The sequence below is a fragment of the Anolis sagrei genome, chromosome 1, assembly GCF_037176765.1.
Source record: "Anolis sagrei isolate rAnoSag1 chromosome 1, rAnoSag1.mat, whole genome shotgun sequence".
NCBI lineage: Eukaryota > Metazoa > Chordata > Lepidosauria > Squamata > Dactyloidae > Anolis > Anolis sagrei.
In genome coordinates this window covers 298,918,994-299,063,172 of record NC_090021.1, presented here as the reverse complement: position 1 = coordinate 299,063,172, position 144,179 = coordinate 298,918,994, and the positions used below count along the sequence as shown (strand labels likewise).

Below are 144,179 nucleotides of genomic sequence, written 5' to 3'. Positions count from 1 at the left end.
CACCTTCCCATCTGAGTCCAATGACTGTATTTCAATCCTATTCTGCTGTCAATAATGGACTAGATGGGAAAGAATAAATTGAAATTTACCCTGGTATCACGTCAGAGCTTAAAGAGTAGGCAAAAAGTATGCATCTCACCTGAAATCCAGTGGCAGCCTCCTGCAGAATCCCAGAGTCTTTCAAATGCACAGCCTGATAGGTTCTGTGTCTCAATAAATTTAATTCAAACTTAATCCACTTAATCCTGACAAGTCAGGGGTGTTCCTGGTCAGTTCAGAAGCGGATCAGGGAATAGAAATCCAGCATATGCTGGATGAGATTACATTCCCTTGAAATTTCAGATTTGCAGCTTTTGTATACATCTGAACTCATATTTGAACCTTGATGCCCAGATTTGGGCTGTGGCTACTTTCTACATATTACAGAAGACATCCTCCCAGAATCCCAGAATGGCTTTTGCCGCTCCAGACATACAGCGGTTATGATCTTCACTGCATGATAGCTTCAAGAAAAATGCAGGGAACATACATGGCATTCGGGGGGCCCTGGTGGTGCAGCAGATTAAATTGCTGAGCTGCTGAACTTGCTGACTGAAAGGTTGGTGGTTCAAATCCAGAGAGTGGGATGAGCTCCTGCTGTTAGCCACAGCTTCTGCCAACTTAGCAGTTCGAAAACATGCAAATGTGAGTAGATCAATAGGTACTGCTTCAGTGGGAAGGTAACAGTGCTCCATGTAGTCATGCTGGCCATATGACCTAGGAGGTGTCTGTGGACAACACTGGCTCTTTGGCTTAGAAATGGAGATGATCACCCCCCACCCCTGACTTAATGTCAAGGGGAAACCTTTACCTTTGTATACATGGCATTCATCAACCTTGCAAAGGCATTTTACACAGTGAATCACAATACTGTGAACCATCCTCCTAAAAATTAGATGCCTTGATAAGTTTGGGAACATCTTGTGGCTCATTTATGATGACATGATCTCTATGATGATATGATGGCAATAGTCTTGGACAGCAATGGCTCCCAAAGTGATCAATTTAAAATGGAATCAGGTGTCAAACAGGCATCTGTTATTGCCCCAACCTTATTATCTATCCTCATAGCTATGTTTCTGGACCTTGTTGACAGAAAGCTTCGCATCAGTATGGAAATGTCAGGACCTTGGGCTAGATGTGGATGATGGGGAGGAGGGTTTCCTCCCAGCAGCAGAATCTGAGCCCCAGGTGGATGAACATCCTTACACTGTAGAGTTTGCTATTGCCCTCTAAGAATGGAAACACCTGTGCCTGGGCAGGATGAGGCTCTTCAGGAGAAGGAGCAAGAGTTAACCCTCCCTGCCCGGCTTCAGCTATAACACTGTCTGCGAGTGCAGCATTTTGTCAAATGAAGCAGAGCGTGTATCGTAGGGATACCAACATGCTTGATTATAAACTTCTTTTTCTCCTAACTCTGTTATATGCCAGTGAAACATAGACCACCTATGCCACTCTCAACTTCACTAGATAGGCCACATTGTCCGAATGCCCAATCATCATCCCAAAGCAGTTAATTTACTCTCAGCTCAAGAATGGAAAATGGAATGTTAAAGGTTAGATTTAAGATTAGCTTAAATCTAACCTTTAAAACCCGCATAGACACTGAAAACTGGAAAGCCCAGGCCCTTAAGCACTCTAGCTGGAGATCAGTCATTACCTATGGTGCTGTGGATTTCAAAGAGGCACGAATGGAGGAGGATAGGGAGAAATGTGTCAAGAGGAAGGCATGTCAAGCCAATCCTTATTGGGACCTTGTTGGATATCCTCACTGTGAAAGAACATGTGGATCCAGAATAGGTCTCTACAGTCACTTATGGACCCACCGCCAAGACTCTACACTTTATACTCAGCCATGAATGATAGTCTATGGTTTGATGATGCACACTTCAGATATCAGATATAGTTATAGTAACAAATTCTTGGACTATGTGAGGCTGTTTTTGGAAATTTCAATGGCCATGTGAATCAGTTGAAGCAATTCCACTGGTTATTAGTTCATGACAAAATTCAAAATGCAGGTTTTGACCTTTAAAGCCCTAAAATACTGTATCTCCTATTATAAGTCAATGCAAGCTTTAAGATCTACATGGGATGGCTTTCTTTCAATCTTAATTTTTGTTAAGTAACAAAGTTACAGAAATGTAGTGAAAGTAACAAAGTTATAGAAATGTAGTGAAAACCTGGCAAGTGATATAAGAAGGGATGTGTGTGTTTAAGTGTGTGTGCTTGTGTTTTTAAAATTGTGATGGTAATAAATTAATTTAAAGGCTCTGTAACTTCCTATAATATTTTTTCTATCTTGCCATCTGAAAAAAGCAGGTGTGAATGTACTGTGCCCAGTTTTCTCCAGCTAGATCCCATCTTATCCACTATCATCTGTTCTCTACCACTTTTCTCCTGTTATTTCCTATCTAACACAATCTAAAATAAAATATATTATTTGTAATTTGAAAGAAAAATTAATAATAGCTGGGCCTGCAACCTTCTTAGTTAAATTGCAAACATGATCGAAGTTCTGGAATGGATTTTGCAAGCTTCATAAAAGATGCCTGTTTGCATTAGAATAATGTCAGGTGAACACTGGAGACACAGCCCGATCTTATCCACAATTCACATATATTTTACCCAGAAGTAATTATACCAAGAATAGATATTACTGCTTTACTCTCTGCCAGCCTATGGAGAAAAACCTTGTGCATACATACCTAGCAGCAGTTCTTCTCATAGCTTTTTAAAAGAAATCATCCACACTATAATTCATCCACACGACTGTGGAACGACCTGCCGGAAGAGATCCGACAGCTCATTTTGCTGCCGGATCTCTTCCGGCAGGTTGTTCCACAGTCATTTGGATGAATTATAGTGTGGATGAATTACATCTGAAAACCTATCTCTTCCGGCAGGCCTACCCAGTCAGTTTTAATCATGAATTTTAAACTCACGTCTTGTGTTTTAATCTTTGTTCTGTGTATTTTATTATGTATTGTGTAGAAATACATATGTGCAATTTACAGAATGTTTACAATGATTATGTATTTTAGCTATGTTGTAACCTGCCTTGAGCTATGAGCAGAGGCAGGTAAGAAATATAATAATCATAATAATCATGACAATTATAATAATAACAACTGATAGAAACATATTTGGAACAAATAAAAACTCACTGGTGATCTACTACATCTGTGACACACATACATTCAGACTGGAGCAAGACCAGACATGGACAAATTTCGGCCCCACAATTCCTAACAGCAGGTAGGATCGAACCTTAGATCAAACACTAACATTTAGGAAACATTTTATGAACACTTGCATGCAATAGCATCCTGTGGAAACTTACTGGCGGCGCACAGGGTGCAGACCCAAAATAAATAAGAACATCAGCCCTGGCCTTGTCTTACACAACTGCTGAATATGCCTGCCCTGTTTGGCACAAGTTTGGCACATAGCATTGAACGAAACATGCAGAATAATCACAGGATGTCTCAAAGCTACATCTGTTGATAAAATCTACAGACTAGCTGACATTGCCCCCCCCCCCCCGGTGCCCCAAATGTGTGACAGGAAGCTACTGCTAACCGTGAGATAAATAAGGTTGAACACTGTGAAAGCCACCCACTGCATAGCTATCAGCCTCCTCCCAGTAGGCTCAAATCAAGGAAAAGCTTCATGAGAACCACCACTCCTCTTAACGTTTCCCCCAGCAACAGAAAGAGTATCCCTCTGGGCAGCTAAATGAATTGGATGCCCCACCACCACCACCACGAGGGTCTGCCTCCAGGAGCAAACCAAGAATGGGCAACTTGGTGACCTAGTGAAGGAATGTATGATCAAATGGGCCACAAATATAGCTAAACCAAATTAAATTAAATGAATGGGAACAGATTGGGAACAAGAAAATAAAATACACTTATGCAACGGAGCTTAAGGAAAATTGGTATAAGATGTTTTACAGGTGGTACATGACTCCGCAGAAATTAGGAATGATGTATAAGAATGTCAATAATAGATACTGGAAATGTGAGACTCAAGTTGGGACATTCTACCATTTATGGTGGACCTGCCCTAAAGTAAGAAGCTTTTGGGAAATGATTCAAGAAGCAACTCAAAAAATAAAAAAAATAAATATTCGGATGAAGCCAGAATATTTCCTTTTAAGAATAACAGATCAAGATATCCTTTTTTCTTTTTTGACGACTGCAGCTAGAATAATGTGTGCTAGGAAATTGAAATCTACCAAATCGACAACAGAAGAAGAATGGTGAAATAAAGTATGGGGGATGAGAGACATGAACAAACTGATTTTTTAACTGCAAGAATCAACAAGAAGACCGAAGAGGAAAACAGACTGGAAATTGTTTGAAGAATACGTGAAGAAGAAATAAGACTGGTAATTAAATAGAATACTAGTAGAGAAAATGTTGGAGAACAAGAAACTTATAATAATACTTACTGAGTGGGAAGCCAAAGATATGAAGAAGATGTGACAAAAGACTTATATGAAGACGCGAAGAAGATTGGGAAGTCAAGTTTCCCCCTCCCCCTTTTTCCTTTTTTTCCTTTTTTTTCTTTCCCCCCTCTGTCCAAATATGTTGTTCCTTCCTGACTTCCTTCTAAACCCCACCCCCACTTATCTTACCCTACAACTTCCCCTCCCCCTTTTTATATTTAAACCTATACCATGAAAATTTTTATATATATATATTAGGGCTGGGCGGTTTCGTTTCGTTAATTCGTAATTTGTTAAAAATTCGTTATTTTTTATAACGAAGTGATAACGAACCATTCTGGAGCAACTTAAAAACAAAACGAATTTTTAAATTCGTTTCGTAATGGTTTTGGATTTGTTATGTATTCATTTCGTTATCGTTTTGAAGTCGTTTCGTTATTATTTCCGCATGTCTGGGGCAAGTTTTATAGTTGTTTTTTGTTTAATTAGTGAAAAAAAAATATAATATCACACCAACAGTCAACAACAGAGGGAGAGGGAAGCTTCAGAAGTTCCCCCTGTCCCATTTGGAGGTTTTTTAGCGTATTTCGTGGTCGCATCCGCCATTAACGAATCGATTCGTTATTGTTTCGAAATCAATTCGTTATTGTTTTGTAATTTTTTTAACATTTACGAAATTTCGTAAATATCGAACTTTTTAAAAGAAAAATTTCGGAATTCTTTTTAAAATCGAAACGCAAAACCCCCCAAAAAACGAATCAATTTTAGAAACAAAATTTTCCGTTGTTACCCAGGCCTTATATATATATCCACATAAAGAATGGTGGTCAACTTGGAAGTCCCTGAACAGACTTAGAAGTGGAGTGGGCAGATTAAAAGACAACCTGGCAAAATGGCACTACTTAAAAGAATCTTCCACCTTCTGTGACTGTGGAGTAGTCCCTGGTCAAAGTGGTCCCTGGTGAAAAAAAAACCCACTGAAGTCAAGGAAGAGGAAGCTAATTCAGTTGAGAAAGATGCAACTGGTCTTCACTTGGAGGGGAAGGGATGGTGCACTTTATCTTGGATCACAACCTCATTTCTGCCTCCATCACTACCACAAGCCTAAATCTGTTGCATCCTCTACCTTTGAATTTCCTTCCACTTCCTCTCTCCCTATAAGGAGGAGCTACAGCAGTCACAGCAGAGGGTGCAGATTTGTGTAAAGTTCTACATAGTTGTGTGTGTGTAGTAATTCAGGAATGTAGCCACATGCTCTGCTTCTTTCTCTTGCTGTGGTTCCTTATTCTTGATCAAAGCTTGGGATGTTACCACATGCAGCCCCCCTCCCTCCATTCCTAAACACTGCAAAAACATTAAGGAAACAAAGTACAACAAAGCCCATTGCATGATGCAGGGGGATTTCCCCCTTGCGTCTGTTAGTGAAGTGTTTTAAAAATGTGAAGAAAAGGGGAGGGGAAGAGATGGGCAGCAATCATCTTCTGAGCTCAGGTATAATTATGAAACAGGAAAAAAACCCAGTAAAAACAAACACGTGGGATGGAATCTGTCAGATTCCCCCACATTGAATTGATTTGGTGATGTGGGGGAATAGGTGTTCCCCAATAATCTCCCAAAATCCAGCTGCCTGATCCTTGCACATATATTTTTTTTAATTAAATGTATTCAGTAGAAATTGTTTGGTTAGTTGCATACTGCATGTCGCTTCTGGTGAGAAAGAATCAGCCATCCACAAAGACATTGCCCAAGGGACGTCCAGATGTGTTACAATCCTGCAGGGAGGCTTCTCTCATGTCCCCCACAGACCACAACGACAGACCGTTTACTACAATGCAGTCTGTGCCCCGTCACATGCACAATGGAGAACCTCCTCAAGCGACACCAGAGGCACTCCAAGTGGCCAGCTTCTGGTAAAAGGAAATGTAGTGTAATGCCAATTTTTAAACTTTGTTTGTGTTTTTAAATACATTACAACTGTACCCTCAATTTGCTTCTGACATGATAAATAAATAAAATAAATAAGTAGAAATAGTGCTACTTCAGAAGATAGCTATTTTGCTTTTGCTTGATTATAACCTTTTGAAATCATGCTTTTTTCTGCCTTTTATTTCCCCTTTTTTTTAAAAAAAAAATAGACTTAGCGGTCCATAAAAAAAACATTGAGAGGGAGAGCAGAAGAGCCCATGGGGAGAAATTGAGTCTGTCTTAACTCACTCAGGTGCTAAATCTGAAAACTGATAATTTCAGGAGAAAAGACGCCATGTGATTGGTAGGTAAACATAATAGTTTTCCCCTGACATTAAGTCCAGTCGTGTTCAACTCTGGGGGTCGAACACGAAGCATTGTCTGTAGACACCTCCAAGGTCATGTGGCTGGCATGACTGCATGGACCGCCGTTATTATGTGATTGGTACTAATAGACAACATGATTTGCTTTTTAATGCAATGGCACTAAATACCACAGTAATATGCCGCTTCCTCCCCACCTCATGGGATGAGGTCCATAAACAGGATAACCCTACTGGTAGAGACTGGCTTTTAACTCAATATTCTAACATCATGATATAGAAATAATAAATCTTCATTCATTCCTTTATCACAGTATTTAAAAAGTGAGTGCTGCCATTCTTTGAAATTGATAATATTTGTACCTCAATGATCATTTGTATGAAGGGCTTTTTTGTAATTTGAGAAAGCAGCTTAAAATGTGTAAATGAAATTACACACAAATGAGATCTAATGCTGTGCAAAGACTATATCTTCATAAGGAAGCATTGTCATAATAAAAATCATTCTCTTGATTGCAATTCCCTTGCTTCGCTGATAACAGCTTACATGCATGTTGTGATTAGTCACAAGGCGCAATAAACATAAGGAGCAAATATAATCTGATCATTTTTTTAAAATCCTATTAAAGTCAAATCAAGCCTAATTAGATAATCATAAGATAAGCAGCTTGGTATTGTTTGGGCTTGTTCTAAACATTTTTAAAAGGAGGAATTTGGCTAACGAAGTCCAACAGTTATGAATAATGTTGTCAGAAATATGTGAAATAAATATCTGTTTAATAAATGCCAAAATCCTCCATACCACTATATACAGTGATTTTTGAACATAAAAGCAAGGAATGACTGCATATTTTGACCTTATTTGCTGTCTCCACTGACTTTGGGTGGTATTTCATAATTCCCTATAGATCAGTTTATAAATGTTACATTTGCCATTCAACAGGAGTTGCTTTGAAGGTGGTAGGAAACAAGTGATCAAAAAAAGAGTGATTTCAATGCAGTGTGGGCAAGAGTCTAATATTTGATTTCTATCTTGGCATTCCAGAGTTTAATCATCAGTGTTTCCAATCAAAACAGTTCAACTGTTTCTGTTTAATTCTTTAATCCAACATTTTGGAAAGAGTTGTGTACTTTGAAAATAAGTATGTTCCATTATGGATCAAAGGTAAATGGACCTCTGATGCAACATTCTATCTAGAACAGATTTATTCCGTTCAGGAAATGTTCCCAAAAACAACATTGAAACTTTATTTCAGATCATTTATATCATGTCAAATGCATTGCATAAATAAACAAATATAAAACTGACAAAATAGAGGGAACACAAGCAGAGAAATAATTTTAGACCAAAAACGGGCAACAGTGATCTAGCTCTAAACAGTTCTTCTTCTGTACATGAGGCAGGGCATTGTGGGCAAGCATCCAGATGCGGAGTTGTTTGTTCTGCTCCACAGTTACATAAGGTGGAAGATTCTTCCAGTTAGTGCTATTTTGCCAGGTTGTCTTTTGATCCACTTTTGAGTCTGTTCAGAGACTTCCAAGTTGCCCGTTCTTGGTTTGCCCTGGAAGAAGACCCACGTGGGGGGGGGGGGGGCATCCATTTGGGATTGCCTGGTTAAGCTGCCCAGAGGGATACGCTTGCTGTTTCTGAGGAAACATTAAGAGGAGTGGTGGTTCTCATGCAACTTTTCCTTGATTTGAGCCTACTGGGAGGAGGCTGATAGCCAGGGAGTGGGTGGCTTTCACAGTATTCAACCTTATTTTTCTCACAGTTGGCCACAACTCCCCATCACACATGGGGGGGGAGGTGGCAATGCCAGCTAGCTTATAGAGTCTATCAACAGGTGTAGGTTTGAGACACCCTGTGATTATTCTTCATGTTTTGTTGAGTGCTATATTCACCTGCTTTGCACGGGCAGACTTGTGCCAGACAGGGCAGGCATACTCAGCAGTTGAGTAAGACAAAGGCTGGACTGGTGTTCTTATTAATTTTGGGTCTGCACCCTGTGCACTGTTGGTAAGTTTCCACATTATGTTATTGAGTGCAGTTACTTTGTGTTTGGTGTTCATACAGTGTTTCCTAAATGTTGGTGTTTTTATTTCGGATAACAGAATCGCTATCTGTTATTTCAGATAACAGAATTGCTAGCTTTACCATGGACATTGTCATGTCTGGTAAATAGTAACTTCACAGTATATTTATAGGTAACACAGTTAAAATATTAAGTGGGCTTTCATTGTCAACATGTAGCCTCAATCCTTCTTGTGGGAGCTTTCCCCTCACTGGCCCTTAAACCCAAACAGTTTCTAGCCCATCTCTCATTCTTCTCTCTCATGACAAGGAAAAAGAGAAACTGGGTTGGCATTACTCCTCCTCCTACTTGCAGCTGCATAATAAATCTGGCAGGCTTTAGATAACATTTCTTAGGCAATGACCCCTTATAGCCCCATAAGCCCTTGTTACTGCAAGCAAATGTCAGCATTTTCAAAACATGACAACACCTATCATCCAGGATCTATGCATAGATGTTATAAACAGGTATATAATTAAGTACACAGAGGGGAAAATGACATAAATACAAACATGATATGGCTCAAATAAACAAGCATGTCTCAGGCTCTTGCTATGTATTGTGATCATGGAAGATGTCACAGATTTATTATTATTATTATTATTATTATTATTATTATTATTATTATTTACAACATTTGTATCCCACCCTTCTGAACCCCAAGGAGGGCTTAGAGCATTCTCACACATCAGCAACAATTCACTGCCTTAAAAATAACATACTGTTGATGAATGTTTGCACAAAGAATTAAAAACATCTAAAACAATTGTATCAATTATTAAAATCACACGGTTGAATTTTTGTTGAAATGAATTTTCTGGTTAGTTGTAAATGTATATAATGCAGCTCAATGCAATGAAACTTGATCTGCATTATATGGTCAAAGAAAGGAGCCTAAGAGAGTGGTTCTTTTGTTTTCTGATGGTTCAGTATTCTCAAACTTTGTTTCATGTACAGAATTATTTCAAAATGTATAAAATTACGTTTGAGTTATGTACATAATGTGTGTTTTGTGTTTAGATTTAAGTTCCATCTCCAAAATATCTCATTATGTATAAATAAAGGTAAAGGTTTCCCCTGACATTAAGTCTAGTCGTGTCCGACTTGGGGGAGGGGTGATGCTCATCTCCATTTCTAAGTTGAAGGGCCGGTGTTGTCAGTAGACACCTCCAAGGTCATGTGGCCAGCATGACTGCATGGATCGCCATTACCTTCGCGCCAAGCCAGTACCTATTGATCTACTGACATGTGCATTATTAATGCTAGGTTGGCAGAAGCTAGGCCTATTTATTTATTTATTTATTTATTGTGTCAGGAGCAACCAGACATTTGTATTACATTTTTAACAAAACAAACAGACAGACAGACAAAACATAAAGTTTGCAAGCTTGGTAGTTGATTAAATGTCCTTTGACCAGTATCTGGCCACTTGGAGTGCCTCTGGGGTTGCTGCAAGGAGGTCCTCCAATGTGCATGTAGCAGGGCTCAGGTTGCATTGCAGCAGGTGGTTTGCTCTTCTCCACACTCGCATGTCGTGGATTCCACTTTGTAGCCCCATTTCTTAAGATTGGCTCTGCATCTCGTGGTGCCAGAGCGCAGTCTGTTCAGCGCCTTCCAAGTCGCCCAGTTTTCTGTGTGCCCAGGGGGGAGTCTCTCTTTTGGTATCAGCCATTGATTGAGGTTCTGGGTTTGAGCCTGCCACTTTTGGACTTGCTTGCTGGGGTTTTCCATCGAGTGTCTTTGTAGATCTTAGAAAGCTATTTCTTGATTTAAGTCGTTGACGTGCTGGCTGATACCCAAACAAGGGATGAGCTGGAGTTGTCACTGCCTTAGTCCTTTCACTATTGGCTGCTACTTCCTGGCGGATGGCAGGTGGTGCAATACCAGCTAGACAGTGTAGTTTCTCCAGTGGTGTAGGGCGCAGACACCCCGTGATAATGCGGCATGTCTCATTAAGAGCAACACCCACTGTTTTAGTGTGGTGAGATGTGTTCCACACTGGGCATGCATACTCAGCAGCAGAGTAGCATAGCGCAAGGGCAGATGTCTTCACTGTGTCTGGTTGTGATCCCCAGGTTGTGCCAGTCAGCTTTCGTATGATATTGCTTGATATTCAGGCAGTGCTTCTTATAGGTCAGAGCACGGTCCAGAGTGACTCTCAGGTATTTGGGTGCGCTGCAATGCTCCAGTGGGATTCCTTCCCAGGTAATCCTCAGAGCTCAGGATGCTTGTTTGTTCTTGAGGTGAAAAGCACATGTCTGTGTTTTAGATGGATTAGGGATCAGCTGGTTTTCCCTGTAATAGGCAGTAAGAGCACCTAGAGCTTCGGATAGCTTCTGTTCAACCATCTCAAAGCTCCCTGCTTGAGCAGTAATGGCACGATCATCAGCATAGATATTATGTTTATTATTATTATAATTATTATTATTAATGTGTGCAAATTCCAAAATCTGGAGAGAAAAAACCCTGAAATTCAAAACACTTCTAGCACCAGCATTTAAGATAAGAGAGACCCAACCTGTATCACATTTCTATTTATCTCTGTCTTTCTTGTATTTCTATGTGTTTTACTTGGACGGTATCATTCTTGGAGACCTGGTTTTTCAGACTAGTGTGTCCAACCATTTACTCTTTTTATTAGCTGTGTGCACACTAAACTTTCTCTTGTATTCTTTTCATGACTCAGATAGAGCTTCAGTGTGTACACATCTGCCTTGCTACAGATGTATTAGTTGGTTTGTTTCTCCACTTCACTTTCAAAACATTGCAGATTCATAACATGCACTCAGATACTATAAGGTGTTTTTTTTAATATTGCAAGGCCTTTCTTCTGAAGACTTTCTATGCATCCTTCCTACTGGATGCTTTTCTAAATCCTTTTAAGCAAACATTCCATTACTAGGGGAAACTGTCACACTGGTTACTCCTGTAATAACTGATGGAGTCCAGGAATCAGTCCAAACTTCTTTTCATGGTGTATCACTTAACCTGGAGTATTTGTCTTAATCAAATTGCAATAAACATAATCAATTTGCTGCTAACAAACTTCATTTTAAGAGCTGTCACAATTGTCAAGGGGCAGCAGACCTCCCACGGAGGCAACTTTCAAAGTTACCAAGGAAGCAGAAATAATAAATTTTAGCTTGAATGTGCCTGTGTAAGCATGAGCTGAGATCAGAGCATGCCAATAAGATTGCTACAGCTACAAGCTGGCAATCTGGTGTTTTGCTGCCTCTGTATGCTGCTCTTATACTAAAGACATCAAAGTATCATTATGCTGATGGACTAAGAAAATCCTTCCACACTAGCTAACCAGAAATATCAGAAACATGAACTGAAATGCGGTTTGCTGCAGAACAGAGCATTAGGAATTCTAAGCAGTGAAAAATGTTAGGTAAATGCTCTCATTTGCAAATGAGCAAAATCTTCTAGATCTGTGGTTTTCAAGTGGGGCTGGTTGATATGGAGTTTATAGTGTATTTATACCCCACCATTCAACCATAAGGATTCTCAATACTTTTGGCAGTTTCCTTGCCCTCAGGCTTATAATTGAAAGACATATCAGATAAGCAAAAAAGGTATGTAATGTTGGTGGACAGGAAAAGAGATTTAAAGATGGGTTTAAAGCCAACCTTAAAAACTATGGCATAGATGCCAAGAACTGGGAAGCCCTGGCACTTGAGCACTCTAACTGGAGTCAGCTGTGACCAGCAGTGCTTTAGAATTTGAAGAGGCACAAATGGAGAGCAAAAGAGAAAAACGGGCCAAGAGGAAGGCACGTCAAGCCAACTCTGACCGGGACCTCCTTCCACCTGGAATCCAATGTCCTCACTGAGGGAGAACATATGGATCAAGAATAGGGCGCCACAGCCACCTACGGACCCACCACCAAGACACTACACTTGGGGGACCATCATCCTCGAGCTACAAGGGATCCCCTAAGTCAGTAAAAATTGAAAGACATACCAGACAAACAAAAAAGGGTAACAACCATGCTAATGTACTTTGAATTCAGATAATAATAATAATAATAATAATAATAATAATAATACAACAACACCTTATGTGTATTTCGCCCTATCTCCCCGAGATGACTCAGAGTGGATTCCCGCATATATACAGACACAGGGAAACATTCAATGCCTTTAACCATACTGAAACACCAATACACAGACAAAGGCAAAGGCTTCTCCTTTCATCTCCAGCTCTGGGGGAGGTGATCATCTCAATTTCCAAGCCGAAGAAACTGCATTGTCCATAGACACCTCCTGGTCATGTAGCCTGCATGACTGCATGAGCGCCGTTTTACCTTCCCACCTAGGAGGTACCTATTGATCTACTCACATTTGCATGTTTTCGAACTGCTAGGTTGGCAGGAGCTCATCCCGACCCGCAGATTCAAACTGTCAACCTTCAGGTCAGCAAGCTTAGCAGCTAAATGGTTTAACCCATTGTGCCACAGTGGCCACAGCAGTATGCTAGGAGAAAGGAGGAGAGTCAGCACAGCCAAGAGGAACTAGGGCATTTTAAAAGCAATTCAAAAAATGGGACAGAAGAGAATTAATTGTGACTGTCCCTGCCAAACTGGGACAACTGGAGATTATGGACAGGTAGTCTGACTCATTATAAGGCAGCCTTTGTCTCTACTTGTATGTTTGCTATTTTCTGCTTCAAATGGCTGTTGGGTCAGCAAGAAATTCTTCTTCTTTGGCCTGATAAAATGCTTCAGCACACAATTTAAGACAACTGTGTTAGTCCCTTGAGGGCAGAAAATTAATCACTTTCCTTGCTTTTGCCTTCCAGTCTTTGGTCTCAGCTCTGCAAAATTAAAGAGTTTGCGATATGATTTGTGGGGCTTCCCAAGGTTTCAAATACTAATTCATTTCCCATTATAAAATATTTCCCGAAATATACATGTAGCAGAGTTCTGGTGTTTCAATTCACCTTGTTTTCATTTTGCTTTGTCAAAGACAAAGCTCAATAATTTTGAACAGCACATAAACACACATATATTTGCAAATACTATGAAAATAACAACATGATTAAGGGTGGGCGAATAGAGTACTAGGTTCTCTCCAATAATTTATTGTTCCAAGTATCAGCAGAGTTGCTATATATTTGTCCCAGAATTAGCCAATGCAAGCATTGTTCTTGGGCCAAAAACAGGTGAGTCAAATTTAAGGCTCAAATATATGCATGAAAATTACTGACCACCCGTATTTAACATTAAAAATAATCTCTATCTATCTATCTATCTATCTATCTATCTATCTATCTATACACACAATAAAAGTGAAAATGTGTGTATATGGCGTCACGCTATCCCTCTGTTCTGCCTTAGTTGGGCCACGCCTGGAATACTGTGTCCAATTCTGGGCACCACAACTGATGGGAGGTGTTGACAAGCTGGGATGTGTCCAGAGGAGGTCGACTAAAAAGATCAAGGATCTGGAGAACAAGCCCTATGAGGAGCAGCTTAAAGAGCTAGGCATGTTTTGCCTGCAGAAGAGATGGCTAAGAGGAGACATGATGGTCTTGTATAAATCTCTAAGAAGTAGTCATAGGGAGAAGAGAGCGGGCTTGTTTTCTGCTGCTCTGGAGACTAGGATGCGGAACAATGGCTTCAAACTATAGCAGGTATGGGCAAACTTTGGCCCTCCAAGTTTTTTGAACTCCAACTCCCACAATTCCTAACAGCCGATAGGCTGTTAGGAATTGTGGGAGTTGAAGTCCAAAACACCTGGTGGGCCAAAGTTTGCCCCTGCCTGAATTACAGGAAAGGAGATTCTACCTGAACATTACGAATAACTTCCTGACTGTAAGAGCTGTTCAGCAGTGGAACTCTCTGCCCCGGAGTGTGATGGAGGCTCCTTCTTTGGAGGCTTTAAAACAGAGGCTGGATGGCCATCTGTTGGGGGTGCTTTGAATGCAATTTTCCTGCTTCTTGGCAAGGAGTTGGATTGGAAAGCCCACGTGGTCTCTTCCAACTCTATGATTCGATGATTCTATGAAATATCTAGGCTACAGGAAGTAAATCATACCAAGTTCCTGATTCTTAGGTAAAAAAATAGTTTTTTTGGTATTACTTTCTAAAACATAACAAAAAGTACAACCATTGTTTTCCTAACAAGAATGCACAATGAAATATATGGTCCAAAGAAGAAGTGATGCATTTATATCTATATAAGATAATATTAAATGTCAGATTATAAATAAAGATACAACTAATAACGTACATTAGCAAAAGGAAGTTGGACTCCACAATTACTGGAAGAAAGCCACTGTTGATCTTATTATAACAGGATGGAGATACTGTTAGACTACATAAAATTTGCCTAAGATTGAAACCACAATGCATAAAATGAAGACAAAACAAGTCCACATTTTGAATACCACATCTGCAATGTTTCAGTGTGGTTAGTCTCTGCTTCTTAGAAGTACTTTCTTGCTTGGCTAAAGACATAGCAGCTCATAAAATATGGTTCTGCGTCTACAGAGAACACAAGCTGTTTAGAGAGCTTTGGCAGACGCAGACAAAATGAGTTGACCATCCCTTCTTCCAAATCTGAAACAGATGAAAGGGATAACAAGGGACAAAGCAGGCAGATAAACAAAAGAGTACAGCAAAAGATGGCTATAATTCCTTTTGAATTCCCTACACTGATTATGGAGATCAGATTGTAAATAAAGGCAAAATATTGTAACAACTGGGGGGGGATCACACTTGGTTGGGAGCTGTTTTAAGGCTAGTCTACACAAACTAAAAAAATCTTACATAGTTCATAGGGGTGCTGATCCTGACACATGATATCTGTGATTATTTATTTGCAATACATTTATTTGGGTTGCTGTGGGGTTTTTTTATCATGTTATTTTGTAATTGCTTATTTTATCTTGTTTACCTCTTGTATCTTACTTTGATGTAATTTTTGTTTCTTTGTATTATATTTTGCTATATTGTATTTTTGGGCTTGGCCTCATGTTCACTGCCCTGAGTCCCCTTTGGGAGATGGTGGCGAGGTATAAATAAAGATTATTATTATTATTATTATTTCTGAGTCATATGGCAATGTTCCTGAAGCATTCTCTCCTGATGTTTCACACACATCTATGGCAGGCAAAAAGTAAGAGGTCGAGAGATCTGTTGGAAACTAGGCAAGTGGGGTTTATATATTTGTGTAATGTCCAAGGTGGGAGAAAGAAATCTTATCTGATTGAAGCAGGTGTGAATATTGCAGGTGGCCACCTTGATTAGCATTTAATGGCCTTGCAGCTTCAATGTCTGGCTGTCTCCTGCTTGGGGGATCCTTTGTTGGAAGGTGTTTGCTGGCCCTGATTGTTTCATGTCTGGAATTCCCCAGTTTTCTGAGTGTTGTTATTTTTTTACTGTCTTGATTTTAGAGTTTTTTAAATACTGGTAGCCAGATTTTGTTCATTTTCATTTATTTGGGCTTTAAACCAGTTTTTTTTCATTGCCTTTTAGTCAGGTGTTTAAGCAGGTGGATATGTCTCCAGGTGGTATTGGATCACTGTTTTGGGGCGGGGGGAGTAGTGGAGGATCTGGTTCGTGCAAGTTGAGCATTCCCACCAGGAAGTGGGACTTTCCTAGGTTGAATTATATTTTTATACATTTTGAAAAAGATGATTTGTGTGCACACATATTGACATTAATGGACATCCACTTAACAGAATATACATTTATAATGATGATGTTTATTTATACTCTTACAAGAGGGATTCAAGGCAGCTTACAGTAAAACCAATGAAATACAATTTGAAACACAAAAATATACTAACATTTAAAAAGAATTAAATATTAGTGGTATTTAAAAATAAACAATTAAATCCTTAAAACTGATTAAAAACATATCCAGAGCTATTTATTCACATGCATGACAAAAAAAAAAAAACAAAAAAAAAAACCAGAGTGGCTATTTTCAGTTGAAAATAATGTAAAGGATTGAGATGCTTACTGCCCCCTAAAACTGAGGTGAGTTTGAAAGGGGAAATCTGTAGGCAGTTACGGTGCTCTTACTATGATGTTTGATGTGTTAATGGAGTCACTGCAGGGTCAGTGCAGACTGGAAAAATGCTATGCCAACTAGAATTATTTTCATCAAGATAAACAAGCCCTTAGCATGAGAGTCGCCAGCACAGAATGCAAATTTCATCATAACATATGCTAAAAGATACAGAACACTACTTTCTACCCACTTCTGCTTTCGCTCAACTTCTCAAGTCATTTCTCGAAACCAGTCCCATTTTCTGATGCAGAGCCCAGCTAGAAGCAAGCAGCTGGGAGGAACAAGTAGAGTAAAAAATTCAGTCCACTGTAGCTTCTGCTTATCTTCTCTGGAATATTCCCTGACCTACTCAGTAGAGATCCACTTCATCTTTGCCTCTAATATCCTTCTCTCCAGTGAGCAGTCAGGCTTTATTTCCTGGAGGATGGACTGGTTTGATCTTCTTTTGGTCCAAGGCAATCTCAGAATTTTCCTCCAGCACAATTCAGCAAACAATCAAGGGCTTATCCAGACAAAGGATGCCTCCAGGCAGGCCCGTAGCCAGGATTTCGATTCGGGGGGGGGGGGGGGGGGCTGAGTGAAAGAGGGTCTACCCTAGCAAACATTTTGTATCGTTACCCCAATACCCCCATGCATATGGGATATATTGGGTATGGTGATCAGATAATGATATGAATAAACATAACAGTTTAAATAATGCACCAGTAAGGCTTTTTCACGAACCACCATGAGAATTCGGGGGGGGGGGGGGGAGGGCTGAAGCTCCAGGCAATAAGCCATTCAAAGGGAACAAAGGCCAGGCTGGGTTGTTGTAGATTTTTTGGGCTGTATAGCCATGTTCTAGAAGCATTCTCTCCTGACGTTTCACCTGCATCTATGGCGGGCATCCTCAGAGGTTGTGAGGTCTGTTGGAAACTAGAAAAAATTGGATTCTATATCTGTAGAAAGTCCAGAGTGGAAGAAAGAACTCTTGTCTGTTGGAGCTAGGTGTGAATGTTTCAATTGGCCACCTTGATTAGCATTTGATGGCCTGACAGTTTTTAGGTGTGACTCGTTACTGCCTGGGAAATTCCTTTGTTGAGAGGTGATTAGGTGTTCCTGATTGTTTCTTGCCTCAAGTTCCCCTGTGTTTGAATGCTGTTTTACGGTTATAATTTTAGAGCTTTTCAATACTGGTAGCCAAATTTTGTTCATTTTCATGATTTCTTCCTTTCTGTTGCAATTGTCCACAGGGGCCAGATCTAAGCAGGGAAGCTGTTGACCTGGGCTCTTGTAGGTCTCGCATTCACAGGGTGACCATAAATCAAAGTCAAGTTGTCATCAAATAACAAGTCTAACATATAATTGTCTGAGGTTTAAGGACTGGCAAAATGTTTACCAACTTTCCTCATTATTTAGCAGGATTTGATGATGCACATTAGTACAGACAGCAGTTAGTGAAGTACTCATTGCTAGCCACTAAAAGGTAATTGATGTTGCTAATGACAACCATGCAACAGCCACACATCAATCAAAATACTTTTAAAAATAAAAAACCTCAAGAGCTGCAATTCCTATATACTTAGGTCCTTTTTCATGTGAAGATACACTCAAGGTTAATTTACTTCCCAATCAGTAGTTTTATTTAGAGCACTAGCTAAAAATAGATCCCTTGCAAAACCAGCTCTAGAGAAATAAATACACATTTAATTGCACTAATGGCACAATTACATGACGTATGCAATTACCCCATGACTACGCTTTCCTACTTTGTAGGAAAATTTTAATTACACAGCATGGTTGGTACTTTTACAGAACTATTCTCACAGCATCACATCCAGCTGGATTTGAACATTGCTATTATTCTACCACTGAGCAATCCAGGTCCATTGGTTTCAGTCCACCACATCATCAAATATGTGGGGGGTTTGATGGCATGTCAAACTAGAGGAGACACATATATGGCAAATATGGGTAGAGGAATAATAGGAAGAGGACTGCTTAATAATTGCTCTCCAATCCTTTATCACCTTAAAACCAGCCAATTCTGGTTGTTTTCTCAACTAGAAGTGTTGACAGAAACAGTATGGAAATGTCCTGACGTAAAGTACAAGCATGCCTGAATTAAGAAAACATCTGACAGTGAAGCTCCATTGATAAAAGCCTTTTAAACCTGACCATCCCCTCATTTTCTCCTCATCCTCTGTCTACACTTCTGTTTATTGTTTGCACTATTAGGAGCATGCTGAAGGTGGGCTGGGGAAACACAGGCTTTCTGTGTTGCACAGCAACAACATTTCTGCAAGTAAACAGTGAAATAAAGAACACTTGAGCTGGGACGAAATGGGATTTTGCTCCAAACAATCCTACTGTAGCCATGTGTGTCTGCCTAAAACAGGGAAGATAAACAGCTGCTCCCTCCAAAATCCTTTCCTGAGCATGCTTGAAAAGCAAAACCAACTCCCGTAGCAGATGATAGTTGGAATCAGGCACCCAAATGAGAATTACTTTAGAACAATGTATTGTCAAAGGTTTTCAGGGTCGGACTCACTGGGTTATTGTAGGTTTTCCGGGCTGTATGGCCATGGTCTAGAAGCATTCTCTCCTGATGTTTTGCCTGCATCTATGGCAGGCATTCTCAGAGGTTATGAGGTCTGCTGGAAACTAGGAAATTTGGGTTTATATATCTGTGGAAAGTCCTCACAATGCAGCACCATTCGCTTGACATTTATTGTCCAGCCTTCCTGGAACTCTGTTCCTCTGCTGTAGAATCAAAGTCCCTAGTAGGCTTGGGTCCAAATTGGTTTTAATGAAAATGATTTGCAGTTTTTGGTAGGCCATTTTATATAATATCCAAAAACAGATTGGGGAGGAGAGAGACAAAAAGCCAGGCAAAACGGATTGAGAGACCCAGATTGTATCAGTTCTGGAAAGGAAGGAATCAAGTCTGCAATATACCTAAGGCAGGGATCTAGCATCCTCCATTTCTTCTTGAAAAGTCTCCTCCAGGGCCCTGGGAACTCACTTTCCCAGCAGCACTTGCATAGAGTGGGCATTGAAAAGTTCCTCTCAGAACATGATGGGAGTTGAAGTTTCTCTTTCTGTGTTTCTCTGCCAATAAAAAGTCAAGTGGTGTCCATGCTCAAATTCAAGCTTTGATTGGCTGAGAATAGACACAACTGGTGACTACAATTCCCAGAACCCTCTCTTGCGGTATGTCTTATTTTTTAAATAAATGTTATGGTTAAAACTTAAAATAATTCTTAAAAATTAGTACTTAGTGAATTGCTTTGAAACTTGGCAAATCTGCAGCTGTAAATGGGGTCTAAAACTGATGTAGGTTTCGTGCAGATAGGCCTTAAAATGACTGAGGACTGAGCCTTTAAAGTTTCTCATTGTAGCCAATGGGTTGAATCTCTGACAAATGAAAACGGCATCACCCCTCCCCTTTTGAGTAACTTTCCAGGAAACAGAATGAGGAGCCAGCTGACAATTGACCTCAAAATGGCATGCCTTTTGGACGAATTGCACACATCTAGCCCCTAGGCCCATGATGGTGAACCTATGACAAGCGTGCCAGCACTGACACACATGGCTATTTTTGATGACATGCGGCCACATACAGAGAAGTACACCTTATAAGAGCCAATCTAATTCCATCCTTAAATTTGTAAAAGACTCTACAAATTTAACATCTGCATGTTTGAGCATTGTTCACTCCATAACTCAGCGTGGATTATACATTTTTCTCAAAGTGACACTCCACCCAAGTTATGCTCAGGTTTTTGGCAAATTTTGACACACCAGGCTCAAAAGGTTGCCCATCACTGCCCTTGGCTGATGAAACACTCTTCCTTCCAGCTTTTGTCCAGGGAGTTCATGACAAAAGTAATGGGCATTGGACAGGCATTGTGTCAGTGAGAAAGTTATAAATTCCCATGGATCTGGGGCTAATACAAGATGAATAAATACAAGAGGATGATGCATGTACCTCTGTTCTCATGATCTGCAGCCCATTAGATAGAAATTAGCAAATGGGGTTTCTGGATTCTGACTGGGTACCATCCCCACCAAAGCAGCAGATTGGTGCTATGGCAGCCTTCAAGTTCAGCACTTGGTCATATGAAGCACAGGGAAGAATAATGAAACACCTTGTACCATTGAACAACTCATTCATGCTAGATAATGCTCTGTATGATCTTTTCAGTATAGAATCTGCTCAGCTCTTCCTTGTTGCGTACTTGATTTGAATATTTTTTAAAGTCCTGTCATATTATTACAGTGGTTATCTCCGATCTTTGAGTGTATGCAGGGTTTCTTTTATTCATCTAGCTTTTGTTGGCAAACAAAGTAATGAATTCAATTGGGTGTGAACTGTGCAGTTACTCACAAAATCTTGTTCAATAAAATCCTGTCTTCCTTATTTTGTGTTATCTGAGTCAAAGTGTCATGTTTTTTGAGTAACAAACAATGCTGTGAAATAACGAGGTAGAATTGCATTAGGAGGTGTTAGCATGTTTATGTCACATACATACACAGAGTACTTTATATACCTTCCAGTCCTGGATTCCTTCGGTGACCAGCCCTATCAGTGCAAAAATAATGATGCAGAAAATGTGGGCAAAAACTTCTCAATATGTGGCAGGGAAAAAGCTGACAATTACAGTAGATCTTTTGTTCATAGATTCAGAAATATTACTTGCTAGCAGGAATATATTCATAGATGCAATCACCAGTAATTAATTTTATCACCTATTTTCTCCCTTAGCAATCTGATCTCAGATACATCTAATTTCTATGACAAGCTTTTTGCTGAATATTGGGCTTATTCAGGCTCAGTAGGATGCAAGGAAATGAAACAATTTGCTTAGACAATTAGAATAAGGAATTATCTTTTGATTAAGCATCAGTTGATAAACAGAAGCCTGTATAAAAATCCTGTTCTTATGATTTCCAGTTATTTGTTTGATGGCTACAAAACGCAGCAATTTAAAAGTAACCCATTACAATGGAAAAGGGCAGTTATACTCAAACTAAACTAAATAAATTAGAAATGTTATTGAAAACACAGGCGGGTTTTTTAGTGCTAGGAGTGACTTGAGAAGCTGCAAGTCGCTTCTGGTGTGAGAGAATTGGCCGTCTGCAAGAACATTGCCCTGGGGACGCCCGGATGTTTTGATGTTTTATCAACCTTGTGGGAGGCTTCTCTCATGTCCCTGCAGGGGGAGCTGGAGCTGACAGATGGAGCTCATTCGCAATCTCCTCGGATTGAAACCTGCGACCTGTTGGTCTTCAGTCCTGCCAGCACAATGGTTTAACCCATTGTGCCACTAGGAGCTCCAACACATGTGTTCTTCTTAAATGAAACTAAAGTTTCGCTAACAGTTACAGCAGGGGAGTGCTTGGACTACTTGAGCAAGGGACTACAGCTGTCATACTGCAGATACTTGCAATATAAAAGCTCCCAGGTTCAAATCCCTGCAGGTTCAGCCTTTGCTAAGGAAGAGTCCCACATGAATTCAATATAAGGCAGCTTCCCATGTCCCTGTGCAGATACAGCTAGCTATATAAGTATAAACCCCCCTGTTGTGTTAACTGAGGGATTACTTTGAATGCAGTTTTCCTGCTTCTTGGAAGGGGGTTGGACTGGATGGCCCATGAGGTCTCTTCCAACTCTATAATTCTATGATTCTATGAACTCCACTGGCTGCCGGTCCAGTTCTGAGCACAATTAAAAGTGCTGGTCTTGACCTATAAAGCTCTATATGGTTCCGGCCCAGCTTACTTGTCTGAATGTATCTCCCTCTACATCCCAGCTCAGAGTCTAAGATTGTCCGGGGAGGCCCTGCTCTCAATCCCACCTCCGTCGCAAACGCACTTGGCAGGGATGAGAGACAGGGCCTTCTCGGTGGTGCCCCCCTCCACCTGTGGAACACGCTCCCCAGCAAAATAAGGTCAACTCCATCCCTCCTTTCCTTCAGGAAGAAGCTCAAAACATGGTTTTGGGACCAGGCATTGGGGTATCTGGCTGACAACAATCACAATGTCTTTGAGAATGGACTATGGGCAGGTTTTGGACTGAGTCGTTGGTCGCTGAATCGGATTTAGATATGGCTATTTAGTTAATAATATTGTTTTAAATTAATTTTAACCTAATGTGTTTACCTATTATGTAATTGTCGTGTTTTACTGTATTTTGTATGTGTGGGCATCAAATTGTTGCTGGCTGTAAGCCACCCTGAGTCCCCCCTTTGGGGGTTGAGAAAGGCAGGATACAAATGTTTGAAATAAATAAATAAATAAATAAATAACAAGAAATTAAAATATATGCAATCAAATATTTATTCATAAAATACAAATCTGAATTATTTCATAATTTAACATAATTTCTTCAGTCACTTCCTATGTCACACTTCAGACAGCAACATCCCAGCTAGAGCTCTTCAGAAGGATGGCTTTAAGTTGGAGGATGTGGCAGCCTTTTCACAATTTCAGCAGCAATCTTCAAATACGCTTGAGCCTGAAAAATATATAAAAATCCCAATCCGTGTTAACCTTCTAGACTGGAGTGAAGCAGTATAAATCACATAGGAGCAGTTTATACAATGCCTTTCTATCACCAGAAGCTAGCATTCGCCCCCTTGACCAAGCTGTTATGAAATGTTTAGAGACATGCTAGTTGCCAGCAGCAGAACGGTGACAAATAACGCTGCTTGTATAAAGGAAAGCCTCCATTTGGCTGGGTGGTGAGCCATCAGCTGTACAGTAGCAGAATGGATTTGTGTTATTTACAGGAAAGATATACAAGGGACAGAAAAACTGGATGAGGAAAGGAGAAAAAATAGTGCAAGTATAGTCAGACAGCATAATAGAGCCAAGAATGACTGAAAAAGAAGGAAAATACATCACTGGTGAAAAAGGCAGAGGCTTGCAAAAGATCATAGCCAAAGGAAATGGAGCTGACATGAAACTTCAAGAAGAGTTGTTTGTTGTCCATAAGAACAGAGAAGTCAAGCTAGTTACATCTCCAAAGAGAGGGTACTATAGGCCAGTGACACCAAGTAAAGAGTGGGTGTTGGCGACTTTAGATTCTACACACCAACTTGATCTAAACCAATCAAAATGATCTTCTTATAAATTTACTCTATATACCAGGCATGGGCAAACTTTCTAACTTGGGGGTCGCATGGTGGGCCAGAATGGGGCGGGCAGGCCAGGAAAGAGGGGGTTCTCCCCAAGTTCCCTCCCTGCTCTTTCCTCTCCTTTCTCTTCTCTTTCGGAGGCAGAAAGTGAGGGAAAGATCCCAAAAGGGTTAGCCTTGGTCAGGATGAGATGGTGAATGGGGACCTAAAGTGTATTCATTAGACCCCGATTGCCTACTCCTGATATAGAATCCTAGGGCTGGAAGAGACCACCAGGGGCCATCTAGTCCACCCCCCTGCCATGCGGGAATTAAAGCACTCCCAATAGACAGCCTCTGAGAAAAGCCTTCAGGGGAGGAGACTCCACCACACTCCGAGGCAGCCTATGCCACTTTCCAACAGCTCTTACTCTCAGGAAGTTATTAATCTTTTCAGCCAAATGTCTTTCCCTGCCATTTGAATCCATTGCTTCCTTGTGTCCTGGTCTCTAGAGCAGCAGAAAGTCAGTTTCCCCCCTCCTCCTCAATGGGACACCCTTTCAAATCTTGAAACATGGTTCTCAGGTTCCCTCTGTACCTTCTCTTCTCCCAGCTAAACATCCCCCAGGAGGAAAGGAGGAAGGAAAAGAGAAGGAAGGAAGGGAAGAAGAGAAGGATGGATGGATGGAAGGAAGGAAATGGAGGGAGGGGAGGGAGGAAAGAGTGAAGGAAGAAAAGACAAAAGGGAAGGGAGGGAGGGAGGGAGGGAGGAGAGAGAAAGGGAGAGGGAAGGAGGGAAGGAAGAGGGAAGGAAGGATGAAAGGGTGGAAGGGAAAGAATGAAGGGAGGGAAGGAGGAAGGAAAGAGAGAAGAGAGGAAGGATAGAATGGTGAGAGAGAGGAGGGCCTGAGAAAGGAGCCCAAGGGGCCACATCTGGCCCCCAGGCCTAGGTTTGCCCATATTTGTTATATACTCATATAAACATTTAGAATTTTTAGGCAAAATAATTGACCTAAAAAAACCTGGGTTGACTTATAACACACATCAGTGTAAATACTGTATCTTAACTCTTATATATATAAAAAAAGAACAATCCTCTTAGTAGAGTGGAGAAAATGCTTTTTTTTGGGGGGGGGGGATGTTAACGGCAGCTACCTGAGGTGTTGCTTTCCCCTCTCCATGAAATGACCCTCAACTTTTCCTATAAAAAATTATAATTTTAGCCTCCAAACCTGCCCTTGACTTATACATAAGACTGACTTATACACCAGTTTATAAAATAGTTCTATGCCTTTATTTAATTCATATTTTACTTTCTCCCAACATGGGATCAAGTCATACAACCTTTCAAACACAATAGAATTAAAAAGCTTTCGGCACAGAAGTAAAAAAACAACAACACACAATTAAATCAAATTCCTATATTGATATGGTGTGATTTTCCTGACAGAGATACTCAACATTTCTCTGCCCAATAAAGATTTATGAAGCTGCATAAACAATTAAAAGATAGTTTGAAGAACAGCCTCATTATATCTACATTATCTCCCCTTAGAACTCTGAAAGAGCAGTAAGGTTCATTTCACTGAATGGAACTGATTATAGCATTAGATTTTAAAAATAACTACAGGTCATTGCGAAGGGGTGCCTTCTAAAATAACATGGCCATCACTCTCGCCTTGCATATCAATCTTCTTGCATAAACAATTGACTTCTTTAAAGAAGTATATGATGCACCTCAGATACATCATTGTAAGCTCTCCTGAGATGGGTCAAAATACACATAACCCTCCTATCCAACACCTGAAACACTAATTTCTATAATAACCATGTAGTGTTGCCTACAACACCGAAGAGGTCCTTAGGAAACTTAATGGAGAAACCAATTCCTTTGTTTATTCAAATCATCTCACAACCAAAAGGTATGTAGCATATAATGAAACCATCTCATCTGAGCCACAGCAGTGACTCGCCTAGCTCTTGCTTACATCCTGTGGCTCTCCAGCAAGGCCTTTCTAAAATCATGCATGGGCAAAGTTGTTTTTTCCCCCTTGTCACTTATTTCTTTACAGTATTTCTAACCTGCCTTTCTCAGCCCTAAGGCGACTCAAGGCGGCTTACAAAATTGGCAATATAAAAATATTTCACATAACATAATAAAAATCCATATAAAAACCATTAAAACTATCATCACCAATTTCCTCCAGTTAAACTCATTTTCCATTAGCATCGTTTTAAGCCGTTCCATGTTCACTCTTTCATAGTACCGTGTTTATCTATTATGCTGCATATCCAAAAGCTTGTTCAAAGAGCCAGGTTTTTACTTTTTTCTGGAAAGTCAGGAGGGAGGGGGCCAATCTAATATCCCTAGGAAGGGAGTTCCACAGCCAAGGGGCCACCACTGAGAAGGCCCTGTCTCTCATCCCTGGCCAACGCGCCTACGAAGAAGGTGAGATTGAGAGCAGGGCCTCCCCAGATGATCTTAAGTTCCTAGACAGAAGTTAGCTATAAAAGATTATACCCAGTTTTGTGTAGATTCCATGATTAGCTATTAGTTAATAGCCATTGATAAAGTATTATTTACGAATGTGTCCATTCAGATAATTTTAGACCTGGTCATAGAGTTGTAAACATTAAACAGCTCGTTGACAGAGGCAGAAAAGCGATAGGAAGGTAGATGGAACAATTTATCTAGTTTGTGGGAAATCAGCTTGGTATGAAAAGAAGCTAGGAGCTTGACAACAACTAAATACCAGCAAATAACTACACACCAGCTCTGGTCCGCCTCTCTTTACTAAGCCAACCTCCTTCTCTCCTATTCACTCTACATGACAGCCAAGATGCAGGCAGCATGTTAGTGGCTGCAACCTCATGGGCCTTCTCCTCCTGTCAGCTCTCCCCCAAAGGCCTCTTATTTGGCTTCAAGCACAAGCCAACTCTTCATCTAAGAAGGAGTAGAGAAGGGAATCAGCAGAGAAAGGGACAGTTTAGCCTGAAAGCTGCTCATTGTAGATCACCTTGAGCTTTTGAGAAAAGTAAGATCTCGGTAACATAAAAGAACTGACTGTTGACTTTTACTAAAGAATATATTTTCCTAATTGCATCTTTCGTGGACAGGCAGAGAACAAAAAAAATCAAAAAGCAGTCAGCTTGGATTTTTTTCTATAAACCTATCATGAACACATACTAAACTTTTCCTTCTAGTGATATCCCTTTTTAATGGGCCATTTATCTGATCCTAAGGCTGGAATCATCTGTTTGTGCCATCATTACTGAGCAATACAAGAGGAACCGAAGTGAAACAAAAGCATTTTAATGGAGGAAACGGAAAGGAGAAATTTACAGTACTCGTTTATCATTTGGAAGTGTTTTCATATTGAAATGGTATGTGCTCGATTCAGATATTTTCCCTTCATTTTTTGCTTTAGAGTTTCTAATGGGAATTACCGTGGCTCATTTTTCTGAAAAAGCAAGGAGTGCATTTTCTCTGGCAAGGAACAAAAAGTTGACAGTTTAATGTTGACAATTTGCTGACCAATCATTTGGAGGCCAAAGGCCTGCTCTGCAGTGCAAGGAGAAACAAAACAGAGCAAACAGAAGGCAGAAACTCTCTCAATCTATAAACTACCAATGACGACCAAAAATAAAAACCCAGCCAGGCTCCTCCAGGGCCCTTAATTTCTTCAGAAATCAGACACAAGCCTGTTTGTTCCTTTAAAACCTCAGATTTATATACTGACAATCCATAACCCCTTCTAACTATTGGGCATTTCTTATATTACAATATCTGTTCCTGGAGAAATTTGCAAAATGCAAAGCAGGACAAAAATAACAAGGGCAACAATAAAACAGCATTTTTGGGAAAGAATAAGAAAATATTGTATATAGGGTTGTTGTAGGTTTTTTCGGGCTATATGGCCATGTTCTAGAGGCATTATCTCCTGGCGTTTCGCCTGCATCTATGGCAAGCATCCTCAGAGGTAGTGAGGTATATTGTATATACTTGTGTACAAGTCGAGGAGAGATTTTCAGGCCAAAATGATGGATAGTGATATGACCCATGGATGAGTTTAGGGTAAAGCTTTGGGCTCAGGAGGGAGCTCCTCGGATCCATTCCACAGAGAGGCAAAAGTGTAAGTGCCATAACAAGGGAGCCAGCTGTTCCTGGCTACCACCAGCATCCCCCCGCCCGCCCTCACCCCCAAAAAAACCCTTGCAAAGGCCATTAGAGAGAGTCCTCTTTCTAACCTCCTCATCCCCAAAAGAGCTGCTGGCACTACAGAGTCAATCCTGACCTTTTTTTTTTTTTTTTACAGCTTTCCCATCTACCCCAACTTTCCCTATACTGGTGGGCGGGAGGGGGGGGCGGGCTGCTACAGAGCTGCCACTGTGGTGGAAAGCAGAGTGTATTGGAGCTTTTTGCAACTTTTCTCAGATTTCTCCTCTTGCCCCAGCACAGAACCCAAAGAGCCACCATCATGCCACAGGGAGGAGAAGGGATTGGGCTTCTTTCAGGTTTTATAAATAGAAATGTCTGACAAGCAAAGTAAAAATGAACTGAAATCTGTTGAAATCCTGTTAGCAAAAAGACAAGGATTTGTAATCAAAGCAATCCAACTCACCCACACGCATATAGTTATTGCATTAAACTCACCGCATTGCTCTGTGGTTGAGAAACTACAATAGGTTTGCCAGCATCAGATGTCTCTCTTATGTGGACATGCAGTGGAATATCACCTACATTAAACATGAGAAATTGAAACCAAGTCTCAGTATGATATCCATGCCCTTAATCCAACGAGCAATGATGTCACTTGAAATCACGTTTCATTATAACAACTATTTTTTGAAATATACTTTTAATCAATTTTTGTTCACTTTTTTAAAGTATTCACTTCTTTCTTTAATAGATGGGACACTTTTGTGATCTTATACCAATGCTGAGAGTCTCTTTTCTTGTTTGCTGAAAGCATCCAATAACTGAAACAAAAATTCATAGATGACCTATTTTGGATTACAAAAGGATAGCACACTAGATTTGAATACACCATTAGGCATTCTTTTTTGCTTTTCATTTCAATAGTCTCCACTCTGCTTTGGAACTACAAGCTGGCTTTGTAGGAATTTGTGCTACAATGCTGAGCTTGGTGACCCTGCTATTCCAAAACTAAAGCCAAAAGCCCTGCTGAATATATGCAGTGCTTTCAATGCACATGAAAACTAGGTCTGCAGTGGAGTGTTCCAGTTTACAGTTTATTCATACAACCACATTATTTCTTCAGAACTATAGTTTATTCTCTATTGATTTCAGTGTGATAACATGCTAATCAAATATATGCTTAAATATTTAATTGTAAAAATGAAAGAATATGTTATTGTTCTTTGAGAACTACCGATTTATGTAAGTGGTAGTTGCATATTCAATTAATACACCCTCCAAACAATAGATTAACGTATATTGTGCTTTTCTAACCAGTAGGGGATTCCCACAAAAATAAAGAAAAAGCAGACATAAACATGAATCGTGGTTTTGTGTTTTTAATTTTTTCCCCCTGGAAAATAACTTTTTGAAAGTTTTCAACTATTACAACTTTATGCAAAAACGGAATAGAAAATCGTATCTATAATATGCCAGGAATCTCTTCTTTTCACTATTTAATTATCCAGTACAAGTAAGGAAAGTTTGGTCCTCTAGATATTTTGTAACGAACCAGAGATAGCCTTCAACAATAAAGAGCCAAAGATAGCATGGCAGTGTTGTTATGGATTTATGGGAGTTATAGCCCGAAATAGTGAGGGCCAAATGTATCATACTCCTGTTATAGAGGCAAGAGTTTTTACTGATTTATTGATTTATATTTACAGTACTTATATTCCGCCCTTCTAACCCTGAAGGCGACTCAGGGCGGATCACAAAACACATACACATACAAAACACATACACAAAACACATACATTCAATGTCAACCACACAATGACAAGTCAGACATCACATAAAGGTATGTTTAGACTTTTTCTCCTCAACTGGCATCTTTTGGAGGCTGTGCTCAGCTCTGGCCACAGGGGGCACTGGTACTCCATTTCCTTGCTGAAGAGCTTTCTTTGTTCATAAACTTTCCTCCAAAATGCTGTGCCTAAAATACCTCTCTGCTTAATGTGGCTCCCATTCATCTACTGATTTGCTAGTTGGGTGGGAGAGCTGGACTGAAGGTTAGGAGCTCACCCTGACCCAGCTTCGAACTATCAACCTTTCGGTTGGCAAGATTTACTGCAGCTGGTGATTACCCTGCTATGTTAAAGCTGGACCAAGGCTTACTGATCCAGATATTGCACTGCAATGATGACTAATGCAAGTAGCTCTGATCACTGTGACGCCTGACAATCAAGATGAGGCTGTAAAATTATCCATTTTACAATTAAATTACTTAAATTTAGAGTTATAAGATTTTTCTCAAACTAACCAATCTTTCTGTAAAGCTGTATGTTTTGGCTAGGCCAAAGCAAAATATAGCCACTGTATATTGTAGCTGGAGTTCTTTAGATGTGACCTGTTGCTGCTGTTTTGCATACCATCAGGATTTTTTCACATCTACAAACAGTTGCTGTCATAAACAGAGGAAATGCAGTGCCCCAGACCCTCACAGAGGTATCAATTCATTAAGTTGGAAGAGGTCTAACGGACCATTGAGTTCAATTCTCTGGTCAGTGAAGGAGCTCCAGTTAAAATATCCCCAGCAGGTAGCTGTCGAGCCTCATTTTGAAGATATCCAAATAAGAAGATCCCTCTGCCCCTCTAGGCACTTGGTTCTTTGCCAAACCACTCTTACTGTCAAGACGTTCCTTCTAATGTTCATTTGAAATCTACTCTGCTATAACTTCAAACCATTAGACCTCGTTCTACCCTCTGGGGCAGCAGAGAACAGGCTTGTCAAATCCTCTCTGTGGCAACTTTTGAGCATTTAAAAAGTGCAATTATGCCACCCCTGTTTTCTATTCACTAAATGGAGCAAGTCCAGCACCTTCCTTGCCTCATATTTTTGCTCTCCAAACCTCTTATCATTCTTGTTAACTCTGCCCTCTCTCAAATGAAACACATACTTGGCTCACAGCTACAAAGGAGGCGAAATCAACTCCATTCCAGCTGTAAAAAGATATCCATGGTTCTGCAATGATTCAGCCATTTCTTCACTCCTTTTCAGTATCTGATTATGTAAGTCAAGGAAGAAAGTCCAGGCCTCCATATGTTGTTGGACTGCAACTCCTATGAGCTAACACAGCCAATAGTGAGTTACAATTCAACAACACTTTACCCATCCTTGTTATATCTATTTCTTATATCTGTTATAGGTGTCTTCAGCTCTGAGAAAAAATATGACAATACTATGAAAGAGAACTAACACTCTAAAGCAGGGGTCCTCAAACTTCTTAAACAGGGGGCCAGGTCACAGTCCCTCAAAGTGTTGAAGGGCCGGATTATAATTTGAAAAACAACAACAACAAACCCGTAATTTGAATTCCTATGCACACTGCAAATATCTTATTTGTAGTGCAAAAAACACTTAAAATCAATACAATAATTAAAACGAATAACAATTTTAACAAATATAAACTTATTAGTATTTCAATGGGAAGTGTGGGCCTGCTTTTGGCTGATGAGATAGGATTGTTGTTGTTGTTGAGTGCTTTCAAGTAGCTTCAGACTTAGGTCGACCCTGAGTGAGGGCCAGGTAAATGACCTTGGAGGGCCGTATCCGGCCCCCGGGCCTTAGTTTGAGGACCCCTGCTCTAAAGCAATATGAATAATGTTTAAGTCTTTCTATGCTAGCCAGAAGGCACTGGTATCAAATTACCACTTGAAAAAAAGTTTGCCTTTTATACTTTCACATACTACACTTTTAGCAGGGGGCACTCATCACGAATTATTTTTTCCCATATAAATTGATACATATGAAGGGTACAATAGATCTCTTCTAATTGTGGAAAGTCTTACCAGTGGAGACTTCCTACTTATGGTCAGTGCAACTCAATGCTGAAACAAGGTTCCAGACTCTAATCCTCATTATACATCCAGCAGACAGTCAAGCTAACCCAAGTGTGTACTTTTAATTAAGGATTTCCTTGCTCTGCTAAGTCTGTCAGCTTCTGATATATCTATGAAGATTTTTGTGAAGTCAACTTCCTAAACCTTAATGAAAAATCTGTATGAACCAATGTAATTATAGCAGTGCATGAAAATATGTATCATTAGCAGGTAGAATTGTCTCATTTACCAGCTTAATTAAGGTATGTTATAGTTCATTATCAACTTACAGTTAAAAGCACTGCAAACTTCAACTTAGGAGAGAATAAATTACATCAATAACTGCTAGTTCCTTCAACATGTGAAGTTATTGGCACTGCCCCGCACTGCACCTCCCAACCATCATTACATTCATCCTCCGTCTTCTCCAATCCAGCTGGATAACCTAGAAAGTTGCATCTCGGCCAAGTAACAGCTCCTATCTGCTCTCAGGCTATGGAAAATTACCTGGCAGCCTTTGGGGTGAGCATAGAACCTGGAAAGATGTTCCTTTTGGACCACAACTCCTAGAATCCCCACCACCAGTATGGCCAAGTTCTATGAACTGCAGAACATTTCAAGCCCTGATCATCCCCCCATCTCTTTTGTGTATCCAGATAAAGCAAAAATGCTCCTAAGATATGGATATTGTCTTTAAGACGAGTAACAGTGCTCATAAATTTAACAGCAATAATGAATAGTGTGCTCTACCATGCATTCCCAGGACACAAAAGTTGTACAAGAAATGCCATGGAACATTTCTATTAGTACTCTTTATTTTTGTTGAAGCCATATATATTCTGAATACAATTCCATTTTTAAAAACTATAGTATTATAATTAATTTAGATCAGGCATGGGCAACCTTTGGTCCTACGGATGTTTTGGACTTCAACTCCTACAATTCCTAACAGCCTACCAGCTGTAAAGCATTGTGGGAGTTGAAGTCCAAAACACCCGGAGGGCCGAAATCTGCCCATGCCTAATTTAGATACAATTAATTTTCAATACTAAAGTGGGAGTGCACAATATTATCCCCTATATGTGCAAATGAAATCAGGAGATGAGAATTCAGCAATCAAAGATGAAAGAATATCAGGACCAGATAAATATTAGTATATGGATTTGTAAGTATCATAGTTGCATGAACACATTATACGATAGCATGCTCCAGATTTCTAACTACCTAGAATTAAAAGGCTGACATCCCTTATTTTAATGGGACTAAAATGAGACTAGAAACCAAACGGTGAAGTCAGAAAGAAGTGAAAAGCAATCCTAATTAATCTTAGCAAAATTAAGATTTTAACACTGCTATTTTCTTACCTAAAACATCCAGTCCAAGTTCACTGGCCAAATTTTTCACACCATCAGCTCCAAAAATATGGGTTTCATGTTTGCATTTAGGACACTGAAAAATGCTCATGTTTTGAACAAGTCCTAGAACCTGGCAATTAAAAAATATAAAGCTTTGAAAGATGATGTATTGCATGAAGTAAAATATAAGTTTCCTAGTTGAAGTTATAGAAATAAACCCACCATTTGAGGCGGCCGGGGGGGGGGGGGGGCTGAACCATTCCAAATTCTTCTTATTGCTCCAATTTCTCAATCAGTTAGTCAATCACTTTATGTCCACCTTTTCCAAAAAGCGAAACCTAAGGCAGCTTACAGAATTTATTTATGTATGATTTATTTACGATATTTCTATCCTGCCTTTCTATAATCCGAAGGTTACTCAAGACGGCTTACAAGAATATAAAGAAATCCTAGTAAATCCACATATAGCTAAAAATATGAAAGGTTAAAATACAATAATATAAAATTGTCTATAGAACAAAAAGCATGTAAGACCTTAATTTAAAACCTCGGGTTAAAAACAATAATGCATTAGAGCAAAACATTCATTATACGGACCAGTCCATTCCCAAACATCAGTTGGAATAGAAGTTAATGAAAGGGCAGCAAAGAGAGAGCCAGTCTAGCCCACTTGAGGTTCAGTCTTGGAGCATCTATGGAGAAGATATTCCTGTGCTTCTACCAAATGTCCCTCTGAAGGTTGTAGAACTGAGGTAAGTGCTTATCCCAAAGATCTTAGAGTTCAGGCACACTCAAGATGGGAAGATATAGTCTGTATCACAACCACAAGGGACTTTGTAGGTCATAGCTAGCACTTTGAATAGTATTTGGAAACAGATTGGGAGCCAGCGGAACTGTTATATCCATTAACAGATGAATGGGACATGTTAGTAAATATATTGCTGCTATAATTTTAGCACCTATCCCTCCTTGACCAGTGAGAGGCTTCCAGGCAAGTTCTGTTTTCTGGAGAATAGATCTGATGGCTATGTACACAACAATTTACAATATATAGATTGAACAGGCTGAAATAAAGCTAGCAGGCAACACCAATGCCAAAGCATTGCATAGCATACCAAAGCAACCATAGCAGCCCTGAACTTTGACCTCTAATGAATTAGATTGGGAATCTCTCCCTCAATTTGTCAAATAGCTAATTTGAAATGTCTTACTTACTTACTTAGGCGATCCCTTCTTGTCCAAGTAGGATTGTCTTCCAAGATTGGTGTACTGGCGATGGGTACGTAGGTGACTGTGGAGCCCTATTCTTAATCTGCATGTTCTCCCACAGAGAGGACATTGGTTTCCAGGTAGAAGGTGGTCCCGGTCGGGGTTGGCTTGATGCGCCTTCCTCTTGGCACGCTTCTCTCTTTCACCCTCCATTCATGCCTCTTCATATTCTACAGCACTGCTGATCACAGCTGACCTCCAGCTGGAGTGCTCAACGGCCAGGGCTTCCCAGTTCTCGGTGTCTCTGCCAGAGTTTTTAAGGTTGGCTTTGAGCCCATCTTTAAATCTCTTTTCCTGTCCACCAACATTCCGTTTTCCGTTCTTGAGCTCAGAGTAGAGCCACTGCATTGGGAGATGGTAGTCAGGCATCCGGACAACGTGGCCAGTCCAGCGGAGTTGATGGCAGAGGACCATTGCTTCAGTGCTGGTGATCTTTGCTTCTTCCAGCATGCTGACATTTGTCCGCTTGTCTTCCCAAGAGATTTGCAGGATTTTTCGGAGGCAACGCTGATGGAATCATTCTAGGAGTTGCATGTGACATCTGTAGATAGTCAATGTCTCACAGGGTTGAGAGGACAATAGCTTTATAAACAAGCACCTTGGTATCCCTATGGATGTCCCGGTCCTCAAACACTCTGTGCTTCATTTGGAAAAATGCTGCACTCGCAGGGCTCAGGCGGTGTTGTATTTCAGTGTCAATGTTGACTTTTGTGGAGAGGTGGCTGCCACGGTAGCGGAAATGGTCAACATTTTCTAATGTTTCTAATTTTACACCATTAAGATGTATTTCTGTCATTGGAGAGGGATTGGCTGGTGACTGGTGGAAGAGCACTTTGGTTTTCTTGATGTTCAATGACAGACCGAACTTATCGTATGCTTCTGTGAAGGTGTTTAAAGTAGCTTGTAGGTCTTCTTCTGAATGCGGACAGGTATCTCAGCCCACACTTCAAACTCATACATGGCAGACATGTTTCATCTCTTGTTCTCACATTGAAGGGAAGTGGGATATGACCATCTACAGGTGCACAACTCTATATACATCTATCTGCAAGTATATCCCTCTATATTACTCACAAGCATTGGCTCCTAAGAAGTGATCTGGTGCTTTGACTGCCCATTCAGTTACAATTCATTAGTAGCCAAGTCACACCACAGCTAAAGGAAATCTTTGAAAAGCAAGACCCTTAACAAAATCTTTGCCTTTAAAGAATATTGTGTCTTTGTCTATTTATTAAGGGGAGGGGGGAGAGAATAAACCATGATTTTCTATTCTCTCTGAAGAGCAAAGGCACATGTAAAGATCAAATAAGAAGAATAATTACATATGGCACAAAGTGACCAACTATTGAAAGAAAATCTAATCCACTTTTGTTAGATGTATCCTTTTAAATTCCAAATGGACTGGGTTAACTTAGAGAACCTGTCAGAAGAGTTAGCTGGACTGCACACAACACTGATTCTTTCTCTCCTAATGAGGACAAAGGAGGGGAAACTAATTATATTTTATTCATCACTCAAACCAAGTTCTGCCCAGTAAGTCTCCCTTACTCTTTCTCTCCAAGCTTAGAAAAATATACAAAACAGTCTTAACTTTTATATGAAACCTAGTTCCTAAAAATATTGAGCTTATGGTTTCATGTAACACTCTGTAGTGGCTAAATATAAGGGAATTTCTCTCTCCTGAACATAAGGCAATGAACAAAACACAAACACACAAACAAAACCAACCTTCATCTAAACCGCCAGCTGGTGGATACTTTGATGATGGCCCGCTGCCATCATCCTTGTTCTTCTACAACACCCTTGGCAGAAATGGCAGGCATTACAATGGCATGACTGGGTCAGTGCCAGCTCAGTAAATGTTAGTCTAGTAGTGAAGCCATTTGGGATGACATACGAAGAATCACAAGAATGAAGGAACCAATGAAGCTTCAACAAGGGTTTTAAATAATAAACTGCCCAAAAATGTTTGTGTTGGTCTTCCTCCAAAGTCACTGGGAAGGTATGTGGGTCAACAAGATGACAAGTCTACCTGCTAGCAATGGCAGTAGGATGGAGACCAGAAAATTGCCTTGTGTGAGAGTAGACTGGAAACCAGTTTAGTTAGCAATATTAGGGACATCTACTTATTGTCATAAGTTGGTCAACGCTTGAATCGGCTTGTATGATTTAATTATTGTTTAGTTTTACTTTTCTTATCTCCTCGGTCCAACAGTACCTGCTGGCTGAACACTAGAGTGCTTGGCTACAAGACCAAGGGTGGGGGAGCTAAGGAAACTGGGTGATTGTTTTATTAATTACCTCCATCCCCAAGGAGGAAAGGGGAATGGGGTTTCTAAGACAAATAATCTCAGAAGGCTAGAGTTCCATTGGTTAAAGGAGGTGTTGGCAGCTACCAAAGAGAACATGAAAGGCTCTGCCGACTACTTCAACCAGAGAAGTCAGCCATAGCAGAGCAGCTGATGAACCACCCTGGACATAGCATATTATTTGAGAACACAGAAATGCTGGACCACTCTAACAACTACCATGTCAGGCTATACAGAGAAGCCATTGTAATCCACAAGCATGTGGACAATTTCAACAGAAAGGGAGAAACCATGAAAATGAACAAAATCTTGCTACCAGTATTTAAAAAACTCTAAAATTATAACAGTAAATAAAGAACAAAACTCAAACATAGGAGAATTCTAGACAAGAAACAATCAGGGACAGCTAATCACCTCTCAACAAAGGATTTCCCCAGGCAATAACAAGTCACACCTAAAAACTGTCAGGCTATCAAATGCTAATCAAGGTGGCCAACTGAACCATTCACATCTAGCTCCAACAGACAAGAGTTATTTTTCCCACCCTGTACTTTCCACAAGATATATAAACCCAATTTCCTAGTTTTCAACAGACCTCACAACCTCCGAGGATGCCTGCCATAGCTGAGGACCATACATCAGGAGAGAATGTTTCTAAAACATGGCCTTACAGCCCGAAAAACTGACAACAACCCTATCAAAGAGAATGAAGGTTCTGTGTGTAGGGCTTCTCACCCAAGGGAGGAAATAGGGATGCAAGTGTGATACACAATTATTAAGCTAGGGAGCATTGTGCATATGCTTTACTCCTTGAGGCAGAACAACAAATCCACCTTACTATTCCGCACACCAAAGTGCACAGAGCCTAAAGCCAGCCACTGGGTGACCTTAGACAAGCCACACTCTCTCAGCCTCAGAAAAAGACAAAGGCAACCCGTTCTGAAAAAAACATTTCCAATCAAACCCCATGACAGGTTCACCTTAGGATGGGCATAGGTTGGAAACAACTTGAAGGCACACAACAACAACACAACATTAAAGAAATCAGTATTAAATATTTAAATCCTAATGTTGAGAATAAAAGTATAGCATCTTCCAGTAGCAATCTATGCAACTGTATACAAAGGCTAGAAAGATGCATTAAAAACGGTTAGGCACACATCTGGCTGCAGCCTGCCCTTTTATATATTCTGCATTTGTTGCACGTACGGCAGAACATCTCCCCTATTTCTATCAATTTCTCAATCAGCTTTAAATATCCTTTGAATACTCTGGAGAAATTTCTAAATTCACATCATGCAATCCCATATGTCTTTTCTAGTTTACTTAATCATGCAATACTTAAAGAGTACTTAGTTCAATTTCACATGCAATTGAGAGGCAATATGAAGTTATATTAGAATCACTTCTGTGCTTAGTTGTCTCTTCACGTGCTTCCTCTCTTGCCCACATATAAAATTGGGGTTCACATCATTAGAGATTAGTAGTTCTTGCATGTTTCCTTATTAAAATGGAAGAACTTTTGTGCCCAGGAAAGTCAAATTTGCAAGTCCAGTTTTAGTTGGGCATTTTCTTGCCATGGAGTCAATGCTGATTTCTACTGCAGCAGGCAATATTTGTCCACAATCATGGCTGAACCCAGTTTTGAAAGAAAGCTCTTGTTTAACAATAGTGTGTTATCTCCATTATTAACATACATTTAGACAAAATAATGTGGTGCATTAAAATAAGATTACACGCATCACCAAAAAAAAAAAAACTCCTCCTTATAGATTATTTTAAAGTACTTCCTCTGGTATATAATGAACAAGTACCATTACTCTATAAAACAATTTTGCACTGCTCTGTCTTCTCTAACTTCACTGAAACATGGATTTTGAAGCCCATAATTCTGTCACCAAGCAACTGTTTGCCTTGGCTTTTAAGACTGATTCTAGAGTAGTCTCTTATTTTGTATATTTTCATTTTCTAAACAAGAATAACAATTCTACCTATTTTTCCAGAGTGCTTATTTACACCAGTCCTCTGAGCCTTCCTATACTTTGTTGTTCTCATTCTAATAGCAAAGAAAATATTTGAGATTTTTAGATAAAGAATTAGCAAAAGTATGGCTTAGGAGTGTCTTGGTCCTGGCTTCCCAAGGTGGCATTCTTACTTTTCCTCTTCCATCTCCACTCTTTTCCACTCACAACTCTTTCTCATTCTTGCTGTTCTCTTGTTCCCTAAGTTGTTTGTCTAACCTTCATTCTCATGACTCATTTGTTTCCTACTGGAGAGAGGTGTTCTCTTTCTTTCAGCTTTGTGAAGAGTTTGGGAATCCATAAAAGGAAAACGGAATTTGCTTACCTCATGTTCTTTTCCTCACCATGCCTGTGGTCCCCGTGGAGCTGCCTAAAGACCCTTTGAGGGAATGAACTTTCCAGATGCATGTGTATAACTCCCTCTTGGCTGCTTAAGTAAGTCTGCCTGACATTAATTGATTAATTGGCTAATTAATTAATCAATGAATATTTAAAACCAGGCATCCCTAGGGTGCATGCCCTTAGGGCTCCCTTAGTGTGCATGCTAGATTCCAGGTTTTTAGGTTTTATATTCTTGGAGTCATGGTGGAAATATATACATTCACACTTATTCACACTTATATTTTGGAGAAGATGTACCTCCTCTCCAAAATATGCAGCCAGAACATACAAGATTTTAAATAAATAAGCACATTAAGTCCAGGGTTAGGGAGATAGATAAGTACTGGTCTTATGAAAATATTTTCAGGCTCCCTCCTCCCAAAATGCATACTGATAGTATTATATATTTATAAAGGAAATACCTATTAAAGATATGAAGTGTCAAATATCAAAGGATTGTTGTAATTGTGTGCCTTCAAGTCATTCTGAACTTATGGTGATCCTAAAGCTGCTCTATCATTGGTGCCCCATCTAGAGTGACCATTTAATGCAGTTCAAAGCTAGCTTCAAGCTGTGGTGGTCAGGCAGCAAGCTGTGGTGGCCAGGCAAAAAGTGCCAAAAGAAAGCTCTTAATGTGCACCAGTGCTCTGTGATTTGTAGAATCACCATCCAGACTTGAAACTGGTTCCAAGATTTCCTATGTAATTTTCTGCACAGCCAAACCTCTTTCTTCAATACCAGTTTGAAACTGCATTACATAGACAGAATATATGGGGGGCAGAGGGGGGGGGGGGGTTGGGGGGGAGAGAGATTTGTTAAGAGGGGCTTGTTTTTGTCTTTCTCTGAGTCTGCAAGTGTATTACTTTCCCAAGGTCTATTAAGTAGGCATCACCAAATAAAGTTGGGCAAGGAACCTCTGTGTAATGTTTGTAAGGTGCTGCATGCTAGTGTAGACTATACTGAACCAAAGTGGTAAGACTTAATATTTTGGTGTGTTTGTTCTGAATGTTGTCAAATTCTTTCCAATTCCTTTGTTGAAGTATGGATGTTTAAGGACTTTGTTCTTTGCAAAGCCCAATGCTCCTGGACTACTGTGTAGATTAAAATGAATTTATTCCTTCGCTCTTGAACTTTTCAGATGTAATTCTTGATTCAAAAACATCCCAACCTACATATAAAATGTATATTTTAAGCTAAAGCATGTTTAGAAATTACTATTTCTGAGAAAATACGTTTAAATACATATTTAAATACAAAATTATGTGCAAAAAAATTTAAATCGCAGAGTAGAAATCCAACGGAGAACTGATAAAAAACAGATAGTGACTCGTCTGCTATGTTTATCTTGTATCATCCGAACAGCACCACACCTCTTCATAGGCAAGATCAAATCTCTCTGATTTCCTGTACTGCACATACACTTGACAATTAAATTATGCTTCAAGTGTCCCTCTTTGTAGGAAATTCAGAAACTGTAAAAAGCGGCTCTCTTTTATTGGCTTTCTCCAGGACTGTGGTATGTTGTGTAGTGCAGAATATCATGCTGTATTTTACAAAGGGGCATAAAATCGCTCTTTTTAGAATTCTGAAGGGACTTGAATGGAGAATTATTATGCTGGTTTAAAATACTGTTGTGTTTTGTCTTCAGTCCACTCCCCAGGACTAGACAGGCTGACCCTCCTCCCCTCAATGAATGAGCATTTGGTCCACGGAGGTGTCTTGATAGGACACATTTAACATGGAAAAGAGCCAGATCAGTTCTGTTTCCCAAAGTTTCAGATTGTCCAGCAACTTTGGAGCTGTCTAATCAACTGTGCCACTTCCCATTTGGGAAATGACATAGTTGATTAGATGCCATCCTGCTCAGGCAGCCCAGAGAAAGGGAATGTCATCTGCCTTGTCCCCCTCTAACTTACCTTAGCAGTGCCCAATGGGCACCAAAATGGAAATAGACACTCCTCATCACCTGGAATAATGCTATCCAACATCCCAAGGAGATTGGAGAGGAGGGAGAGGGGAACAATTCCTCCTCTTCCCTTCCACCTTCCCCTGGCATGCTGGATAGCTTACCTTCATGGATAGCTTACTATCTACGGTAAGTTCTTGTGGGTTTTTTTCGGGCTATAGAGCCATGTTCTAGAGGCATTTCTCCTGACGTTTCGCCTGCATCTATGGCAAGCATCCTCAGAGGTAGTGAGGTAGTGAGTACTACCTCTGAGGATGCTTGCCATAGATGCAGGCGAAACGTCAGGAGAAATGCCTCTAGAACATGGCTCTATAGCCCGAAAAAACCCACAAGAACCTAGTGATTCCAGCCATGAAAGCCTTCGACAATATCTATGGTAAGTTATAGGGGAGCAAAGTTCAGGCAGTGGGCTAGCAGTGGCAAAACAGTTTTACCACCCCTTATTTGTATAGTTGTCAAGCAGCCAGCAAGCCAGTTCAGGGCTACTCTTGTAGTTCCCGAACTGGCTCTGGGGATAACAGTGTATTTACACCCGATAACAATCCAGAGTAGCGAACTCCTGATCAGGATCTGAACAACTGCCCTGTCAAGATACCTCCTGAGACATCTATGCAGTTGAGTCTTCTGAGGTATTAACAATCAGAAGTGTACTAAATGATCAAGCAAAAAAATATATGTTAAGGCAGCTTTTATTATTGAGCACTCCCAGGAATAATAAGATCTTTCTACAGTCTATTCTATGCACACTTACTTGGTACAAAGCTAAACTGAATAAATGTGCTTCCAAATATACATTGTTATTGTAAGAATCTTCTTATTTACGTATGTCTGAATGATAATAGATAGGAAAAAAATTATTTTCCCTGCACTGGCAAGTTGCGTCACGTAAGCACAATTAATAGCAACCTGCTTGCCGATAACACTGGGATTTATATATGCACACCCACCCACCACAACAACATATAACAGGTTCTGAAGTCCCTGGCCTTGAGAATAACAGAAAAATCTATTTAAATAAGCAATTCTGGAAAATGGTTTGTTAAATGTTGCAAAACCGTATTTTTAAATCAGATTATTCTGTTATGAGCCAACTGATGAATTTTGAACATGTAATGCATTTTATATAATGTTGAGTTTTAAGATCTTTTTTAGCTGAGGGAGTATTTTAGCATAAAATACTACATACAGAACTGCATACAAAAGCATAAGTACTTTTGTACGTAGTTTTAATGTGCAGTTTGCTTTTCATCACCTAGAGCAGTGTTTCTCAACCTGGGGGTCGGGACCCCTGGGGGGGGGGGTGAGGAGTTGCCAGAAGGGTCACCAAAGACCATTAGAAAACATAGTATTTTCTGCTGGTCATGGGGGTTCTGTGTGGGAAGTTTGGTCCAGTTCTATCACTGGTGGGGTTCAGAATGCTATTTGATTTTAGGTGAACTATAAATCCCAGCAACTACAACTCCCAAATGTCAAGGTCTATTTTCCCTAAATTCCACCAGTGTTTACATTTGGGCATATCGAGTATTTGTGCCAGGTTTGGTCCAGAACTATCACTGTTGAAGTCCACAGTGCTCTAGATGTAGGTGAACTATAACTCCAAAACTCAAGGTCAATGTCCACTAACCCTTCCAGTATTTTCTGTTGATCATGGGGAGTTCTGTGTGCCAAGTTTGGTTCAATCCTATTGTTGGTGGAGTTAAGAATGCTTTTTGATTGTAGATGAACTATAAATCCCTGCAACTGAAACTCCCAAATGACAAAATTAATCCCGCCCAACCCCACCAGTATTCAAATTCAGGCATATCGGGTATTTGTGCCAAATTTCATCCAGTGAATGAAAGTACATCCTGCATATCAGATATTTACATCATGATTCATAACAGTAGTATGATTCATTGCAGTTATGAAATAGCAACGAAAATAATTTTATGGTTGGGGGTCACCACAACATAAAGCACTGTATTTAGGGGTCGCAGCATTAGGAAGGTTGAGAACCACTGATCTACAGGCTGCATTCACACACACACACACACACACACACATATATATATATATATATATGATCTGTCAAGTAACAGTCCATGTTGTGAAAAATCAAACACTGAAATCATATTTAAACAATCATTTTATACTATATAAATTATAAAGAATACAAATGCATGGTGAGTATCTGGAAGAACTATATTGGCACAGATCTCACCCCTTAATTCCACTCTAATGCATATTATTACATCATCAGACTGTCAGCGGAAGACAACCAAACTCATCAAGCATAGTTACTGTTCCACTACCACTGCAGGTGCCATGGTTTAATAAGCCCCATTTCTTCAGGAGAACCCTTTACAGAGATGATTGATAGCTTTTATAATGAAGCCCAATCACACAACTGATGAAGAATAATGAGTTCTTCTAGGTAGGATTAGACAAAGAGTGCTAGATAATGCTTTGCCATTTGAGTTCAGCCACATGTTCTCTTCTTGCAATTTGTGTCAAATGCAGTCACTTTCAGGTAGGTGGAAAGCATACCCTAAATTTCTTACATGTTGACTCCCTCAACTCCCAATCCTATTCATTGCTTTTCACTGGCTGATCAGCTGCTACTGCTGTGAGCACCTTCGAAAAATGTATCCAGCTATTTTTGGCTGCTACAGACTGTTTCTAAATAGCATAAAAAGAGATAGTTTCATAATGCATTGTTACTTAGTTCTTACTCTCACCCCCAGAGGTGCAATGGGTTAAACCGCTGAGCTGCTGAACTTGTGGACCAAAAGATCAGCAGATCAAATCTGGGGAGTGGGGTGAGCTCCCGCTTTTAGCCTCAGCTTCTGCCGACCTAGCAATTTGAAAACATGCACATGTGAGTAGATCAATAGGTACCGCTTTAGCAGGAAGATAATGACACTTCATGCAGTCATGCTGGCCACATGACCTTGGAGGTGTCTGCAGACAACGCTGGCTCCTCAGCTTAGATTAGCACCACCCACAGAGTCAGACAAGGGGAAACCTTTACTTACATACATGTATGATGTTTTGTTACTGATATTCACTGGAATACTTAGCATATTTGAGATCTGTCTGCATGTTCATGCTAATGTCCTGTGACCCCTGTGCTGTTCCAACATCTGTGCAATCTCATCCACCTCAGAATTTAAGATCATCCAGGGAGGCCCTGCTCTCGGCCCTGCCCTCTTCGCAGACATGACTAGCGGAGATGAGAGAAGGGGCCTTCTCGGTGGTGGTCCCCCATCTTTGGAACACACTCCCCAGGAAAATCAAATCGGCTTCAGCTGGGCTTTCCACAGAAGTTGAGGAAGCAGGAACCCATTTTGTTTCCTTCTGCTTCAGGGTAAGCTTTGTTTAAATTTAACAGCTTTCAGCGCTGCTTTCTTTGAGAGGCGGGGCTTCCTGAGTTTAAAAATTAACTGCTCTGTTTGAGGGGAGGGGCTTCCTGAGTTTAAAAATTAACTGCTCTGTCTGAGAGGCGGGGCTTCCTGGTTATCCTATATAAACCAGTGTCTGAACCCAAGGGGCAGCTGGGCTTTCCACAGAAGTTGAGGAAGCAGGAACCCATTTTGTTTCCTTCTGCTTCAGGGTAAGCTTTGTTTAAATTTAACAGCTTTCAGCGCTGCTTTCTTTGAGAGGCGGGGCTTCCTGAGTTTAAAAATTAACTGCTCTGTTTGAGGGGAGGGGCTTCCTGAGTTTAAAAATTAACTGCTCTGTCTGAGAGGCGGGGCTTCCTGGTTATCCTATATAAACCAGTGTCTGAACCCAAGGGGCAGCTGGGCTTTCCACAGAAGTTGTACACTCAGTAACCTATACTTTCACCCCTGCATACAGACAACAACATCAAACACACACCAAGAGGAGGTCATTAGCAACCTCCAGATGGAACAAACACGAAAACTTCCCATCTCATGCACAAGCTGTGGCATGTTCAGCTTTTTCACACTACAATTACTCAATTACATCTGCCCCAAGTGTACACAGATCACTCGCATGGAGCACAGGATACGACAACTCGAGGACCGTATTAAGACCCTTAAGGACATTCAGGAACTTGAGCTGTTCTTAGACACCACACACCACACTGGCCTAGACACGCGGCCCATATCACACCAACATTACGGGGAGGCTCAACAGAACAGCACCTCAGATGTGGACAACCCTCAGGCTTGGAGAAATGTCACCCTTAGAAGGACACATAGGACCCAGAAGCCTCCTCAGAATACTTCCGCTCAGCTGCAGTTACACAATAGATTCCAAATTCTCACACAACTAGCACCTGACCAAGAAACACAACATATTGGGGAAGACCAGAATGGCTTAGATACTGATCAGTGGCTCATCCTTGATCAGTGTGCAGGAGATAGCCCTGACTGGGACAACACTTCACAACATTCACACTTGCACAATCGTGCAGGTGTACCATCCCCAACCATAGACCAGGAGCAACAGGAACACATACAGGAGAACCATAGGCTCTTGGACGAATCTCAATGGATTGTCCTTGACGAATGCACCGGGGATGTCGAGGAGGAGGACAACACTTTTCACCTACACAATTCACACCAACAGGATCACTTTTCTGGAGACTTACACACTACATTGCACAAAAGGGGCCCTGTCATTCCTGAAAGTAAACAGGTCTTGGTAGTAGGCGACTCCCTCCTTAGAGGAAAGGAAGCTGTCATTTCCAGACCAGATGGGATGGCTCGAGAAATATGCTGCCTACCGGGGGCAAAAATACACCATATCACTCAGAGGCTCACCAGGCTCCTCAAGCCCTATCACCGTCCTCCCCTCATGTTGATTCATGTAGGAACCAATGATACTGCAAGGCATACGTTTCAAAAGATCACAAATGATTTTCGAGCTCTAGGAGCAATGCTAAAAGAATGTAATGTACAGGTGGTCTTTTCATCCCTCCTCCCTGTTGTAAGACACGGACCCACAAGAGCCAGAAAAATAGTACAGGTCAATGACTGGCTTAGAAAATGGTGTCAGGAGGAACGCTTTGGCTTCCTCGACCATGGCCTGCTATTCCAGGAGGATGGCCTACTGGCAAGGGATGGGGTGCATCTCACACAAGTAGGAAAACACCTTTTTGCTCACAGACTCGCAAACCTCATTAGACGCACTTTAAACTAGGTCCACCGGGGGAGGGGGACAACAGCCTTGCGAACACTACCTTACCCATAATGTCTGGGAATCGCCAGAAGGCTAAACGGAGGGCTGCACAAACACAACAAGGACCAAGTACCAAAAGCACAATAATCCCAATTAAACAGCTCAAGGGAAGATCCCAGGGGCTCACATGTCTTTACACTAATGCACAGAGCATGGGAAATAAACAAGACGAACTCCAACTTCTAGCACTACACCACAAATATGATATCATAGCCATCACTGAAACCTGGTGGGATGACTCCTATCGCTGGAATGTAGATATCGAGGGGTATAACCTCTTTCACAGAAACCGAACCAAGGGGAGAGGAGGCGGAGTAGCCTTATATGTCAAAAACTCTTATGCTGCAGAAGAAATTCAAGACAGCAATCTGGGAAACCAGCTTGAAATCATCTGGATAAGAATCAAGGGAACTGGGACTCAAAAAGATGTCGTTGTAGGCGTCTACTACAGACCCCCAAGCCAGGAGGAAGATCTTGATGAAGTCTTCTGCCAACAGTTGACCAAACAGGCACAGAGAAGAGATGTAGTAGTCATGGGCGATTTCAACTATCCCGATATTTGCTGGAAAACAAACTCGGCCAAGAGTACAAGGTCCAACAAATTCCTCGCTTGCCTTGCAGACAATTTCATGGTCCAGAAGGTAGAAGAGGCAACAAGGGGATTGGCTACTCTTGATCTCATCCTAACAAATGCGGAGGACCTGATCGATGCGGTCGAAGTGGTAGGATCCTTAGGGGCAAGTGACCATGTGCTCCTGCAATTTGAGGTACAAAGGAAGGCCGAAACTAAGACAAGTCAAACCCGCATTTTGGACTTTAGGAGAGCTGATTTCCAAAAAATGAAGGAAACGCTGAGCAGCATTCCGTGGACACAGATACTAAAAGACAAGGGAGCTACGGATGGATGGGAATTTCTCAAGAGTGAAATACTCAAGGCGCAATTGCAAACCGTGCCAACAAAGAGAAAAAATAGGACAAGTGCAAAGAAGCCAGAATGGATGTCCAAAGAACTTCTAACTGTGCTAAGACATAAAAGAGACATGCACAAGAAGTGGAAAAGGGGAGAAATCACCAAAGAAGAATTCAAACAAATAGCCAACACCTGTAGGGAAAAGGTCCGCAAAGCTAAAGCAAAAAACGAGCTCAGACTTGCCAGGGACATTAAAAACAATAAAAAGGGCTTCTATTCTTATGTCAGTAGAAAAAGGAAAAACAAGGAGGCGATAGGACCTCTTCGAGGAGAAGATGGGGCAATGCTGACAGGGGACAGGGAAAAGGCAGAACTACTTAATGCCTTCTTTGCCTCGGTCTTCTCACAAAAAGAGAGTCTTCAACCTCAGCAAGATGGAGTGGATGAGGGATTGGAGGACATCCAACCCCAAATTGGGAAAGAAGTCGTCCAGGAATACCTGGCCGCTCTTAATGAGTTCAAGTCCCCAGGGCCAGATCAACTACACCCAAGAGTACTGAAGGAACTAGCGGAAGTCATTTCGGAACCATTGGCAACCATCTTTGAGAGTTCTTGGAGAACGGGAGAAGTTCCAGCAGATTGGAGGAGGGCCAATGTGGTCCCAATCTTCAAGAAGGGAAAAAAGGATGACCCAAACAACTACCGTCCGGTCAGCCTCATGTCGATACCGGGCAAGATTCTGGAAAAGATGGTTAAGGAAGCGGTCTGCAAACACTTAGAAACAAATGCAGTCATCGCTAATAGTCAACATGGATTTATCAAAAACAAGTCATGCCAGACTAATCTGATCTCTTTCTTCGATAGAGCTACAAGCTGGGTAGATGCGGGGAATGCCGTGGATGTAGCGTACCTGGATTTCAGTAAGGCCTTCGACAAGGTCCCCCATGACCTTCTGGCAAGGAAACTAGTCCAATGTGGGCTAGGCAAAACTACGGTGAGGTGGATCTGTAATTAGTTAAGTGGACGAACACAGAGAGTGCTCACTAATTCTTCCTCTTCATCTTGGAAAGAAGTGATGAGCGGAGTGCCGCAGGGTTCCGTCCTGGGCCCGGTCCTGTTCAACATCTTTATTAATGACTTAGATGAAGGGCTAGAAGGCATGATCATCAAGTTTGCAGATGACACCAAATTGGGAGGGATAGCCAATAGTCCAGAGGACAGGAGCAGAATTCAAAACGATCTTGACAGATTAGAGAGATGGGCCAAAACTAACAAAATGAAGTTCAACAGTGACAAATGCAAGATACTCCACTTTGGCAGAAAAAATGAAATGCAAAGATACAGAATGGGGGACGCCTGGCTCGAGAGCAGTACGTGTGAAAAAGATCTTGGAGTCCTTGTGGACAACAAGTTAAACATGAGCCAACAATGTGATGTGGCAGCAAAAAAAGCCAATGGGATTTTGGCCTGCATCAATAGGAGCATAGTGTCTAGATCTAAGGAAGTAATTCTACCCCTCTATTCCGCCTTGGTTAGACCACATCTGGAATACTGTGTCCAATTCTGGGCACCACAATTCAAGAGAGATATTGACAAGCTGGAATGTGTCCAGAGGAGGGCGACTAAAATGATCAAGGGTCTGGAGAACAAGCCCTATGAGGAGCGGCTTAGGGAACTGGGCATGTTTAGCCTGAAGAAGAGAAGGCTGAGAGGAGATATGATAGCCATGTATAAATATGTGAGAGGAAGCCACAGGGAGGAGGGAGCAAGCTTGTTTTCTGCTTCCTTGGAGACTAGGACGCGGAACAATGGCTTCAAACTACAAGAGAGGAGATTCCATCTGAACATTAGGAAGAACTTCCTGACTGTGAGAGCCGTTCAGCAGTGGAACTCTCTGCCCCGGAGTGTGGTGGAGGCTCCTTCTTTGGAAGCTTTTAAGCAGAGGCTGGATGGCCATTTGTCAGGAGTGATTTGAATGCAATATTCCTGCTTCTTGGCAGGGGGTTGGACTGGATGGCCCATGAGGTCTCTTCCAACTCTTTGATTCTATGATTCTATGATCTCTCCTTTCCTTCAGGAAAAAGCTCAAAACATGGTTTTGGGACCAGGCATTTGGGCAGCAGGCTTAACAGCAGTTGCAATATTATATTTGAATTGATAATGCACAGGCTTAGAATTGTGTCTCTCAATTGAACTTGGATGCAATTATATTCTTATTGTTGTTAATAATGCTCTAAATGTTTTAAATAGCTATTTTATAATTTAATGTTTTAATTAATCTGAATCTGTGTTTATATTGTTATGGTGTATGTGTTGGCATCAAGTTGCTGCCAACTGTAAGCCACCCTGAGTCCCACCTTGGGGGTTGAGAAGGACGGGGTACAAATGTTTGAAATAAATAAATGTAAACCATGATATGAAATTGCCTGACTGTCCTTTAACCAATTGAGCATAACAATGATGGAGTGACACCCCAAAATGGTGGCACAGCACTGTGAAACTATAAAAGCAAATGTATTATTACTGCTTGGCCTCCTACTATTTTGGAGGCACCATTGGAAGCTACAGTTCTCTGTATTTTCTACCTTTCGAAATAAAGCTTTCTTTCTGACAGTAAAAAATGCCTGGTTAGTTTGCAGTGTCTCTAAAGCTGCACCTTTTAGTAGATTGGGGTGACACTACAACACTAATTTTTAGCCTATAATCGGGGTTGTTTCCTTACAGAAATTAGAGGTATGGACATACGCTAAATAGCACTATACAGAATGATGCTATATAGATGCCATGAACTATACTGAAAGAATGGGTAGCTACAGAGGACCCAGGAATCACCACCCTCCAAACATTAATGGGCTGCACTATCCCTTTCTAACAAAACTGGAAATCACCAGAAGTCTACTTCCAGTTTCCATTAAATTTGGACACAAGAAGAGGTGGATTTTACTGTATACCTGAGAGCCTCGGAAGGAGGCTTCTCATTGCAGGGTGCACTTTTTATCATGGGGATTGGGGAAGTTTAGCATCTGCATAAATGCTCTCAGGAGCTGCAAGCAGCCTATAATATCGCTACCTGATTGCAACCCATCTGAAGACATCACTGAGAGTAAAACGAAGCATAAAGAAAGGCTTTGTTAAATTGGCCAACATAGCTGAGATTTTTTACAGGAATTACTGCAAGTTATCTGGGTAAACAAGAATGCCGCACAAACTATTTGCAAAAAAAGTACTCCCTTTCAGTTCAGCCTTATTTATCATTTCTGTATCTATATCTTGACATACTTTCATCTCTAAATGAAACCAGGAAAAGAAACCAGCCCTGTGGTGAGCACATTCCTGTAACTAACTTGCTACAGTATAGATATCAGAAAAGTCCCAACAACTTTCAGCCTTTACCATTTCATAACAAGACTTTTGTTTTGTTCTCGGGAACATTCTGCCCCAAATACCAGATACAATGAATAATTCTGCATAGAAATGCAGAAGATAAACAGCTCTTGTAGAGGCTTTGATTAAGCAGTTTCTTAATTTAGTGGTTATAGCAGAAATATAACACATTATAGAAAAATCAAACACCTCCTTTGTTTTATATTGAGTTTTACAAAGCATTGCAGTATTTATTAACATTTGCAGTTCTGCTATAAGCCGTCAACTATCATGTTGTTATTAGTTTTGTATCAAAGCTTCCTTGGGGAAAAATAAGTTGTTGCAGCCCAAGCCAAGCCTGATTACAATTCAAAACAATAGAACAGCTTTTGGGGTAACATTTTATCTCTCTCACACATTATTACACTCAAATTATTTCCTTTTCACTTTGTTACTGATTATTCCCAATATTCCTCACTTCTTAAAAGCTATGAAGTCTAGAGTTGATAGGAGATGCAATCCAACAACAATCCAATAACATACAGGGGACCAAACAGATCTTCATCCCTTCTGAAAGAGGATGGAAATGTGGATATATACAATTTAGACAGGAGCACTCTGAGTTCCTCTGCAGATTCCTGAATTTATTCAATTTATTTTCAATATAATTACGAGTCTTATTTTTATTTTAAAAGTTATTTTTCTATGTTATTTATTGAAATGTGTGTGCAAATTTTATATTAATATTTTAATAAATTTTATATTAATATTTTAATAATGATTACAAAACTTTTTTTAACCACATACTATTGTAACCATCTTATTTTCACTTATATTTTAAGTTACTTAACAATAAATAAAGAAATAAAGAAATACACTTTATTTATACCCTGCCACCATCTCCCCAAAGACGTCCCATATTGGGAGAAAAGCAGGATCTAAATAAAAAATAATAATATTTTTGTCAATTTTTAAGACTACTTCATCCCATGGACATTGTGTCTAAGCACTTAAACATAGTTAGATAGTGTGTGTGAGGGGGGGGGGTGTATTTATAGTCCTTTTGCTTCCTACACTCTGATTCATAAAGTTCAACTCATTTAACACAGGGAGAAAGCCTTCCCTAAGTATGTTCAATGATAAGCATGACCAATAACTGTGAAAAATCTGCAGGACCTTTGGTTTAATAGGAATGGCAGCAAAAACCGTTCTTACTTTCATAATCTTCAGTACCACTTGAGTATAATCTTCTGCAGCCGCTGAAGTCTTCCAGTAATTCTAAGATACTTTTACTGCACATTACAACATCCAGAATAAGTTACCCATGGCATGCTTCTTTAGAATTATGCATATATACTGTGGAACCTTTCGTTTTACTTTTGCAATGCATATCTTTAGTCAGATAGATTGTTTTCATGTCAGAAGCGACTTGAGAAACTGCAAGTCGCTTCTGTTATGAGAGAATTGGCTATCTGAAAGGACACTTCTCTCATGTCCCTGCATGGGAAGCTGGAGCTGACAGACGGGAGCACACCCTGTCTCACAGGTTTGAAAAGCTGGATTCCAACAGATAGCTGATGTGTTTGTTATATGCTGTCAAGTTGGCTTCTATTTATTATCCCACTGTGAATCAGAAAACAGCAAAGGATCCAACTTGTAACAGCCTTTAACAGCCTGTGTGTCCGCCTGTTTTTAACCATGTTGTACCCCGCCTTGAGCCATAGGCAGAAACAGGTAACAAATAGAAATATGATGATGATTGACTATAGCATATCTGATGGGAGAATTTAAGAAATAAAAACAATAATTTTTTGATCTAGAAGTATAAAAGGGTAAATAAAATAAGCATAAACTCTGTGAGGATTAGTGATGGAAGTCAAGGTGATGGGTTGCACTGGAGGTGGGATGAGGGGTAACTGCAATGTGGTTGGCGGGTTGTCTATATATGTTTATTCGTACATGTTTGTAATGTGTATTGGGGGTGTGTTACAATATATATATATTAGAAATTTAAAAAAGACTGTGTTTCTCTTTATCGAGTCAACCCATCAGTAATGCAGTCTTCTTCCCTACTGCTTTTGATCAGGCTAGCTATGGCCTATATCCAAGGTCATGTTCGTGTCAAGACTTCCTCTACATTTCCTCCCACCTGCGAGCTAATGGCCATCTGGAAACCTACTCTAGAATGCTTCCAAAACTACAGAATGTTTTAAGGGTCCAAATAGAAGAGGGATGATCATATCTTTGTCTGTGCTTCTAGATAATCTCCCCAGCAGAAAGATCTCAAAATTAGCATGACTTAATAACCTCTCTAAATTTCTGGAGGCTCCTGCTTAGAATGATAGTGGCATTGAAGAGGACAACAGAATAGGTGATAATTCTAACCTTAAACAGCCATTCTGCACAGAAAATTTACTTGTTCAGGTTTTTCAATAATACTTCTGCAAATGATAGCTTCTTATATGATATATAGATGAACAACTGACACATATCAGGTAAATCTGCACTTCAAATTATTAAGGTTTATACAATCTGCATGTAATATAGCTATGTAATATACACACAATTCACTTCTTCAATAGTTTTATCCCCCCCCCCCCTTGGTATGTACCATGTATAGCATTCAGGCAAAAACCAAATTTGTTCCCAGTTTATACGTTTATCAATAAATAAAACACTGAGTACTTGAAACAAAAAAAACACATTATTTACTCTCAGGATATTACTATCTAAAACTGTAACTCAATCAAAATATATGTGACTTTGTAAGTGGATCTTATCACAATTGCTCAACAGCTATCCAGCACCAAAGGCTCAGACATAAACAAGGCAAACCGCAAAAGAAAGAACAGTAATCAGTGAAAGAGGAACAGTAACAGCTTTATTTTCCATAGGAGTAAAGTTGTATTCTTAGTATTTTTAAAGTCAGGTTGCTGGCTGTCTACTCCAGGATTGTTATCAATTATTGTCAGTGGTTCTCCGGGGTTCTTAAAAAACTGGAGATGTCAGGGATTGAAGATGGAACATTTTGCATACAAGGCATATGCTTCATCACTGATATATGCCCTTTCCTTAAAGGGGAATTACTGAGAAATGTTTTGTTTCATTTTGAATCTGATAGGGCTACCAGGGATTAGATAAACATTGCTTCAGAGACGTATGGGGCAAGTCACCTGTCCTCAAAGTTCACATATATAACATGTATTTGTAAATACTTACTGGCACATTCACTTTTCTAAACATTTCAGTTCCTCTGCGTGCATCCAATAAAGCTATATCCTGAGGGGTAGATACAATCACAGCCCCTAGAAAAAAGAATGACACAAACAATGCTTTCAGGAATGCTGTCCTTGTATTTAATTCAAGACTATCACTCCTTAGAAGGGAAAAAATGCCATGCTGCAACATAATGAACTATAATTAAAGATAAATGGTGGTTTTTCTTTAACAGAAAGTATTTCCATTCATGCTATCTGAAGCACCCAATTGATTCTCTCCCTTCACACACACATAAACACCAACCTACACTTTCATTTCCCATTCACTTCCATAGGATCTTCCATTTGTCACTAAGGCAGAGCTACCAATAAACACCCACACCTTGAAATTACTATTGCAATTTTCCACTGGTTTTGAAACCAAAGCTTTACTCTCACAGTCTTGGGGTTATTTCATGCTTATCCGATACACAGCTATTTCATACATAAATCCAATTTGTATTTTAAAAAGACATTTTCAACATATATGGCATTTACTTATTTTGGAATTTATTTATATCTAGCACAAATATTAAAACGTCTCATTGAATTTGGGATAAACTTTCTCACCTTACCTAGACGTTACTTCTTCCCTCCCATCTCCTAACAATCCCCAATACATTTTTATTCAAGGGCAGGGGAGGGGAGAAATCTTCTTTCCAATATGTCACAATCACATTACTGAGGAATGAGAATCCAACTATTTCCCCCTGAGCAGTATTGCCTGTGCAGGATTAATAAGATTGGTAAGTATGAAATTATTTTGATCATTAAAATCAGCAAATGTGACTGAAATTCATTTGAGAAGCAACCCGACTTAAGAAGAATGTATAATTTTTACCTAATCACTTTTCAGAGATGAACTATATTAAGGATGATTGAATGAACAAGACGTTGCAGGGATTATGCATCGTTTGACATGTACTGAATCTGGCTCTCATTCTCTTCACAAATTTTATGTGTAGAAATCCATTCCTCTGCCTTCAATATTCTCTAATAAAAAGCCAGTCAGGAACATTTTTATTTATCTATACCCCCGCTCCCAGATACACGTACACACAGTGCTATTGTCAACTAGAACATAAGGAAGAGGCTGCAATGTTCCTCATGTCTTGTTTGTGACTTTCCTATAGACATCTGGCTTACCCTGAAAGGAACAAAATACTGGACTAGAAGAGATAGTCTATAGGACTGAGCCAGGATGGCTGTTTTTATTATTTATATTAAAAACATTAAAAATACTAGTGAAACAGCATATAAAATAAAAGCAACAGGAATGAGTAAAAACCCTGCAGCACATGGAGCCAAAACACAACCAGCAACAAAAAAGAACAATGCTAAGATCTAAAAACAGTAAAACAATTCTTAAAGTATTGTCAAAGGCTTTCATGGCCGGAATCATTGGGTTGTTGTAGGTTTCACCTGAATCTATGGCAGACATCCTCATAGGTTGTGAGGACCTCACAACCTCTAAGGATGCCTGCCATAGATGCAGGCGAAACGTCAGGAGAGAATGCTTCCAGAACATGGATATACACCCAAAAAACCTACAACAACCCAATTCTTAAAGTGTCTGAAGATATAAACATGGCTTTGCCTGACATTAAAAAGACCATAATGAAGGCACTAGGCAAACATCTTTAGGGAAGGTATTCCATTGAGAATGGTACCTGGCAGCCACCTGCTTCATCTCATTTGCCAGTGTCACCTGAAGGATGGTGTTAATGTAGGTCTCACGTCTGGATAGGTTAACATGGGAGAAGATAATCCTTCAAGGAATGTGGGTCTAAAATTAGAGGTCTAAAAGCTAAAACCAGCACTCAAATAAGGAGGCAACTTATTGCAGTCATCATTGCCATCATCATCATTGATAACTAGTTTAGTTGGAAGCCTCCAGAGATAGCAGTTCTTTTGTAGAAAGACACTCTTATTCTACCATATATAATCTATTTTATAAGCATTATAAACAAAAATAAAACAGTTTTTTCACCTTATTCCTGAGTAGATATGCAAAAACTGGACTACATATCTATAAAAGATACCTGCAATCGGGACATTCTGTGAGATTGATAGTTGTACATCTCCTGTCCCAGGGGGCAAATCAATTACCAGATAATCCAGTTGATGCCAGTCAACCTAAAAAAAAAAGGGCACAGATCCATATGAGTAAGGAATGAGTCTTAAAACATATGGATCAAATCTACCACAATATGCCATTCAGCAAATACTACCTATGGCAGCATGCTTGGCACAAACAGCTCACAACAAAAATAATTGCTCATGTTACATTAAAAACTTTGTGCAATATGGAGAATGTGGAGAATTAACAAGTAGTTCTTGTGGGTTTTTTCGGGGTATATGGCCATGTTCTAGAGGCATTTCTCCTGACGTTTCGCCTGCATCTATGGCAGGCTTCCTCAGACCTCTGAGGAAGCCTGCCATAGATGCAGGCGAAACGTCAGGAGAAATGCCTCTAGAACATGGCCATATAGCCCGAAAAAACCCACAAGAACTGAGTGATTCCGGCCATGAAAGCCTTCGACAATTAACAAGTAATTTGTAGATGTGTGTGTTTGTGTCTGTTAATACCAAACTCCAACCGCTAACATAAAGACCCAGCAAATGGTACAGTCAGTGGCCTCTAAAAAGGCTTATCCAAGGTGCTCGGTCTATATTTGGAGATAGAAGTTCATCAGCATAGATTAAAATCTGGAATAGATTCACTGTACCGCTGATTAACAACCTCCACTATCATAAGAGCAATGGTTGTCTGTGTCAGTAGAAATCCCAGCACAATAAATGTGGAAGAGATGACAAGAGCCGTATCATGGAAACTCCTGCCTCTTCCCTGAGTGTGCAACGAGGAGAAATCAAATTACCAAAGAGCAGATTTGCATCAAGTTCCAAGTGTCTTAATGAAAGATAATATTGATCAAAACAATCAATCTGATTTAATATACAAGTCTGCCACTATCAAGTGTAAATAATAGACATTTCTATTAACTACCGAGTTGTAAAATTGGAATGCATCATTTTAAAGAAATAACAAAAATAATCTCTCCTACCAGGGCATCAAAAACTGCAATCTACCATCTATTTATTTCAAAACATCAGATGCATAACTAGTAAAGATTTACCTTCAGTAAAATAAAGGCTTTAAAGGAAATGATATATTTCAAATAAAGCCAACTTTAATAGCAGCGCCTAAAGGTCAGGAAAATAAGAGAGGAGACCTACACTCATACTAAGAGTATTAAATTGAGGATTAACATTATATTTCAATTCAAATGTTTACATCCAAACATGGCAATATGCCATCTACAGGTTTGTGGTCTACCAAATACTTGTCTCAATAGCCATCTTCCAAGACTACAGGACTGACTTTTAAAAAAAAACAACATATAAGGATAGACAATTTGTGGCCCTCCAAATGGTGAACTGCAACTCCTGCAATTCTTCTAACTTTGTCAATGGTGAAGTTATAGTTTAACAATTGGGGGTCACTGAACTAAAGGTGCAGATCACGTGTGTCCCTTCACATAGAATCATAGAATCCTTGAGTTGGAAGAGACCTTGTGGGCCATCCAGTCCAACCTCTTGCCAATCACATTCAAAGCACCCCCAACAGATGGCCATCCATCCTCTGCTTAAAAGCCTCCAAAGAAGGAGCCACCACCACACTCCAGGGCAGAGAGTTCCACTGCTGAACAGCTCTCACAGTCACGAAGTTCTTCCTAATGTTCAGGTGGCATCTCCTTTCCTGTAGTTTGAAGTCATTGTTCTGCATCCTAGTCTCAAGGGCAGCAGAAAACAAGCTTGCTCCCTCCTCCCTATGACTTCCCCTCACATATTTATACATGGCCATCATGTCTCCTCTCAGCGACGTTCAAAATCCCCCATCGCCACCTAAGAACCAGTGCTGATGTGAATTGCATTGCAAGATTATGTGATGTTAAAATACCCCTGACCCACGAACTAAACCTAATTTTGCGTTTTTAAGGCTGATACCTACAAGGTGGTAACTGGAGGCACAAAACTGACCTTGTGAGATAGACCTCAAGTGGATAAACACACACAAACATACCCCTGAAGCCTCTTATTCTATGAATGATAACAAAATGAGCCATAACAGGACAGAGCATGAAAAAGACTGCCCACATTTTATAATCAAAAGCATTATTCATTCATATTATTCATTGCTTTGGGTGGCTTTCAAAAGTGATTGACATTTATAGATCTCGAGAAGCTACAGAGATTGACCTTACTTATAAAATATATTGCTAACTCTTTTTATTTGTTATTGCAGTGCTATTTATAAGTAAGAAAAGTCATTGAGATCAATGTATTTAAGAAGGAATGAATTTTCTTAAAAAAAACAACAACAACAGAGTCAAAGACAGCTAGTAAAAAAACCTACATTAAAAACAGCACAGCAGCACTGGATGTGCTATAAGATAAACAAAATTAAAAAGGGGGCAGCCAAGTATACAAGGATGGTTTCTTACAGCCAATTGATACACAGAACTATCATGCTTCTTCCTCAATGTATTATACTTTCATCTCATGTTTCCTTAGAACAGAAGATGGCACATACACAGTTTGTGACAATTTCTGGCTGTCTCTGTGTATTTTAGGAGTGGGGTACATCAAACCTATAGAAGGTATGTAAATGCAAGATTAACCAAGGTGTACACTGTGGTTTAAACAGGACAAATCTGGTAACAAAAGAGTTGGTTATGACACAGTGTATCACCCTTGATTTATCCAAGTGTCTCCTTTTCCAAAATAATCAATTCCTTAGTTATGCTTCTGTCTCGGTACTTGCTGGAACTCAGGCCCCTTCCACACAGCTGAATAAAATCCCACATTATCTGCTTTGAACTGGAATATATGACAGTATGGACTCAGATAACCCAGTTCAAAGCAGATATTGTGGGATTTTCTGCCTTGATATTATGGGATATAGGGCTGTGAGGAAGAGCCCTCAATATCTTCTCAATACAAAATACATGTTTGGGTGATCAGCACATACACAAAAAAGCAACTATCTATACATATATCTATACACATAATAAAAGTGAAAATGCATATGTGTGTATGTGGCAGAGGTGTCCACTTACACAGACAAGCTTCCACCTCTACAAACAGCTTTAACCCACAGTGCTGAGGAGTCACCAAAAGCACTCTTTCCATGGACATTTCAGTTTATAGCAGGCACTGTGAACATGTCTCCTAACCCCTGCCAATGTCCTCTCCAAACACCATACTGCCCAGCACCCAAGTGAAGGCTTTCATTTGGGGACAATTTCATCCTAGATATTCTGTTTTTCCTCCAGCATGCACATCCCAGGGTTCCTTTCTCTCTCCATTGGTGTGGAATTTGCATTTAACCAGGGTTCCTTTCTCTCTCCATTGGTGTGGAATTTGCATTTAACCACCCACCCCACCTCCCCCCACACACACACACTGCCCTTCACTTAACCCTTTGAGCACTGAGCCCAGTCAACGTCAGAACTGTACCAAACTTGGCACACAGACCCAACATGGCCAAGTTTGAATAGTGGAATTTGGTGTGAAAGACCCACAATTTTGGGAATTGCAATTCACCCACATCCTTATGCATTTTCTAATGAGAGCATTCATAAAAACAACAGGAAAGACTGACTTTTTTTCCTAAGAAATAGAGTTACAAATTACCAAACTGATAGTGCCTAACATCCCAAAATAAACAATGCCTTTTTCAAATAACCCGGGCACCACTGCACTCCCAAGCTAGTTAAGTTAAAAAGAAAAAAATTCCAAAATGTCCAGCAGAGCAATACTTGTATGAAGCCAGATAAAATGGTAGAGTGATGCTGGTACTCACTTTTGAGGTTCTTTATCAAATAAGCTGTTGTAAAAAGCAAATGATGTGACAAAAGCAGAAACCTGACTTGTAGTATATCTGATCCATAATGATCAGATATACAATGAGGAAGGAATGGTCTGCAGACATTCAAACGGTGGTCTAGAAGAGGTGGACAATAACAGGAGGGCCAGGATTCATTCTTCTGCCCAGTACATTATGGACAGTATACAGACCACTGAAAATGTCATAAACATTTCTCAAAACTCCCTTTAACACTTCCCCAAACCCACTTCCAATTTGGAAACACTGACAGGAAAGATGAATTGCTCCGCCTGAAGTATTCCAAAGATGCAAATTTGTGTGTGTTTATTTTGACAAAGAAAAGGATAGAAAATTCACAGGAGAAAAAAATAGACTTGGGGCTGACACAGCTGAGATAACGGTTATGATTATGCTTTTTCTCTCCACAAGGAGACTCGTGCTATCCCTACTCATGCATGTGATGTAATGTTTTTAGGTTTCTCCTGAAGTACCTCTTTCTAGCTGACCTAAAAATAAATCACTACTATCCGTGTAGGTCTAAAGTTAACATATAGTACAATGTAAAGAGGTCAGTGTTAACAAGCTCTTTGTCTAATCTATATGGATCCCCGAGTCTGTTTGCATAGCTTCTACTCATGTCATAGTAGCTTGTTCATGTGGTTGGGGACATTGGTTTCTGTAGTGACTACAGTATCATCCAGGCCTTGGCCTTGGGGAAGTCAAAAACGGAATGGCATAGCCATTAATCTTCTACCTAAATCCATATTTCTTTTTCTTGTAATGATTTATTAATGTCAATGGCATTCACCAAGAACAGTGTGCCACATTCCCCCCATATGATAAATGGGGATGAGGAGATTTGTCTGAAGGGAAGTGCTATAGATCATTGATCCAGCAGGTAAGTAGCAAATACTCATAATTCCAACAGATTAAGAATGCTCGCGGTGATTCAAGAAATAAGATAGAAAATTTCCTTTCTTAACTCTCAAGAGATAAATGCCAAATCCCTTTCAAGAGAGTAAGTCATAAGTTTGGAGATTTAAGATATTCCACAATTATATATAATTAAACGTGGATGACAATGATATATTAGAGGAAAGGATACAGTATTACTAAGAGGACATCTTCTTAGACTTTAAATTTTAGTGGTATCCTTCATTAAATGGTATTTCACTGTATTATTGTGATCATTTTTAAAATCAGTGAAGGTAAAATCAGCTTAGTTAAGCACTGTCCAACTATTAGGTGTTTTCTTAGCAATCTCCTACTAAATTTGATCTTAACCGGGTGCAAGTTAATTTTTAGACAACTGATAATTATCATCAATTTTATATCCTGCCTATTCTCTACAACCAGGACTAAACCCATCTTAGTCAGAATCCGTCTATGTGGCCTGTGAGGCTTTCAATGTCAGGTCAACATAGTGACATCTATACAGACTTACAATTACAACCAATCCTTTGAAGACACCTGTGATGAAATCTACCTTTAAGACGACAAGGCCGAAGCCTGCATGACACTAGCTGTCATCTTGGAAGGCAGGCAGAGATAGGAGGAGGAGTCAAGCCGACTCCTGATTGGGTATAGCAATTGGGGGAGGAGTCGGTGGAGAGAGGGAAATAGGCTGTCAGCTGGTGACAGAGGAAGAAGTGTCTTGACTTGAGACAGAGAATGATGAAATTTTAAGATAGGAAGTTACAGTAGGGATCTGACAGGGAAAGAAAGTTTTAAGTGAGCCTTTAGACTAGGGAATAAGCAGACAGACAAGGGCTAGAGTTACTGTATTAGTAGGATCAGTAACAGGAAGACTTGTCTGTTTATACTGAGGAAAAGTATAATAGAGCTTATTTGCCTTGTGGGAGAGACAGATAGGGATCTGTTCTCAAGTGATACTGTGTCTAAAGATAGAGCAGTGTATTGAAGGAATCTCACAGTTGATTAAAGCTTTACTGTCAGTGGAACTACTTGTTTAAGTAACTAAGTCTCAACACCTGAATTACGCTTCTGTACCCCTCATGCTATGAGGTGATATTTGTTCCAAGTTCAATAAACTCTTTCTAGTTAACTTTTAACTGGTGTATGCCTCAATCTATCCATTTCCTCAGAACTCACTCAGATCATTTTAAAGTCCAGTCATCCAGTGAAGAAACAATAGAAGAATCAAGAGCTCAAACACCCCTTACCTATAACACATTCACACCTTTGGTTCCTCAGACCAATAGAAGCTGAGGTGGTGGCAGTAATACCTAACAAGAACATCGGTCATTTATAATACCTTTTCTCCTTTGCCTTGAGGGGCAGAGGTGGGATTGATTGCTTCTTTGTCCCCCTGCCCAGATATCCTTTAATTTTACTATAACACCTATAAGGCTGATGTGGTGCTTGGTGAATATTAGTTTGACACCCTGATCTGGTAACGCTATCAGATTTAATATAAAATGCACCAAACATTAACCAAATTGAAGTTAATGCTTTGGCCAACTCAAACTTGTATTCTACCCATTTATAGAAAAGAAATGACTTCTGCTTCCTAATTACGTTGTTTTTGCATGCCTTCAAGTCTTTTCGAACTTATGGTGACCTTAAGGTGAACTTACCATGGGCTTTTCTTGGCAAGTTTTGTTCAGAGATGATTTCTCATTACCTTCCTTTGAGGCTGAAAGTAACATCCCCATGGTCCCCAATGTGTTTACTTAAGCGAGCAGGGACTTGAATCCTCCAGAATTTGAGATAAGTCGTAGTTCAACACTTATGCCACTACACCATGTTGGCTTCCCATTATTTAGGATGCTGCAAGAATGCCTAGATCACCAGTAGAAATGTTGACATCTGAATGGTTATTAAACTTAGACATGCAGGTTTTTTGTGGGACTAGATAATCTGCTTGGGGTATGAATATATCAGTTCAGCAAGATTATGGATTGCATCTTTGCGTTCCATTAGAGAGAGAACATTTTGCATTATCAGGGCCTTGCTACTTTTTCATGACAACCCATCACATTCATCTTAATACTAGTTCCTGTCCAGGGAAAATGTCAGAAGAAAATATTTCAGAAACTAAATTTGAAACTAAAGCTCATATGCAAGTGCTTATTTATCAGCAACCTTATATCAAACCACTAATTGTTAGCCTAAATCAAAGCTTGGAAGGATCACATTATTTCTGGAATAATGAAGGCACCACAGTGTTTCTTTTTTAAATAATCTAATGACTTAAGATATTTGTACCTTTTCCAAATAATGAATAACCTTTGTAGGGTATTAATACATTTGCTATTTTAGATGTGCAATTCTTTGAATTTTAAATTTGTGATTTCAGTTATTTTAGGTAATCTGTGCCTTTAACTATGATATATGTTTTTATGTAAGATTATCAGCTACCGAGCAGTGATCTAAATCCTTCTAATCAGTACGAAGAACTGTGTCTATATGCAAATACTTCTTTGTAGAGGAATAAATTAGCTCAAGATTAACAAAGCATCAGGAATTCCCTATTTTGTAAACAAACAAATGAGCGCTGGTTACAAAATTATACCTGTAACACCCACCATCTGTCAGCCATTCTGCATGTGTGGAAAATGCTAATATGTTCACTGCTTCAATACATACAGTGTTATGAAACATTTCAGATGCTGGAAAGGTAATTGCACTTTGCTTAAACACAGCATTCATCTCTTTTTTTAAAAGAAGTTTCTTGACATTTATTGTTAGAGTGATGTAATTAACTGCCATGTGGTTCTCTGTATTTTCTCCCACTCAAGAACATCACTAAAGCTTCTGTGCAAATTAATCTAATCAATCACTCTGCATATGTGACAAATTAATATAAAAATTGTTTAGGTATTCACATAATATGCATTATAAGTGACATACATCTCATGGGGAAATGCAAGCACATACTGAAGGCACTGGTCTACAGAAATAAGAATACGTATTTTTTGAAAAGTAGCAAGGAGAAACTGCTAATTATGCTTTTGAGATAAGTCTGTGTTTCAGGAACAGAAAGTATTATATATTCATTTAATTGAAATGTACTTGAGAAGTTTCAGTTAAGCAGCTCCAGTCAAGCAGGACTGTAAAGACTCATTTTGGATGGAAGGCTAAACTATGAGTTAGCATTAGAGAAGATAGCAGAAATAGTTAAATAGAATAACTTTGCACTTACCTCTTTTTTCCTCCTCTGGCAGTGTCACAGTGAGTCGGAAATATTACCTTTTTCAAACTCAACAAGTTTGATCATTACTGGAGCAGGGAGGCATTCTGAGTGGATTATGGCAAGGCTACAGAATGTCAAATTCCCTCCAACCTCCTCCTCCTTATTTTCCATATAGTGGCAAATGCATTGAGTCATTGGGTGAAGTCTCCCTGGTTTGCACTTTTATGCAAAAATACTTTCATTCCCTTTTTGCTGTACAAGACAGAAAAAACGTATTGAACTTCCAGAAGCCAGCTGAGCCCTGGCTTAGGAACATGGGTCAGCTCTCAGAAGTACTGCCTAAGGGCACAGTCATTTCAACTGAAGAACATATTTGCCCTGCAAATTGTCTCTGGAAACATCTTAGTGTGATTTTTTAAAATTCTAATATGGATTTTATCCGTTTTATCACAGTAAAGGAGACAGTTCTGCAAAATAATCACAATGCAAGAGAGAAGCAAAGGGAATGCTAACTGAGGTTTAATTCAGATGGTCAAACCATGGGTTTGCCCATGTCTGAGTTAGGCACATCATCTCAATTCTGAATCAGCCTAGTCTTTGCCAGAAATGGATTCTTAGACAAACAATAGCCATGTTCAGAATTATTGATACCAAAACATATTGGCAAACACAACACATCTCCTGTTTCCACCAAAGTTACAAGTATATTCCACATTTCTATATAGATGATGCCTCCTATTCTTAGAACCAATGACGAGATAAATCCATTCTGTGACACATTAATAGAAAACTGCTTAGCAGTTGAACTTGGTGACCAAAAGGTCCCTGGTTCAAATCGGGGAGCAGGGTAAGCTCTCACTGTTAGCCCCAGCTTCTGCCAACCTAGCAGTTTGAAAACATGCAAATGTGAGAAGATCAATAGGTACTGCTCTGACAGGAAGGTAACAGCGCTCCATGCAATAATGCTGGCCATATGACCTTAGAGGTGTTGCCAGGTTTTTGGCTTAGAAATGGAGATGAGCACCAACCCCCCCCCCCCTCCCCGAGTCAGACATGTCTGGACTTAATGTCAGGGGAAAATCTTTGCTATCAGGGTGTAAAATCATAACAGATATTTGTTGCCGCACTAGAATTTCAGGTATTTTGCCATTACCAATTATCTGTTTTAAAACAACATGGAGGATAAATTCTCCTATTTGTAACATACTAAGATCTCATTAAAACTATTCTACTAAAAGCAGGGCTCCATCAACATTTGTGTAGAGAAGGGAGAGGTTGCTACCTGTGTAAAATATCTGTACCAGATATTGCCTATTATTCCCAACAGGAGGAACAGTCAAACTATGATAATTCAAAGACTCATTAGAACAGCCCCCTCCCTCTTGACCTTCTGTAAAAAAAAGTGAAAATGTGGCTATAAGAACAAGCCTTTGAAATCTAGCGCAACAGAATTATGTGAAATTGAATATTGGAACGGCTCAGATAATGATTTTGGACAACAAGGCTAACAGTGAAGGTATTAGTTTTATATATTGGTTTTATATGTTTTTTAAAGGTCTTGTTGTATATACTTTCTAATTCTGTTTTAAATGTGGTTTTAAGTGTATATTGTTAAGGCATCAAATAGTTGCCTGGCTGTAAAGCCCCTACCCTAGACACTTTTAAAAAGAACCTCAAAACCTGGCTCTTCCATTGTGCCTTTGGTGAATAGGTACTCAATCCCACATTATCCCTTATGTGCAATGTTCTATCACTGTAGTATATATTACCCCTTGTGAGAAAGCTTGATTCCACAACTCCCACCATAATGAGCCCTCCTCCACTAACAATCTGTTTCTCTTTTATCTCACCCGAGCTTTTTAACCAGTTTTAATTAGTTCTTTTAACCATTACATGTGGCCCGCCCATTGTCACTGCGTTTGTGTTTATTGTAATTTTATATTGTTGTATATTCATATGTTTTTTGTAATTATGATGTTGTTTATTGTTTGCATTTTTGGTTTGCGTTTGGTCGTTCTTTATTGTAATTGTTGTTTGGGCTTGGCCCCATGTAAGCCGCTCCGAGTCCCCAACGGGGAGATGGTGGCGGGGTACAAATAAAGTTGTTTATTATTATTATTATTATTAGCCGTCTTGAATCACCTTTGGGTTCAAGAAAGGTGGGATAGAAATATTGTAATGTATATATAAAAAGACATTACATTTGTTTTGCTTTCAAATTATAAACTCATAAAACAAATGAAATTATCATTTAACACATTACTTCCAAGTGTCTTACTGATCTATGGAAAATTGCTTACTGCTAACTATCAACATTAGAAAGATGCTTACTATGTATGTGATTGTGTGTGTGTGTGGTTTTGAAATAGGCTGTTGATAAAGGTAACAAAGATGATGACAACTATGCTAATAGCAAGGAAGTTGGTGTTTTATCCACAGGAGAACAAATTAAATTTCTACCCCATACTCTTATTTGTGAAAAGTATGTTCACAGCATTATGATGTCTGTTTCTTAATAGAAAAGATACTGATTTCAGCAGGCTATCCAATAATATGGAAAGTCTATTATGGGAATCCTTACACTTTTAGAAAGTGAAATAAGCAGAAACTCCCTTCTCTCACGTTGAACTTCATTTCCAAACCCTCTTTCCCAAGTGGAATCATTAACCATGTTTCCTGAAGAACACAGAATGAATATAAATGCTTTATAGGCAATATCCAATGAAGTTATTTTACAGCAGAAATACTTCTCTATCAAATTGGAAAGGAACAATTTCCCTTTAGCCCTTTCCGCTCCAAACCGCCTCTGGTAAACAAATAATAAATAAATAAATGTCCACAATACGGTCCATGGGGCCACAGTGAGAAAGGAAGGAAAGTGTCATAACACCAAGACTGCTAATGCAACCTTGCATTTAGGATTTTATTCATCACTAGCTGTGCCCTGCCACGCGTTGCTGTGGCCTATAGTAAAACTTATCAAAGTTGAGGTAGATATCTGGACTATTATGAAAGAGAGGTCCCTACCTATTCCTTCCCCCTTTTCCTCCCCCTTTCTCTCCTTTCTTCCTTCTCTACCTCTTTCTTTCTTTCCTTCTTTCACTACTTGGTTTCATCCTTCTCTCTTTCCTTCATTCCCTCCCCCTTTCTTCCTTTGCCTTTCTTCCCTCCCTGTTTGCTTCCTTCTTTCACTTTTTATTTCCTTTTATTTCACCACCATCATAACAATAACAATAATGCAATGCATTGCCTCCGGGACCTGACACCTCTCCCATTCCCCCTAAAAGGGTCTCAGAGGAACAATAGCATAATAATAATAATAGAAATAACAACCTTTACCCGCCACGTGTTGCTGTGGCCAATCTTCCCTCTTTCTCTCCTTCTTTCCCTCCCTCCCTCCTTCCTTCCTTCCTTCCTTCCTTCCTTCCTTCCCATCTTTCCTTCTCCTCTTCTTTCTCTATCTCTTTCCTTCCTTCCTTCCCCCTTTTTCTTTCTATTCTGCTGTCTCTCTTTTCTTTCCTTCCATCTTTCCTTTTCTTTCCTTTTCTTCTTCCTCTAACTTTCCTTCCTTCCCCCTTTTTCTTTACCTCCCTTTCTCTTTCTTCCTTCTTTCCTTCCTGTCTTTCCTAGATTTTGACAGGGCGGGAAGGAGCGGGGTGGGGTTTGGAGGTGGCGTGAAGTAAAAGGAGGTAAGATTGGGGCAGGGGAGTGATGGAGCGTGGGGTTGCGTGTGTGTGTGCAGCAGCGGGGGGGAGTGATGGAGCGTGGGGTTGCGTGTGTGTGTGCGGCAGCGGGGGGAGTGGGGTTGCATGTGTGTGTGCGGCGGCGGGGGGAGTGGGGTTGCGTGTGTGTGCGGCGGTGGGGGGAGTGATGGAGCATGGGGTTGCGTGTGTGTGTGTGGCGGCGGGGGGAGTGGGGTTGCGTGTGTATGTGGCGGCGGGGGGAGTGATGGAGCGTGGGGTTGCGTGTGTGTGTGTGGCAGGGGGTGTGTGTGTGCGGGAAGCGGCGCGGCGGGGCTTGGAGTGGGCATGGTTTCCGCAGAGGGAACGTTGGCCGAAAGGCCATGTGCGCGTGCCAGGGAACTTGCGGCTGGGCGCCAATGCGCATGCTCAGTTGTTTTGCCGTTTTGTGAGTGTGTTGCTGTGTTGTTTTTCATTTTGAGTAGATATGTTTGTACCTTGTGGGTTGTGTTATGGGCACGGGAATTTTAGTTAAGTTTTGTTGGGGTTTTTTTGAGTTTTGTTCTTTTGCCATTTTGTGAGTGTGTTGCTGTGTTGTTTTTCATTTTGAGTAGATATGTTTGTACCTTGTGGGTTGTGTTATGGGCACGGGGATTTTGGTTAAGTTTCGTTGGGGGATTTTTGAGTTTTGTTGTTTTGCTGTTTTGTGAGTGTGTTGTTGTGTTGTTTTTCATTTTGAGTAGGTATGTTTGTACCTTGTGGGTTGTGTTATGGGCATGGGGATTTTGGTTAAGTTTTGTTGGGGGATTTTTGAGTTTTGTTGTTTTGCCGTTTTGTGAGTGTGTTGTTGTGTTGTTTTTCATTTTGAGTAGGTATGTTTGTACCTTGTGGGTTGTGTTATGGGCACGGGGATTTTGGTTAAGTTTCGTTGGGGGATTTTTGAGTTTTGTTGTTTTGCCGTTTTGTGAGTGTGTTGTTGTGTTGTTTTTCATTTTGAGTAGATATGTTTGTACCTTGTGGGTTGTGTTATGGGCATGGGGATTTTGGTTAAGTTTCGTTGGGGGATTTTTGAGTTTTGTTGTTTTGCCGTTTTGTGAGTGTGTTGTTGTGTTGTTTTTCATTTTGAGTAGGTATGTTTGTACCTTGTGGGTTGTGTTATGGGCACGGGGATTTTGGTTAAGTTTCGTTGGGGGATTTTTGAGTTTTGTTGTTTTGCCGTTTTGTGAGTGTGTTGTTGTGTTGTTTTTCATTTTGAGTAGATATGTTTGTACCTTGTGGGTGGTGTTATGGGCATGGGAATTTTGGTTAAGTTTCGTTGGGGGATTTTTGAGTTTTGTTGTTTTGCCGTTTTGTGAGTGTGTTGTTGTGTTGTTTTTCATTTTGAGTAGATATGTTTGTACCTTGTGGGTTGTGTTATGGGCATGGGAATTTTGGTTAAGTTTCGTTGGGGGGTTTTTGAGTTTTGTTTCCTCGTTGGATGCCCCTAACAAATTTATATATATAGACTAGCCGTCCCCTGCCAAACGTTGCTGTGACCCAGTCTGTGTATATGTATTTTGTGTGTGTACATGTGTGTGTGTCACTCATTGGCCTGATAAGTGTATTGTGTCCAAATTTGGTGTCAATTCGTCCAGTGCTCTTTGAGTTAATCCCACAAACAAACATTAGATTTTTATTTATATAGATTTGCATTGCTATCCTCTATGCCAGTGTTTATCAACATTTGGGTCCCCAGGTGTTTTGGCTTACAACTCCCAGAAATCTCAGCCAGTTTACTAGGCCATGTTTAAATATGTGAGGGGAAGTCATAGAGAGAGCAAGCTTGTTTTCTGCTGCCCTGGAGACTAGGATGAGGAACAATGGCTTCACACTACAGGAAAAGATATTCCATTTGAACATTAGGAAGAACTTCCTAACTGTGAGAGCTGTTCAGCAGTGGAACTCTCTGCCCCAGACAGTGGTGGAGGCTCCTTCTTTGGAGGCTTTTAGGTAGAGGCTGGATGGCCATCTGTTCAGGGTGCTTTGAATGCAATTTTCCTGCTTCTTGGCAACGGGTTGGACTGGATGACCCACGAGCTCTCTCCCAACTCTATGTTTCTATGATTCTATGTTAGGATTTCTGAGAGTTGAAGGTCAAAATATATGGGAACCCACAGGATGAGAAGCACTGCTCTATGCCTTAAGAAAATCTTTACCATTGCATTTTGTTAAACTTGCAGGAGAAGAAAAAACTACTCGACATACCTCACGGTTTTCTGTGTCACTGTATTGCAAAGAAGAACTGATATTTTAAAAACTGACTATAAAGACCATTTCTCAATGTTGTCTGATTTTATGTGAAATGCTATGAGCTTCTTCCACTGGCTGCAATAAAATGCATTAGGAATATTAGATCTGGCTGACTTAATTTTCTTGAGATCTTTATTTAATATTTTATATCCCTGCCGTGATGTCTGGGAGCCCTTTAAATTCAGTATATTATTATACCATAAACCAAGATTAAGCAAGCAATTTTAGTGGCTTACATGTTGCCAGAAAAGAAGAAAGAGGAACAGAATGAACCACTTCTCCCACATCTCTTATACATCAAAAATTAGAACTAGGAAATTAAAGAACAAATACAAGAAAAAAAATCAACTCTGAAAAACAGCTGTGGAAGAGCAGTTTGACCTATACTGACCAGTGACAAAATGAAGTGATAGCGTCAGGAAGGCATGTAGCCGGGGGGGGGGAGGGCTTGAGGGGCTTCTGCTCCCCCCGCCAAATTCTCATGGTGGTTCGCGAAAAGGCCTTACTGGTGCATTATTTAAACTGTTATGTTTATTCATATCATGATCTGATCACCATACTCAATATATCCCATATGCATGGGGGTATTGGGGTAATGATACAAAAGGTTTGCTAGGGTAGACCCTCTTTCACTCAGACTCAGCCCCCCCCCCAAAACTCAGCCCCCCCCAAACCCCCCCTGAAAAAAATTTAGCCCCCCCCCCCCCCCCAAAACGAAATCCTGGCTATGGGCCTGGCGTCAGGAATTTTACAATGAATGCCAACAATACAAACATGTAAGCCTTTGGGTTGTTGTAGGCTTTTTGGGTTGTTTGGTCATGTTCTAGAAGCATTCTCTCCTGAGGTTTCGCCTGCATCGTTGGCAAGCATCCTCAGAGGTTGTGAGGTTTGTTGGAAACTGGAAAACTGGGTTTATATATCTGTGGACGGACTCTTGTCTGTTGGAGCTAGGTGTGAATGTTTCTATTGGCTACCTGTAAGCCTTTATTTAATGTGTATATAAGATTCCTGAAGATCTCCAACACAGTGGTCCCATCAAAAAATTAGTCATTAGACAGCTTGTCAGAAATAGGCAACTAGTCACTGTCAGCAGAAATAAAAAGACTTTCAGTGCATTATAATCCAACACATGAAGTTCTAGAGAGTTATAAAACCAATCTCTACAGGAAATTCTACTAGTCTTTGCCAGAATATGCCACCTTTTTGTTGTGCTGCAGGATTAGGGAGCACATTATTCATACACTAAAGGAAAGTGCTTGATTAGAGGGAAGCCCCTGTTAAAAGCTTTCTACTGTCACAAGTGAATGAGAAATCATTAATGGCCTCTTTGTCACAGGACCATATTCCTTTTCCCCCAATCTGGATTTGCTAGAGTACGATTACATTTTTAGTTGCTAGGTAACAAATGAGTCAGTAAATAACATTATCAACATACAGAGGAAAGAAACAGCCATCTGCTTCCCATTGGGGAATTAAACTGGCTACATCAATATTGCAGTTACTGCACATCACTTCATCCCCACCAAAATAATCAGTGGTCTCCTGGAACTGCAGTTTTTAGTGGGGTCAGTGGTGATGTCCGCACTATGACATGAGGCCCATTCCCATATAGAAGAAGTACTATTATTCTGCAGTAGTCCCATTCTATAAAATCCTAGGGCTTGTAGTTCAGTGAGATACTCGAGCGTTCTGGGTGAGAATTGTAAAGGCTCCTCCATAAACTGCAAATCCCAGAATTCCATAGAAGAGAAACACAGTAGTTCTTCTGGATCTGGCCCAGCATTTAACTTCAATAGTAGGTGTATGCAAAACGGCACAGAATCCATTCTGTTTTCGAGTCGTCTTCCTCCCCCCCCCCCCCACCACCCCGGTTCTATTTTTGGAAAGATTCTTAACAAAATGGAAAGGGAAATCAGGGTTCAAAATTACGAATCCGAATGCCCCCCCCCCCCTCCTAATCTTCCTGAAAACAGAACAGGGTGGACCCACAATTTGAAATGAAAACAGAACGGACTGACATGCTCCTATGTGATCAACTATGGTCAGCCCTCCACATTTACTTGGGTAAGGGCAAGAGAAAAACTGAAAATAAAGGAACTGCAGTTTTGTAACCTGAGAAAACATCCCTTTAATCCTTTGTCATCTAAAATTTCTAGGTTCTCCAATACAATTCTGCAGTAACATCTGCTGGATGCAGGCCATGGAATCATAATGGAGAAGCTAGAAATTCCTCGCTTCAAATCAAATCTGTAAATAATCAAATCGAACCCACAAATGTGGAGGGACAACTGTAGATAATTATGGAAAACTTACAAGCACCTTTCTGCTTCTATTATGCAACCATTACCACAATCAGTAGGTGATGATGGTGCTTCTCTTCCAAAATGCCATTGAAAATTTAGAATAGATACACCATACGAATGTTAAAAGGTTGTTAGACTATCGATACAATTAAAAGCATGTCTATACAACAAAGATAAATGTAGCACACTCCCTTTCCCCATGAGCAATCATCCCTCAAAAGGTTGTTGAAACAAAAGGAAGTCTTCATCTGCCTATGGAAGAACAACAAGGAAGGCATCAGTCTAGACTTTCTAGGATGGGAGGCCAAGAGACTGGAAGGAACCACCAAGACGACCTTATCCCGTGTTTCCTCAACATAACTGTGAGAATGCCAGAAAAGAATGACAAATCCTCTTCAGATCTCAAGACTTGGGCAGGTTCATAGCTTGAATTACAGTCTGTCACACAGCCTAGACCTAAGCTATATAGGGTTTGTAGGTCATAACTAGCATTTTGAATTTTGCCCAGATATATACCAGCAGTCAGCATAGCTGTTGCATCAAGAGTATCCTCCCTATAGCCAACACCAGCTGACTCTTTGGCCAAGCTGGTGTTTCCCAGCACTCTTTGAAGACATCCCTATGGGAGTGCATTACAATAACCCAAGGTATAAGGGACCTGTAATACCAAATTGTTATATGTTTAGCAGCCATTGACAGCCTTATTCTAGGCCAGTGTTTCTCAATATGGGGGTCGGGACTCCTGAGGGGTTGCGTGGCAATTTCAGGGAAGTCACCAAAGACGATCAGAAAACACATATTTCTGATTGTCTTTGGAACCCTTTTGGCAGAGAAGGCTGAAGATCTCTCCGCCTGTCCTTCTCTTAGTTTTTGGAAACAGACAGCAAATTCTCCCACCTCCTGCTCTCTGGATTTAAGTGAACGAACACTTCAAAACCCAAGGGCAATGCCCACCAAACCCTTCCAGTATTTTCTGTTGGTCATGGGGGTTCTGTGTGGGGAGTTTGGCCCAATTATATTATTGGTGGGGTTCAGAATGCTCTTTGATTGTAGGTGAACTATAAATCACAGCAAATACAACTCCCAAATGTTAAAGTCTATTTTCCCCCAAATCTACCAGTGTTCCCATTTGGGTATATTTTGGAGTATTTGTGCCAAGTCTGGTCCAGATCCATCATTGTTTGAGTACACAGTGCTCTCTGGACATAGGTAAACTACAAGCAAACCCAGTATTTTCTGTTGGCCATTGGAATTTTGTGTGCCTAGTTTGGTTCAATTGCATTATTGGTGGAGTTCAGAATGCTTTTTGATTGTAGGTGAACTATAAATTCCAGCAACTACAACTCCCAAATGTCAAAATCAACCCCCCCCCAACCTCCCCCCCCCCCCCAGTATTTGGGCATATCAGGTATCTATGCCCAATTTCGTCCAGTGAATGAAAATACATCCTGCATATCAGTTATTTACATTACAATTGGTAACAGTAGCAAAATTACAGTTATGAAGTAGTAACGCAAATAATGTTATGGTTGGGGGTCACCACAACATGAGTAACTGTATTAAGGGGTCGCGACATTAGGAAGGTTAAGAACCACTGTTCTAGGCAAAGTTTAACTGTGCACTACACACTTCTTTCACTTTGTAAAGTTCTTTTCTCAGAAAAGAGACATTCACTGTCCATATAAATCTACCTCTTTACCATTCTGGTTCCTAGAAGTGAAATAATGCACCATGCTGCTGTCTGCTGACTCCAATTACATTAGCCATCTAACTATATCAGCCGGTATTCTGTAAAGCAGTACTTATCTTGTCTTCATTATAGGTCAATTCACTGTTTATACTAGGTTAACATTGTTTATAGTTAGACTGAATAACTATAGACTCTCAATGACAAATGTATACGTACATTCCACAATTATTTCAGGTCATATATTCACAGTTTTATAGGGTTTGTATCCAAAGATGACAATATTTCACTACTTTTTTCTATTAGGTTTCTGTTAGGCCTTGTAAATCTACTTTCAAATACATTGCCTATTTTAAAACCGTATGCAGCATACAGTACTAGTGAGAGAGAAGCATAAGAGGACCTGATGCTTTCAACAATAGCAAAAGATCTACCATAATATTGAACCTTTTCTTACAAGGCATGTGGGATTACGTATAGCTTGTGAAAGTAAAATCTATTGTTTCTTATCAGCAGTGCCTTCCACAAAGTCACTCAACAAACGGTAACTGACTAGACTAAGCTTTGGGTCGATAACTGGAACACAAAAAGTTACTCTGTACATATTAATAGGCTATCTAACTCACTATTGCTTGAACCATCTGTCAGTGGAACTGCAGGATTTCACAAACCTTCCTTTCTCAACTACATTCTGGAGTTGAATGTTTTCCATGGAAAGCATATCCTCTGCAGTCCTTCCCCCTAGTTACGACTCTTCCTCTTTTAGAAAGAAATGATTAATGGGTTGCTGAGAGTTTTCCGGGATGTATGGCCATGTTCTTACTTACTTACTTAGGCGAGCCCTCGTTGCCCAGGTAAGACTGTCCTCCAAGTTCGGTGTCCTGGCGGTGGATACGTTGGTGACTGTGGAGCCCTATTCTTGACCTGCATGTTCTCCTGCAGTGAGGGCATTGGTTTCTAGGTGGAAGGCGGTCCCGGTCGGGGTTGGCTTGATGCGCCTTCCTCTTGGCACATTTCTCTCTTTCGCCCTCCATTCATGCCTCTTCAAATTCTACAGCACTGCTGGTCACAGCTGACCTCCAACGAGAGCGCTCAAGGGCCAGGGCTTCCCACTTCTCGGTGTCTATGCCACAGTTTTTAAGGTTGGCTTTGAGCCCACCTTTAAATCTCTTTTCCTCTCCTCCAACATTCCATTCTGGAACATGGCCATACAGCCCGGAAAGCTCACAGCAATCCAATGATTCTGGCCATGAAAGCCTTGGACAACACAGAAATGATTAAGTTTGTGAGTCCCATAACATTAATTGCAGCATTAATACCAAACAATGCTAAAATCCACATAAAGTGTGTAGGCAAATTAGCTGAAGTAGAGATAGAATGTGTAATGAATGTGATAGTGTTTTCAATATACTACTTTTTTCTCAAAACATTTTAAGTGCATTTAAAAATATATAATTAGGGAAGAAATAAACATTTACTTTCCTGCTGCATATAAATGAAACTAAACATCTCTTTACCTGTCTCAACAATTTTTCGATGGCTGACATAACCATGAGTCCTCTCCATACAATAGGCGCAGTTTCTTGGACCAAGAAACCCATAGACATACTAGAAAACAAAATAATTTATGCCCAGTTTTCAAACAAGATATAAGGAGCAAGATATATAAGGTAAATACATAAAATCGATTTTAATCCATAGATTGCTTACCATGCAATTCCATAGTTCACAAGAGGCCGCATTAAGTTTTCTAGAACACAAAATGTTTGAATACACATATTTAGCAACAATTACTTCTAGTTCCATCATTTGTGAACATTTTTAGAAAGGCATCTAGAAGATCTACATTCACTTACATCAAACTGCATGATTTCACTGTAAAGTTGAAGCTCCAAGTCATGCTAATCAAGACCAGCAAAAATTACACTTTGCTGCCTTAATTTGCTAAAGCTTTCTGTGGGTGTCCTACATGCTTTCAAGTGGCCTGTCAACGTATGAAGACTTTATGAATTTCAGTGTTTTCTTAGGTAAGGAATACTCGGAAATGGTTGTACTATTACTTTCCTCTGAAATACAGCCAACAGAACTTGCAATCTGCTCAGTTTCCAAGATAAGACAAGATCTTCTGTGTTTAGGATATATAGCAAAAAGGTTTCATTTGTGCCTCTGAGCCCAAATCCTACAGGTATCAACAATGCATTTTTATTATCTTGAAAATAGAACACAGAAAGAAAAGGAAACCACTTTAACCAAAATTTGCTATATGAAGGTTTTCTTCATTTATGTATTTATTTTCATCCTCCACTCTTACATGGAGCTTACAGTGACTCCCCAACTTCTGATCAATCCACACAAAGATAGTGTCTATACCAGGTACTACATTTCATGGAGTTCTACCTGGTCCACTAAATAAGCACATTGGATGTGGATTGATACCAAGCACTATGCTTGGATTGTCACCATTTCACATATCCTCATTCTCTGCAAAGCCTCACAACTCATTTGTTTCATACTTGTATGGTGTACAGCAGGGATCACTTGACCAGGGACCACTTGACCAGGGATCACTTGACCAGGGACCACTCTCCAACATTAGTACCAAAAGAGATATGAATCAGTTTTTGGTTAACTTTATATTCAGTTAGGTTATTTGGGGTGCTGATTCACAAAATTGCATTGGACAGAGCACATCAACTCTAGTTTCTGACACAGAACATATGGCATCTAGTAGTCGCCATCTGCTCACCCACAGAAGACCATATTTAATAAGCCTCGGCGCTATAAGAGGGTTTCCGCGGACCATATTTTTGTTATTGTGGACCACTGGTGGTCCATGGACCACAGGTTGGGAATCACCGGTGTATAGAGTGTGAGATTGAAGAGACTAAGGATCTGTGAAAATGGCAGGAGTTGAAGTATAATGCTCTTCAGCCTCACAAATATAGTATGTACCATGCTACTTATATTCCAAATTAGGTGGTAATATAAGTAGCATACAAAATTAGGTGGTAATATAAGTAGCATACAAAACAACTCTAGTTACAAGTGTTTCAGTTAAGGAAGGCTTTACCTATACTCATTAAAGAACAGACTATGTGAGATATAAAACCCCTTGTATTTTATATGGTGTTACACTTTTTCCTTAAGAAATCTCTACTCCTTTATGTTTAGCAGTCTGTGCTAGGGTGCCAAGACTTCACAACAAGTTTATTAGAAGAATCTGAAATGAAAACCACATGTACCACCTTCACTTTAGTTTTTTCTAAGTAAAAGGGGCAGACAGAGAGCAGATTGCAATTTGTCACAACAATTTTCTCTGTGTATTCTGATGGTTTCACTGTGAACCCCAAGCATATGTTTAAGTCCACTGCTTTTGGTGGGATTTAATTGATGTGTAACACTGCAGTATTGTCACCAATTGCTTGTAGCCTTCCTTTTAACCAACACACTCAAACACAAACACATAAAAGACATTTAAGAAACGATTTGGATACAACGATTCTGTTCAAATAATAAAGTACATATTTCAAGATTCGTGTAATTGATCCCTTGCATGTTTCCAATTATCTGTTATGTGGATGGAAGTAACAGCGTAACTATATGTCAGGTGTGCCCCTTCCTAGTTTTGAAGGACCTAAAGATGGTAATGCATGTGCTGGTAACCTCATTGTTGGACTTCTGCAATGCGCTATAGATCGGACTACCTTTGTACCAAGTCAAGAAACTCCAGCTGGTTCAAAATACAGCAGCCAGAATGGTTACAAGAACATCTAGGAGTGAGCATATTACACCTATCCTAAAGTCACTCCACTGATTGTTGATTAGTTTCCGGGCAAAAAAGTACAAGGTGTTGATTTTCACTTTTAAAGCCCTACATGGTTTGGGTCCAGGTTACCTAAAGTATTGCTTTATCCCGTACAATCCGTTCTAAACACTTTGGTTCTCTGCAGGCGGCAACTCCAACCAGCCAGAACCTGAATGGTGACTGTCACCCACAGGACCTTTTCATCAGCCGCCCCAAGATTGTGGAATGACCTGCCGGAAGAGCTCCAATAGCTAAATGCGCTGTCAAAATTTTAAAACCATCTAAAAACCTATCTCTTCTGGCAGGCCTACCCAGATAGTTTTTAAATATGAATTTTAAATGTGTGTCATTTGTTTAATCTCTGTTTTATGTATTGTAATACGTATTTTATAGCAATATGTTTTAATATGTATCTTTTATAGAAATATATTTAAATATGTGTATCTGTGGCATTTTTGCAATGTTTATGTGTTTTAATTATTTTGTAACCCGCCTTAAGCCATGTGCAGAGGTGGGTAAGAATTATTATTATTATTATTATTATTATTATTATTAAAACATATGTAATATGTATATTACAAATTATCTTTTTTGGTTCATGCTGCTGGATTCTTTCGAGCAAAGAAGCATAGCTAACTCCAAAAATGGTACAGCGAAAACTGCTAATTTTTTGTGTTTTTCTAACTCATACTTTTACAGACCAAGGAAATAAAGGAAATATATGATATTAACTGCCAAACAGATCACTGTTGGGCGTTATTTACACTCTTGAAGGGACAAGTCATTGTTCAGTTTTAAAACTGGTTTCCCTTTTTAGCAGAAAGACTACCACAAAAAGATCTTTGATTGCATAGCCTGTTCTTTCTGTAAATGCAGGCAGTCCTGGACTGAGTCCTAGGTATTTAAACCAGCCAGGCATAAACTGCTATAACAATTGTAGGTTTAACCCATACACTTAAGTGGTTGGTGAGGTCCTTGATAGTGCATGATTACAACTATTAATTCCTCTACTACAGAATTATATATCAGTGCATACTTACTGAGCAGTTACTCCTCCACATGCACTTAAAAATAAGACTGCAGCAGACGAGTATTTCTGAGCTTACACAAAAGCTTAGGAATCCATCAACCCATGAACATCAACTTTTTGTAGAGCTGTAATGTTAGCTAAGATATTTCAACTCTGAAATCATTATTATCCACCCCCTCACTTCCACAAGATGTCTCAACATGAAAAATACAAAAAGGGTCCCACAAAAAATGGTATCACACACCACAGTATCATTCAAGGGGAGTGCTGTAGCACTACTTCTGTACTGGTACTAAATCACAGCTGTACAAACTATATGGGATGTAAATATACGAAGCACATTGTAGACAAGAAGAAATTAAAAGAAGAACTGAAATCCAGACATTATTATTTCTTAAAGGCAATTGTGGACAATGTGAAATCAAACTTTATCTTTCTTTTTTTTTTTACAGAGTAGCTGAATATTCTTTTTGCAATCCCACACAAGAAACAATTAGGATTTCCACCTATATATCAATGTATGTGTTTTAACCATAGCATAAATTAGTCTATATATGATTTAGGTAAACCTTTTTCCCTAGCACCTAAGTGAAATATCATATTTTTTAAAAGAATAAGCTGGCTCTATAAATGTTAAGCCCTGAGTGGGAAGTCCATGTATCTTGTCCTGAGACATTAATGGGCACACACAGGGACATGAGCTATCAGCCACTATCTCCCTTCAACTAGAATATTATTGCTTTTGTTAATAGCCAAGCCTGTTGAATTTATTACTACAGAACAACCTCAACTCAAATACAAAGAAAATCTATTCAAAACCAGCCTTAGATTTTTTTTAAGGTTAAACTATAATTGTTTAACAGATACACATTAGGGGGAGAAACATCTTCAACAATTTTAAGATTGAACAAAGTTGGCCTTACAAAAACAGAAGAATATCCCTGTGAGATACATATTGTTTCTGAAACCTTGGGTCATGACAGATGACTACCATCTCTGTGTTGAGACAGACATCAAAGGTGCCCTCAAACTAACAGCTCCTGGCACTACCAGTTTAGACACCATGCACCTATTATTCCATTTTTCTTTCCTTAAACAGATTTTCTGTGACAAAGAGATGAAAGACATAGTGAGAAAAGGTGTAACAATTACAAACAACAACATCTTCTGGAACTTTGCTTCTAGTAATATACATTGTGAATAAGGGAAGTTGCTTAGACAATTAACATTTGTCTGAAAACATCCCAATTTGCATATAAGGGTCTGGAAGCTTTTAAATACTGGTTACTGCCAAAATGCTCTTGTACTACAAACCATCCTAAGGAATGCGTCACTTCACAGTAAGGACTGTAAGTCACGTCTTTCACTTTTCTAGAGACATGCCATGTAGACCAGAGTTCATCTTTATTTCCTTATTTATCACTCACTCTTAGGTGTTGCTTTTCAAAATATTACCTCTAGAACAACTCTACACAGGGATGAATTCAGAATGTGTAATCCCCACTAGATTGATCCACTGGATTTAAAAGGTTCATTCATATTTGAAAGCAAATGGGTAGAAAATTACAGGCTGAATGAGTAGTTGTTTGCTACTATGCTTCTGCTTTCTTATAGGTTTTCCATGGGCATCTGGTTGGCTATTGTATTACAAGAATGTCGTATTAACTAAGTCAGTGATTCTCAACCTGGGGTCCCCAGATGTCTTTGGCCTTCAACTCCCAGAAATCCTAACAGCTTGTAAATTGGCTGGGATTTCTGGGAGTTGTAAGCCAAAAACATCTGGTGACCCCAGGTTGAGAATAACTGAAATAAGTCCTTTGTAGTCTTATGCATTTGTATAGAATCACTATCCGTTTCTGCTTGTTTCATTCATAAGCTCCCTGTTTTCGTTTTCGTGTGCCTCCCAAAAATTGGTGTTTTTCCGGTGTTTTCATACCGCACCCAAAATATGAAACATTTCAACCCATTAGCCACTATGGGTGGGCTTTCCCAGGTTCCCCTTCCTCTCAGTTTTAGGGCTAAAGGGGTGAATATCACCACATGAAGGGCATATCTACCACTTTTAGGCCACCAAGTTTTATAACGTTTGAGTTATCCCCCAATTTTGGGGATTTTTTGTCTTTCTATAAATAAAATCTCCTTAAAAACATTCCCTCCATCCCTTCCCCACTGGCCCTGACCTCTAACTTCTACAGGAGCAGCAGCAAGAGAAAGGCAGGGCAGGGCACCATAACTTCCTGCCAAATTGGCAATTTGTGGCTGCATGAGGAGCACCACATGGCCCGAAAAGCAGGCAAGTAAACGGTACTTGTTCCTGCTTTCTTTCGTTTCAAGCTTATTTTCGTTCTGGAGGAGGGGTGCCCGTTTTGTGTTCCAGTATGCAACGAAAGGAACAAAAGAACAGATGAAATGGGAGAAACGGGTACCGTGTACACCTCTAGTCTTTTGTATGGTCCAGTGCAATTGTAATGAAGAGCTGAGGTCTCTCTAATGCATCCAGTCCATTTGCCAATTGTTACTGAAGCAGAATGAAAAACCAGTAAGTAATTCTGAATTCCTACCTACAAAGCTCAATAAATATAAATCTGCCACATGTGGGCATGTGCCTTCAAGTCACCTGCTGACTTAGGGCAACCCCATGAATTTCATAAGATTTTCTTAGACAAACAATAGTTAGTAGTTTTGCCAGGTCCTTCCGCTGAAATATAACCTTGGTCCCATTTACACTGCCATATAATGCATTTTCACATGGCAGTGTACATAGGGCCCTAGAGTACAGGATATTTATTGATGCCTTAAGACTAGGGTACGCCTACAGGGGAGTAACATGTAACATGTATTGTATTTATACTTGATATAACCAGTAAAACACTGAATACAAGTACCCAACCATGTGGTGTATAATGCTTTGATAGAGAAAATGAACAATTCTTACAAAGAGGATCTACCGGTAGCTATGTAGTCATTCTAAGACAGCTTTTTGTTTAATTTACAATCTGAGGTCTTGCAAATTTTGACCAAAAAAAGCTATACTGTCTTCAGTATAGGAAGCCAAGATCTTACAAAGTTATTTTGATTGCAAGCAACATTAGTTCAGCATCAACAAAATCAAAGCAAATACATCAGCAGAAAGAGAGTAAAAAAGATATGTACAGAATTAGACTTGTGACAAATGTAGATGTCAGTCTAGCAAATTACCATAGTACAAGCAACTGAAAAGAGTCTCATTTCTTTCCAGATTCTTAATATAGAAACCCAATTACAACAATAGTATTAAGATAGCTGCCCTAAATATTCCTTCACATTTCTGATTTAATTAAGATTTTTGTCCTCCTTAATAAAATTAAGTCCGATTTGGGATGCTACTGATTTGGAAAAACTCAAGTATGTCAATGTTCCTGACAGCCCCCTATTACAGTTATATGCAGTTACCATAAGCAACACATACCCATACCTAATATCCATGGATGCAGAAGTAGATTAGAATATCTACAATGGCTATGATACCAGATCTAGTGCAGAACAATTATGAAATTTTTGAGCACAAAATAAGATATTTTCCAGCCATTTTCTGTGTTCATATCTACAGAACACATATGGGTTTGTTGTTGTTCATTCGTTCAGTTGTCTCCGACTCTTCGTGACCTCATGGACCAGCCCACGCCAGAGCTCCCTGTCGGCTGTCACCACCCCCAGCTCCTTCAAGGTCAGTCCAGTCACTTCAAGGATGCCATCCATCCATCTTGCCCTTGGTCGGCCCCTCTTCCTTTTGCCTTCCACTTTCCCCAGCATAATTGTCTTCTCTAGGCTTTCCTATCTCCTCATGATGTGGCCAAAGTACTTCAACTTTGTCTCTAGTATCCTTCCCTCCAGTGAGCAGTCGGGCTTTATTTCCTGGAGGATGGATTGGTTGGATCTTCTCGCAGTCCAAGGCACTCTCAGCACTTTCCTCCAACACCACAGCTCAAAAGCATCTATCTTCCTTCGCTCAGCCTTCCCTAAGGTCCAGCTCTCACATCCGTAGGTTACTACAGGGAATACCATGGCTTTGACTAGGCGGATCTTTGTTGCCAGTCTGATGTCTCTACTCTTTACTATTTTATCGAGACTGGACATTGCTCTCCTCCCAAGAAGTAAGCATCTTCTGATTTCCAGCAAAGGATCACTGCCTTGTTGTGGCGCTGGAGCTTGAGCACCTCAATGATGTCATGAGCGAAACCGTGAAGGGCCACCCAAGACGGGACGGTCGTGGCAGAGAGGTCAGACCAACAGTGATCCCTGGGGAATGCAATGGCAAACCACCCCAGTATCCTTGCCAAGAAAACTAAATGGACCAGTACAACCAGAGATATGTCGGTATGCCATTGGAAGATGGGACTCCCAGGTCGGAAGACTGGGGAGGAGCAGAGGATAAGTTCAACTAGCCCCAGATGTGATGACGCAGCTAGCTCAAAGCCGAAAGGAAGGCTAGCGGCCGACGGTACTGGAGGTGAACGACGAATCCAATGCTCTAAAGATCAACACACCATAGGAACCTGGAATGTAAGATCTATGAGCCAGGGCAAATTGGATGTTGTTATTGGTGAGATGTCAAGACTAAAGATAGACATTCTGGGGGTCAGCGAACTGAAATGGACTGGAATGGGCCACTTCACATCAGATGACCACCAGATCTACTACTGCGGACAAGAGGAACATCGAAGAAATGGAGTAGCCTTCATAATTAATAAGAAATTCGCTAAAGCGGTGCTTGGATACAACCCAAAAAATGACAGAATGATCTCAGTTCGAGTGCAAGGAAAGCCTCTCAACATAACAGTGATCCAAATATACGCCCCAACCACAGCTGCTGAAGAAGCAGAAGTAGATAAGTTCTATAAGGATCTGCAGGACCTACTGGATAATACACCAAAAAGAGACATTATTTTCATTACAGGAGACTGGAATGCCAAGGTGGGAAGTCAAATGACAACAGGGATCACAGGCAAGCATGGTCTGGGAGAACAAAATGAAGCGGGACGCAGGCTGATAGAATTTTGCCAGGAAAACTCGCTGTGTATAACAAACACTCTCTTCCAACAACCTAAAAGACGGCTTTATACATGGACCTCACCAGATGGTCAACACCGAAATCAGACACATATGGGTAGGAATAAATATAATGTCCTGGATTTTTTTCACCATGTACCACCAGGGTTAAATGTTATTCATGCATAGAATTGTATATGTAATTTGTAATGTAATATTTTGTAATGTAATTTTCAGAGGAGTTCAGCCATGTTAGCCTACAATAGCTTGGTTAGGGACATCTACATATATGTATATAGATTTCTGAAAGTAACTATACTGTCCCTGTACGTAAATGGACAGATCGTAACTACCTGCAGGAGTCCCTGTAACTGTTGAGTTTTCAACAAGATTAGAACTTGACCTTTGGAACACTGTATACTTAAGATTTCCCATCTTACTCATTTGACTACTTTGTTTGCCTATTTTAGGAATTTGAAGTGGATAGAAGCTGTTCCACATAGGATATGGTAAAAGAAAAAGTCTTCAGTCAGAGGATATGTATTTTGGAAATGAATACTTGTATCTTTTGTGGATTGCCAAAACACACACTAATGTTAATGGCTTCACTCCAGAATCCAATTACTTCTTGTGCTTCCTACTCACATATTCATACATCCTCACCTTCCAGAATTTTACATATAGATCTTTATCAGATTCAGAATTTTCCATTATTCATGATTTTACAATAAGATCAAACCTTTTACATTAATGTAGGTTTTCCCATCCCTTAGGACTTAAAGGCATTTTTATAAAATCAAGTACACACAAAAATTATTTTACTCACCCATTAAGAACTATCATGCCACAATAATATGCACACTTAGAAAATCAGGTAGAAGATAAAAATGATGATTTCATAATTAGCCTGTATACATTTCCAGGATTTTATTATGGGTTAATTCATTATGGGGTCTAATACTAGCCATATGTGCATATTCTACTGTAAAATCCATACCTTTATTTTCTCTTCTACTGTCTGCTCATACACCAGTAAAATAAGTAAAATATAGATTTTTTTTTCAGTTTTGTGTGTTGTGACAACTATGTCACAGTTCTCTACTCTAGCACAATATGAGAAGGATATGCGAAATGACAGTGTTAGCCCCTTTCTTTACTACATATATAATTCAGCAAGCATTATTCAGATGAGTAATTGCAAGGAGAACAGGGAGGCTGCTCCTCCTATCCCGCCTAGCAATTCACACTTTAGAAGGGGAAACATCTATTCAAATGAATCCATTCTATGCAACCCATGTATGTGCAAACAAGGTTCTCAGTTGGAGTTGGAAGCATCTATGCTGATACAACCAATGTCTGCTTATTCATCACAATGTGAAAAGGCCAGGCACAGGAGGAGGTGAAAATGAGATTAAAGTGTGTCCCCTATTTAGCATGGAAGTCAAACATACTGCTGGTGGTAGGAGGTCTATGCTTGGATTTCATCTGCCTGCTGCATTTCCATACTGGGTAGAAAGAGAGAAAGAGAGAGAGCTTTTTGGTCTACTCCACAAAGAAACAATGCATGCTGCCTGGCCTGGGACACAGCAATCTTTCTGGCTTCCTTTGGCAGTTTTCTTAGGTGATAGCATAAAGTGTCTGGCCGAAAAAGTGATCTTCCAGGCCATACTGAAACTTGCTATTGGGCAGATCAGAGCTGTCAATTCTCCAGTAATACCAACTTCAGTTAGTTGCATTCTGAACAGAAGTTGCCTAAGGCAGCCCTATCTACAATGCATGACAGCAGATAATCAAAGTGTTAATGAAAATGTTAATAACTGAGGCCATTTGTTTAAATAACTGTTTCCTATTCTATTGTCGCTGCTCTGAATAATTGCATCTTCAAAATGTGTCATAAAATTGCACTCTATTCAACAGTTCACACTCCCTCCAAATATTAAAAGGGCCATATATCCATGTGACTTACTTGGTGTTACTTCTGGATTTCCTTTCAGATTCATCATTTTTGGTATGGAAGGCCCATATACGTCTGCATCAAGCAAGCCAACTGTTTTTGTCTATGGAAAGAAAGCAGAAATCATAACATTATTCTTCAAATATACATGTGTGGACAAACTTACTGATATTGAAAATAGACTTGTTTAAAAAACAGATAAAATAATAGTAAGTTAAATCTTAGTAGTTGCTATGGCGAGTTATTAATATGGAACATTAAGTCTAGGAAGAACTACACTAAGCTGCCTAATTACATGAACTTGCAGTGCCCACTAAATGCTAATCAGGGCATCCTTATTTAATATTTATTTATTTATTTACTATATTTATATACCGCTTTTCTCACCCCTGAGGGATTCAAAGCAGTTTCCAACATACACATGTCAAAATGCAATGCTAAACATACATGTGAAAAACCAAAGGAAAAAATCAAACAATAACATAACTATGAATTAAAACTATTAAAACCATATTAAACCAGGACACATAGGCAGAATCATTATCCAAAGCCATTCCAATTGTCAATTGCACATATTTCCTATTCATTTCTTACACTGCTCACTAACCAAAGGCTTGGTCCCACAGCCATGTCTTTGCTTTCTTTCTGAAAGCCAAGAGGGAGGGTGCTAAGCTAATTTCACTGGGGAAAGAGTTCCAAAACTGGGGGGCCACCACTGAGAAGGCCCAATCTCTCGTCCCCACCAACTGCATCTGCGAAGGAGGTGGGACCAAGAGCAGGGCTTCCCCGGAAGATATTAATCTCCAAGATGGTTCATAGAAGGAGATGCGTTCGGACAGGTAAACTGGGTTGGAACTGTTTAGGGCTTTATAGACTACAAACCCCACAATTCTGCACATGGCAGAAACCAGGTTTTAAGTGGATTTTTTCTCTAGTGTGATGAATCTACAATGTCCATTGCAACACTAAATGAAAATTTGCTAGTTTCCTAGTTTCCACAAACCTCACAACCTCTGAGGATGCTTGCCACAGATGCAGGTGAAACGTCAGGAGAGAATTCTGCTAGAACATGGCCATACAGCCCGAAAAACCTACAATAACCCCAAATATGCATAAATAATACCTGGAAGTGAGATGTCATGTTTGGTGCAAAACTATAGCCTGTTCAGAAGGGATAGATGAAAAAATTGCCTCCTATCCTTCTGGAGTTGCCCACCCCTGCCATAGTATACTAATGATACATTTGTTGTCAATAGAGATACTCAAGGGTTTCATTTAGTATGCTTTCTGAAGCATGCTGATCTGATTGCATTTCTTTGAATTATGGTATTTAGTTCTTGACCTAAATAAATAAGTACCAAAATATGCATAAAGTGTGTATTTCAGACCAAAGTCATTTAGAAATGCATACTTTGAGGGAAAATACATTCAAAAATATTTTAACATATCAAAGTGGGAAGTGCAACTTTCAAAAATATCGAGCTGACTGGAAAAGTGACCAAAAAACAGGCATATATATCCCTTATTTCTTATTGTGGCATATGCTTTTACAGACAAACATCCAGGCTAGAAATCAGGGAAACATGGTTGGCAGGAAGCTCTTATAACCTTTTTGGATCCTGAATATTTTTTTCAGTTAAATACCTCCCCCGCCCCCTCTAGCAGCCAAAACACATATCATGGCCAAGAATGGCATTCTAAGGTCTGTTTCAGCTCCCAATCCACAAACAGAAAAACAAACAAAAACTCTGATCTAAAAATGATCTAAAATAACTTCTGATTATTTTGAATGTTGCTTGGAATGATGTTGCAGCTTATCATGGTTCAAACAACACCCGTGTTGGTCCACTAACCCTTTGGCACTAGTGTTCACACCTAGACTATGTTAATTTAAAAGCCACAATGAAACTAAAACTGTTATGCATGGATGTGGATAAGTGTGGATGCCTTCAAGTCACCTGTTAACTCCAAGTAATTTGTAGCACTTTCCTGGGCAAGGAATACTATGAGATGGTTTTGCAAATTCCTTCCTCTAAAATATGACCTACAGTACCTGATATTTATTAGGAATTTCCTATTCAAGTACTAACTAGGATCAATCCTGCTTAGCTTCCAAGAGCTGACAAAGATAGTGCCATTAGGGTATTCAAGCCCTTATACATAAATGCATACTCACATGCTGCACAAAAAGAGATAGAGCTTGAAAAGAGGGTGTCAAAGTGTCCATAACTGCATGTATCACATTTCATGTAGACTCCAAATATTATATTATGCAGAAGTCAAACATATGTACGATAAAATCAGTGAGACTTAATGCCAAGCTGGAATCACTGATAATGTGCTAGCATAACCAGGAAGAATTTATATTGGATTAGTGACAAATACTTTATATAGAGGAAAAAGGACATATTCTCAACGAATTAAGCCCAAATTTAACATAATCAGAAAGTGCCAATGAGTTCTACCTCATCAGTTTCATGTTATTGCTTCTCTTTTAAGTGACTATGTTGAAACACGGCGATTATCCTCAAAATCACCTTATAGGAGCATTATGATCTCAAGGAGTCATTTTTCATGCAAACATCCAACCAGTTCTGTAACTGGGATCACAAAGAGATGGGAAAACAAGGACACACAGACATTATTTGCCCTGTAGCCTTTTGCAGTGTACTTGTTTGAAATTTCTCTGCGCATCCTACATCTTCACCCTGGAGGCAAAGGACACATTAACTGTCCCTGATCGCTGTTTGCAACACTCCATCTCCTGGAGGAGAGGGGCTATTCTGTTAAAGGTATTGATATGATTACCTTCAGGACCCTTCCGACTTTACACTCTTATAAGGTTTTTAAAGACAAGCAAAATGATGGAGTGAAATTGCTCTCAGCTACTTCACACTGTTGGAGAATAGGCAATAAAGTGCAGGAAAGGAGATTTAGATAAATCGCAAGGAGATAAAATGTAAGGAATGCTTTCTAACTACAAGAGTGGTTCGCCAATGAAGCAAATGACTTGGAAACCTATCAGTTATTTTTCTTGGATGTTTAAGGGGAAACCAGATAATCAGGATGACAAGCACAGTAACTCCAGATGAACCCGACAGCTGGAATTCTTAACCATTTTTTGCAGCCCGTTTAATTTGTTTTCACCAGAATAGTATGTAACCTGAGTGGGGGGAATGCTAAGTCCTGGGCCTAAAAGAATCCAGATTCTATGTGAAACTTGATTCTACAAAAGGTTTATATTATGTGCATGTATATCGTTCGATATAATGTATTTCTTTTCTCCAAGTCATGAGGAAACAAAAGTTTCCCAGGACAAAGAGAAAACTCAAGTTTTTCTTGCCAGGATAGTGACAGAGAGTACAATACTGGAATCACAATTCAGTCCAACTAAGAAATGTTGACAGTCAGGTTCTTTAACATGTATAATCATGAGAGTATACACTTTTAAAAAGGCAGGCTATTTCTTTCAATTAAAATTTCTGGTTGAAAATATTGAAAATAACAATTAGTGAAAACAGTTTAATAGTACTATGTTGCAAGTCGCTTCTGGTCACTTTTGGAGATCACAACCAAACACAGTGAAGACATCTGCCCTTGCACTTTGCTACTCTCCTGCTGAGTAAGCATGCCCAGTGTGGAACATATCTCGTCATGCTAAAACAGTGGATGTTGCTCTTAATGAAACATGCCACATTATCACAGGATGTCTACGCCCTCCACCACTGGAGAAATTATACTGTTTAGTCGGTATTGCACCATCTGACATCCGCCGGGAAGTAGCAGCCAATAATGAAAGGACCAAGGTAGTGACATCTCCGGTCCACCCGCTGTTTGGATATCAGCTAGCACACCAGCACCTTAAATCAAGAAATAGTGTCCTAAGATTTACAGAGATACTCGTAGGAACACCTCAGCAAGCGAGAGCCCAAAAGTGGCAGGCTAAAACCCAGAACCTCAAGCCACAGCTGATACCGAATGAAAGACTCCCCCCTGGGCACACAGAAAACTGGGTGACTTGGAAGACATTGTACAGACTGCACTCTGGCACCACGAGATGTAGAGCCTTATTGCAATACCAGAGGCACTCCAAGTGGCTAGCTACTGATCACAGGACATTTAGTATAATGCCAAGTTTTTTAAACTTTGTGTTTCTTAAAATACATTACAACTGTACCCGCTATTCGCTTCTGATACAACAAATAAATAAATGGTGCTATTCCATGTTTCACAGATTTAACCTATCCAAGTCTTCAGGATAACTTTTTCAGTATTGTGGGATTAACATTTGAGTGTACTTGGAAAAGGAGTTACTAATTCAACTTGTCAAGAAGGACTTTTCTGCCTCTTCTAAGACAGCAGAATAAAACAAGTTAAATTTTTGTACAACAATTCAAACCCATGCACATATATGGATCTGTGTAAACCTACTGAAGTCCCAAAGTTTCTGTAAAAAAAAAACCTTTGCATTTGGCACCAGAATGACAGCGATATAGGTACCAATTGGGCCTTCAAGGGAAGCATATTTTAATTGGTTCATCAGAAAGACGAGGACAATGCTTTTCTCTAAGACAGTGGTTCTCAACCTGTGGGTCCCCAGGAATTTTGGCCAACAACCCCCAGAAATCCTAGCCAGTTTACCAGCTGTTAGGATTTCTGGGAGTTGGAGTCCAAAACATCTGGGACCCACAAGTTGACAACTACTGATATAGGAGATTATCGCCTTATGGAAGAATACCCCTATAAGTAGACCTCAAACATTGTGAGATGTGATGCCTCTTCAAGTATTAAGATTTCAAGCCATTTAGGACTGTAAATGTCATTACCAGCATTGTGAATTCAGACTGGACTCATCTTAGTGGCTAATGCAATTCTTTTAAATTAAAAAGCCTAATATATTTGTCTATGAATCCTATATCATAGGAGGTCAAACATGAGGGGCAACGTAAGTCCTGACTCCAGGGAAGATTTTCCTTCTAAACCACTAGCGGAAATTGTGAACACTAAATATGAAAGGCCATCTGCCTTGTGATGAACCCACTAGATCATTAAAATCTACACTGCTGCCCACACAGGCTCAGTTGTTGAGAACACATGAAAAGGCTCTCCTGGGTGGCTCCCAAAATGTGGAATGCCTTCTCTGAAATTGCAATTGGCTCCCACTCTCTTGACTTTGTGAAAAGATGTTAAGGCATAACAACCAGGCTTTGAATTTTTTTAGTACTCTTGCTTTAACTGTTTTATTAATGCTTTTGTTTACACAGTTTTACTGTTTTATTTTATATCTATGTTGGTGGCTTTTCATCACAAAGGGCATTATACAAATATAGCTATTCTTAATAAATGAGCTCAACTTTATATTTTCTTAGTCAGCTTTACATTTTTAGCCATTAATGATTCAAAGATACTAGAATGGGGATATGCAAATTGCAAGCTTGCAAGATATTTATTTTCTTTATCAGATGGAGGGATATAAAAAGTGAGACCCTCTAAGGATCTCTATGGAAAGCGCAATTTTTTATTTGTTCACAAATGATCTGCTGTGTGCCTTCAAGTCATTTCTAAGTTATGGCCACAGGGTTTTCTTGACAACATTTGTTCAGATGTGGATTGCCTTTGCCTTTTTCTGCAGCTATGAGAATCTGACTTGCTCAAGCTCACCCAGGTGGTTTCCATAGCTGAACAGGCATTCGAATTTCAGTTTTCCAATTCCCAGTCCAACATTCAAAGCACTACACCACACTGGTTGTCCAGAGGGGTTGAACAGTACCTTTGTCAGTACAGGCTTGCAAAAAGATCCCTCCAAAGTGGGAAAATGTCCATTCAAATGTCCATTATGGTTCAATGTAAGTATGTATAAAATGATGCAAACTGGGGTAAAAAAATCTTCCACTAATTTGACCTGAGCAAGTAGCAACAGATAAAAAATGGGAGAAAGAAATAGATATAAGGGTTGCATCACAGACATCTGAAGAAAATATCGACCTAGTGTGCAACTACTGTGAAAAAGATTAATTCATTCTTGGGATATTGATAAAATTGGAAAAAGAATTGAAAATAAAACTGTCCATAATATATTGTCCAAACCTGAATACTCTATGCAGTTCTTATAAGGTTCAGGTTATAACTGAACCTTTATATATTTGAGCAGAGAAACATGAAGAAAAGAGAACCAAAATTAACAAAAGGAAGAAGGGGATGAGGACTGTGTTGCCAGATTACAAATGCTATCTAGAAGTTGCTGGGTTACAATTGCCATCACGCCCAGCCAGCATAGCTGGTGGTGAGGAGATGGTACACACAAATGATCACCATTTGTAGTTGGAACTTCTCCTCTTCCAGGAAAGCTTACAATATTTTGGTATATACAATTATGCCTAGTATAAATCTACTAGACACAGAAATGGTTTTTTCCCTAGAAGCTGAAAGACAGACAATTTGGAATAGAAAAAATACTTTTTCACACCTAATGTAAGTAAATGGTGGAATTCACTGCCACAAAATGAAGTAATGTTGTCAATCTGAACAATTTAAAGGGTAGTATGGTAAAGACTTCCCCTTGACATTAGGTCTGGTCAAGTCTGAATCTGGGGGTGGTGCTCATCTCCATTTCTAAGCCGAAGAGCTGGCATTGTCCACAGGCACCTCCTAGGTGTCTGCATGGAGAGCCATTACCTTCCTGCCTAAGCGATACCTACTGATCTACTCACATTTGCATGTTTTTGAACTACTAGGTTGGCAGAAGATGGGGCTAACAACGGGTGCTCACCCAGTCCCGCGGATTTGAAACATCAACCTTCTGGTTCTGCAGCTTAGAGGTTTAACCCACTATGCCACTGCAGCCCCATTTTAAAGGGTGAGAATACAAATTCATGGAGGATAAGGCTATCAACTATTTGTGAAGAGTATGATTAGCTCAAATGCCAGAAGCAGGATGCTTCTGAATATCAAGTTTGGGAAACATAAGGTCCTTCTTATAATTGTTGTTTTTTTTAGAATCATCTAGCTGGCAAGTGTGGAAAAATAAATATGCTGGAATAGACTGACTCCTGGTCTGAGCCGGCAGGTTCTTCTTGCATTTTTAATATATATTAACTCCCAACATCAGTGCTTGCATATTCCATGTGTACAAACAGTACACAATCTTCTAGAAACAAACTCTAACTAGTATGACAAACACATGGAATCCTGAGATATCAGACAACAAGCAGCCCTGTTTTACAATAGGAAACGGAAGGCAATTAATCTTGAATATAGGTTTAATATGGCTTATCTGAAATGCTTGGGACTTTTGTTATAGCTTTTGCACAGTTTAAATCTGCATTGTTCTCAAATATGTTGCTAGCCACCCTGAATCTCATTTTGAGAGAAAAACCAGATTTAATTTAATTAAATAATAATATACAAGGAAAAGCATGCCATTTAGTCTCTCAATTTCAGGTACAAAAAGTACCTGTTAAGCACAACATGGCCAGATACAATTAAAATATTTACAATGTCTTTAATGTGTGAAAAAGCAAATATTATGGACTGAAGTGGCCAAACTGCAATGCCAACTCAGTTGTTGCTGACTACATGTTCCAGCATTCTTCACCATTAGATATTTTAATTGTCTGATGTGTGATCTAATAAAACAGCCAGAATAGTGACCTTGTTTGCTGTGTACCAATCTTGTTGTGTTTCTAATAATAATAACAACAACAACAACAATATTCTCAAACCATCCTAAATTATATAAAAACATTTGTATTTTCACAAGCATAACCTAAATTGACAGCACTTTCCACCAATACCTCTTGATGTCCTCTTAGTATCACTCTTGGTATAAACTGGGAGACAGCACCATTTAGGCATTCATACAGATCAAAGCACATATCTCATTTAGCTCTTTTCTTTAAAAATAATCATGTTTCTTTACAATGTACAAAGCTATTTAAAAATCTCACTGGAGTTACTTTGACAGATTATGCTGTTTCATGTCTACTACACGAAGGCAGCAATTTAAGAGCTCGGGAAGCCACATTCTCATGCCAGATTTCAAAGACTTCAACTCCATTTTCAAATTCCTTTGTTCTCAAACAAAACACATAATTTACCTGATTATGAAGATTCGTGACTCATTTCTTTTATCTGCATTTGCAGCTAATCAAGCCCCTTCAAATAGTCCCCCTAATGCTTTATGCCCTAATTATTGTTTGAAAGATAAATATTTGGAGTAACTGCCTACTTAGCTTGTGCTTTAAGCTAACTAGTTCTCTTTTTGGGTTTACAGGTTCTCTTCTTTAAGAACCAAGAAAGATTCTGTGGTTGGTTCTAGAAGCAAATATGAAGATGAACAACAAAAATACAGGGGATGAGACTGACATCACAACATTTGGACACATTAACTCAAAACTTCAAAATGCTTCACAACGGCATGCTTCACTGAAAGATTACAGAAAACTTGTATATTTACTCAGTTATAAAAGTCAACATCTAAGTGTAAATGTAAAATAAAGTATGAGAATGTCTAGCCAAGAGAGAGGGGAAAATCCCAAAAGGTGTACTTAACTGGTGCAGCAGTCTTTAATCAGACTTAGTCATTCATGAAGCATCTCACGGAAAGTAGAGAGATCAGTTAAAGATGTATAACTGATTGGAGGCCAGTTAAAAAGCCAGTCAAAATCTCATGTGATTAGATGAGTAGCGGCCTTGTATAATAAGCCAGTAAAATCACATTCCCAGTTGAACGTTGGGTAGCCTTGAACAAGCAGGCTTATCACATGTGTTATGTAAGTAGCTAGGGACAAATGACTCATAAAGTTTGTCACTAAGTGCCTGATAAAAGAAAATCAATGAAAAGTTACTCCTGATCCACACATTTGTAGTAAAAATGTATTTCAGCTATTGTATATCCTGACACTAGACTAGATAAGGTTAGCTAAATGAGGGCATCCCTATACCTACCTACAACTGTTCCTAACGTAAGTACCATACCTGATATTATCTGATATTTGAGTTTTTAGATACTGCATTGTAGCTCAATGCCTGTTATAAAAAAGATAAAACAAGCTTATGTTTTGAGATGCCTCAAAATGTCCATTTGAGATGTATAGAATTCCTCCATTACTTATGTTTGAGTGCTCTGTAACATGTCAAATTCTTTACCAAGATAAAGTCTATATAAGATGTAAGCCTAGATTCTGAAATCTCAATACATAATATTGCCTATGCACATAGACAATGACGTTTATGTTCCTCCAAAAGGGAAGCGTATTATGTATTCTCAGTTAACCAGAACTCAAGCAACCATAATTCTCAAGCAACCATCAATGCAATCTAAGAAATAGATTGGAGAGAATGCTTCTGGAACATGGCCATGTTGTTGTTGTAGTTTATTCATTCAGTCGTTTCCGACTCTTCATGAACTCATGGACCAGCGCACGCCAGTGCTCCCTGTTGGCTGTGGCCATCCCCAACTCCTTCAAAGTCAGGTCAGTCACTTCAAGGATATCATCGTCCATCTTGCTCTTGGTCTGCCCCTCTTCCTTTTTCCTTCCATTTTCCCCAGCATCATTGTCTTCTCTAAGCTTTCCTGTCTTCTCATGTGGCCAAAATACTTCATCTTTGCCTCCAATATCCTTCCCTTCAGTGAACAGTTGGGACTTTATTTCCCAGAATATGGACTGGTTTGATCTTCTCGCAGTCCAAAGCACTCTTAGAATTTTCCTCAAAAGTGTCGATCTTCCTTCGCTCAGCTTTCCTTATGGTCCAGCTCTCACATCCATAGGTTACTATGGGGAATACCATTGCTTTGACTATGCGGATCTTCATTGACAGTGTGATGTCTCTTCTCTTCACTATTTTATTGGGATTGGTCATTGCTCTCCTCCAAAGAAGTAAACATCCTCTGATTTCCTGGCTGCAGTCTGCATCTGCAGTAATATTTGCACTTAGAAATATAAAGTCTGTCACTGCCTCCATGTTTTCTCTCTCTATTTGCCAGTTTTCAATCATTCTGGTTGTCATAATCTTGGGTTTTTTTAATGTTTAACTGCAACCCAGCTTATGCATTTTCTTTTCACCTTGGTTAGAAAGCTCCTCAGCTCCTCCTCGCTTTCAACCATCACAGTGGTATCATCTGAATATTTAAGGTTGTTAATGTTTCCTCCAGCAATTTTAACTCCAGCCTTGGATTCATCAAGCCCTGCATATCGCATGAAGTGTTCTGCATAGAAGTTGGATAGGTTGGGTGAGAGTTTACAACCCTGCTGTACATCTTTCCCAATCTTGAACCAGTCTGTTCCATGGTCAGTTCTTACTATTGCTACTTGGTTGTTATACAGATTCCTCTGGAGACAGACAAGGTGCCTTGGTATTCCCACACCATCCAAGAACTTGCCAGTTTATTATGATCCACACAGTCAAAGGCTTTAGATTCGTCAATAAAACAGAAATAGATGCTTTTCTAAAACTCCTTGTCTTTCTCCATTATCCAGCAGATAGTGGCAATTGGGTCTCTCATTCCTCTGCCTTTTCTGAACCTAGCTTGTACATCTGGCAACTCATCATGGCCATACAGCCCAGAAAACTCACAGCAACCCAGTGATTCCGGCCATGAAAGCCTTTGACAACACAAATCTAAGAAATACTTTTGAAAGAAGCATAATAAATAGCAGGTAGTACATTATTTACCTTTGTGTGTGTGTGTGTGTGCTCTGCTTTTGTTTCTTGGGTCTGGGTAAGGGTATTTGAGAAACTCATTTTATCAACTCCTTACCATAGTGCCATAGATTGTGAAAAGCAGAACAGAGTTTGGTTCACTGAGCTCCCTCTGCTGGCTACCTCTCTATTGTAACCAAGTCTCTAACAGAGATACTTTTTAGCAAAAACAATACTGTACTGTATTCATTATTACAGTAGCAGCTATTCTTTGCTCAATTTACACTTCTACCAGTATGAATATGTGCAGAAGATTTGCCATTATGTAGCTCCCCATGAGTTAGTCTTCCCGAGCATAGTGCTTTCCAAAGTTGAACTACCATTCTGGTTACATAGCCAATGCATCTGGAAGGCACTAGATCGGTGAAGGCTGCCATGTGTTAAGCGTCCGAGTTGGGGAGATTTTATTGAAACTCCTGACACCAAAGGCCAATATATTACAGGATGTTACAGAGTAAATGCACACAATAAAGCAACCTTCCCCATCCTAATGGTGCCCTCCAGATGTGCAACACTACAACTGACATAATAGCCATCTTTAAATATCTGAAGGGAGGTCATGAAAGAGATGAAGCTATCTTGTTTTCTGCTGCTTCAGGGACAAGGACACAAACCAAGGAATTCAAATTACAAGAAAAGAGATGGTACCCAAATGCTATGAACTTCCTGATAGTAAATGCTGTTCAATGGTAGAATAAGCTACTTTGGAAGATGGTGGATTCTCCGTCGCTGGAGGTGTTTAAATAGAGGATGGATGAGCATCTTTCACAAGTACTTTAGCTATGTAAGAAAATAGATGGCCTTTATAGTCTAATTCTATGAACTCACACCATTCCCAGCTAGTGTGTGTGTGTAATAGAGTAGGAACCAATGCCAATGCTTCATAGGCACCATGATAACATGGCTTGGAAAGCAGATTGGGGATAAGTTTATTAGTTAAAATATTTAGATACTGCTCTAATTTGAAGATATCAGGGCATCTCACAGTAAAATCAAATTCAAACCATAGTTTTAAAATATTTAAAATACAGTAAACTAAAAACAAACAATTAGAATCTGATTAACACCATATACACAAAACCAATCAGGGTTTTTAATAAAAAGGCCTTTTTGACTTGATGCTGAAATGCCTCCATGGAGAAGGAACCAGGGTCCACCATGGAGAAGGCCACAGTGTTATTTCCCCTACCAATAGGACACAGAGCATTGATCTCCATTCTTGGATAAGCATATATAGAAAGAGATGGTTCCAAGCCGCTTATGGCTTAAAATGCTATCACCAGCATCATGAATTCAGAGCAGAAATATATTGGAAGCCAATGCATATATGAGCATGCTTTTATTCATGTGTGAAATACATTCATTCTCATCATGAGTGATCTCCCTCTCTCACTTATTTCAAGTTGAATTGACTAAAGAGCTTTCCCACACAGTAACAGGAGAATGAATTTCCCAACTGGATTTGGGCCATCTTTACTTGTGCACAGCTGGTGTTTGCTCACTAAAATATTCTGTTCATAAATAAGCAGTCTCGATGTATTACGCCTAGCTTCTATTAATCCTAATGGTTTCTGCTATAATAAATAAACTTCCTACAGGGATCCAGCATTCACACCCACAAAAACAGAACAGAACAAAGTAATTCCTTGCTAGAAATGCAAGTCAGACTGACAAAGAAAGCTAGCCTTCCCCAAAAGGCTCTTGTCCTGGACGAGCAGAACCAGCACCTACCATTTAAAAAAGGGTTAAAAAGAAGGTGCTGTCAAAATTAAAACCGGCAATTAAGATAGAAGATAGTAGGGTAGAGCCCATTACCTTCAGGGGGGTAAACAGGAGAGATTTTGAGATCTTACTACTGTCTTAATAGATTGCACATTCTTGGTGTTAATTAACTAAGCTAGGTAGAACAACTTGATAATTCAGAAGTTGTTATAGATCTGGTGACTCAGGACTCATCCAACTGCTCCAGAAACACTTGACAGATTCTGACATTTACTGAATCAGAATTTTCCATCAAGTAGAACCATTTATTCACAGTGAGAGGCAACTACATAGTATTTTACAGTTATTGAATCCAAGGACTCAAACAGTTGATAAAGTCTATGAAGTTGAGTGGTTCCCAACCTTTTTTTGACCAGGGATCACTTGACTAGGGACCATGCTCCAAAATTAGTACCAAAAGGGTTAGGAATCAGTTTTTAGTCAACATTAGATTCAGTTTGTTATTTGGAATGCTGATTCAGATAACTGCATTGGATAGACCACATCCACTCAAGTTTCTGATACAGAACATATGCTATCCAGTAGTCACCATCTGCTCGCCCACAAGAAACCATATTTAATAATCTAGAGCTGATGTGGTCTATCCTATACATTTTTTCTGAATGAACACCCCAAATAACCCCAGTAACAGGCCTAAAAACAAAGACACTGAGAATTTATTTTGGTTCGGTTTTGTTATTCACCATGGATTTTGTTAATGCTTGTGTAAAAAAAAAAAGGGGGGGGGGTTAAGTTGAAAAAATTACAAAAAATGAGACCCAAGAAACTGTCCCTAATGGCTATGATAACAACAGCTACTACTACAACTACTAACTACTACGGGTTGACTAAACAGAGTTTTACAAAAGGATGATTTCCTATTACAACGGATGTGTGGCAATGGGAGATGGTGGTGGTGGTGATGATGATGATAATGATAGTTACTTTGGGGGACTAAACTGGGTCTTAGAAAGGGCTGCTTTCCAATTACAACTGATGTGTGGCAATGGGATAATACTAATAATAATTACTTTGGGGGACTCTCCCCTCTCTCTTGCTCCCTCAAGCATGCCACTGGGTGAGTCTTCTCCACCCTGGCCTGGGAAGCCACCCAAGGCCAAGAAATGGCCTTCCTTCCTCCCTTCTCTCCCTCTCTCACTCCCTTGTGTGTGCCAGCGGGTGAGCCAAGAAAGTGCTGGTGTCTCCTTCCTACCTTCCCTCTCACAGACCTTATTTTAGGGTTGGGAACCACTGATGTAGACTGAATAAAATCACCATCATGTAAAACTGCATACATACACAATAATTTACAGGTTGCACATTCATTATCCAGAATTCTGATATACTCCATAATTTGTAATTGTCTGCATTGGTGGTAACATTTTTGCTTTCTGGTTGTTCAATACACACAAACTTTTTTTCACTAGCAAAATTATTTCAAATATTGTATAAAATTACTGTCAGGCTTTGTTTGTGCCCCCAATCTCCAACATATCTCATTCTGTATGTATATAAAATACAAATATTCCAAAATCCAAAACTATTCTGGCCCCAACCATTTCAAATGAAGAACTTAACTGGAATATTTATATTCCACTTATCCCGCTCTCCAAACAGATCCAAGATAGTTTAAAACAAGTTTAAAAGAAGGCAGTGCAAAAATCCAGATAATAAAACATTAAAACACTGTGTTCTTTGTAACACAGTTAACTTATCAAGCAAATTTAGCATCACCACTGCAAATTTGGGAAACCTAGCTTGACGACATATTCTCAGAAACACAGTTTTCCCAAGGTAAAAAGAAAGTGAAATAATTAGTCTTTTATTTATTTTGAGAAAAACATAAACAGAAGAGCCAAGATGGTTCTTTGTTTGCTACATGGTGTCTCCACTACGAATTGCACTGTTTGCAATATCAAGCATTAATTATGAAACATTTTCTACACAGCATTTGAGGATTTGCCAGGTGACTCCCATTAGTGTCAATCAGGCAATTAATTCTAGTGCATTGGTTTTAAAATTTTATGTCTGTATCAAACATTAATGAAACATCTGTTACTTTCAAGACTGTTTTTCTCCCTTTTACATTCAGACCCCGAAAACCTGATGGATTATCAACAAACTTGAACTTTTCACTGCAGTGTTCAACCTAACAAATTCATGCAGTACATTCTAATCTTGCTCTACCAGCCTCAACTGAATGTTATTCTTTTTAGTTGCAATTACCAACACATTCTACATAAATACATAATTTGCATTGGTTTCTTCTATTATTTCCTTATATACCAGCAACAGTCAATATGGCCACTTTACTTATTATACTGGGTTATTGCTCCTTCCTTATGCGATCCCTCTTTGACCGAGTAGGATTGTCTTCCAAGATTGGTGTACTGGCGGTGGGTTCGTAGGTGACTGTGAAGCCATATTCTTGATCTGCATGTTCTCCCACAGAGAGGACATTGGTTTCCAGGTGGAAGGCAGTCCCAGTCGGGGTTGGCTTGACGCGCCTTCCTCTTGGCACATTTCTCCCTTTCGCCCTCCATTCATGCCTCTTCAAATTATACAGCGCTGCTGGTCACAGCTGACCTCCAGCTGGAGTGTCTATGCCAGAGTTTTTAAGTTTGGCTTTGAGCCCATCTTTAAATCTCTTTTCCTGTCCACCAAATTCCATTTTCCGTTCTTGAGTTCAGAATAGGGCAACTGCTTTGGGAGATGGTGGTTGGGCATCCAGACAACATGGCCGGTCCAGCGGAGTTGATTGCGGAGGAGCATCGCTTCAATGCTAGTTGTCTTTGTCTCTTCCAGCATGGTGACATTTGTCTGCTTGTCTTTCCAAGAGATTTGCAGGATTTTTCAGAGGCAATGCTGATGGAATTGTTCCAGGAGTTGCATGTGACATCTGTAGATAGTCCATGTCTCACATTTTTCCGAATGAAGCACAGAGTGTTACTGCTCCATCCAGCCACAAACAAGAAACTCCAGGTTCAAAACTCAAATATCTTTCAAACACAGCCAACTCAAGGTATTTAGAGAAGAGTAATTTCAGTTGGCTCTTATTTATATTCAGGGGTCTTTAAAAGGTCTGTGTAACTGTTATAGGATTCAATTCATTTCTTGCTCTTGAGTAGAAAAGCGGGACCTCCAAATTCCGTCAGCTGCCACCACTCACTAATTGCTCCTGGGAGTTCACTGAATGAGTGGGAAGTCACCTGGGAGTTTATGTTGCCCTTTTTCCGCCTTTGACTTTGTAAAGTCTTTCCCTTCCCCTCCAACATAAGATAAGAATCCTGTAATACATATGTATGCACACCAAGCAGGATACATGGAGAGAGTGTGGAAATTAGATTTATTTTTTTTAGGAAAAGCTATATTCTAAGCAAGCAATCTTACATCAGCAAAAGCTATCTTGTACATGAAGACACCTTCCTTCAGGCTTTGCTTTGGAATAATTTACAAGAACAGTCTAAAATTCTATTCACCAGGGGCTGGAAAGAAACCTAAGTGCTAAAGTGACTTTACTGCTCTATTCAGGATACAGATGATGTTCTAAATTTTTGGATGCTCATGGGAAGCTGTAACTCTAGATCCCCTTGTCTAGCCCATAGCCAAGCCTCCTTAGGGATGGCAATGCACACAGCACTTCCTCTAGGTCTCCATCAGGCCCAAAGTCTCTCAAACTCTCGCATATACTGTATATACTCAAGTATAAGTCGACCCAAATAGAAGCTGAAGCAATGCAGCAGATACTGGTAAATTTAAAAATAAATACATACCAATAAAATTAAATTAATTGAGGCATTAGTAGGTTAAATGCTTTTGAATATTTACATAGAACTGTAATTGAAGACTGTCCAACTCTGATTAAACCATTATTCTAATCTTCAATGTAAATGTGCTTACGTATCCTTCCAATAATAAAGAGAATAAAATAATAAATGTAATAATAATAGAGTAAAGTAATAAATGTAATAATAATAATGAAGCAAAATAATAAATGAAATAACACTAATAGAGTATAATAATAAATGTAAAATGTAAAAAATAATAATAACAGTAAAATAATAAATAATTTTGAGTTGAGTATAAACCAAAGAGGACTTTTTCAGCCTAAAAAAGGGGCTAAAAACCCCAGCTTATACTCAAGTATATATGGTACTTCTCATCTTGGAAGAATCTTGGCAATTTCACATTTTCCGCACCCTAGTCACCTTCACAGGGGAACTGTCAGTTGGAGTTTGAAGTTTTTCATTTAAGTGTACTACTGGATTCTGCCATAAACCTGGGCAATAATGTTTCAGCAGTGGCCAAAAGAACATATTATAATTAAAACTACTGCACCAGCTCTACACACTTCTGGGGAGGTCTGATTATCATGGTGAGTGAAGTCGCGTTGAGTCTTCTTGTGGAGAGAAAAGCAGGATATAAATAAACATTATTGTTGTTGTTGTTGTTGTTGCTACTGCTGCAATGCATTCAAAGTGGGGTGCCTTTGAGAAGTGCTTAGAAACTTTAGCTGGTCCAGAACTGCAGTCGGATTGTTAACTGGGACTGGACAGAGGTAGTGTGCAGCCCTCTTCTTACAACAATTCCACTGGTTTGCAGTATGTTTCCAAACACAATTAAAAGTGTTGGTTGTTGTTTATTCGTTCAGTCACTTCCGACTCTTCGTGACCTCATAGACCAGCCCACGCCAGAGCTCCCTTTCAGCCGTCACCTCCCCCAGCTCCTTCAGAGTCAAGCCAGTCACTTCAAGGATACCATCCATCCATCCATCTTGCCCTTGGTCGGTTTTAAGATTAGAGTTCCAGTGCCTTAACAAGCTGCATATGCCAGAGTGTCATACCACAGGATGCAGCCATATGGAAATATAGTTTATAATAGTGAAAATATCCCACTGTATTTCTGCCTATCCCATAACATAGCCATTTGGGAAGGACACAGCTTGGGCAAATCCTAAAGACTCATAACATTGAAACAGAATCATAACCTCTCATCTGCTTCTAGGAGAGTTTGTTGACTGTCATCACCCAAATAATGTTTCCCACTCCTGTTGTAAATGTTTACTCCAACAATGTATATGAAGCACCATGAACAATTACAAATGTGATGTTTTGTATTATATATTATTATAAATACAGTATGCAATATTATAATATATTTTTACATTATACTTGTATTTGTCAACTGTACTTTAAAATATAAACCTCTTCTTTCTAATAGGGTTTCCTTGGGGTTTGTAAACTTTATCCTAAATAAGACAACAAAACCTGAATTGTTGAGTCCCAAAAAATTGGTGCAAAACATACATGACTAAACTTGAAAATGAAATGTATTATTAAAAATATGGATTTACATGAAATTCCCTTTGATGACTGGATTGAGATGGTACTATTTATAACAAATGTATAAAAATTGAGCACAATAGCAATAAAGGAATTCCTAATTTATCTTTTTCCTCCAGTATTCCTCCAGTATAATGGAACTACCTTCCACTATAGCACCAGATCTACTGAAACCAACACATTGTTCCCTCTCACATACAAACACGCAGGCAACCATTTTAAATCTATACTGCCACAAGAATTAGATGGTCACTTACCGAATCATTTGATGCCAGTGCAAGGGCTAGATTTACTGAAAAAGAGAATGACAGAAAACAATATTAGATTTTCAAAAGTATTAACCATCTTCAAGAAGGAAAAAAGTGATTTTGTAACAATGGGCAACAAAAGCCATCTTACCAAATATGAAATATGTAATATAAGAAACCTACACCATGCAGCTGTAGACAAGTCTACATAGCGACCACCAAACGCAGCGTCCAAACACAAATCAAGGAACATGAAAGGCACAGCAGACTAATTCAACCTGAGAAATCAGCCATAGCAGAGCACCTGATGAACCAACCTGGACATGGCATATTATTTGAGAACACAGAAACATTGGACCATACTAACAACCACCATGTCTGACCACACAGAGAAACCCTTGAAATTCACAAGCAGGGGGACAATTTCAACAGAAAGGAGGAAATCATGAAAATGAACAAAATTTGGCTACCAGTATTAAAAAAGACTCTAAAATTAGCATAGTAATTAAAGAGCAAAACTCAAAAAGCAGATGATTTCCTGACATGAAACAATCAGGGCCAGCTAACACCTCCCAACAAAGGATTTCCCACCCAGGAAGCAGCCAGGCTTTGAAGCTGCAAGGTCATTAAATGCTAATCAAGGTGGCAATTGCAACATTCACACTTGCCTCAAACAGACAAGAGTTCTTTCTCCCACCCTAGACATTCCACGGATATATAAAGCCCATTTGCCTAGTTCCCAGCAGACCTCACAACTTCTGCGGATGCCTGCCATAGAGGTAGGCGAATGTCAGCAGAGAATGCTTCTGGAATATGGCCATACATCCCGGAAAACTCACAGCAACCCAACCTACACATACATTGGAACTTTGGTTACCATGGTTCAAGGACATATTAAGCATCTTTGGCCCATGTTAACCTGGTTCAGCTCCATGCATCATTTAGCCACCATGGAGCTGATTCGCTGGCTCCTCACACTAATACACATAAATGCGACCTTAACTTGGGTGAGATTCCAAGAAGGACAAGTAGAACTTGATGTACAATAGGACTTTCTTAGGCCCTGCTTCCCCCTGCAGCCACCCTCTGAAAATCAATACCTGAGAATTGAGGGAACCTGAACATTGCCAGGCCAGACCAGAACATTAGCCAATCCGAATTGGGACTGCTTTTTACATATGGAAGCTCTTTTCTGTTCATGAAATAAACCTTTGGAACCAGATCTTTATTTATAAGATGGATTTCTAAACCATGACTGTTTTTCTAGTTACTTTGTCATATAATTTTACAATGACAGAATTAGCCAGAATGAAAAGGAGGAGATATGTAGGTGGAAAAATTAAGGAATCAAGCAGCACCTTTTAGGCCCCTTCTACAATACCATTTAAAATCCAGATTATCTACTTCGAATTGGGTTATATGACAGTGTAGACTCATATAATCCAGTTGAAAGCAGATAATGTGAATTATTGCTTTGATAATCTGAATTATATGGCAGTGTAAAAGGGGCCTTAGACTAATTCACTTCTTCAGAGGCATATATCCTTTGTTTTTATACTGAGACAGATGGGCAAGTTATCTCTAAGAATCAGCTAAAATAAAAGAGCAGTTGGCTTCTCAAAACAGCTAGAGATAACCAAATCCCCGAGAATCCAACAATGTAGCAACCATTCAAGTAGTCAGCTATTAGTTGTAGATCACCAACACACTACAGCAGAGTTTTTCAAACATTTCATGTTAATAACACACCTTTTTAGACATGGATCATTTCACAACATAGAAATTCAGTTTTACTAGCAAACCAGAGGTTAAACCAATCCCTTTAAAAAAATACAGAGACATACATAAATTGTAATAACAGAATGTATGGGCACACAACATATCTCATGTAAACCTTCTGTTTATATTTTTTGAAAATATATGATTTATTGCTTATCTCACATAAACCCAAAGGTTTCTTGTTAACTTCACGCAACACACTTATAACCTGCTGCCAACACACTAATATATCAAGACACAGAGTTTAGAAAGCTCTGCTCTACAGGAATATTTTGTTTTCACAACAATTAATATTTTAGCAACTTTTGCAAACCAGCCTATTTAACTGTTGAAACATACACAGCACATTCCAGATTATTAATGAGTATTAAGTAAAAGCACATCATTTATACTTATAATTATTGATAGCAAACCCACCTAGGGCGAAGAATTGAGCAGCAGAGTATGTCTCTGTGATGAAGGATGAAGTAGCAGTTATGTTTAAAGACGCAGCACTGCATAAGCAGAGAAACAGGTTTCTGGGAAACCTGTTTAATAACAATACTAAGTAACTTTCCTTTAAATTCATCTGTGATACAAAATAACTAATTAAAATAAATTAAGTTTATAAAGTAATTTGCATTTTTAAATGAAACAGGGAAACTTAATTAAATTTATCTCCTAATTAAAATGATTGACTTAGGTTGGAATTTCAGCATAACTCAAATTTCAGGATCATGTTGTTAATTAAGTTAAATAATTAAATGTGACACAGTGCTAAAGAATTAGCAAACTGCATTTTCCAGGTGGTTTTGTTCACAAGCACTGGTGCTTTTCCCTCTCTGCAGAATCCCCTTTGATTTATTCATGGATCATATATACATATTGGTGGCCCCAGAACCTGCCCTCAACTAATACATATAGTCAACTTATACCATAAGGATAACAAGGTGCTTGTTTATACAGCTATTATCCTCCCAACCCTATTATACGCCTGCGAAACATGGACCGTCAACAGACGTCACACTCAACGCCTGGAACGATTCTATCAGAGTTGCTTCCAAAAGAAATCCTGCAAATCTCTTGGGAAGACAGATGACAGCATGCTGGAAAAAGCAAAGACCACCAGCATTGAAGTGATGCTCCTACGCCATCAACTCCACTGGTCACATTGTCTGAATGCCCTATCACCATCTTCTAAAGCAGTTACTATACTCCCAACTCAAGAATGGAAAATGGAATGTTGGAGGACAGGAAAAGAGATTTAAAGATGGGCTTAAAGCTAACCTTAAAAACTGTGGCAAAGACACAGAGAACTTTTTTTTTTGTCATGTCAGGAGCGACTTGAGAAACTGCAAGCTGCTTCTGGTGTGAGAGAATTGGCCGTCTGCAAGGACGTTGCCCAGGGGATGCCCGGATGATATGATGTTTTTATCATCCTTGTGGGAGGCTTCTCTCATGTCCCCACATGAGGAGCTGGAGTTGATAGAGGGAGCTCATCCACCTCTCCCTGGATTCCAACCTGCAACCTGTTGGTCTTCAGTTCTGCCGACACAGGGGTTTAACCCACTGCGCCACCGGGAGCTTCTTACACAGAAAACTGGGAAGCCCTGGCCCTTGAGTACTCTAGCTGGAGGTTAGCTGTTAAGAGCAGTGCTGTGGAATTTGAAGAGGCACAAATGGAGGGCGAAGGGGAGTAATGGGCCAAGAGGAAGGGGCATCAAGCCAACCCTGACCGGGACCATCTTCCACCTGGAAACCAATGTCCTCACTGTGGAAGAACATGCGGGTCAAGAATAGGGCTCTACAGTCACCTACATATCTACCGCCAAGACACTACACTTGGAAGACCATCATATTTGGACACCGAGGAATCGCCTAAGTAAGTAAGCAAGTGCAGCCCATGGGCCACATGGAGCCCTCAAGGCTCTTTTTATAACATCAAGGACCTCACATAATTTTCATTATGTTTTGGGCCTCAGGCCATTTTAGCACTGCTCTTCACAGCTAACCTCCAGCTAGAGTGCTCAAGGGTAAGGGCTTCCCAGTTTTCTGTGTAAGGAGCCCCCGGTGGCGCAGTGGGTTAAACCCCTGTACCGGCAGGACTGAAGACCGACAGGTCGCAGGTTCGAATCCAGGGAGAGGCGGATGAGCTCCCTCTATCAACTCCAGCTCCTCATGTGGGGACATGAGAGAAGCCTCCCAAAATCAGGAATAACTTCTTATCTCTCCCCGGTTTTTTAAAAGGCCTCTCTAAGTCCTAAAATGGTCAGTGGTGAAAATCCTAACAAAATCCATGAAAGTGAAAGAACTATATATTTTTTTAAAACCACTCTATGGAAATTGACCATAGAGATACACTGGATAACCTAGAGTTTTCAAGAGCAAACATTTTAATCAAACTGTAAATAATCACATCTGCACAAACAAACAAACAAACAGCAAATGTGAAGGGACAACTATGTAGCCATAAAAATTTGTGGACTTCTGAAAGCTCTAAAGATATTTGAAATACACATGAAAATCCTACAAAATGAAAAATGCCTTAAGAACTTAAAATATTTTTGTTAGCCTAAATCCAATTATTGCTCCTCAGGTGGAATAAACTAATGGAAGTAATGATAAGGCAAATGGTCTGCTCTGGATGGCACTACCAACTGGATTTAGGAACAATCTCAAACATACATATATCCAAACAAGTTAAGAAACTTACATTCCATTCCTTAAGTACAGAAAATGTTTCAGGATTTTACCAAAAACTGAGGTGGATATGAAGTGAGATGGGTCTATATGAACATATTATGGTCTGTTTGAGTTCCTTGAAAAACTGCAAGCAGGAACCAACACCAAACTGATTTATTAAACCATGGAACTGATGGTTATTAACTGGATTGTGAAATTTGTTAATCAGCTGTAAAATAAAAATGTGTTTAAAGCGTTGGATTAGGACTTGGAAGATCTAGGTTCATATCCCATCCAGATGAAATTCACTGGGTGACATGAGAGATCCAACTAATAGTAGAAAAGCCTCCTGCCTCACAGCAGCATGTAGTCCCACCACCAATTATTTACTGATAACAACTCAGCCTTTTTAAGACTTGCAAAACAGTCTGATTTTCCTTTTTGTGGAACCATCTTCTGCAGAACCCACAGTAAACACTGCACAATAGATTTGTGTAAATGCCTAAATGTCATTAGTAACATTTAGAAAGCTTTTACTTTTGCCAATTTTTTCATGACCCCAACATTTAGCTCAGGGAACCCATTTGGGGTCGGGACCCACAGTTTAAGAAGTAATGGTTTGGAGTATGTATCAGTGATAAATAACAAGCTCTTTACTGCTGGATAGAAAACAACCACCTTCTTTTATGATGGTTCCTGTACCATGGATGAATGTATAGAAGACACAAGCCAAAATTGCCTCTTTTTGTCACTGTGTGCCTTCATGTCCTCTCCATACATACAACAATTATAAGGTGACCCTAAATTGTATTTTTTCCCATTGTCTTTCTATAAGAAAGAATATGACTTGCCCACACAATCAGTAAAGAACACTCTCCAGTTTTCATCCTGTCGGCCCTATGCCATCTGCTATTCATACAGCTATAACAATACTGTAATACTATATTTTTATACTACCTAAAAACATGCAAGGAAAATCAAAGTAATTAATTACTTAACTGAAGAAATTTGGCACTTACCAGCAGTGGTGGATTTTCCTACACCCCCTTTCCCCGAAGCTACAACCAGTACTTGCTCAACTCCTTCAATTGGCTTTTGCTTTGGAAGTCCTCTAGCCATGATTTTACTCCGCTTGTCTTTAAGAACTACATCCTTTGCATCTGAGGACTTTAAGAGACAAACAAAAAACCCTGTTATATTACACTGACACCACTTTTTTGGAATTTCTTTCAAAACTAGTCAATCAAAGCATCGCCATCCATCCCTGTACTGTTAACTGCCTTCAAGTTGCCTTTGACTTACAGCAATCCTATGGATTAAAGATCTCCAAAGGTGCATCTACACTGTACAATTAAAGCAGTTTGATACCACTACTGCCCTCAATGACTTGATACCATGAAATCTGAGAAGTTGTCATTTGGTGAGACACTGGCACTCTTTGGTAGAGAAAACTAAAGACCATGTAAAACTATAATTCCCATAATTCCACAGCACTGAGCAATGGCAATTGCAATGGTGTCAAACTGCATTAATTAAATGCACCCCAAGTCACTTGTAGCTGGTCTTGTAGACTCACAGCCTTGGTTTTCTTGACAGGGGGGCCTTCCAGACAGCCCTATAACACAGAATATCAAGGCAGAATGACCCACAATATCTGCTTTGAACTGAATTATCTGAGTCCACACTGCCATATGTCCCAGTTCAAAGAAGATAATGTGGGATTTTATTCATCTGTGTGGAGATGTGTCTTCCTCTTTTCCTAAGCCCTCCACTTTATCAAGCAATATCGTCTTTGCTAGTGAGCCATGTATCTTCATTATATTGATATTGACAAGTTGGAATGTATCCAGAGAAGGGTGACCAAAATGATCAAAGATCTCAAAACCATGCCTTATGAGCTGGGTGTGTTTAGCCTGCCAAAGACAACATTTAGGGGAGACATGACTGCCATGTTTAAACATCTGAAAGGATGCCATAAAGAAAAAGGAGCAGGCCTGTTTTCTGCTGGCCCTGGAGACTAAGGGCCCTTCCAGACAGGCCCTATATCCCAGGATCTGATCCCAGGTTTTCTATTTATCCCAGATTATCTGGCAGTAGAGATTCATATAATCTAATTAAAAGCAGAGAACCTGGGATCAGATCCTGGGATATAGGACCTGTATGGAAGAGCCTTATGACTTGGATCAATGGGTGCAAATTACAGGAGAGGAGATTCCACCAGAACTTAATCACCAAATCTATTAATTTATTGTTAAATTTTACTGATGGTGTTGTATAATGTTTTAAAATGATTTTATTGTGAATTGTAATTTTAATGGTATTTATGCTGTTGGCACCCTCTGATGCTCATGTGAGGCCGTGCTGAGTCCCCCTTGTGGGGAGAAGGGCGGGATATAAATATATGAAATAAATAAATAAATAAATAAACTTCCTGATGATAAAGAACTGTTCAGCAGTGGAACTCTCTGTCACTGAGTGTGATGGAAGCTCCTTCATTGGAGGTTTTAAAACAGAGGCTGGATGGCTATCTGTTGGGCTGCTTTGATTGTGCTTTTCCTGCATGGCAAGGGATTGGACTAGATGGCCCACGTGGTCTCTTCCAACTCTATGATTCTGATTCAAAGTACAAAAAACTCAGTTTAGTCATGATGGTCTCGAGAGAGAGTTCAAGCATAATCTGCCCTAGGACCCATTTTATTTGTCGTTTTAGCACTCCACAGTTTCCACAGAGCTTCCCCAGCACCACATCACTAATGACTTTATTTTCTTCCTGTCAGTTCTCTTCACTGTCCAGCTTTCACACCCATAGGCAGGCAATGGAAATAGTACGAAGACATGAACAATTCTAACTTCAGTACAAGTTGAACATCCCTTATCCATAATTCCAAAATAGTTACAGTGTTGCTTTCCAATGTTTCACTGTACAAAAACTTTGATTTATGCACACAATTATTTCAAATATTGCATATAAAATTATCAGGCTGTGTGTATAAAGTGCAAATGAATTATCAACTAACATGCTTAGATTTGGGTCCCACTTCCAAGATTATATTTATAGTTATCATCACTGTAAATGTTATTATTAATATCCCACTTTTTCTCTCTTACAGGAGACTCAAAGCAGCTAACAGTACAATTTATTGGGTTGCTGTGAGTTTTCCAGGCTGTATGTTCCAGAAGCATTCTCTCCTGATGTATGGTCCACAGCTATGGCAGGCATCCTCAGAGGTTGTGAGGTCTGTTGGAAACTAGGCAAGTGAGGTTTATATATCTGTGAAATGTCCAGGAAGGGAAAAGGAACTCTTGTCTGTTTGAGGCAAGTGTGAATGTTGCAATTGACCACCTTGATGAGCATTTAATGGCCTTGTAGCTTCAAAGCCTGGCTGCCTGCTGCCTGGGGGAATCTTTTGTTACCTGGCCATGACTGATTCTTGTCTGGAATTCCTCTTTTTTAGTGTAGCTCTTTGTTTACTATCTCAATTTTAGAGGGTTTTTTTTAATACTGGTAGCCAGATTTTGTTCATTTTCATGGTTTTCTCCTTTCTGTTGAAATTGTCCACATGCTTGTGTATTTCAATTGCTTCTCTGTGTAGTCTGACATGTAGTCAGCATTTCTGTGTTTTCAAACAATATGCTGTTGTCCAGGTTCATCAGGTGCTCTGCTATGGCTGACTTCTCTGGTTGAAGTAGTCTGCAGTGCCTTTCATGTTCCTTGATTAATGTTAGAGCGCTGTGTTTGGTGGTCCCTATGCAGACTTATACAAAGCTGTATGGTATATTGTAGACTCCTGCAGAGATGAGAGGATCCGTGCCATAGATGTGGGCGAAACGTCAGGAGAGAATGCTTCTGGAACATGGCCTGGAACTCACAGCAACCCAGTGAAGTTAACTATGAGCCAACAATGTTATGCGACGGCAATGGGATTTTGGCCTGCATCAAGAGCAGTATAGTGTCTAGATCCAGGGAACTCATGCTACCCCTCTATTCTGCCTTGGTTAGACCACACTTGGAATATTGTGTCCAATTCTGGGCACCACAATTGAAGAGAGATATTGACAAACTGGAATGTGTCCAGAGGAGGGCGACTATAATGATCCTGACTGTGAGAGCCGTTCAGCAGTGGAACTCTCTGCCCCGGAGTGTGGTGGAGGCTCCTTTTAAACAGAGGCTGAATGGCCATTTGTCAGGGGTGATTTGAATGCAATATTCCTGCTTCTTGGCAGGGGGTTGGACTAGATGGCCCATGAGGTCTCTTCCAACTCTATGATTCTATGATTCTATGATTCTGGCCATGAAAGCCTTGGACAACAAAGAGTAGAATTTATTGTTATCTACAACATATAAACATCAAACCTATATAAACCTCACTTCCCTAGTTTCCAACAGAAATTACAATTTAAAATCTACAACACATAAACACTAACAAATAAACAAATCCATAATAAAGATATCTCACTGTGCATATGTAAATTTATTTCAAAATCCAAAATACTTCTGATCCCAAGCATTTTAGTTATGGAATACTCAACCTATCAGCTTTTTAAAACAACATAAAACAATTGAAAATAAAATAGTATGGCTCATGCTTAGTATTCCATGGCATATCTTTACACTTTACAAGCAATACTGATTTATTGTTGATATAAATGAACCACCAGTTTAGCCTTGGCTAGAAATAAATCTAAGCATGCAAACCCTGCAGCTGTTACACACAAGCCATGGCAATACTGACAAGAATACATGTGCAACAACTGCTCAAATGGAGAAAACTTACCATTTTTTTCAAGTTTGCCGCCACTACATTCAGCAGCCTTAATGGAAAGAGTTTGCCAGCCATGGATAGATCTCTCTCCTATTCTATCACTATCAAGAGGCATTCCAGCCAAGCAGGAGAGCTGAGATTGTGCCAGAAGACCACCGCTTGGAGCTCTTTAAAAAGGAGTCTGTCTGAGAAGAGTTAAAACGATAGAGTCCAGTGGGGATAGAGCGGGCCCTCAGGTTGCTTCCTGGGCAAGATTGAAAACCGGATACACCCAAACCGGAAGTTGGCCTCTTTGACGGCGTGAGGCAGAAACGACGTCACGTAAGTCCTGAGAGTTCGAAAAGTATTTCCGGGGAGGGCGGCGGATAGTTCAGGATAGTAATGGCGGCGGATAGTTCAGGCCTGGGCAAACTCTGGCCCTCCAAGTGTTTTGGACTTCAACTCCCACCATTCCTAACAGCCTCAGGCCCCTTAAGCGGCTGAGGGGAAAAGGAAGGGGCCTGAGGCTGTTAGGAATGGTGGGAGTTGAAGTCCAAAACACCTGGCATAGCTGTTGCTCTTTCTCTCCAGAGTAAAGAGGAAAATTCAAGGAAATAGTAGGCCTGTGAGGCGTCTCCCGTGCTGATAACACAAGTTTTCGCTCTTCCTTCTCTCTGTCCTTCTTTCATTCCCTCCCTTTCTCTACATCTTCCCCCTTTCCTTCGCTCCCTCTTTCCTTCCTTCTTTCCCTTTTTTCTTTCCTTCTCTCCTTCCTTCCTTCTCTAACTTTCCTTCCTTCCCCCTTTTTCTTTCCCTCCCTCTTTCCTTTCTTCCTTCGCTACCTCTTTCCTTCCTTCTCTCTTTGCTGCCATGCTTCCTTCTCCCTTTCCTTCTTTCTTTCCCTCCCTCTTTTGTTTCTTTTTTTTCTCCCCTTTCCTCCTTTTTTCTGTATTGTCATTTAGTTTTTTGTCATTTAGCCTTTTAAGTCCCTTCTGCTGTGTTTTTCAGTGTTTTTATGAGTGAAGGTCATACATTGGGTTGTTAGGTGTATCGTGTCCAAATTTGGTGCCAATTGCCCCAGTGATTTTTGAGTTCTGTGAATACCACAAACAGACATTGCATTTTATTACATTTTTATTTATATGGATACCACCAAGACAATCGACAGCATTTGACACAATAGACTATAAATAATAATAATAATATCCAACATATTGTTATGGTTCCATTGTACAGTGAAAGTGGGTGAACATGATTATGGAGAAAAGTATAAAAACAGAGGAGAGAAGAAGAAAGAAAGAGGGGATAAGGGAGTGGGTAGGCGGGAGGAGGTAGCGGGGTAGAAAAGAATTATTTTTTAAAAAAAATAGCAATTAGGTAAATCAGCCTTGATAATACATAGAAACCAACACAAATAAATTATATTGTTCCTTTTACTTCCAGATCGCTGAATGTGATACTATTTATTTATATTCTTTACACTTGGTTCATGTCCATTTATATATGCCCCAAGGCGTATGACTTATAATTGACCCTTAGGGCTTTTTTATTCTATTTTTTATATAGATTTGAAGTTGCTGTTTTTTTAAAGAAACTAATAAAGTTGTGGGTTGTTGTAGGTTTTTTCAGGCTATATGGCCGTGTTCTAGAGGCATTCTCTCCTAACGCTTCACCTGCATCTATGGCAAGCATCCTCAGAGGTAGTGAGGTCTATTGGAACTAGGCAAAAGGATTTATATATCTGTGGAATGACCAGGGTGGGACAAAGGAATGCAGAGACAGCGTAGTGTAGAGGTTGCACTATTTGTGCACATCATGGTAGAATTAATGCAGTTTAAGACCACTTTAGCTGCCATGGCTCAATGCTATGGAATCCTGGGGTGTATAGTTTGGTAAGGCACCAGTCACTTTTTGACAGAAGGCCAAAAACCTTGTAAACTGCAACTCCCACATTCTCACAATTCCTAACATCCTTTGGTCCTTTCCTTTTCTCCCTTAGCCGCTTAAGCTGGGAAGGGGCCTGAGACTGTTAGGAGTTGTGAGAGTGGAAGTCCAAAACACCTGGAGGGCCGAAGTTTGCCCATGCCTGAATTAAATTGATGCCAAATTACATTAATTCTACAGTGAGCTTCACTTTATGACTCTGGAGTCCACTTTTTGACTTCCTTCTCAGCCACTGGGTGACCTTGGGCAAGTCACTTTCCCCCAGGCAAAGGCAAAGAAACAAAACAAATCCTGTTGAGAAAATCTAGTAGTAGGTACTCCTTAGGGGTGTCCTAACTCAGAAATGATTTGAAAGGCACACAACAATAGCAAAATGAATGGATGAACCCTTATTACACCTATACACATATGTTACATTCCACGTCACTCCACTGGTTGCCAGTTAGTTTCCAGGCAAAGTACAAGGTGATGGTTTTGACCTTTAAAGCCCTACATGGTTTGGATCCATGGTACCTAAAGGATTGCCTTTTCCCATACAGTCCACTCCACACACTTCGGTCTTCTAGGGGTTGTCTGGTTCAACCAGCCAGAATCCAACTAGCAACCACCACCCACAGAACCTTTTCATCAGCCACCCCAAGGCTATGGAACGACCTGCCGGTAGAGCTCATACAGCTGAATCAGCTGTTGGAATTTAAGACACAAATGAAGACCTGTCTCTTCCGGCAGGGCTATCCAGACGGTCTTTAAACATAGACTTTTAATGAATGTCCTTTGTTTAATCTCTGTTTTGTCTGTTTTAATATGTATTTCATAGTGATACACTTTGGTATGTCAATTTTAGTGTGTATTTGTGGTGTTTCTGTATTTTAATTGTTTTGTGACCCACCTCGAGCCATGAAGAGAGGCGGGTAAAAAATAAAATTATTATTTCTATAACTGGCAGCAAGGGTTTCAAAGTTCAAAACTGCCTTGTATATCAGTTTTCCTGCACTCTTTCTTATAATTTGTTTACTCCTTAGTGCTCATTACTTCTCCGCAGACCAATTTACAATGATCTCACATAGTAGACTGTTAGTAATATTCAAAGGCACAGCCTTGTTTGTCTGTATTGGTATGCAAAGAGGTTCCATCTGTCACATTTGAAACAGAGAAGTTTGTAGTTAAGTTTATTTAGCCTGTTTCTAGCCTTGCAGCCTATTCAGTGCTAATCATGGTGGGCAGTTGCAACATTAACACCTGCCTCAAACAGACAAGAGTTCTTTCTCCCACTCTGGACATTCCACAGATGTATAAATTCCACAGATGTATAAATGCCACTTGCCTAGTTTCCAGCAAACCTCACAACCTCTGAGGATGCCTTCCATAGCTGTGGGTGAAATGTCAGCATTTGCTTCTGGAACATGGCCATACAGACTGGAAAACTCACAGCAACCCAACTTAATAACTCATTGAACAGTTTGTAACTATTTTTGTAATTATAACATGTAGCTATTGTGAAATATACTGCTTTGAAACAGGATCTATCATTTTGAAGCACCATGTACTTTAAAAGAGGAAACTGCCCCATCCATGTTATTTTGCTGCTTGGGGGTCTGCAAGAAAGGAGGCCCTGTAACACTTTGATACATTAATTCTAGTGTTATATTCAGACTTTTACCAGCGGAAAGTCTATTATCCAGCTGGGTTTTCCCACTCCCTTTCTGCAGTCTTATATGTCTTCAAAAGATGAACCAGAGAATTGGAACACTTTGTTGGAAAACATGGAATACAGGTTTAAAGAAGTTGATTATAAATTGTATGATTTTAACTGTATTTGTGTTTGGATTGGTGGCACTAATGCTGTAGCGGCCTAGCTGAGAGGAGTGCGTTGCCATGGAGACGATGCTGTAGAGAAGTGGGAGGAGCTTAGAGGAGAGAGTTTGAAAGACGACAGTTTAAGTTCAGTCAGAGTTAGGGTTTTGGAGTCGGAGTTGGCAGTTGAGAGAGAGAGAGTGGGAAGTAGAGAAGCAGTGTTTGTGAATAGTCAGAGGTTTCTTCAGTTTAGGAAGGCTGAAGGGGAAACCTAATTAGTTTCATTAGTTAGAGAGGACTAATAGAAGCTTGTTTAGATCACTAGTTAGAAATGAACTAGAGATCTGGGGTTTGATCACAGAAGGATCAAACAGGAAGGCTATTCACCTCAGGAAACATTGTTTAAGAAAGTGCTTCACCACAGTAAAAGTCAATTACAAGTTGTAACATCCAGAAGTGTGAACTGTATTGCAACCAAGTTACATGTAAAGTTCTCAAAGTATTTCCAAGTTTATCAACAGCCTGCAACCATACGCTTTGTTCAAAATAAACTTGTTCTCTTTTGTTTGAAGACTGCTTCATCTCCATTAATTCTGCGTCCAGTGTGCCATATCTCCCAATAATACCTCACATCACACATTGGTGGCACCATTAAGAGTAATAAATAATAAATCGTCCCTCCTCTCTCCTAAGACGTTACAACAGGTATATAAAAGTTTGAGGAAATTAGCAAAAAAATTAGTCAGAATTTTGCCTCATCCAAAGTCTTTACTTTTCAGTCCACCTGAATACGTTTTTAGTACAGAGGTGATAGCAGTAAGAAACAAATTGGAAAGTCCTGTTGTACAAATAACTGTTCATTTGCGCAGTTTTTACACAAAAGTTCATGCTAGCATAAAGTGATTTGTCTCAAAGATCCTGGTGGAGTTCCCACTCTTACTGAAAATTTTGATAATACTCCCTCTAATGGAAAAACATAGAATAGCTCTTTTTCATTCTCAATATTTTAAGAATCTGGAACCAAATTAATTTATAAGACTTGATATAAAGAAGAAAACCCTATGTTTTGCAACTGCCCTCACTGACTCCCAGTTTTGCCAAATATCCAGAAGGCATGGCTGTTCAAGACATTGAAGCAAAAACACAACATAATACTGTACAGATCTCAAATAAGTTAATGCAGTCACATCCAACTGGTCATACTCCCAGTAAAGTGGCTAAAGGGTTACAACCTTATTTAAATGAGGGAAACAGGTATGCTTCCCTATACGCATTACCATAACCTTTCTTGGATTGAGATTAAAATGGGTCCCATTTCTCCATATCCTCACACATGGTATCACCTTTTCACATGTCGGAATTGCATGCTCCTGTGTGGCAAGAGGATATACTGATAGTAACAGTGATACTGGTAGGATCTCCTGTCTCAGCTTTTGCTGAGGAGTCAGACTAAATGTGCCAAATAATTACTGGACAGCATTAGTGGAGGATGACACTAGTGGAATTTCTCTTAGGGACAATGGCTGTGTCAAACATAGCTAACACTTGTTAGTACTGTGCAAAAGGAGGCAAGCTAAACCCATTTAAATATCCTTTACCACAAAAGCCTGATGATGAGATAATCTAGAAAGAAACAAGCTAAGCCCCCTTCTACACGGCCATATAAAATCCAGATTATCAGCTTTGAACTGGATTATATGGCAGTGGGGACTCATATAATCCAGTTCAAAGCAGATAATGAGGATTTTCTGCTTTGATAATCTGGATGATATGACAGTGTAGAAGGGGTCATAGTGCCAGAAAATAAAACTCGGCCTTCAGAAGAAAAGGCTGATAGGAGACATGATAGCCATTTATAAATATGTGAGAAGTCATAATGAGAGAGCAGGCTTGTTTTCTGCTGCCCTGGAGACTAGGACACAGAACAATGGCTTCAAGCTACAGAAAAGGAGATTCCACCTGAACATTAGGAAGAACTTCCTGACTGAGAGCTGTTCAGCAGTGGAACTCTCTTCCCTGGAGTGTGATGGAGGCTTCTTCTTTGGAGACTTTTAAGCAGGCTGGATGGCCATCTGTCGGGGGGGGGGGGGTGTTGAATGTGATTTTCCTGCTTGGCAGGGGATTGGACTGGATGGCCACGAGGTTTCTTCCAATTCTATGATTCAATATTGCCTTCAGTGTGTGCTACTGGAGAACAGCGGTGAAAGTTATGAGTAGTACTGTGGTCAATGACTTAATTGTCAGCTGTTGACATGCTTAGAAGTGAAAGGAAAGTCCAAAGCTGCACGATACACAGGGACATAGAATGTGAGCAGCATGAATCAGAGGAAGCTAAACATAATAAGCTGGAATCATTGAGGTGTTGTGTGAATTCAGGGCTGTATGGCCATCTTCTGGTAGCATTTTCTCCTGGCATTTCACACAAAGGATCCTCTGAAGATGCCAATAACAGATGCAGATGACATGTCAGGAGAAAATGCTGCTAGAACACAGTCATATAGCCTGGAATCCACACAATACTCCAAAAAAATCGAATGTTTAAGTATTACAATACTTGGGGTGAAATAGTGAAAATGGGATAGGAATGAGATGTTTTTAGTCAGTTAATTGTAGTGTTTTCCTTAGGAAGTGAAAATCTAAGAAGAAATGAGGTGGCATCAATAGTGAGAAGAGGGATAGGAGAATTAGTCAAAGCAAAGAGCCTGAACTTAGCAAGATAGTTTGTTAATCACAAATGCAGTTTTCAAGCAACCTAACAATCAAGTGCATGCATAGACATTACTTGATGGCCATGGCAAAAATCAAATAGTGTAGAAGGGAAGCAGAAGATTAAGTGGAAGCAGAAGATTCTGTTTTTTAAAAAACAAGACCAGGATCAGATTGTGAAATAGACCACAAACTGCTAATGCACATAAAAAATAGAGTAAAGATAAAGAACAACTCTAAAGCAACTGTTTTACCAAAATATAACCTAAATAATATCCCTGTAAAATATAAAGAGAGTGTATAAAATAGTTTTGCACTATTAAGCCAAATTGACTAGGAGACAGAGGTATTCTGGATTTAGGCTGGGGCCATTCTGAGGGAAGGATGCAATAAGACAGTGGCCCCTTCTGCATTGCCATATGAAATCCAGACAACACTGGCTCTTTGGCTTAGAAATGGAGATGAGCACCACGCCCCAGAGTCGAACACGACTGGGCTTAATGTCAGGGGAAAACTGTTAACTTACCTTACCTTACTAAAAGAATATATAAATATGAAAATAAATATAGTGCCCCTACTTCGTGGATTTTCACTTTGTGAGGGATGTTAAATTGTAAATTGTATTTTGTGAATTGTTGGGCATCGAATTGTGCCTTTTGTAAGCCGCCCTGAGTCCCCCCTAGGGGGTTGAGAAGGGCGGGGTAGAAGCACTCCAAATAAATAAATAAATAAATAAATTGTCCTGGAACGTAATACCCGCAATAAGTGAGGGAACACTGTATATGGTACTGTAGATGAAGCCAATTTCTCTAGTTCACTGGATAACTGATGAAAATCATAAAGCAAGTAATTAAAGTGGAATCATACTGCTATAGTGTACAGTAGTGTTCAAGATACTCTTTTAGCGGATCACATTATCCATAATCTTAGTGTCTTGGCAAACAGCATGAGAGCAGTAATACCAGTAGCCTGGCACACAGAACTTGTAAAACTCAACATTAAAAAGCACTGAAGTGGTAAATAATCACAGCAAGTTTGCAGTTGAGGTTAATAAACATCATAGTACCCTGCAGAGGACAAGACAGTATGATTACACAGTTTTTTACTTCTAGCTTTCTAAAGCAGAGAAAAATATGAATGCTACCGATGTGTTTATGCAAGAGAACTTACCGATTCTGGTGCAAAATGTTCCATTTTAGGAGGTTTGTAAGTGTCAAAGACATTAAGCCTGACGTGATTTTATTCTAAAATGTGTAAGTTGTGATTATCCCAATTCAACAAGTTCATGTATATGTTTCATAATTGTCTGAAATATTCAATAACTGTAATCTATTTTTAATATAGTCCTATATTTTGCTATGTGCTCCAGAGATGCATAAAATTAACTTCTCAGATCCTAGTACTGCTCCCACACAGCAGGAATAGCTGTATAATACTGTGTTTAATAATGTATTCTCGCACTTAAAAGTGCAAGAACAAAATAAAGGAAACAATTTTGAGCAGGGAACTGCCAGCTTCAGTACCATCTAATCATGGCTAACAATAATGATTAAAATTTTATGTCAAAAGGCACAGAACTCTGGACATATTTGTGGGAATTTGTTTTATTTTGCAGAAATTATGCCCTAACACTGTCGGGTCCTCCAGAGTCCTTGGACATCAACTTCCACAATCCCTGAGCATTGGCAATCATGGTTGAGGCTACTGGAAATTGAAGTTCAAAACTTGTGGAGGACCAAAGGCAAGAACCATTACCCTGTATATTTTGGAGTAGGACTCATGTGGCCATCCAGATATTGTTGGATGCATCTCCCAGCAGTCCTAGCTAGCATAGCCAATTACTTGTTTAAACTGTATTGTCAGTGTTAAAAATATTAACAAAAGTATAGATGTTATGAATAACTTTTCAATAACATTAAAGCATGGGTTCTTTTATTGCAATTTTCCAATAAGAGAAAGGGTCAGAACTTTTACAGAACAACATTTAGTCATACGGACATACAGATTTAATGCAACTACATTGAATTCACAAACAACCTACAGTTACATTGGCTAACAAACAAACAAACAAACGGGAATTACATTTTTACTCAGCATTCACTTACCCATAAACATTCATCCATCCTCCTGCATCCAAATATTACCATATTCTTTCTCCCTCCTTAGAGAAGCACCTGCTTTTAGGCCAGATCCTGCTTTCTCCTGCAGCCTGCCAACACATAGTTCCAAAAAGTCCTAAAATGCCAAAATGCATCCTCTTTCCCTAAGAACATAACACCAAAATGCACACTCCTTTCTCTTCCCTTAAGAAAAAGAAGCCAACTGTATAGTGTCAGATCTGCTTTCCATTGCAGATCTGACACTCCAAGGTACACTATCTCTCTCCTTCCTAAGGAGCAGAGCATAGCAGGTGAACAGCGCCACTGTCTGTCACAGTTTTTGGATTGTAATAAGGTCTCTTATATAGTAATGTTTCACTGATGTTGTCCCAAAGTTGTAAAGAAATGATAGATTTTTTTTTCCCAGCCTGAACCATCCTGGCTTCCCAGTTTCCTGGACCAATGTTGACTTTATGTAATTATTTTCCTTCTCAAGGATCTTTGTTTGCTTCCTTTGTGATGTAAGGAACTTTGTAAACATTTCCTTAACATAAAGGGCCATTGTCTCTGATTGATGTAAACACGTTGTTTTTCCCCAAAAGTTCAATAGTTATAATTTGTCACAGTTCCTCTCAACAACTTTTAATTACAGTCCATGAGTGTAGTTGTTTCCCAGGCCACAGAATGTGTCTTTCAAATTATTAGGTCTCATTCATTCATCTTTCATACAATTCCATTCAAACCATATATCATATTTTTCATCATGACATAGAGTCATGCCTTTTGTGCAGTTACCTACTCTCATTTTAGCATTTATTTTTTATCCTTATTAATCCTTTATCCAACCACTAAGTTCTGTTGTATTCAGTGGTACTGAATCCATGATATCTGGGTTCTGTTGCATTCAGTGGTACTTAATCCATTGTTTTTAAATTGTTTAAAATTGCTTTTAAATTTTGTTAGATTTTAGATATTCTTGTAAGCCACTCCAAGCCCCAGGGGAGTGGTGGCATATAAGTTTAAATAATAAAATAAATAATAAAAAATATCCTGACCTTTAAAAAAAAACCCTGAAAACTTGACTCTTCGAGCAAATTTTTGGAACCTCAGCATAATCAGACAACTTGAATCGGACAATGATCTAGGAACAGCTAAGACGACGGACCGGATGAGGACTGAACATGAAGACATAGTTTTAAATTTTTAATCATTCACTGTTTTTATGCTTTTAGATACATGGTGATGTTTTCTCTATTTTTATTGATGTATTATTTTATATATGGCATCAAATTGTGCCAACTTGTTCGCTGCCCTGAGTCGCCTTTGGGCTGATATGGTTGGGGTAGAAATAGCGTAAATAAAATAAAATAAATAAAGATCACAGCCTATAACCTATTTGCCCCACCTCCTACAGACTATGGCCCCTTGCACACAGCTGAATGAAATTCCACATTATCTGCTTTGAACTGGAATATATGACAGTATGGAATCAGATAACCCAGTTCAAAGCAGATATTGTGGGATTTTCTGCCTTGATATTCAGGGTTATGTGGCTGTGTGAAAGGGCCCTAAGTGCATGGACTATGGAAGCTGCTTTTCTTCACACACTCCTCCACACATTTTTCCAGCAGAAAGAGATGAGGGCTTCAGGGCAGCAATATCACCAATTTAATAATGCTAGCAAAAATAAACTTGAATTCTATAGATTAATGAATTCTAGCCACCTGAACTAGCCAGCTGAACCGTTTAAAATCTTAAAAGATGATGCTGTCAAGGTGATGCATGCCATATGCCAGCAAATATGGAAAACACAAGAATGGCCATCAGACTGGAAAAAATCAACTTATATCCCCATACCAAAAAAGGGAAATGCGAAAGACTGCTCAAACTTCCGTACAGTGGCCCTTATTTCTCATGCCAGTAAGGTAATGCTCAAGATCCTGCAAGGAAGACTCCAGCAATACATGGAGCGGAGTTGCAAGATGTTCAAGCTGGGTTTAGAAAAGGCAGAGGAACGAGAGACCAGATTGTCAATATCCGCTGAATAATGGAGAAAGACAGGGACTTTCAGAAAAACATCTATTTCTGCTTCATTGACTACTCTAAAGCCTTTGACTGTGTGGATCATAATAAATTGTGGCAAGTTCTTGGTGGGATGGGCATACCAAGCCACCTTGTCTCTCTCCTGAGGAATCTGTACAAGGACCAAGTAGCAACAGTAGAACAACAGACTGATTCAAGATTGGGAAAGGCGTACGGCAAGGCTGCATCCTCTCACCCAACCTTTTTAACTTGTATGCAGAACACATCATGCGATGTGCGGGGCTTGATGAATGCAAAGCTGGGGTGAAAATTGCTGGAAGAAACATTAACAACCTCAGATATGCAGATGACACCACTCTGATGGCCGAAAGCGAGGAGGAGCTGAGGAGCCTTCTAATCAAGGTGAAAGAAGAAAGCGCAAAAGCTGGGTTGCAGCTAAACATAAAAAAGCCAAGATTATGGCAACAAGAATGATTGACAACTGGGAAATAGAGGGAGAAAACGTGGAGGCCGTGACAGACTTTGTATTTCTAGGCGCAAAGATTACTGCAGATGCAGACTGTGGCCAGGAAATCAGAAGACGCTTACTTCTTGGGAGGAGAGCAATGTCCAGTCTCGATAAAATAGTAAAGAGTAGAGACATCAGACTGGCAACAAAGATCCGCCTAGTCAAAGCCATGGTATTCCCTGTAGTAACCTACAGATGTGAGAGCTGGACCTTAGGGATTGCTGAGCGAAGGAAGATAGATGCTTTTGAACTGTGGTGTTGGAGGAAAGTTCTGAGAGTGCCTTGGACTGCGAGAAGATCCAACCAGTCCATCCTCTAGTAAATAAAGCCCGACTGCTCATTGGAGGGAAGGATACTAGAGACAAAGTTGAAGTACATTGGCCACATCATGAGGAGACAGCAAAGCCTAGAGAAGACAATCATGCTGGGGAAAGTGGAAGGCAAAAGGAAGAGGGGCCGACCAAGGGCAAGATGGATGGATGGCATCCTTGAAGTGACTGGACTGACCTTGAAGGAGCTGGGGGTGGTGACGGCCGACAGGGAGCTCTGGCGTGGACTGGTCCATGAGGTCACGAAGAGTCGGAGACGACTGAACGAATGAACAACAACAGCCACCTGACAACCAGTGCTTTTAATGAGATTGCTACAAGCTATGATCCTTGTGTGTTAAAACAGTAATCTCCATGAGAAAAGGCGATCAAAAGATTTTCAGTATCTTCTGGTCATACTACCTGTCATTGCTTGCTTTTTATCCTGATGCGTTATTACTATGCAATACTTTCTTGTATCATATGCTTGGGAACTACATATTCAGACATAGCAGATACAATATGAAATTAGACTGTTCAGTGTGGTTGGATTAAGCAGTCAAGTTATAGTTCACTGTTAATATTTTATTGTCACTGAAAGACAAAAAATAACATCCGAGAAACAGCCCTCTCATACAAACTGAAGTGTAATGTGAACCCTCATCCCCACTGGATAATAATAGGATGTAAGGGCTGCGAGATGTAAATGAGAACATTATGGCTCGTATTTTTAAAGACATTAGAAAGAAGAGAGATTGAAACATAGAGACACATTTTGATTTGAAATTATGTAAACTTTGGTTTCAGTTCTGTGATTATATACATTTTGATTATTACACAATGCAACAACACTTGTCCCCATTAATATTCATTACATCTTTATTAGACAATAATATTTCATATTCTTTCATGTTATCTTCAAAAAGCCACTCTTTGTTTTCAGGAACCATGCAGTTAAGGTATGTGGGAGGGATACAACAAAATGCCTTTTACATGGGGTTTTTTAACGCATGGAGACTAGTAATTAGGACCATTTTATGCATAGTTTCAGACTATTTCATAATTGGATGGCACTTATCAGTAAATTAAATGCAGAGCTAAAAGTCTTGCTGCCTCACACCCTAGGTTTCAGGTCCCTTTTTTGAAAATAATTTTTATGCATATTTTATAAATTGATTACTTATTTCAAATATACAGCAATAGCATAAACTTATGATACAGCTTTTCAAAGGATGAACAATTTGGTGCCAATAATGAGCTTTACATTGCCTTGGTTCAAACTGATTTAATGCTTCTTTTTACTCTCTCGGGTAATTTCATCTGCTTATTATTTATTTATTTATTTATTTATTTACAGTATTTAGATTCCACCCATCTCATCCTGAAGGGGACTCAGGGCGGATCACAGAACCCATATGTGGCAAACATTCAATACCGATTATATAGTGACAAGACACACAACAGATAGTGGTATATATAGCCTTTTCCCATCTTTCGGCATCTTTGGAGGCTGTGCTCGGTCCCAGCCACAGGGGATTGCTGTCACTCCATCTCCTTGCCAAAGAGCTTTCTTTGTTCTTAAACCTTTTCCTTTATCTGATCGAAACACCATGCCTAAATACCACCCCCACCCCCCGCTTTAATGTGGTTCCTATTTGCTCACATTTGTTTTCGAACTGCTAGGTAGGCAGAAGCTGGGCTGAAGGTCAGGCGCTCACTCTGATCCGGGTTTCAAACTCTCAACCTTCCAGTTGGCAAGATTTATTGCAGCTTGGTGATTAGCCTGCTTGTGCTAAAGCCTGGCCCTGCTTAGCCCCATTCTTCCTTTAACTTTTTTATTCCCATGTGGATCTCAGTAAAGTCCTGTAAAAATACCAGGAGGAACATCTGTATGAAAAGGAAGTCCCCATCAAAACTGCCCTTACCACGATTGCCCTAAATTTTGTAAGCATCTTTGAGGGACAAAAAAGGTCTAGTTTTATTTAAAAAATCAAGAACACTAGACTGGATAATGAACCAGCTGAATAATGGAAAGTTGCTTTTGTTGTTGTTGGGGTCTTTTATTAATCCCACTAATTTCTTCATCAGACAAAGCTGTTAAAATTGTACATCTTAGAGTCGTAAGCCTACATTTTATTTTTAGATATATTTCTGTTGTTAGTCAAGATGGTCTAGAAGAGAATGTCAAGTCATAGAGAGAGTGTGTAGAATCATAGAGTTGGAAGAGACATCATGGGCCATCCCTCCAACCTCATGAGAAGCTGGAATGCATCCAGAGGAGGGCAAATAAAATGACCAAGGGTCTGGAGAACAAGCCCTATGAGGAGTGGCTTAAGGAGCTGGGCATGTTTAGCCTGAAAAATAGAAGGCTGAGAGGAGACTGATAACCATGTATAAATATGTGAGAGGAAGTCATAGGAAAGAGGGAGCAAGCTTGTTTTCTGCTGCCCTGGAGAACAGGATGCGGAACAATGGCTTCAGACTGCAAGAAAGGAGATTCCAGCTGAACATAAGGAAGAAATTCCTGACTGTGAAAGCTGTTCAGCAGTGGAACTCTCTGCCCTGGAGTGTGGTGGAGGCTCTTTGGGGGCTTTTCAACAGAGGCTGGATGGCCATCTGTCAGGGGTACTTTGAATGCAATTTTCCTGCTTTTTGACAGGAGGCTGGACTGTATGGCCCACAAGGTCTCTTCCAACTCGATGATTCTATGATTCCTGCCAAGAAGTAGGAAAATCACATACAAAGCACCCCCAACAGATGGCCATCCAGCCTCTGTTTAAAAACCTCCAAAGAAGGAGCCTCCACCACAGTCCTAGTCAGAGAGTTCCACTGCTGAACAGCTCTCAAGTTAAGCAGTTCTTCCTCATGTTCAGATGGAATCTCCTTTCCTGCAATTTGAAGTCATTGTTCCACGTCCTAGTTTCCAGGGCAGCCAAAAACAAGCTTGCTCCCTCTTCCCTATGACTCCCCCTCATGTATTTTGGATTTTATTGTATTCTGTTGAATAGTCAACACGCCTCCTCTGAATACATTTCCTGAATGTTCCTGAAAGATTTGTTGACTGTTTAGTACTGCAGCACATTTAATTCATTTATTATCCCTAGAGACACATTAAAGTTAAAACTCCACCATACATCAGTTGCTTTCATTAAGGAAATAAATTTAATGAAGTTTCCCCTTTTGGGCAAATATCCAACATAATTCATAATTTAGTCGACTTTAATTGTTAATTTCCTTTCGCTGAAACATGCATCTTTATGGGAGGGAAGAAGAATAATGTGATGTCATGGGCTTTTCTTTCTTTCTTTTTTTACAGAAAATATAGTTCTGTATATGAGCTATTACGGTCCAAAAGAGCTGGTAGGCTAAGTTAAAAGTAATGTTTGAAGGGATTTCATCAAGGCTGGTGAATGAGAACTGTTACACACAGCACTGTAGAATGAATGCAGTGATCCCAATGCTGTGGGACCATGCAAGCTACAGTTTTACAAGATTTCTCTGCGAAAGAGTGAGGCGCCTTGCCAAACTATAATTCCTAGGATTCCATAGCATTGAGCCCTGGCAGTTAAAGTGTCAAACTGCATTAATTCTACAGTGTGGACCCAGGCATGGGCAAGCTTGGGTCCTCCAGGTGTTTTGGACTGCAACTCCCACAATTCCTAACAGCAAATTGTGGGAGTTGCAGTCCAGAACACCTGGAGGACCCAAGCTTGCCCATGCCTAAATGCATCCAAAGATCAAGAAATGGAGGAAGATAAAGTAAAATACATATATTGGAAGGAACCAGGAAGTTGCTTCTTCCAAAGTGCAAAAGACTAATCCTACTGCTTTGCTTTCTCTTGCAATCAGGGAACAGAGGAGGGCGGAGTTTCCCTCCTGGAGGAAAAGCTGAATTTGCAGAATAGCCCTGTTTGCCTTTTCCTGCTGTCATGGCTGAGCCCATCAAAGGCCCGCTGGCCCGGACAGTTTTGCAGCAGTGCCGTCATGCTAGGCTGCAGGTGAAGCCTCCTGAGCAGGGCTCCGAAGCAAAATGGGTGGAGGTAAACACCCCTCCTTCTCTTTCTAAGATCTGGGCTGGATCTCCGTCCTATAGTACATGCATCGGCAAACCTGGGCCCTCCAGGTATTTTGGACTTCAGCTCCCACAATTCCTAACAGCCTAACGGCTGTTAGGAATTATGGGAGCTGAAGTCCAAAACACCTGGAAGGCCCAGGTTTGCCCATGCCTGATCTACAACTGAACTGCCGTGGCTCAGTTATTTCTTACAGCATATTCTTCAGTTGTCACATACCTAAATACGGCTGTATCAGATACTTACTATACCATCAATTTAACTTTCTTTGGCTCTGATAGAACTGTAGCCTATGGGTCCAGGCAATTTATCACATTTTATTTTGGCTACATTATTCATCACATTTTATCTTGTTTCGCCACTGAGTGACAAGGAGGAGATATTGTGAAATGGAAACAAGCTTAGCAGAACAATCATTGGTTAGTCTATACAGGCGTAGACTCCTTATTTAGCGTTAATAGACTGCAATACAAGTTCTGTAGTATTATATTAACCTGGAAGTTAATCCTATTGAACACAATAGAGCTTATTGCATGGTTTACAAGCAGTCAGTCCCCAAGTTATGAACAAGATAGATTCTGTAGGTTTGTTCTTAAGCTGAATTTGTTTTAAGTCTGAATTACATTTTTAAGTAATTCTTCTTTGGAGGCTTTTAAACAGAGGCTGTGTAGCCATCTGCCAGGGGTGCTTCGAATGTGATTTTCCTCCTTCTTGGCAGGGGGTTAGATTGAATGTCCCATGAGGTCTCTTCCAACTCCATGATTCTATGATTCTAAGTGTAGACTACTGCAACCCACCCTACCAGGGGTTGCCTTTGAAGACTGTTCAGAAGCTTCAAATCGTCCAACGTGCAGCAGGCAGGTTGTTAACAGGAGCGGCGCTCCGGGATCACAAAAGTCCTCTGTTGAGCCAGCTCCACTGGCTGCCAGTTTGCTTCCAGGCAGAATTCAAAGTGCTGGCTTTAGCCTATAAAGCCCTAAACGGTATCAGACCAGCTTACTTATCCAAACGTATCTCTCCTTATGAACCATCTAAGACACTAAGATCTTTTCGAGAGGCTCTGCTCTCACTCCCGCCTTCCTCACAGATGCTTTTGGCAGTGACTAGAGATAGGGCCTTCTCCGTGGTGGCCCCCTCGACTGTGAAACGCCCTTCCCAGGGATATAAGATTGGCCCCCTCCCTCCTGACTTTTCGAAGAAAGGTTAAAACCTGGCTTTTTGAGCAGGCTTTGCTAGTCCAGCATAATGATACGAAATCATGGAACGATATGATGTTGCAATTGAATAACGATTTTAACAAGGAGACGCTCCCGACAATTTTTTTACGGCTTTGTATGGTCTTTTTAATATTTTATACTAAATGTTGTAATAGTATTTTATGATTGTTTTATTTGTTGAGGCATCAAATGTTGCCAACTGTGAACCACCCTGAGTCGTCTTCAGGCTGCGAAGGGCGGTATACAAATATGGTAAATAAATAAATAAATAAATAAATAAGTGTAACTCCAGTAAAATATGCATATGTATGTACATCGTATATGTATGTATATGTGTAGATGGATAGATGGATAGATAGATAAGCTTTTGATACTATAAAGAAGGGTTAACACAGCTGTGGTGTTTGTTTTACTGTTTGTGCCCCTCTTTAGAAGATTTCTGTCCTTGTGATAACTGGAGTTTGAAAAAAGTTGACTTGTTGTGGAAACCAATATTGGTGATAAAGCTTCAATGGAGACCCCTTTCCCCTATGATAACTCTTTCATGAGTGAATTTCCCTTCCTAGTAGTAGATTTCTCTCACTTCCCATTGTCTCATCCCTGTTCTTAACTATGAGTTGTTTGTAAGTTGGATAAAGGAAAATATTTATTCCAAAATGTTATTTTAAGAAATTTCTCACCCAATCAAACAAATCTCACAGCCTTTTAAGTCCAATATGACATTTTATTTCAGTGTGCCAGATGCTGGAAATATATTGTTACCATGCAAACCTATCCGTTGCAGTCCAGCCTCCTAAAATCTAAATATGAAAAATTTAGTTGATTGGATTTGATTTAATTCAGAGTTAATTAATTTAGTTAATTTAGTGCTTAAAGGATTTTGTAATTCATGCTTTAACCTTTTGCTATGTTTATCTGGGAACAAGCCCCATTGAATTAACTGAGGGTTTCACCTGAGTTGGTGTAACTGTGCTGCACATAAAGTTTTATGCACAGAAATAAGAGAGCTGTGTAATTATAGCAAAACACCTTGTGGATATGTATGGATTCATAAATATATCTTTGTTATTTTATGTAGATCCAGCAAGGACTTATCATATATGTATGCTTCTTCAAAGGGGCCAGTGAAGAAATTACTTCTAAAATGGGTAGGTTTTTTTTCCAAAGGCACAAAATTTCAAAAGCAGGCAATTGAAAAGAGTAGCACTAAAAATAAGTAAGCAACTCTAGTGGCGACATTGAATCTAACATATGATAATAAGGAGTGATTTAATGAGGTTTTGCATTAAAATAATTAAAGCATCTCTCAGGGGGAAGTTAGTCTGAGCAACTGTTTCATTCTGAATTGTGCTACATATAAGTCCAATGTATTTTTTAATTAACTGGCTCTTACTGAGGCAGCTGTTAATAAGCTTGCAGAGGCACAGTGTGTTATTAATATAGTACCATATTTAGCTTTAGACCTAGGGCTCTTTTGAAATATCAACTAAGTTGATTGGATTTTTTTTATTTTCTAGTCTTTTAAAAAAACTTTTAATTTTATCATAAATATTTATGGATATTTTTGGGAGGGGGGGGATATGTTAAGTGGAACACATTTGGTCTCAGGTCCTCCTCAGGATATTTGTGGCCAACTTTTTTGCTCTTGGGGTGCATCTATACTATGGAATGAATGCAGACTTACACCACTTTCACTGCCATGGCACAATGCTATGGATTCTGGGATTTGTAGATTGGCAGGGCAGCTGCGCTCTTTGGTAGAGAAGGCTAAAGCCTTTGTAAAACTAGAACACCCACGATTCATTACCATTAAGCCATGGCAGTTAAACTGGTGTCAAACTGCATTCATTCTACAGTGTAGGTCAGTGGATCCCAACCTTTTTTTGACCAGGAACCACTTGACCAGGGACTACTCTCCAAAGTTAGTACCAAGAGAGTTACAAATCAGTCAACTTTAGATTTGGTTTGGTTATTCAGTTTGGCTGATTCAGAAAATTGCATTGAATAGACCACATCAGCTCTAGTTTCTGATACAGGGTATGTGCCATCCAGTAGTCGTCATCTGCTCTCCCACAGAAAACCATATTTTATAATCTAGAGTTGATGTGGTAGTAGCAATATTTTGTGGGTCATCAGCCTCTTCCCTCACAATATCCCTCAGTAATATAAGAGGGTTTTGCGAGACCAGCCACTCTCATTGCCTCGTGGTTTTGAGGCAACGGTGTAGTAATAATGAGGCCACGGACCATATTTTCATTCTTGCAGACCACTGGTGGTACACGGATCACAGGTTAGAAATCACTGGTGTAGATGTACTCTCAGAAACAAGCAATCCATGGGGAACAGCACCAGAGGCCCCTTCTACACTGCCATATAAAATCCAGATTATTTGTTTTGAACTGGATTATATGGCAGTGGAGACCCTATCTTGTTCATGCCCAGCATTTTAAATTTTAATTATTACATTTGGCCCGACCATAGATTTTTAAATGCTGTATGTTATTGTTATTTTTATTGTTCATTGCTTATTGTGTATTTTTGTTTTTGAGTTTTATTTTAACTGTTTGCATTGATTATTTTTTATCGCCTTTGTTTATTGATGTGCTGTGGGCTTTGCCGCATGTAAGCCGCACCGAGTCCCTTGGGGAGATGGTAGCGGGGTACAAATAAAGGTGTTTTTATTATTATTATTATTATTATTATTATTATTATTATCCAGTTCAAAACAGATAATGTGGATTATCTGTTTTGATAATCTGGATTATATGGCAGTGTGGAAGGGGCCTGATTTTGCTTGAAAAAGCAAAAGCGGCCCCTCTCCCATGTGCAGAAGTACTTTTTAAAAAACAGATCAGGAAAAACAAACCTTTCAAACATAACAGTTCCATTGGATTCCGTCATCTTGACCAGAGCTATTCTCTGAGTAGCGGTTCACTTATTTCTAGAGAGTAAAAGGTTTATTGGACCTCTTCTAAAAGGTAAATATTTATAAGTCTAAACATATAAAACTGAGTTAGCTCAAGATACTCTTCTGCCCTAAGCACAATACAGGATAGCACTTCCCCATTTCATGTACAGAAGCCAACTGTATTTTTCTGCAATCTGATTTTTTTCTCCAAAATGGTCAGCACCTTCCATCACACAATTGAAGGCTCTGTGGCACTCATGGCTCTTTCCTGGAAATGTTTCTGCCATCTCCTGGCACCTATTGCCTCTGAGTCAGCTCACTCTACCTAATGATTGAGTTGGCTTGGCCAGGAAGAGGACAGCCCTTCCAGTGTAATTAATTAATGCAAGTTGACATAGATGTATCACTTTCTTCAAAAGTTGCTATGAAATGTTTCTAATGCTGGGGGAGGGGCATTTCCACCATATTTGAAGCCCCCCCCCCCCCGAGTCCTCATGGGCAAAACACAAAAAATTACAATTTTTCAGCAAAACTTTTTGACTCCAAAAGTCCCTACATTTGGAGCCCTCTCTGGTCTAATTTAACCAAGAGAGGCCTTTTTTGGAACAGGAGGTAAAATAGTGTTGTCCCCTTTTCATTGTATTTACTGTCTTTTTAGATGACATGCCCCTGGGCAGGGAATTGTCAGATTAACTGTTTGTAAGCCACTCTGGGAACCTTTTAACTGAAGGAAAAGACATAAATGTAATAAATATGTCTCTGCTGTATCTAAAATGGCCCAGGAAGACCCCAAAACATGAATGTGTTTGGGGAGCATAAAAAAAATTGTTGGAGTATGTGCAGAGGGGGTACAGCCTTCCAAATTCTCATTGAAAGCTAATGGGACTCCCTCTTTCCACAGTTATCAACCCTTGGATTAATAATAATAATAATAATAATAATAATAATAATAATAATAATTGTATATTGCCCTATCTCCCCACAGGGACACAGGACGGTTTCCAACATGTAAGGTTGTGGCACAGCTAATTAGTAGCCAGCTGTATTAAATCACTACTGACCAAGAGGTCATGAGTTCGAAGCCAGCCCAGGTCAGAGTGAGCTCCCAACCATTAATTGTCTAGCTTGACCTCTGCAACCCAAAAGATAGTTGCATCTGTCAAGTAGGAAATTTAGGTATGGCTTTATGTGGGTAGACTAATTTAACTAATTCATGACACCATAAAACCTTCCAGCAGCTTGCCTAAGACTGAGGAAGTATCCCATTAAGGACTCAGTGTCACAAGTGGACGGTGAAGCGGCAGCCTCCCCTGTGACCGGAATCGAGCATACCCCCATGAAGCTGGAAAGCTGGAATGTTAAATTGCCTCTTTGTCTGTCTATATATGTTGAATGTCTAATGGCATCGAATGTTTGCCATGTATATGTGCCTTGTAATCTGCCCTGAGTCCCTTGTGGGGTGAGAAGGGCGTAATATAAATACTGTGAATAAATAAATAAATAAGGCAAAACATTCAATTACCAGAAAGAAACCATACAGACAATTACATTAAAATAAATTATTTTCTAGTCCACAGTAAGTATTATTTGTGGTTCTGAATGTGATAACTATGGTTATAAAAAAACAAGGGTTTATCTCCAAATCAGAGGTTGACTAGATGAAATGTAAAATGACATTCGGACCATCCTGGAACATACACACATTTTCCACTGTAGATGTTCTCTTAACGAAAGATAATCATGCATAATGTGCTCTATGCACATTTATTATACTGTAGGACATTACAGAAACATATAGTAGATGTAAATTTCTTTCTTTGGTCAGCCATTTCAAAAGCAACAACATAGACTGGCTTCTCTCACACAAAAAAGCATCCATAAATATACTGGAGCCTAGAAAATTGAAAATTGTCAAAAATATCAATAAATGTCAGTGAAGATCTCTTGATAATTGTGCATGCTCTGCTGAATGTTTAGAAGTTGCTTTTGAAGTATTTTTTAGGATGGCTACACCTGAAGATATTTTATGGAGTAAACGATAAAAGCTGACCTAAGTGCTTTTGAAGTAGATAAGCAAACTTTAGACTTTTCCCTTGAACCCTGGAATCAATTTATTTTTAACTGGTTGTGAATTTCGAAGTTCTAATAATAGGGTTTCATACATACCATATTCCTTTTAAGGTGAAAGTGATAACATAGGAAGGAATGTAGTCTCAGTATAACTGGAGATTTGTACCTATACTGTTATTAAATGGTTATTAAATATTTGGAAAAGAACATTGAAGTGACTACAGTGCCCCATAACATCCAATTAGGTTAGGTGAAAAGTATGATTGTGTGTTCAGAGAACAATAGAACCAACCCAAAATAACAATGTGTAAAAACCAGAAAACATATTATCTGAATTGCTTTCATGGATAGAACCCATTGTTAGCCTCATGACATTGACCTCATCACTCTAGAGAATGAATCCATGTTAAATCCAGTTGCTGCCTCCTACAGAATTCTGGAGTTTGTAGTTTAGGGAGGAGCCTTTAACAACCTCACAAAACTACAAACCCCAGAATTCTGCAGGTGGCAGAAACCAGATTTAAAGTGGATTCATTCTCTAGTGTGATGAAGTAGAGAATGAATCCACTTTAAATCAGTCACAGTACTCTGTCTGTTGTAATAGATTTGCAGACTTTCAAAATTTAGAAAAACAAGTCTTATGTAGCCAGTAGAGGGAGCTGATATACAGGTAAATATCCCCCCCCCCCCCCGAACTAAGTACCTGGTGATTGTAAAAGAGATATACAGTACTTGCTTTATTTGTGTGTGGATATATCTGTATCTAACTGTTAATCAGTCAAGTTTATTTCACAGTGTAAGTACTGTGACACATTTTTAACAATTGTGCCTTATTGATGGTTTTAGAGCAGGCATGGGCAAACTTCGACCCTGTAGGTGTTTTGGACGAACAGCCCACTAATTCTATTTTCCCCTCTGTTTTGCAGTCAGTACACTCTTGAATGTGAAGTTAAGTGAAACTGAAGGTGGGAAGTATGTTTCTATTCTGGATTTGCCAGGAGACATCTTAATAATACCTCAGGCCACACTGGGTGGTAAGTTAAAGGGAAGAGGCATGCAATATCACTCCAATATTGAAAAGGACATTGGGCTGGCACTCTATTCCCAGTTTGTGGTTCAGTGTGAAAGAGAACTGGCTGCTAATGCCAAATGTTTTGAGGCTGGTGTTGTTCTCAGGCATGGCACATACGGAAACCGGCAAGTGTTGACGGTGGATACAAATGGACCTTTTACTCATATGATTGAATTTTGAAATTTTTAAGGAGGACATATAGTCTGACAAATACAGTACGATTGTGCCGATAGGCAGCAATATAGTTAATTTAATTCAAATGTTTGAGAGAAATGAAAAGACTTCAGTAAATGAATACCAGACTAAATAAATGTTACTGCTTTATGATAAGTATTCTCAAGCTGTCTTATTTCTTTATATAGTCAGGAATATTATTCTTGGTTTATGATAAATGGAGATCCACCTGGAGATTGCTAATCTTTGATGCCAAGATATTCTTGATACTGTATTTCTTTTTCTCTTGTCACTCCCTAATTTATTTCATGACTACATAAACTTCAGTGTTATTAGGACCTCTGTGGTTGGAATCAATATTGTTGTAAAACCACCCACACTTTTTTTTGTAAACAACCCACACTTTAAATATCTAGTATTAACCCAATACTGTCAGATAACAAAACTGGAAAACCCAGAAGTGACATATGACTTATTGATGACTGTTTCTGCCTTCTTATAAAAGATGTTATAAATGCAAAACAATATTAAGGAACATTTCCAGCAATTGGTTAATTTAAAGATTTCCACAAAGAACTGTTTCATAAGGAACCTTTCTGGTATAGAGGTTTTAGTGTTGGACTAGAATGTTGGGAGAGCAGGGTTCAGATCCCCAGTTACCCATGGAAACCTGCTGAGTGACCTTGGGCAGTCACATTTTCAGCCTCAGGGGAGGGCAATAGGAAAACTCCTCTGAACTAATCTTGCCATATTAGACTCCCCCCCCCCCCCCTTGGGGTCATCTTAAGTTGGAAATGACTTGAAGGTGCCCCTCTCTGAATGTGTCCAGAGAAGTGTGATCAAAATGATCAAAGGTTTTGAAGCCAAATTCTATGAGGAATAGCTGAGGAAGCTGGGTATGTTTCACATGGTGGGGAGGAGGTTAAGAGGGGACACAATGGCTATGTTTAAATGCCGTATTGAGAAGGGCCAAGATTGTTTTCTGTTGTTCTAGAGACTAGGAAACAGGGCAATGGATTCCAATTGCAGGTAAAAAAAAGATTCCACCTAAACATTAGGGAGAACTTCCTGACAGTAAGAGTTATTTGACAATGGAATATGTTGCCTCCTTGGAGTGTGGTGGAGTCTCCTTCTCTGGAGGTTTTTAAGCAAAGTCTGAAGGGCCATCTGTCAGGAGTGATTTGATTGTGTGTTCCTGCTTAGCAAGAAGTTGGAATGGACAACCTTTGTGGTTGCTTCCAACTCTCTGATTCTATGATTCTAACAACAGTAAACAATTGTATATGTCATGTTTCACAGCATTCTCTTCTTACCATGTTGTGATATGATTAAAAAATGGAAGCTATAGCATAGTAAGGGCCAAAGGGAGCCCAGTCTCGTCTGATCTCTAATCTGTTTCTCCGGATCCTTCAACTCCCTGGTATGGGTCAATAAGTAGAGTAGACTCCAGAAGAATCCGCAATGGTACTGAAGCACTTTGTTAAATTCCATTCTTCCTGAAACTAGGAATGTGTGATCCATTAAAAATGGTTCAAAAGTAATTGGACTCCGTTCTTTCTCATTTTTACAGCTATTAGGGTGAAACTCACTACAGTGATAAAACACATTTACCACTCGTAGCCCACTAAATTTCAGAACATTTCACTTATCCACAGATTTTTGGGGAATTTTCCCGTCTCCGAATGTTGAGACTCCATTAATTTACAGAGACACTAAGGCAGCCTTTATTATTATTATTATTATTATTATTATTATTATTATTATCTTTATTTGTACCCGCTAGCCTCTCCCGAAGGACTCAATGCGGCTTACAAAGGCCAAGGCCTCAAAACACAACATAACAATACAAAACTTAAAGCAAATTAAAAGCAATTAAAGCAATATTAAACACAAGCAATAAACAATACACCAAGACACAATAAAACTGGGCCGGGCCAGAGTAATGGATACAGAATTAAAAGTGCTGATGTAACAGGTGATATGTAAGGATTATATGGTAAGTGCAGTGTGCAGTGTGCAGCAATCTTAATTCTAATAAAGTGCTTCTGGGACTTGTTGTTGGAGGGTTCCTACTTTGGAAAGGCACATCGGAACAGCCAGGTCTTCAAGTTCTTTCTAAAGACTGCCAACATAGGGGCCTGTGTAAGATCTTTGGGGAGGGTGTTCCAGAGTTGGGGGGGGGGGCACCACAAAAAAGGAATCGTGAGCAGGGCCTCTCCGGATGAACGAAGTGAGTGTGTGGGTTCATAAACGGAGATGCGGTCACGCAGGTAGGATGGTTCCAAACCATTTAGGGCTTTGTAGGTAAGCACCTGCACCTTAAATTGGGCTCAGAAAATAAACGACTTTGCTTTCAGCTTTGCTTCCTTGCACTGAATATGAAACTGACTTTGAGAGCCTTCTGAGATTTGCAAAACTAAAACGAAAAAAGTATGGGGTAAGTTTCGATTCTTAAATTTTTGGCATGGGACATGCCCGTGTATCATATGTTACCTTGTAAGTATGAATTTAACAAATTTGGTCTGAATTACGAGGACTAACAAAAAAATGCACACCTCTACTGGAAACACACACCATTTTCCAAATCATGTTATCTCTGGTATTCCTGGCTTGAAAAGTTACAACTACCATACAGGCAGGCACCTTGCTAGTAGTGAATTGATTGTACTGAAACTTTGAATTCCACTGGCTGAGATATTTGTGTTTTCTGCTGCAGCCTACACACGGGCAAGCTGCTATTAAACTGAACAATGAGATCAGGTCACTCTTAGAAGAGGAAAAATAATTTCCATTGTATTCTCTTTGGTTTTATGACCTAAATCGAGTGACTCACTAGTGGATGCCATTGCCCACTAGCATGACAGGACTTTCATTCTCTGCACTGCTTGCATATTTTCTCTCGAGGCTTTCCTGTTTCCCCAGATAAGGTTTTGGAGTTTACTGGAGAATGGGAAATGCAGAATTGCAGGGAAGGACACATCCCTTCTTTTTTTTTCTGCTGATGGAACTACTTAATAGGATGACACAATTGGATCCCACTACTTTGCTTCATACCATTTCAAATATTTAGATTCACCTTGATGAGAATGAAGTCACAATTCCTGTATTCCAGTATGTACTGAGGGATTTTGATGGCTGAAGAATTTCCTTGTTCCTTATATAGGCAGTTCCCGAGTTGCAAACATTCAACTTACAAACAACTCATAGTTACAAATGTGTGTGGAACAACAGGAAATGAGAGAAATCTACCCCTAGGAAGGGAAATTCAATCCTAGAAGAGTTAGAAATGGGAAAAGGGATCGCCACTGAAGCTTTATCACCAATCCTTCTTTCCACAACAAGCCAAATGTTTCAAACTCCAGTTATCACAGGAACTGAGAGTGAGGTGAAATCTATTGAACAGGGGCATAGGCAGCAAAACAAACAGTACAGGGGTGTTAGCCCTTCCTTATGCTATCCAAAGTAATATATTTATATATTTCACTGGAGTTACACTTAAAAATGTACCTGTTCTGACTTACAAACAAATTCAACCTAAGAACAAACAGACCCCATCTCATTAGTAATTTTGGGAACTGCCTGTAATGAAGTTGTTCTCTTGGAAACAACATGTAAAAATAAATATATTCATTGAGCAAATTAATTTAATTGGTACATTTCATTAACTCTGCCTGACTGCTCTGAATGTAACTGTAATAATTCATGTCCATTTTAATAGTACTTCAATGTATGTCGCAGTATACCCCGCCCCCCTTTAATGAGTAGAGACTAAAACTGAAAATGTAAGGAGCTTAGGGTGTTCATATGTGCCATTTTCAAAAGGAGATTGTGACACATTTTAGATTATGGATGAAGATGGGGAGTGGTACTATGGGAGCATTAATAATCAGGGTGTTGTCCTCATCTGCACTGTACTTAGTGCTTCTCTATTTCTGACAGAATAACCTATTTTAAAACTGTCAGCAACTGGGAGGTTATATCTAAATTGGAGTACAATGAGTGTAATTCTGTTATTCTAAATTAATCACAACTGTGCTGATATAGCTAGGGTGCAACTTGTTAAGTTACTTAATTTAAAATGTTAAATAAAGGCAAATGCACACTTCATTTTGGAATTACAAGCATACCCCAATTTCGAACAATGAAACTCTTTGTTTAATAAAGTCTTTTCATACTCACCTAGCCACCATTGTTATCCTTGTCATATATCTATATCAAAGTTTGTTTGTTTCAGTATCAGGAGCTCTGTGGCATCTACACTGATGATTCTGTTGGTGTGTTTCTGGACCATTTTAACGTCTTTCAAATCAGGGCCTACATACCTTGGTACCAAGTTGCTCAAAGACTGCCTGCAACTGTATAAACATGCCTGGGCCTAAGTGTCCGCAATAGAGACCCAGTTTATCTGCTCTTAAGTGAGGATTTATTGTACGGGCAGTCCCCGAGTTACAAACATCTGACTTACAAACAACTCATAGTTGAGAATGGGAGTGAGACAACAGGAAGTGAGAGATATCTACCCCAGGAAGGGAAATCCACTCCTAGAAGAGTGAATGAGGAAAAGGGGTCTCCACTGAAGCTTTATCACCAATCCTTGTGAGGACATGAGAGAAGCTTCCCACAGGATAGTAACATATCTGGGTGTCCCCTGGGCAACGTCTTTGTTAATGGCTGATTTTATCACTCCAGAAGCAACTTGCAGTATGCAACCAAACAAACAAACACCGCTTCATAGGAAATATGCTACAAAACATGAGCTTTTTTGTTGAGTTCTAGGGTCAGAGAAGCAGATAGCGAAAACAAAATGGCCTGCCTCAGGGGAGCATGCTTGCTCGATTAATGTTTGACATTTACACAGATGATCAGCCACTGCCAGAAGAGATGGAGAGTTTCATCTGTGCTGATGATCATGCCATCACCGCTCAAGCAAGGAGCTTTTAAATGGTTGAACAGAAACTCTCCGAAGCTTTAGGGGCTCTTACTGCCTATTACAAGGAAAACCAGGTGATTCCTAATCCATCTAAAATGCAGACATATGCTTTTCATCTTAAAAACAGACAAGCATCTCGAGCTCTGAGGATTACCTGGAAGGAATCCCACTGGAGCATTGCAGCACACTAAAATACATGGGAGTTACTCTGGACTGTGCTCTGACTTATAAGAAGCACTGTTTGAATATCAAGCAAAAAGTGAGTGTTAGAAATAATATCATACAAAAAGCTGACTGGCACAACCTGGGGATCAAAACCAGACACAGTGAAGATATCTGCCCTTGTGCTTTGCTACTCTGCTGCTGAATAAGCATTCCCAGTGTGGAACACATCTCACCACATTAAAAAAGTGGATGTGGCTTTTAATGAGACATGCTGCATTATCACAGGATATCTACACCCAACATCGCTGAAGAAATTATACTGCTTAGCCAGTATTGCACCACCTAACATCCGCTGGGAAGTAGCAGCCTGTAATGAAAGTACCAAGGCATTGACATCTCTAGCCCATCCTCTATTCAGATATCAGCCAGCATGCCAATGATTTAAATCATGGAGCAGCTTCCTAAGATCTACAGAGATACTCATAGAAACATCTCAGTAAGCGAGAGTCCAAAAGAGGCAAGTAAAAATCCGAAACCTCAATCAGTGGCTAATACCGGATGAGAAACTCCCTCCTGGGCAGACAGAAGACTGAGTGACTTGGAAAGTGCTGAACAGACTGTGTTCTGGTACCACAAGATGCAGAGCCAGTCTTAAGAAATGGGGCTATAAAGTGGAGTCTGTGACATATGAGTGAGGAGAAGAGCAAACCACAGACCACTTACTGCAATGTAATCTAAGACCTGCCACATCCACAATCATAGAATCATAGAATCAAAGAGTTGGAAGAGACCTCATGGGCCATCCAGTCCAACCCCCTGCCAAGAAGCAGGAATATTGCATTCAAATCACCCCTGACAAATGGCCATCCAGCCTCTGTTTAAAAGCTTCCAAAGAAGGAGCCTCCACCACACTCCGGGGCAGAGAGTTCCACTGCTGAACGGCTCTCACAGTCAGGAAGTTCTTCCTAATGTTCAGATGGAATCTCCTCTCTTGTAGTTTGAAGCCATTGTTCCGCGTCCTAGTCTCCAAGGAAGCAGAAAACAAGCTTGCTCCCTCCTCCCTGTGGCTTCCTCTCACATATTTATACATGGCTATCATATCTCCTCTCAGCCTTCTCTTCTTCAGGCTAAACATGCCCAGTTCCCTAAGCCGCTCCTCATAGGGCTTGTTCTCCAGACCCTTGATCATTTTAGTCGCCCTCCTCTGGACACATTCCAGCTTGTCAATATCTCTCTTGAATTGTGGCGCCCAGAATTGGACACAATATTCCAGGTGTGGTCTAACCAAAGCAGAATAGAGGGGTAGCATTACTTCCTTAGATCTAGACACTATGCTCCTATTGATGCAGGCCAAAATCCCATTGGCTTTTTTTGCCGCCACGTCACATTGTTGGCTCATGTTTAACTTGTTGTCCACGAGGACTCCAAGATCTTTTTCACACGTACTGCTCTCGAGCCAGGCGGACAATGGAGGACCTTCTCACATCAACACCAGAGTGGCCAGCTTCTGGTCAAAGCAAATCTAGTATATTGCCAAGTTTTTAACTTTATTTGCGATTTTATACATTATAACTGTATTCTCAGTTTGCTTCTGACATGATAAATATACCAATCCTTGTTTCCACAGCAAGCCAAATTTTTCAAAATCCAATTCTCACAGGGACAGAAAATGAGTTGAAATCTTTTGAAGAGGGGTATGGACAGCAAAACAAACACCACAGGGGTGTTAACTTCCCTATGCTGTCCAAAGTATATGTGTGTGTGTGTGTGGCTGGAGTTACACTTACAAATGTACCTATTCTGATTTACTTACAAACCTACAGAACTTCCTGTATTAACTAGCACAGTCATGGCCCAACTTCGGCTTTCCAGGTGCTTCGGACTTCAACTCTCAGAAATCCCAGCGAGCTTATTGGCAGTTAGGAACTGTGGGACTTGAAGTCCAAAACACCTGGAGGGTTGAAGTTTGTTCATGACTGGGCTAGCATGAATTATAGGGCCATTCTACAGCAATGCACTAGCATGGGATATGGACAAGTAGAAAATGACCATCATCGTGAGAACATGGGTCAAGACAAATACAAAAGGAGCACTTCTTCCTGCCTGTTTTTTTTAACAGAAGTTTAACACTACACGTCTGTAGATAAAAGAGTAACATATGCACATACCCTTAAAAGGATATATGGTTTCTGATGGTGCATGCTTAATCAATACATTTGGCACAACATCAAAACCACAGTTGTTACTCATTGCAATAACAATTACGCTAAAAAGCATGATGCATTATTGCTGGAACCGTACTGAAAGCCAGTTTCTGTACTGACGGCAAAAAACACTTCTCATTAGTCAGTGCTATTTTTGTTCATTATGGAGTGATATCTTCAAAGTGAAAGAAATCAGTGGTCCAGATAATTTCCTTTCCTTTAATGGAGTTCAGTTCAGTAAAAAAGGCATCATGACACTTTGTACAAGGAGATTTTAGCCTTGGGAAAATTTTGTATTTTCATAATTGCCAGAACATGTTGTCTCAGAAGGAGGTCATTTATGTTCTGGGTCTTGTAGTACTCTTGTATCATCCATATTCTCCTTTTAATATTGTATTCCAAAAAATAGCCATGCTAATCTGTTTTAGCATGAGAAGACATAAAAGAATCAAGTAGTATCTTGACTCACTGTGATTTACTACTTTGAGACTAACAGAAATGTCTAGCAGACATAAAAGTCCATAATGTATCTGATGAACTGGTTTGTAGTCCACAAAGGCTTGTGCCAGAAATTCCTTTATCCCAGTTAGTCATTCCTTGATGTCTTCTTATACTGCATAAATAAGACGGAGCATACTTTTAACCTCCTGGTAGATTATTTTCTTATAGAAATTGCTTGGCTACTCTGTGATCAGCATACTAGACAGGCTTTGGGTATAATCCCATATGGCTTTATTACCTATATAGTGCACCCTCAGGGTCTGCTGGGGTTTGGTTCCAGGCCTCCATGGTTACCAAAATCCATGGATGCTCTAGTCCTCTTATATACGACGATGCAAAATGCCATCCCATATAGAAAATGGTGAAGAACTGCAATGAGTGCTGAAGAGAGAAC

General features: G+C 39.7%; 2 protein-coding genes across 2 annotated transcripts; one reads left to right on the top strand and one right to left on the bottom strand.

The window, feature by feature from the left end:
- Window positions 1–23,180: 23,180 nt before the first annotated feature.
- NUBPL (NUBP iron-sulfur cluster assembly factor, mitochondrial) lies at window positions 23,181–113,347 on the bottom strand. Its single transcript, XM_060759519.2, has 11 exons — window positions 113,103–113,347; window positions 109,347–109,494; window positions 103,897–103,931; window positions 85,848–85,938; window positions 75,729–75,768; window positions 75,536–75,626; window positions 56,056–56,149; window positions 53,976–54,061; window positions 33,360–33,480; window positions 28,630–28,712; window positions 23,181–23,375 (listed from the first exon to the last, which is right to left on the bottom strand). Exons 1-11 carry the CDS (start codon window positions 113,163–113,165, stop codon window positions 23,313–23,315), a joined length of 915 nt encoding a protein of 304 aa, XP_060615502.2. The 5' UTR covers window positions 113,166–113,347; the 3' UTR covers window positions 23,181–23,312.
- A 25-nt stretch (window positions 113,348–113,372) lies between these two features.
- Window positions 113,373–136,141, top strand: DTD2 (D-aminoacyl-tRNA deacylase 2). The gene is made up of 4 exons (XM_060759535.2): window positions 113,373–113,411; window positions 128,321–128,511; window positions 130,840–130,909; window positions 135,666–136,141. Exons 2-4 carry the CDS (start codon window positions 128,401–128,403, stop codon window positions 135,989–135,991), a joined length of 507 nt encoding a protein of 168 aa, XP_060615518.2. The 5' UTR covers window positions 113,373–113,411; window positions 128,321–128,400; the 3' UTR covers window positions 135,992–136,141.
- Window positions 136,142–144,179: the final 8,038 nt, after the last annotated feature.

Excerpts from the sequence above, each read along its gene's own strand:
- NUBPL (XM_060759519.2), bottom strand. The coding sequence starts at position 113,165 with ATGGCTGGCAAACTCTTTCCATTAAGGCTGCTGAATGTAGTGGCGGCA. Across the intron at positions 109,495-113,102 it reads CGGCAAACTTGAAAAAAATG|TCCTCAGATGCAAAGGATGT; the intron begins GTAAGTTTTCTC and ends TGTCTCTTAAAG. Across the intron at positions 75,769-85,847 it reads AAATCCAGAAGTAACACCAA|AAAACTTAATGCGGCCTCTT; the intron begins GTAAGTCACATG and ends TTTGTGTTCTAG.
- DTD2 (XM_060759535.2), top strand. The coding sequence starts at position 128,401 with ATGGCTGAGCCCATCAAAGGCCCGCTGGCCCGGACAGTTTTGCAGCAG. Across the intron at positions 128,512-130,839 it reads CCGAAGCAAAATGGGTGGAG|ATCCAGCAAGGACTTATCAT; the intron begins GTAAACACCCCT and ends TATTTTATGTAG. Across the intron at positions 130,910-135,665 it reads AGAAATTACTTCTAAAATGG|TCAGTACACTCTTGAATGTG; the intron begins GTAGGTTTTTTT and ends TCTGTTTTGCAG.